A 144179-nucleotide genomic window follows, 5' to 3' on the forward strand; every position below is an offset into this window, starting at 1 on the left:
TCAGGAATACCAGGTCCATAATTAAGAGCGATCACCGTCAGGTATATGCTCTTGTCTCATTACAACCATTCGGGATATAGACCCTTCCATTGGTACAATCCGGAATATGCTCTCTTCCAACAGTACCATCGGGATATGCTCCCGTCACCTTACTTCCAGTCGGGACATGCTCTTGTCTCATTACTTGCCATTCGGGATATTTTCTTGCCTCATTACTATCATCCAAGTTATTTTCTCGTGTCCTTACCACCATCCGGAAGTAGGTACATGACCCTGAAGACCCAGGCTCAGAGATTTACCTAAATCTTCTGCAATCAGATTTCTGAACGGTCCATGGACCATGAAAACGACCTCATAATTCCTTTTATACTTGTTAGTTCATTTACTTTTTCACTAGTTAATTTATTCGTTCATTCGTTTGTTTATTTACCGAAATACTTTGCATCTTTTATGCATATATTACTTATTAATGATCTGAGGACGCGTTGCGCCACCTGGCGGTTATGACAGCAATGACGGGACTTCTCTGAATTGGCCATCCAGATGTAGAAGGATTCTCCATTGTTGGAACGGCCATTGCTGGACTGGTGAATTGTTAGAGTGGTCCGGCTTTTGTGAAACAGGCTTAGGCGAGAACACGCTTGGACAAACACAGCCGCATGCTCGAAGTAAGGAGTGAAGTTCCAAGTAAGTTGATTTTTTTTTGTAATTACATAGCTAGTGCGCTGAGAGTAAATGCCGAGTCAGTGTCATGTGTGAGATTTGTGTGAGATTTAGAGAAACTGAGATACCCGCCTCTGTCCCGCATAAATTGATCCGCACAATGTCCATCCGGTGCAGCTCCTGAGCGAGCATGTTAAAGAACGGGAGCTGCTGGTCCATGAGCTTCGATTCACACGGGACAATGAGGAGGTGATAGGTAGAAGCTACAGGGAGGCAGCCACCCGAGATGAAGGCGACCGTATCACGGGTGACCTGCACGAGAGGCAAAGCAGATAGACCGCCAGAACAGTGCCCCCTTGTGGCCATACCCTCAATAATAGGAGTACCGCTTCAGATGCATTTGGTAGGTTGCCGGGAGTGAAAATTAAGAGAAGGAGGGTACTGAGACTGGCCCTGTGGCCCAGAAGGGGATGGTTGAAAGGGGGAGTGCAATAGCGATTGGGGATCCTCAGTTACAGGATCGGAACGCATATTCAGTGGACATGGAAGAGACACCCAGTTGCGCTCCGAATCCATGGTTTATCATGAAGGAGTCGCCGCTGCTCTGTTCTTATCTGATGCAGCCTATCGGTCTGCCTGGTGGACTGAGCAACCTTTGGGCTGGAGCGCGACAACCAGAGTGTGGCGGGGTGAGCCGTCTCAGTGAAAGAGAAGACTCAGAAATCCTTTGTGTCCCCTTCGAAACAGCAATCTTGTCCTTAGGCCCTGTGCTCTGCTCTCTAGTGAATGTACATTGGCCAGAAAGATGCGATGGAACAGTGGTCGTGTTCCCGTAGCTTCACTCTGGACTGATACCCACCGCACTCCGTCCTCCCCTGGTCGACTTCGCTTTTCTGGCGGAATTTCGCTCACTTCCAGGTGCAATGGTGGCATTGCTGGGAGTTTATCTTCGACGAGTAGTTACTGTTCACGTGGAGTTCGTATGATCGCTGGTGCATGTAGAGAATTCGCGTGTCTGTTTTTGTGCTTAATTGACAGAAGACTGCGGCGATAACAGTGCAGAAAATGTACGTCTTGTAGATCAGTGAGCTGACGGAAATTGTCGCCCAATATCGCCAGTGGTGCAATGTTTTTAAATCGGACGAAGGATGTTAAGGAGACAGAAAAGACACTCGAGATTGAAGGAGACTGCTTGGTGGAGCGGCTCAGGGACGCGCCGGTGACCAAGGCTCCCATTCTCACCTCGAGTCTGTATCTCCCACACTGCCCCCCTGGTGGTGACAGCGTCCTGCCTGACTTCTGCACTGATGACCTTAGGACCTTGCCAATGAAAGTCCGACCGTCTCTGTGTTGCCGCCAGTGTCATTTATCACCGTGTGCAGTTGTGTTTCTCCTTTTTGTCATGCCCAGCCGCTGAGTTCTTCGAAGTGAAGCTGCCTGATACAGAAATACCCTTCTCATATGCAGGAAATTATATTTGGGCTATAAATGAGAGACACCTCTGCATTATCGCGTCTTTGCATTAAGGAGAGAGAGAATTGGAGAGGGAGAAAGAGAGAGAGAGAGGAGAGAGAGAGAGAGAGAGAGAGAGAGAGAGGAGAGAGAGGAGGGAGAGAGAGAGAGAGAGAGAGAGAGGAGAGGAGAGAGAGAGAGAGAGAGAGGAGAGAGAGAGAGAGAGAGAGAGAGAGAGAGGGAACTCTGAGATGAATGAGTCAGTACTGATCGGAGGATGAGAGGTGGAGAGGTTCAGTAACTTTATGTTCCCGGATGTAACCATCTCAGAGGCCCAGCCCTGGACCAAATATATAAATATAATTACTAGGTGAGCACAACGGCGCCTCCTCTTCCTCAGGGGTCTGTGGAGATTCGGCATGTCATCGAAAACCTTGGCAAATATCGGCAGGGGTGCGGCAGGAAGGTGCTGACTGTCTGCATTCCGGCCTGGTGTGGGGAACCCAATGCCTTTGACCGGAAACCCCTGCAAAAGACAATGGATTTGCCCCAGTAAATCACGGGGAAAGCCCCCCCCCCCAACCACTGGGAACATTATTTGAAACGTTGCCCTGGAGAGGTGGCAACCATCAGCTAATGCGCTCACCAGCCAGGACACGCTCTTTGCTCGCTGCTGCCATCAGGGAGAAGGCACGAGTGTCTCAGGGCTCGGAGCGCCGGGGTCAAGAATGGGTTACTCACCCTCAACCATCGGACACTTGAACAAAATGGAATAACGGCAAATATTCTCTTCCTGCTCGTCCCATAACCAATGAGCTGACAATTGTGGTCCCGAGGGTGGGAGAGGGATCGGGTCTGGCTTTGTGTTGGAATTGCATATTCCAACCTATCTTCACTTGATATTTGGTTAAATCCAACCAAATAAATTATCCACTTTAAATTAAGCTAGTTTAAGTTATTAATTTGTGCATATGATGACAGTTGAGCTGTTCTGTTATCTTAGATTCTCCCAACCCAAACTTAGAAAACTAAAATGATGTGATATTTATCAGCCAGTCAGTATGTTTCTAACCATTGCAGACGTTTTTACTTAACCCATAAAGTGGGGTTTCATTTTCCCTCTTTGGATAGGTTGGTGTTTTTTTTTAACTTAAGGCTTTATTTATGTGCACAACTCTCACCTTTTCTCCCATTTGTCTCGTCATATTGCTTCAGCCAGGCAGGTTGAATTAAGCCAGTTTCAAGAAAAAAAAATAGTTATTCACATCCTTTCCTGAAGTCCGAAAATGCTTTCCTAGATGATGAAGTACTTCTGAAGTGTAGCCACAATTTCCAATGCAGGAAATACATTTTCATATTTGTGCTTATCAAGCTCTTCCAGACCAAAATGTGATAATGAATAGGTAGTTGTGTTTTAGAGTTGTCTGTGGGATTCATCGGACATGTGATTAGGAAAGAGGAGTTAGAATGCACGATGACTATGGGAACGATTGAAGGGAAGAAAGCAAGAGGAAAGCAAAGACAAATGATGATGGAGACAGCAGCCAGAGAACTGGAAATGAATAACAATGAATTGATCCACTTGACCCGGAACAGGAGTGTGTGGGCCATGACAGTCAAAGCTCAAACTGGACATGACACCTGATGATGATGATGATGATGATGTCTATGGGATACTTGGGACAGCTCCTGCTTCATCATTGAAGCGAGTCCATGACACTCTTCGGCCGAGAGAGCTGATGTACTGTAGTGCTGATGTGCTGTAGGATTCAGTGCTAAGCAACTGAAAGCGCGCTTTCCTCGGAATGCCACATAATAACCATTTTCCAATGTCCTAAGGCCCAAATACTCCATTGATCAAAACCCCAAAAGCCAAGCCGATCACAGACTCTGACTGGGCGTGGAAGCCTTCTCTAATTGCCCACATCTCTAAGTATCCAGCCTTCATGTAGTCAGCTTTGCACAAAAGGGCTCCAGAAGTGACGATTCAGCAATGTCTGAACAGCCCCATTTGCAGTGATAGACTCATAAGTAGCAGTCAGTACAATGGCATCGTACTGCGCTCATCATGCTACACCATGATGTTTGAGTCTTCATGTTCGTATGAGAGCAGCGTAAACCTTGGATTAATAGATGGACATCTAACAGAGTCTGACTGTTACCCTGGGGAAGCAGCATAGATGCACTGGAGTGGGACTTAAGATCTAGAGGTGCGACTGCTACTAGCTGACTCAGGGTGACAAACCAAACCTCCAGGGATATTGATTAGTATCGTCCAGTCCTCTATAAGCTTAGTGCAATAGTTAAGTTTTGCTGATTGGAATTACGGGCGTTTAAACTTGAGAATTCTTCAAAGCTTTTACACTATCAAGGGTAGAAGCCAAGAGTTACTGAATCACTAACGGTACTGCATATGCCACTCCATGGGGTATCTAACTGAAGAGCATCATCTTGTGCTGGGGCATCACCTCTCGGATCCTAGGTTATTTCAGATCTGGTATAAAATTGGAGGCTCCGTTGATTTCAGTGAAGAGTCTTTGCCTGCAGATTCATAAGCAAAGAAGCAGGCTTTTATTTTAATTATTTTACCTCAGAGTAATAGATTTAATTATTTGCAAATGGTTTAATTTGTTCCCGTTAGCAACTCAAAATATTTAAAGAAGTCATTATTTGATTTACAATAATTTTTAAATAACTATTATCAGTGGTGATACCTTTGACAGAAGTTGAAGCTCCACGCGCAGTCTTTACCTTTCATCTGCAAGGAGTGTGTCAGCACAGGGCTATTGTGCCAGGGGTAGGATATGTTAAAGTGCCGGGGTTAGGACTGAGCTTAAGTTACCATTCAATGTATTTTAGTAAACTATTTAAGAACTTTTTAAAAGCTATTTATTAATGCTTTTTGAGAGGGTGATTTTAGATGCATATCATATTATACTGAGTTAAGTATTGTATGTAATTAGTTTTGGTACAATAAGTGTATGGGACATTGGAAAAAATGTTGAATTTCCCCATGGGGATGAATAAAGTATCTATCTATCTATCTATCTATCTATCTATCTATCTATCTATCTATCTATCTATCTATCTATCTATCTATCTATCTATCTATCTATCTATCTATCTATCTTTATCTGAGTATTACCTCGCTCACCTAACCATTTTAGAATTTCAACTTTATACTTTTACAAAACGCAGCCAAGTTGTATCCAGTAATCAAATACAATCACAAAAGATTCAGCAGGTGCTGCAAACCTTGAGCAGTACACACAAAATACTGGAGGAACTCTGCAAGTCAGGCAGCTTTTGTGGAATGGAATGAACAGTGTACGCTTTGGGCCAAGACCCTTCATCAGGACTGGGGAAAAAGGGGCAGAATAATTTTATTTTGAGTTGTGCATTGCAACATTCAGCAAGTCGTGTCAGTACCCTCACTAACTATAACAAACTGTTTAATCTATTCTACGTATAGATCCTTATCTTAGCTGGTTGCTGCATATGATTATTCTTGGAATTGTCAGTTTGACTGGAAGGACTTGTTGAATTTGACTGAACGGGATGATGACTCCTCTGACTAATCAGGTCAGATCTTGTTCTGAGTGTAGTAGCAATGTTCATACCTCCTTACCTTTATTCCCATTGACCACCAAAACAATGTTCTCCCAATTGGTCATGTTTGCTCAATGTTTTCTTGTTACGTAGGCCTAGGTTCCAATGTCTTGGAGAATAAGGACCGATAGAAAGTGCGGACTTCTTTGATAATTTCCTCAGGATCCGTGACGGAGGAGCCATCAGCAGCCAGTAGCTCCACCAGCTGCTTTTGAACTCCCCGCCACTTCTCCAACGAGTAGAAGAAGGGTGAGCCGCGGTCCAAATCTAGCAGCATTTGGATCCGCGACCTCACATATGCACCTCGGGACTGCTGAAGCTGCAGATTCCTTAGTGCCTCCTTCTTCTCCTGGTATTCCTGCCACATTTGATGGTCTCCACCGGTCGGACCAAGACGGGACTCCAGGTCAAGCAACGCTCTCTCAAGCCGCTCAATCTCAGAGCCCCGCCTCTTTGTCGACCCCCTAGTGTACTCCCGACATAAAAACCGGATGTGGGCCTTGCCCACATCCCACCACAGCCGTAGGGAGCTGAACTCTCTCCGTCTCTCTCTCTCCAGGTGGCCCAGAACGCTCAGAATGAATCCTGGAATCGGCTGTCCTCCAGCAGCCGGTTGTTAAAGTGCCAATACCCGGATCCCACCCGAGGGTGCAGAGGAGTAAATTCCATGCACACAAGGTGATGATCCGAGCACGACACCGGCCGCATGGAGGACGCCGACACGCGGGAGACATAAGCCCGAGAGATATACAGGCGGTCTATCCGGGAACCCCCCTCTCTAGATCTTCTGGAGAAGGCTCTAGAGTCGGGGTGAAGATTCCGCCAGCTGTCCACCAAGTCAAAGGAGCCGACTAGCTCCTTTAACTTTTTCGCCGATGCTAGGTCGCGTTGGAGGCCCGAGCGGTCCTCCACCTCGAGGGTACAGTTGAAGTCTCCCCCGAGGATGACGCGGTCCCCAGGATCGATGGAACTCAGCAAGGTGCACAGTTGACAGAATAGGCGCGTCTGCATCACCCCGTGCCTCGGAGCATACACGTTGATAAAATGCAGCGGTACTCCATCGAGGCGCACAGCCAGGTGGAGCAGACGGCCGGGCACAATATCTAGGACTCCTACGATTTCTGGCCGGAAGGTTGGGGCCAACAGGATCGCCACCCCGCTAGAGTTGGAGCTAAGGTGACTCATGTAGACCCCGCCCTGCCACTCCAGGAGCCAAGCGGACTCGTCCCCCGGGGTGGTATGAGTTTCCTGCAGGAAACTCACCGCGTATCTCCCATCCCTGAGGACTGAGAGATTGTTATATCTGCGGAGGGAGCCCCTGCTACCGTTTACATTTAGACTAGCTATGGTAAGTTTCGTGTCGGGAGCACACTAGGCCTCAGCACCGGTCCCCTTCCCACTGAGAGCGGTGGCGCCCTCAGCCGCACTATCCCGAAGAAAACCAAGAGCATTCTTTGCTTTCCGGGCCCGACTGCTACCATCGCAACCCTGCGACCCACCATCTCCCGAAGGAGCGAGGCTGCTTTCAACCCTGATGTCCCTCACCAGGTCATCCAGGAAGGATTTCAGCTGCCGTCTGTCATTCCCTGACACAGCATTCTTCCTCCCCTTCCCTTTCCTCTTCCCCTTCCGTCCGAGGATGACTCGCAGTGACTTCACCAGCCTCGGCATGCTAGGCCAGCGAAGCGAGGCTAGTTTAGGCCGATGCTTTGCACCCACAGAGGAGTGAATGAACTCTCTGATCTCCTCCACAGGTATCAATGGGGACTTTTCAGGAGGGGTGAGAATGTCCATTGTGTCACTATCAATAGTATCTCCCTCCAACCCCTCACTGCAGACAGATCCCCCATCTTCCTCCTCATGTGGTGTATAAGGTGGCTGCCCCTGTAACCCACACTGCACAGCGGGTACCTCCCTCATACCTTCCCACTCCATCGTCGCATCAGTCTTCTCCACAGTTGCGACGATGGAGGAAAAGTCCCCAGGGACTCCCTGCAGGACATTAGTTGATGGGGTCGGCATGCAGGGTATATCACCCTCCCCAGGAGACAGGCATGAAGGGGACCCCAGCAGCTCTGGTCCAATGGATTCACCGGCTGCCTGATGCTGACAGTGAGAGAGCTTGGTCTCCTCTCCGCTTGCCCTATTTAATACATTTGCCTCCAGGGAGGCGCTTACTGCTAAGTCCTGGGTGGAGGGCTCCAGGTCTGTTTTAGTTGTGCAAACAGGCCCAGCACTAGCTTCCTGCAGAACCACACCACCCACCATAGGACTGGTGGCTACATCCGGGGATTCAGGGTTAGACACAACTTCCACCCGGATTCCCACCCCTTTCCGGGATTCCCCCTCATCTACATTCTCTGCCCTCTTGGGGGAACATTCCATTCTCCTCTTCAGGCCGGAGGAGCACACAGGTGCGGGATTCACCGATGGAGCGTTACTCTCCGTTTCCATCACCCCGTCCGACTGTACACTTCCCCGAGCCTCCCGCTCCACTTTAGGGCAAATGGGCGTGAGCTCTGCGGTCTCGGGGGCCGACTTCTTCATGTGTTTCGATTTCTTCCTCACTTTCCTTCCCCGCACAGTCTCCACCCCGTCCCTCGCCTGAACCTCCCTGCACGTAGCCTCAGGAACACTCGCCTGAACCACAGGGGTAGGAGCAGAGACTGGAACAGACGTAGGAACAGGGACAGGAGTAGAGACAGGGGCAGGGGCAGGAGCAGGGGTCGGAACAGGTGTAGGAGCAGGAGTGGGATCAGGGGCAGAGGTAGCTGGGGCACTACTTCCCGAAGTGGTCTCCCTGGGTTTTCGGGTGTTCGGACAATCCCTCAGAAAGTGCCCCACCTCCCCGCACGCATGGCACCGTGGGCGCTCAGAGCTCCAATACACCTGATAACCTACCCCCTCGTGCCGGACAGTAAACCGGCCCTCAACTTCGTCCTCCTTTTCCAGCTGCATGAATACCTGTCTCCGGAAAGAGATTACAGTACGGAGGGTGCGTCTCCTGAATTTGTGCCTGATGGCAGTTATTTCTGACCGTACTTGCCCCAAGCGTGTTAGTGCGGGAAGCAGGTCCTCGTTGGGGATGAAAGGCTTTACGTGACCGAGGACGATGCGTTGTGTGGGAGCTGTCACCAGCTCCATCTGTAAACAATATGTTCTCCACCGTGATCCTAGTACTGAGGGCCCGATGCACCAACTCATCATTCCTCAGGTAAAACACTGCGTTCCCGACCTCTTTCTCGGTGGCCAAAACACCATCTTTCCCCAACAAGTCCTCCATAGCCTCCGCGCACTTTTCCAGGGTAGTTCCAGTTCGCAAAATACATTGCACCCCGCGTTCCACTTTCACCGACCGAAACAGGGCGTTGTCGGAGGCTGGAGAGGCAGCCGCCTTTGCATAACTCCCCGAAGGCCTGGGACTCCCTGTAGACTGGTCCGGCATGTTGCTTCTGTGTCCCAATCGAGAATGATACGGTGGTGCTGCTGCTTATAAAGTCCTGGAGCGAGTTGAGTAACTGGCGGGAAAAGTTTGTACTCGACAGTACCTTGCTGGCTCAGTGCCAGAAATTCCAACGCCAGGAAAGGCTCCGTTATTCCTGCAGAACTTCCAGGCCGTGAGAGGTCGAGACGTCTCAAACGATGTTTCGGCTCCTACACCGAACGAGAATGCCGACGATAGAGATGGAAGGATGTTGTCCCGATGTCAGTGAGGGAACAACCGCGTTTGTCTCCGGTTTTTGGAGCGACCCGGCTTCCCGGCGAGTTGCCGGCGGCCACAGCTGGGTGCTACGCAGTTCGAAGCCGTCAACGAACCCCGTCCAAACTGGCAGAAAAACTCCAAACGAAGCTTCCACTCTAAACCGGCCGCTCACTTAAATGTTCAAGAGACGTTTCAAAGCAATTTCCAAGTAACCCACGACCTTCATAAAGCAGTTTTTTCCCCGATTTCTCCCAGCGCAATCAGAACAGCTCCTCTCTGTATCTGACCCCGGGAGTGTGTGATGGGACGGTGTGGAGGGAGATTCACTCTGTGTCTGACCCCGGGAGTGTGTGATGGGACGGTGCGGAGGGAGATTCACTCTGTGTCTGACCCCGGGAGTGTGTGTTGGGACGGTGCGGAGGGAGTTTCACTCTGTGTCTGACCCCGGGAGTGTGTGTTGGGACGGTGCGGAGGGAGATTCACTCTGTGTCTGACCCCGGGAGTCTGTGATGGGACGGTGTGGAGGGAGCTCCTCTCTGTATCTGACCCCGGGAGTGTGTGACGGGACGGTGTGGTGGGAGATTCACTCTGTGTCTGACCCCGGGAGTGTGTGATGGGACGGTGTGGAGGGAGATTCACTCTGTGTCTGAACCCGGGAGTCTGTGATGGGACGGTCTGGAGGGAGATTCACTCTGTGTCTGAACCCGAGAGTGGGTGATGGGACGTTGCGGAGGGAGATTAACTCTGTGTCTTACCCCAGGACTGTGTGAAGGGACGGTGTGGAGGGAGATTCACTCTGTGTTTATGCCGGGAGAGTGTGATGGGATGTTACGGAAAGAGATTCACTCTGTGTCTGACCCTGGGAGTTTGTGATGGGATGGTGTTGAGGGAGATTCACTCTGTGTCTGACCCCGGGAGTGTGTGTTGGGACGGTGCGGAGGGAGATTCACTCTGTGTCTGACCCCGGGAGTCTGTGATGGGACGGTGTGGAGGGAGCTCCTCTCTGTATCTGACCCCGGGAGTGTGTGACGGGACGGTGTGGAGGGAGATTCACTCTGTGTCTGACCCCGGGAGTGTGTGATGGGACGGTGTGGAGGGAGATTCACTCTGTGTCTGAACCCGGGAGTCTGTGATGGGACGGTCTGGAGGGAGATTCACTCTGTGTCTGAACCCGAGAGTGGGTGATGGGACGTTGCGGAGGGAGATTAACTCTGTGTCTTACCCCAGGACTGTGTGAAGGGACGGTGTGGAGGGAGATTCACTCTGTGTTTATGCCGGGAGAGTGTGATGGGATGTTACGGAAAGAGATTCACTCTGTGTCTGACCCTGGGAGTGTGTGATGGGACGGTGTGGAGGGAGCTACACTCTGTGTCTGATCCCCGGGAGTGTGTGATGGGACGGTGCCGAGGGAGATTAACTCTGTGTCTTACCCCAGGACTGTGTGGAGGGAGATTCACTCTGTGTCTGACCCCGGGAGTGTGTGATGGGACGGTGTGGAGGGAGATTCACTCTGTGTCTGACCCCGGGAGTGTGTGATGGGACGGTGCGGAGGGAGATTCACTCTGTGTCTGACCCCGGGAGTGTGTGTTGGGACGGTGCGGAGGGAGTTTCACTCTGTGTCTGACCCCGGGAGTGTGTGTTGGGACGGTGCGGAGGGAGATTCACTCTGTATCTGACCCCGGGAGTGTGTGACGGGACGGTGTGGTGGGAGATTCACTCTGTGTCTGACCCCGGGAGTGTGTGATGGGACGGTGTGGAGGGAGATTCACTCTGTGTCTGAACCCGGGAGTCTGTGATGGGACGGTCTGGAGGGAGATTCACTCTGTGTCTGAACCCGAGAGTGGGTGATGGGACGTTGCGGAGGGAGATTAACTCTGTGTCTTACCCCAGGACTGTGTGAAGGGACGGTGTGGAGGGAGATTCACTCTGTGTTTATGCCGGGAGAGTGTGATGGGATGTTACGGAAAGAGATTCACTCTGTGTCTGACCCTGGGAGTTTGTGATGGGATGGTGTTGAGGGAGATTCACTCTGTGTCTGACCCCGGGAGTGTGTGTTGGGACGGTGCGGAGGGAGATTCACTCTGTGTCTGACCCCGGGAGTGTGTGTTGGGACGGTGCGGAGGGAGTTTCACTCTGTGTCTGACCCCGGGAGTGTGTGTTGGGACGGTGCGGAGGGAGATTCACTCTGTGTCTGACCCCGGGAGTCTGTGATGGGACGGTGTGGAGGGAGCTCCTCTCTGTATCTGACCCCGGGAGTGTGTGACGGGACGGTGTGGTGGGAGATTCACTCTGTGTCTGACCCCGGGAGTGTGTGATGGGACGGTGTGGAGGGAGATTCACTCTGTGTCTGAACCCGGGAGTCTGTGATGGGACGGTCTGGAGGGAGATTCACTCTGTGTCTGAACCCGAGAGTGGGTGATGGGACGTTGCGGAGGGAGATTAACTCTGTGTCTTACCCCAGGACTGTGTGAAGGGACGGTGTGGAGGGAGATTCACTCTGTGTTTATGCCGGGAGAGTGTGATGGGATGTTACGGAAAGAGATTCACTCTGTGTCTGACCCTGGGAGTTTGTGATGGGATGGTGTTGAGGGAGATTCACTCTGTGTCTGACCCCGGGAGTGTGTGTTGGGACGGTGCGGAGGGAGATTCACTCTGTGTCTGACCCCGGGAGTCTGTGATGGGACGGTGTGGAGGGAGCTCCTCTCTGTATCTGACCCCGGAGAGTGTGTGACGGGACGGTGTGGAGGGAGATTCACTCTGTGTCTGACCCCGGGAGTGTGTGATGGGACGGTGTGGAGGGAGATTCACTCTGTGTCTGAACCCGGGAGTCTGTGATGGGACGGTCTGGAGGGAGATTCACTCTGTGTCTGAACCCGAGAGTGGGTGATGGGACGTTGCGGAGGGAGATTAACTCTGTGTCTTACCCCAGGACTGTGTGAAGGGACGGTGTGGAGGGAGATTCACTCTGTGTTTATGCCGGGAGAGTGTGATGGGATGTTACGGAAAGAGATTCACTCTGTGTCTGACCCTGGGAGTGTGTGATGGGACGGTGTGGAGGGAGCTACACTCTGTGTCTGATCCCCGGGAGTGTGTGATGGGACGGTGCCGAGGGAGATTAACTCTGTGTCTTACCCCAGGACTGTGTGGAGGGAGATTCACTCTGTGTCTGACCCCGGGAGTGTGTGATGGGACGGTGTGGAGGGAGATTCACTCTGTGTCTGACCCCGGGAGTGTGTGATGGGACGGTGTGGAGGGAGATTCACTCTGTGTCTGACCCCGGGAGTGTGTGATGGGACGGTGTGGAGGGAGATTCACTCTGTGTCTGACCCCGGGAGTGTGTGATGGGACGGTGTGGAGGGAGATTCACTCTGTGTCTGACCCCGGGAGTGTGTGATGGGATGGTGTGGAGGGAGATTCACTCTGTGTCTGACCCCGGGAGTGTGCGATGGGACGGTGTGGAGGGAGAATCACTCTGTGTCTGACGCCGGTTTTCCACCCCCCACCCCCCATCACTCTCGTACTTGGGACCTCAGTGGATTCACGTCGATTTTAACTGCGGGGGACAGGCGGGGGTCAATTAGCCCTGAATGGGCTTTGGTGGAGATGAGATCCTGGGCTCCTAGACTCTGCTTGTCCGACCTCCCTCAGCCTGGAGCTGAGACGCTACTGTGTCAGTGTGAGGAGCTCTGACCCACTGTTGCAGTGCACAGGGTGTGGAGGGCAACAGAAACCTCAAATAAAACTCGAGTCCGACACAAGACAGGAAGATACAGCGGTTTATTGATTTTTTATGAGAAATATAAATGAAACAATGTGTGAGCTGCTAACGTGCGGGAATAAATAATCTGCTCACAGTCACACACAATTAAATGACCGGCGACAAGGAGTGACCGGTTGAATAATCAGTCCCGTTTCTCACCGTCACTCTGCATCGGGGAACCGATGATTATAAAATCACACTTCAGGGCCGTGTCCGGGATCGCTGCAGATCCAGGGTCACTGCCGAGGGATTTGTCCATTTAACATCATTATATCGGCCAGGCTGCCGAATGCACCGTCCTCAGCAAAGGGGGCAAAAGGATTCTCTCCCGGGATCATCCCCCCCACCCCGGGACACCGGTGTCCCAGACTGAGCCCCGGACCCCCGGGCTCTTCCTGTCCGGGTAATTCCACGGGGTGTCACGTGGGGAGTCTCCAACACGCACATCCGGCGGAAGCTGCCCCGCCGGACAGCAGGCGGAAACACGTCACTGCGGGACCGCTGTGAGCGACGCACAGCGCGTGGCCCAAGCTGGTTCCGTTAAAACCGTTGGGAATCAGCCCCAGCGCGCGGCTGTTAAAGGTAAGGGCGGGAGTTAAAGTGGAGGGCGGGGAGTCGGCCAAATGTCCCCATCCCGCGGGCGGGGATGTTCACACATTCAGATGTTCAGATCCACTGTCAGTACGGGTCTGAGTTCCTGCAGAGATCTCAGTTCCTTCTTCCCGGTCCCACTGAATTGATTACTCGTCAGCCTGAAACAGATGGAAGAATAAAGATGAAATAAACAGATTACACAACAGTGTCAGTAACAGGGGACCGGGTTAATGTTTCAACAACACACAGACAAATATAACCAGAAAACACAGCGGATCCGCTGATATTTTATCACATTGAACATTAACACAAACACTCACCAGATCCACTCCAGACTCGGGAGGGTCAGTATGAGGCGGCGGAGAGTGGGGACAGATCGGTCTGTCAGAGAGTTTGATCCCAGGCTCAGCATCGTCAGTGATGGGTTTGTACTGAGAGCGGAGGCGAGATCCTCGGCACCAGAATCCGTGAGACCGACATCCCTCAGCCTGGAGATGAGAGAGAGTGAGGGTGAAGGAGACAGAGAGACAGGAGACGGTACAGATCCCCAGTGTTTATCAGTAACACAATTATTGATCACATTAATGTTCAGTGTCAGACACCCAGTGACTGTAAACACAATCTCCCACAGTCTGGTACTTACCACAGTTTCTGTATTTTACACTCCGGGTTCCTCAGAGCCGAAGACATCAGTTTCACTCCTGAATCTCCCAGTTTATTAAAACTCAGGTCCAGCTCCGTCAGTGATGGGTTTGTACTGAGAGTGGAGGCGAGATCCTCGGCACCAGAATCTGTGAGATCGACACGGATCAGCCTGGAGATGAGAGAGAGTGAGGGTGAAGGACACAGAGAGACAGGAGACGGTACAAATCCCCAGTGTTTATCAGTAACACAATAACTGATCACATTAATGTTCAGTGTCAGACACCCAGTGACTGTAAACACAATCTCGCAGAGTCTGGTACTTACCCCAGTTTCTGTATTTTACATTCCGGGTTCTTCAGAGCCGCAGACACCAGTTTCACTCCTGAATCCCCCAGTTTATTATCGTTCAGTCTAAAAACAAACAGACAAATTGATGAATATAGTGATTAAAACCGTGGGTCTGGGGGCATTTCTCTCACTCGGATATTTCAGGAAACATGAAAACCTTTATTAATTCACTGATCGTAGTTCCCATCACTGTCAATGTCCCTGACCACCCAGCTCCAATGAATTCACCGAATATCAGTAATATCGTCTGTCGCTGTGACCCTATAAACTCCACATATTCTCTCTCATACCCTGATTGTTAGAAAAGTGTTCCTGACGTGAGACAGTTGGAAAGGGCAGGGGTGAAGGGGAGAAAGTCAAACAGTAAGGAAGATTTGAGAATCGGCAAATGTCGATGGGAGATGGAGGAAGAGACAACACCTCAGCTAAAGGATGGAAAGACACAGAAGGAAGCGGATGTGGAAGAGAGATCCCACAGGAGGAAGGGGGATGGGGAAGAGAGATCCCACAGGAGGAAGGGGGATGGAGAAGAGGGATCACACAGGAAGAAGGGCTGGGGAATAGAGGTCCCACAGGAGGAACAGGATGGGGAACGGAGTTCCCACAGGAGGAAGGGAGATGCGGGAGAGAGATCCCACAGGAGGAAGGGGGATGGGGAAGAGAGAACCCAAAGGAGGAAGGGGGATGGAGAAGAGGGATCCCACAGGAAGAAGGGATGGGGAATAGAGGTCCCACAGGAAGAAGTGTGATGGTGAAGAGAGATCCCAGAGGAGAAAGGGGGATGTGGAAGAGAGATCCCACAAGAGGTAGGGGGATTTGGAAGAGAGATCCCACAGGAAGAAGGGGGATGGGGAAGAGAGATCCCACAGGAGGAAGTGGGATGGGGGAGAGAGATCCCACAGGAGAAAGGGGGATGGGGGAGAGAGATCCGACAGGAGGAAGTGGGATGGGGGAGAGAGATCCCACAGGAGAAAGGGGGATGGGGAGAGAGATCTCACAGGAGGATGGGGGATGGGGCAGAGAAATCCCGCAGCAGGAAGGGGGATGGGGAAGAGAGATCCCACGAGAGGATGGGGAAGAGAGATCCCAAAAGAGGAAGGGGGATGGGGGAGAGAGATCCAACAAGAGGAAGGGGGAAGGGGAAGAGAGATCCGACAGGAGGAAAGGGATGGGGAAAAGAGTTCCCACAGGAGGAATGGGAATGGGGGAAAGAGATCCCACAGGAGGACGGGGGATGGGGGAGAGAGATCCCACAGGAGGAAGGGGGATGGGGGAGAGAGATCCCACAGGAGGAAGGGGGATGGGGGAGAGAGACCCCACAGGAGGAAGGGGGATGGGGAAGAGAGTTCCCACAGGAGGAAGGGGGATGGGGGAGAGAGATCCCACAGGATTAAGGGGGATTGGGATGAGAGATCCCACAGGAGGACGGGGAATGAAGCAGAGAAATCCCGCAGGAGGAAGTGGGATGGGGGAGAAAGATCCCACAGGCAGAAGGGGATGGGGGAGCGATCCCACAGGAGGATGGGGGATGGGGAAGCGAGATCCCACGAGAGGAAGGGGGAAGGGGATGAGAGATCCCACAGGAGGAAGGGGGATGGGGAAGAGAGATCCCACAGGAGGAAGGGGGATGGGGAAGAGAGATCCCAAAAGAGGAAGGGGGATGGGGAAGAGCGATCCCAAGGAAAAAGGGGGACGGGGAAGAGATCCCACAGGAGGAAGGGGGACGGGGAAGAGAGATCCAACAGGAGGAAGGGGGACGGGGAAGAGAGATCCCACAGGAGGAAGGGGGATGGAGAAGAGGGATCCCACAAGAGGAAGGGGGAAGGGCAAGAGAGATCCCACAGAAGGAAGGGGGATGGGGAAGAGAGATCCCACAGGAGGAAAGGGATGGGGAAAAGATTTCCCACAGAAGGAATGGGAATGGGGGAAAGAGATCCCACAGGAGGAAGGGGGATGGGGGAGAGAGACCCCACAGGAGGAAGGGGGATGGGGGAGAGAGATCCCACAGGCGGAAGGGAATGGGGGAGCGATCCCACAGGAGGAAGGGGGATGGGGAAGAGAGATCCCACGAGAGGATGGGGGATGGGGAAGAGAGATCCCACAAGAGGAAGGGGGATGGGGGAGAGAGATCCCACAAGAGGAAGGGGGATGGGGGTGAGAGATCCCACAAGAGGAAGGGGGAAGGGGAAGAGAGATCCGACAGGAGGAAGGGGGATGGGGAAGAGAGATCCCGCAGGAGGAAGGGGGATGGGGAAGAGAGATCCCACAGGAGGAAGGTTGTTGGGGGAGAGAGATCCCAAAAGAGGAAGGGGGATGGGGAAGAGCGATCCCACAGGAAAAAGGGGGACGGGGAAGAGATCCCACAGGAGGAAGGGGGACGGGGAAGAGAGATCCCACAGGAGGAAGGGGATGGAGAAGAGGGATCCCACAAGAGGAAGGGGGATGGGCAAGAGAAATCCCACAGAAGGAAGGGGGATGGGGAAGAGAGATCCCACAGGAGGAAAGGGATGGGGAAGAGAGATCCCACAGGAGCAAAGGGATGGGGAAAAGAGTTCCCACAGGAGGAATGGGGATGGGGGAGAGAGATCCCACAGGAGGAAGGGGGATGGGGGAGAGAGATCCCACAGGAGGAAGAGGGATGGGGGAGAGAGATCCCACAGGAGGAAGGGGGATGGGGGAGAGAGCTCCCACAGGAGGAAGGGGCATGGGGAAGAAAGATCCTGCAGGAAAGGGGTGGGGAAAAGACATTCCACTGGAGGCTGAGGAAAGGCTAATAGAGAGCCCACAGGAGGAATGGGGTTGGGGACGATATCCCTAAGAATCGAAGTGGGATTGGGATAAAAAGTCACACAGCAGGATTCCAAGGTTAAACGTTAATCCTACAAGACGAGAGGATGCAGAAAATTTTTGTACGAGTGTGTTGGGTCTGAACAGAGACCCAGAGGAAATGCGGCCTCACTCTCTGTGTATCTGGTAGTTAGCAAAGTCACATACTATCAAGGGCAGGGGCGGACAATCTCACAATGTTATTTCTTTCCTTCTCACTGGGACGGTCTGCTGACGGTCTCTTGTCCTTCACCGGGAAGGGGGTGTGAATCTCTGACCCACCTGCTGCAGTCAGTGTCGGTCTGGGTGTCAGTAACAGTGAGAAGGAACATTGTCAATGGACGTGTCACAGGCAGCAGGAAACACGGCCATTCCTGTGATTTACTACCATTAAACCAATGGTCGTTGTTCACTGATCTGATGAAGTCTCCAACATCCCTTCACAAGGAACCACAGAACCCTCCTGTTCTTGGGGAATTACTGACCGATCCCCTGGGCATTTGTCACAATTCTTCACAATCTGATTTATCACAGTTTAACCCAATTCTCTTTACATTGAAATGACACAATGGAACAGTTTCACAGTTCAGAGTGAGAAATAAATCAAGTTACCTCAACTCCTTGCACTTGTGCAGCCCGGGTCCCAGCCTCTGGATTCCTTCACATTGAATGTGGCAGTCCTCCAGGTCGAGGTGTTTTATTGTATCACAGAGTCCGATGACATGAGACAGGACCGCGCAGTCAATCGGGGTCAGTGTCATTCCACTGAATGAAAGTGTTTCCACTGATCCCAGTGCGGCCTGAGCCAGTCCACGATTCTGAGACTCAAACAGGTAGTGCAAAGTGTTCAGGAGGCTCCTTTTACCAGCTTCACTCCATCTGTTTCCACTCTGACGTTTAACCTCCCCCTTCACCCAGTCAATCACCCGGCAGGTTGTTTCATGAGGAAATGGACCCAGAAACTCCACCAGGCCCCGAGCTGTCATTGGGGAGGAGAGACCAGCAACAAAACGGAGAAATACCTCAAATCGCCCATCTGTCATGCTGTGGGCATCAGTGAGGAATTTCAGGATTTCCCTGGGATGTATAATCAGGAACTGTGCGACTGCAGCTACAAACTCTTGGATGGTGAGGTGTGGGAATGTGTACACCACGCTCTGGGCAGAATCCTCTCTCTCCAAAAGCTCCATCAGGAACCCGGACAGGAACTGGGAATGCTGAAGATTGAACTTGATCAAATCTCCATCTGTAAACACAATCTTCTTGTCAGACACTCCTTTGAAGGCCATCTGACCAACCCTGAGTAACACATCACGGGGTCTCTCAATCTCACGGCCGTGGTTTTTCAGGATGTTGTAAATATAGTAGGAGTACAGTTGGGTGATGGTCTTGGGAACTCGCTGTGGGTCCCTGACTCTTTGTGTGAAGAAGGGGCCCAGTGCCAGAGCGAGGATCCAGCAGTAGGAGGGGTTGTAGCTCATGGTGTACAGGATCTCGTTCTCCTTCACATAATTGAAAACAGCTTCCGCCACCGTCTGATCTTCAAAATGTCTGATGAAATATTCTTTCCGTTCCTCATCAACAAATCCCAGGATTTCAGCCCAGACACTGATATCCGCCTTTTCGAATAAATGTAACGCAGTTGGGCGGGTGGTCACCAGCACTGAACACCCTGGGAGCAGCTTGCCCTGGATTAAACTGTACACAATGTCAGACACTTCACACCACCACTCGGGATCTGGGCACTGGTGCTTGGGTTCTGTATCTCTCCGACTGTCCGCAAAATCGATTTTGTGTTTGAATTCATCCAAACCATCGAATATAAACAGTAATCCCTCTGCGTTTTTCCAGACCTCTCTCAGGAAATTCCCAAAGTAAGGATACTGATCCAGAATCAGTTCCCTCAGGTTTATTCGACAGTTAATGGTGTTTAAATCTCGGAATTTGAAACTGAAGACAAACTGGAATTGTTGGTATATTTTCCCCTTGGCCCAGTCATAAACAATCTTTTGTATCATCGTTGTTTTCCCGATCCCCGGGACTCCGGCCACTGCTGCTGAATTCCTAGATTTGGATTTACTCCGGGAAAAGCTGCTCTGGAATAACTGATCAGTACGGATTTTTTCCAGCTGTCTGCGGAGTTGTTTCTCTCTATACTCCTCATGGTCTCTGCCTCTTGCCAGCAGCTCATGTTCCACCAGTGTCCGATCTCGAACAGTAGAAATGACCGTGAGCTCAGCGTATCGATCAGCCAGCTGGAAAATCTTCACCTTCTCCGTCATCAGGATCGTGTTCACTCTCAGTGTTTCAGTTTGCACCCGCAGAGTCTCCTTGTGTTTCTGTTGAACATCTTCCATGGGAACAGAGAACATATTCAAAACGTTAAATGGCTCATCTGACAAAGAACTTTATAACGGTATTTCAGCATTCAGTGTTTCAGATTACATGAATAAATTCAATGCTTCCATGGATATTAGCACAGAAAGTAAAATTCTGTTCACAGACACGGAATTGACAGCAATGGATGTCCCTGAAAATGTCCAATCCTCATGTTCTGGTTCTAGTTATTTGTGAAGGTGAACATTCCCCTGATTGCACTTTCTGAGGAAGCTTAAAGAAGCATCACTCCCCACTAACATCTTAACTACATTCTACAGAGGCGTGGTTGAGAGTGTGCTGACCTTTTGCATCACAACCTGGTACTCCAGCTGCAGTGCTGCCGACAAAAAAACCTTGCAGGGGGTGGTTAGGGGAGCAGAGAAGGTTATTGGGGTCCCCCTACCTTCCGTTCAAGACCTCTTTCAACGTCGATGCTTCCTGAAGACACGGTACATCATTAAAAACCCCTCACACCCTCTCCATGAACTGTTTGTTCTTCTGCCATCAGGTAAACGTTACAGGAGCATCAAAACTAAAACCACAAGGCTACTAAACAGCTTCCTCCCACGGGCAGTCAGACTGCTAAATAGCTGCTCTACCTGACTCTGCTTTGGACACTTATAACTTGATTTAAAGCGACATGTGGCTGTTGTGTTTTAGTATTTATTGTTGTGTTTATTATTTAGTGTTGCATTTGTTATGTTATGATTACACTGTTCCTGGGAAAAACTGTCTCATTCTACCCCGCAGAGCTGATGTACGGTTGGAATGAAAATTAAGTTTTTGAATCTTGAATATCCTATTGCAATCCTGACTGCACTCCCGTTACAACAACATTTCACTATATTTGAAGCATTGTTTGCCTCATTAGCAGAGGATGTTAATGTTGATCTGGTGTGGAACTATGGAGAGCAGGACACTGTGCATTTTGGCCAATCTGCACACTGAGGAGTCACAGGTGTCCACTGCTCTTGCATCAAAACAGGAGCAGAATACGCGGGAAATACTCAAGTCGGGCAGCATCTGGGGGAGAATCACAGTGAAGTTGCGGATCGAATTCCCATCGGAATGACAGGAATGAAAATGGGTCGTTTTCAATCGCAGTGATGGAGGATTGGTGGAAAGATGGAATATCTGTTAATGGAAGAAGCCACAAGCGTCTGTCTCAGTGATGTACATCGTGTCTGTGGGAGAGGGTGGTGAAGTCTTGGCAACTGCTACTCATCAGTCTTGCTGTGGGGGTGTGGGGCTCTGTCTAATGAGGCCTCCGTCTGTCAGAGTCGACCATGGATGTCCTGCCCCTGCAAGCCGGGACACTCCGATATGGAGAGGAAGCTTCAGCCGATGTAGCAAGCTCCCTCTCTCCTTGCATCTGATGTACACAAAGGAACGGCAGAGACTGACACAGCTTGGCACCAGAAATGTCGCAGGAGATGCCAGTCTGCGCTGAACACCATTTAACACTGACTCAGGGAGTCCAGCTCCAGGCTTTTCCCATTGGGTTTACTCCCAAACTCTCCCCCATGAGGGGTTACAGTTACAAGGCAGTGGAGTTTTGAGATCAGAGTTTTTTTGTTCCTGGGTGAGCTGCCAATCACGGCCGACAAGCCCCATCTGCCCAAAGCGACTGGTTGTAAGGCACCAGTAACCCACCTCTGCCCCTTCTCCTGTCAGAAGAAACGCTTCCACCGGGATTAGTGGCTAAACCGCACGTGAAGGCCAAGAGCTGGACAGAGGCTACTCGCCACAGGGAGCATTTAATAGGTTGCGGCAGCTCATCCGCACTGCCCCCCCCTCCCCCCCGGTTATAACAATCTTAAGCAACCAAGGGGCGCTGTATTATTGACAATCGGTAAATTGGTTTATTATTGTGACAGCCCCACTGTAAAATGGAAAACTTTTCTGCATGCGATCCAAATAAATCATTACATCACATCGGTGCAATGAGGTTGTACAAGGAAAAATGGAACAGAATAGTTCAGGGAAACAGTGTTTCAGTTGCTGAGAAAATGCAGTGCAGGCAGACGATAAGGTAGAAGGCCAAAGGATCATTGGGAGGTCAGCGTTGAGTTTTTTTGTGACTATGATCCTAAACTGTAGAAATCAACACCTTAAGCTACAGTACTGAGCAGAAGTCTGAGGTGTATATTAGGACTGACACATTTTGTCTTTCATTTTCTAGTTTGCACTTTATCCCGTTGTGATGCGGTTTGAATGGCATCGTCTGGATGAAAGGTGCTTTATAAATAAGTCATTATTATTATTATTATTATTATTATCATCATCTTAGCCTAAACTGGTAAAACTTGAGGTACAGGCATAGCCAAGCATACTCATGTCTCAATTGATAGGAGATTTCAGACTATTCTCGTGGTGTATAGTGTTATGGGTTTTCGAAGATTTACACAAGTATCGCCGTGTGGGCCTAATTTATTAATACTATTCTGTAAAGCCTTTAGGATGATACCAGTTATCGATATTACGATTGGGATAAATAATACCCTGTTCGTGTTCCATAGTCTTTCATTTTGCCCTTTCAATTCAACATATTTCTGGGATAGTTTTTTACTAATTCATTTCTGTAAGTTATGTGTGTTTGGAATGGCTATATATATTTAAAAAGTTGCCTTTGCTTGTTTATCCTGTAAAATTACATCCAAACGCAGATCATGTATTATCCTATCTGAAATAATGATTGGACGCAGTATGATATGAAGGACTCTAACTCTAAAAGTGGAAGAGGCTTGTACGTTTAGTAAATTATGGTGTTTTTCATCAGTTGTAGTTGAAGCAATGTTTTTGTGAATGTTGTCCGCCATTTTATTCTGCTTGTGCAAGTAACGATATTCAGTTGTACTCCTGCAGGATCTTGTAAAGTCGGATTGTTTGTAGTTTCTCTTATAATTTTCAGCATATATCGTCTTGGACCTATCAGTCGTTTATTCTGTACTATTGATAACTACATGTGTCAACAACCTTGTCCTGTATTGCTACAATGATCCCTTCTGTCTCTATGAAGAAGTCTCCAACTCTGAGCCAGGAGCTCGATGCTTCCTTGTCGACATCTAATCGGCTCAGATCATGTGGATGTCCTCCGTGGGGAGTCAGACTCTTCCATTGGTTAACGTTTGCTACCATTATGATAGTTTCTTCACTTTTATGGGTTATGCATTCTTTACGTTCAGTGATGTGTACCCCTTATCAGATTTGCATATGCGTGTATGGAGTGCTGGATCCTGCTTGCGTTATGACAGTATGTCAATAGAGCTAATTGTGGATTTCAGAAAAGGTGAGATGAGGGAACACGACACATCAGTCTTCACAGAGGGATCTGAAGTGGAAAGAGTGAGCAATTCCAATTTCCTGGCTGTCAATATCTCCGAGTATCTAACCTGAACCCAATATATCGATGCAACTACAGAAAAGGCACAACAGTGGCTATATTTCATCAGGAGTTTCCAACATCACTTGAATATTTCTACAGATGTAACTTGCAGAGCATTGTAACTGGCTGCATCACCGTCTGGTTCGCGAGGAACGGAGTAAGGCGCACACTCAACGATTCAGGAGCAACTTCTCCTCTACCATGCAGTTTCCGAATGGACATTGAACCCATCGATACTGCCTCACTAATCTCTTTTTAAATTTCTATTTCTGCACTACTTATTTAGTTTAATATTTCATATAATCACACAGACATGCACAGCTATACATGTTCAACTTCCAGGCCCTGAAGCCACTTCACTGCTCAGCCAGATCCACCGTCTGACAGGCCACATGTCTCGCATGGATAACTCCAGGTTACCGAAAGCAGTACTCTGCAGAGAACTCTCTCAGGGCAAGAGAGATCGTGGTGCCCCACGCAGGAGGTACAAGGACCAAATTAAGCAGAGGCTCTCTCAGGTAAATATGGAGGTTAACGAGTGGCAGCCGCTGATCCACGGAAAAGCCAGGAATTTTGAGGAACCCAGAAGAGCGACTGCTGAAAAGAAGAGGGGATGCAAGAAGGATCCAACTACCCAAGCGCCTGCATCCCAGCTGTCCCTGTGTCCCAGCTGCTCCTGAGTCCACAGATCCAGAATTGGCCCCTACAGTCACCAACAATCGTGTCGTCATCCAGTACCACCACCACCCCCCCCCCCCCCCCCCCACACACACACACACACACACACACACATTAGGGAAGAGAACAGGGTTTAGGGTATGTTTCAGGATCATTAATAGATAGATAGATAGATACTTTATTCATCCCCATGGGGAAATTCAACTTTTTTTCCAATGTCCCATACACTTGTTGTAGCAGAACTAATTACATACAATACTTAACTCAGTAAAAAATATGATATGCATCTAAATCACTATCTCAAAAAGCATTAATAATAGCTTTTAAAAAGTTCTTAAGTCCTGGCGGTTGAATTGTAAAGCCTAATGGCATTGGGGAGTATTGACCTCTTCATCCTGTCTGAGGAGCATTGCATCGATAGTAACCTGTCGCTGAAACTGCTTCTCTGTCTCTGGATGGTGCTATGTAGAGGATGCTTGGTGGAACCCCGGAACGTCCATGCCCTCAAACCCTTTTGTTCCCCAGATCTGGAGTACCTGGTGCTGCTGTGTAAACCTTTCCGGCTGCCAAGGGAGTTCCCGGCTGTTATTATCACAGCTGTGTAATAACAACATCCCCCAGTTGTGTGTTATTGTCACAGAGGGGAGATGATTTCCTTCAGAAATCAGTCAGGCCTTCCCAAACCACAAAATTTGTATCAACAGTTCTGTGTGAACAGCACTTGCCGTGTGACCGACTGCTTACATTGCCGGTGATCAGCAGGAGCTCAAGAAATTCAGCTCCGATCTGTGCAAAGTCATCCAGGCAGCGAAACGACAATACAGAGATCGTATTCAGACACAGCTCTCCACGAACAACACACACAGCTTATGGCAAGCTCTGCACCCCAATGCAGACTTCAGAGCTAAGTGCAGTGGTGTTGCCAACATCGCTGCCTGACTCCCAGAGGAAAAAAATCTCTTTACGCTCGGTTCGATATCGCCAACACTGAGACCCGAGGAGAGCCGACAAAGCGACCTGCACATTGGTCATCTCTGAGGCTGAAGTTCGCAGGTGTTTCCAACGAGTGGACAGTCGCAAGCCTGCGGGACCGGACGGCGTCCCAGGGCAGGTACTCAGGATGCGCGCAGCACAACTGGCAGGTGTATTTTCAGATATTTTTAATCTCACCCTCTCTTAGTGTAGAGTTCCCTCCTGCTTCAAATCATCCACCATTGTTCCTGTACCTAAAACAACTAAGGCAACATGCCTGAACGTCTGGCGTCTTGTCGCACTCACCTCAATAATAAGCAAATGCTTTGAGAGACTGGTCAAGGACTGCATCTGCAGCTTGTTCCCACCCACACTGGACCCCCGACAATTCACCTACCGACACAACCGATCAACAGATGACACAATAGCCACTGCTCTGCACACCTCCTTAAACATCTGGAGCAGAGGGATGCTTATGTGAGAATGATGTTATTAGACTACAGTTCAGCATTCAATACCATCATTCCCTCCAGGCTTGACAAGAAGCTCAGAGACCTCGGCCTTCACCCTGCCTTGTGCAGCTGGGTCCTGGATTTCCTGTCAGATCGCCGGCAGGTGCTAAGAGTGGGCTCCCTCACCTCTACCCCTCTGACCCTCAACACAGGAGCCCCTCAGGGCTGTGTCCTAAGCTCCCTCCTTTACTCTCTGTATGTGCATGACTGTGTCGCTACCCACAGCTCCAATCTGCTAATTAAATTTGCTGAGGATACTATATTTATTGGCCAAATCTCAAACAATAATGAGGCAGCCTACAGAGAAGAAGTCACCACCCAGACACAGTGGTGTCAAGAAAACAACTTCTCCCTCAATGTCGCAAAAACAAAGGAGCTGGATGCAATGTTGCAAAGACAAGACGAATGGAGACGGGCTAACCCCTATTGACATCAATGGATGTGGGGTTGAGAGGGTGAACAGCTTTAAGTTCCTCGGCATTCACATCACTGAGGACCTCACGTGGTCTGTACACATCAATTGTGTGGTGAAAAAAGGCACAACAGCACCACTTACCCCTCAGACAGAACCATAGAATCATAGAATCTGCCATTTTTTAGTCCATTCCTCCAACTGGTCCAAATCCCTCTGCAAGCTTTGAAAACCTTCCTCACTGTCCACCACACCTCCAATTTTTGTATCATCAGCAAATTTGCTGATCCAATTTGCCATATTCTCATCCAGATCATTGAGATAGATGACAAATAACAATGGACCCAGCACTGATCCCCGTGGCACATCACTAGTCACAGGCCTCCACTCAGAGTAGCAATTCTCCACTACCACTCTCTGGCTCTTCCATTGAGCCAGTGTCTAATCCAATTTACTACCTCTCCATGTATATCTACCGACTGAATCTTCCTAACTCACCTCCCATGCGGGACCTTGCCAAAGGCCTTACTGAAGTCCATGTATACAACATCCACTGCCTTTCCTTCATCCACTTTCCTGGTAACTTCCTCGATAAACTCTAATAGATTGGTTAAACATGATCTACCATGCACAAAGCCATACTGACTTTTTCTAATAAGTCCCTGTCTATCCAAATACCCGGAGATCCTATCTCTTAGTATTCCTTCCAATAATTTACCTACTACTGATGTCAAACTTCCCGGCCTATAATTTCACGACTTACTTTTTGAGCCTTTTTTAAACAACAGAACTACATGAGCTATCCTCCAATCCTCTGGCACCCGATCCGTGGATATCGACATAATATTTATGCCAGGGCCACTGCAATTTCAACATTAGTCTCCTTCAAGGTCCGAGGGAATACCCTGTCAGGTCCTGGGGATTTATCTACTCTGATTTGCCTCAAGACAGCAAGCACCTCCTCCTCTTTAATCTGTATAAGTTCCATGATCTCCCTACTTGTTTGCCTTGTTTCCATAGACTCCATTCTCGTTTCCTTAGTAAATACAGATGCAAAATACCCATTTAATATCTCTCCCATTTCTTTTGGTTCCATACATAACCGACCACTCTGATCTTCAAGAGGACCAATTTTATCCCTTACTATCCTTTTGCTCTTAACATACCTGTAGAAGCTCTTAAAATTATCGTTCACCCTGACTGCCAAGGCAACCTAATGTCTTCTTTTAGCACTCCTGATTTCTTTCTTAAGTATTTTTTTTTACTCTTTTTATACTCCTCAAGCATCTTATTTCCTCCTTGTTGCCTATACATGTTATACATCTCTCTCTTCTTCTTTATCAGAGTTCCAATATCCCTCGATAGCCAAGGCTCCTTATTCTTATTCATTTTGCCTTTAACCTGACAGGAACATACAAACTCTGCACTCTCAAAATTTCTCCTTTGAAGGTCTCCCACTTACCAATCATATCCTTGCCAGAGAACAACCTGTCCCAATCTACGATTTCTAGATCCCTTCTCATTTCTTCAAATTTGGCCCTTTTCAGGTTTAGAACGTCAACCCGAGGACCAGATCTATCTTTATCCATGATCAAGTTGAAACTAATGAAGTTATGATCACTGGAACGAAAGTGTTCCCCTACACAGGCTTCCGTCACCTGCCCTAACTCATTTCCTAACAGGAGATCTAATATTGCATTCTCCCTAGTTGGTACATCTATATATTGTTTTAGAATGCTTTCCTGAACACATTTTACAAACTCTAACCCATCTAGACGTTTAACAGTATGTGAGTCCCAATCAATGTGTGGAAAATTAAAATCCTCTACAATCACAGATTTCTGTCTCCTGCAGTTGTCTGTTATCTCTTTGCAGATTTGCTCCTCCAATTCTCGCTGACTATTGGGTGGTCGATAATACAACCCTATTAATGTGGTCATACCTCCCTGTTTCTCAGCTCCACCCATATGGCCTCAGTAGACAAGCCATCTAATCTGTCCTGCCGAAGCACTGCTGTAATATTTTTCCTGACTAGCAAAGCCACCACCCACCCTTCATCCCTCTGTCTCTATCACGTCTGAAACATTGGAACCCTGGAACATTGAGCTGCCAGTCCTGCCCCTCCTGTAGCCAAGTTTCAGTAATGGCTATGATGTCATAATTCCATGTGTCAATCCAGGCCCTCAGCTCGTCTGCCTTTCCCACAATACTCCACGCTTTGAAATACACACACCTCAGAAGATTATTACCACCACATACAACCTTGCTATTTGTGACTTTGCATGAACTACCAACATCATTTATTTTTACCCCCGTTCCACTATCTACTCTGGCACTCTGGTTCGCATCTAGTTTAAACCCTCCCCAATAAAACTAGCAAACCTCCCTGCAAGTATATTGGTGCCCTTGTAGTTCAGGTGTAACCCGTCTCTCTTGTACAGGTCCCACCTGCCCCTGAAGAGGTCCCGATGATCTAGAAATCTGAAACCCTGCCCCCTACACCAGTTTCTCAGCCACGTGTTCATCTGCCAGAGCACCGCACTCTTACCCTCACTGGCACGTGGCACAGGCAGCAATCCGGAGATTACAACCCTCTATGTCCTGTTTTTCAAGCTCTCTGTACTCACTCTTCAGGACCTCCTGACTCTTTCCTGTCATTGGTACCGATGTGTACCACGACATCTGGCTGATCACCCTCCCACCTCAGAATGCTGTGCAGGCGATCAGAGACATCCCTGACCATGGCACCCGGGAGGCAACAAACCATCCGGGAGTCTCTGTCACGACCACAGTATCTCCTGTCTGTACCCCTGACTATGGAGTCCCCTATCACTACCGCTCTCCTCTTCCTCCTCCCTCCGTTCTGCACTGCAGAACCAGACTCAGTGCCAGAGATCCGGCTGCCGCAGCTTGTCCCAGGTAAGCCATCCTCCGCTCCCCCCCCCCCCAACAGTATCCAAATTGGTATACCTGTTTTGGAGGGGAATGGCCACAGAAGAACCCTGCATTAACTGCCCTTTCCCCTTCACTCGCCTGACGGTAACCCAATTACCTCTGCCCAGTTCCTTAGGTGTAACTACCTCCCGGAAGCAACTATCTATAAACTGCTCAGTCTCCCGAATGATCCGGAGGTCATCCAGCTCCTGCTCCAGTTCCCTAATGCGGTCTGTTAGAAGCTGCAGCTGGATGCACTTCTTGCAGGTATCGTTGTCAGGGACACTGGATGTCTCCCTGACTTCCCACATCCTGCAAGAGGAGCATTCCGACATCCTGCCTGGCATATTCTCTAGTCTGAACAAAAAGAAAAGAAAATCAGAAAAACAGATGGTTGAGATGGTTGAGGACGTTTGGGATGGGCTCCTAAATGCTAACAATTTTCTATAGGGGCACAATTTTGTGCATCCTGACTGGCTGCATCACTGCCTGGTATGGGAACTGTACTTCTCTCAATCGCAGGACTCTGCAGAGAGTGGTGCGGACAGCCCAGTGCATCTGTATGTGTGAACTTCCTACTATTCAGATCATTTCGGAGATAGGGGGTAAAAAGTGCCCGAAGGATCATTCTGGACCCAAGTCTCACCAAGCACAAATTGTTCCAGCTGCTACCATCCGGGAAATGGTACCGCAGCGTAAAAGCCAGGACCAACAGGCTCCGGGACAGCTTCTTCCACCAGGCCATCAGCCTGATTAATTCACGCTGATACAATTCTATTTCCACAATTGTATACATAAATACAGACTCACTGCACACACTTTACTGTAATCGTGCTGCTGGCGCAGAAAAACAATTTTCACGACATGCGTCCATGATATTAACCCTGATCCTGAAATTTTTTATCTGGCTGCTGTCTCATTTTTTCAGATCTGTTATTCATCATCCTCATACTGTCCTCGTTCATATCAATCCAAGTGCGCTCCAGTGCACATGGTGTTTTCCAGAAATTGCTATTTCAGTTCTTATTTTTTTGCATATTTTCCAGATCTGTTTCAGACCAGGATATTTTACCAAAATTATACGTCAGTATGGGCACAGTGAGTGTTTACTACCTTCGTTATATTTTTACTGTTCAGCTCTGTTTGGCAGATTTTCTTGATCCTTGATGTAAATTCAAAGTTTGTTCAACCTAGCTGAATAAAAATGGCATTAGGGGATACGGTGAGCGAGCAGGTAAGTGGACATGAGGCTAGGTTTAGATCAGCCATGTGATCTCCTGGACCAGTTTTCGATAGCCTGGATGGGTCGGAGAGGAATTTTCCAGATTTTTTCTCCTCAATTGGCAACTCGGTTTCTTTTCCTCCGGGTGATCACATGGGTTTGGGCGGGATGAATAATAAAATAAAATGGGCGGCATGGTGCCCTGTTGGTTGGTACTGTTGCCTTGTGGGATTCGGTGAAAACTAGAGTTAAGATTGGATCAGCCATGATCTTGTTGAATAGCGGAGCAGGCTTGAGGGGCCGATTGGCCTACTCCTGCTCCTATCTCTTATGTTCTATGTTCCAGCAGTAAATTCAGATTTTCTTCAGCCATTAAGTAAATTTTGTTGGAAGGTTTTCCTTTATCACACTATTACCTATTTTCTTTGCTTATTGATATCCTAAATATCCATTTCATATTCTGTTGCATTGCATCCTGATGCTCTGTTTGATATTCTACCGGCTCTATTCACCTTTCTTTATGTTTCATGTTCTGTACTTTCCTAGTCTGAAGTTCATGCTTATATATTTGGAAATTAGTTCCAGTATTTGAATTGTTTGCTTCAGCTTTACTGATGCAAAAGCAAATAATTTCAAATCATCAATGTATAGCTGTGTCAAGGTATAATTCGTATTTTTTTCTGATTAGATACCTGATTTTTATCTGTTTCAGTAAATTATGAGTGGGCTTAAAGCTAGACAAAACCATAGTTGGGTAAGTGAGTCGCTCTGGAAAATCCCTCCATTTATTTTGATAGTGGTCGTTGTTCCTCTGTGGTTGTTAATAGGATGATTATTTTACGCGAATGCTTCATCAGTTCTAGAAATTTCACAAGCATTGTATGAATTTTTTATATATTTGGAACTTCTTTTAAACACACGAGGAACAGAATCACATGTATTTTTTCTTCTGATTGACAATATAACACTGAAAGTTTTCTGCTTTCCACAGCTTTTGAAATAGAATGACATCATCTGTTATCTGTTGTTCAAACCCGAACTGTATTCTGTCTGCTCTCCTGTGAGTATATCGTGGTTATCTAAGTTGTTATCTGAGTTGTTATTAGTTACGAGATGTACGATGCTATAATTTTAGATTTAAAATTGTCATTATTATTAAGAGCCAAAAATAACATAGTAGGTGACCATTTAGTAGTCTTATAAATGCAGAATAAAGCTGTCGTTGAGGCTGGTGGTACATACCTTCAGCCTTTTATATGTTCTGCCCCATGGGAGTATGACACAGAGGATGTATGAGGAGGTTTGAGGTTCAGTACCAAGGCTTTGGCTCAGGTTTGTGTCTTGCCAGCTTGATTGAGTTCCTCCAGGAGGTGACAAAGGTGATGGATGTAGTTACACATGGATATTGTCTACTTGTATATTGGTAGAGTGTTTGACAAAGTCCCACATGGGAGGCTCATACAGAATATTAACATGCTTGAGAACTGTGGGGAATTGTCCTGGCAACCGGGGACACAAACTGGGAGAAATTTCTTGGCTGGCGCGTGGTGAATCTGTGAAATTATTGTCATAGACGGCTGAGGAAGACACTTCATTGGATACATTTAAAATACAGGTCGATATGTTCCTGATTAGGAAGAGCGTCGACGTTTACTGGGATAATGGGGTAGAGAGGAATTGAAGAGCAAATTCACTGAGCCGAATGGCTTAATTCTGCTACAAGGTCTTATGGTTTCAGGGAGCATCTGGAGTATTGTATTCACTTCTGATTGTCCAGCTCTTGGAAGGATTGGAGAGGGTGCAGAACAGGTTCATCAGGATGTTGCCTGGGTTCGGTGGCATGTGCTACAAGTAGAGGTTTGATAAACCTGGTTTGTTTATTCTGGAGTTAGAATAGAGATCTGACTGAGGTGTACAAGTTTGAGAGATAAGCGTTTGGACTGACAGCTTGTATTTTGTTTGTTATTTTTTACATATGACTGGTGTCTAATACCAGAGGGCGTTTGGTTAAGGTGAGATGGGGTAAATTTACAGCAATTGTGGATAGTTTTTTAACAGAGTTCTGGGTGCCTGGAATTTACTGTCTGGGTCAACATGGTTTTTTTGAAGGGTAGGTCGTGCCTCATGAGGGCAATTGGGTTTTTTTATAGCAGAAACAAAAAGCAATTGATGAAGGTACGGTAGTAGATGTGGTCTTCATGGATTTTAGCAAGGCATTTGACAAGGTCCCTCACGAGAGACTCATCCAGAAAATCATGAGGCACGGGATAAGTGGAACTTTGGCTGTTTGGATAAATAATTGGCTTACAGGAAGAAAGAAGAGGGTAGTAGTGGAAGGGTATTATTCTGCCCGGAGGTCGGTGACTAGTGGAGTGCCGCAGGGAACTGTCCTGGGACCCCTGCTATTTGTGATTTTTTATAAATGACCGGGATGTAGAGGTGGAAGAATGGGTGAGCGAGTTTGTGGATGACATGAAGATTGGAGGAGTTGTGGATGGAGCTGTAGGTTGTCGAAGGTTACAAGAGGATATAGACAGGGTGCAGAATTGGGCAGAAAAGTGGCAGATGGGGTTCAATCCGGATAAGTGTGAGTTGATGCATTTTGGAAGGACAAACCAGAATGCTGAGTACAAATTTAATCGTTGGTTACTTAAGAGTGTGAATGAACAGAGGGTCATACTCTGAACAGAGGGTCAAATGCATACATCCCTTAAGGTCGCTGCACGGGTTGATAGGATAGTTAAGAACTCCTATGGGATGCTAGGCTTCATTAATAGGGGGATTAAGTTCAAGAGTAGAGAGGCCAAGTTGCAAATCTACAAATCTTTGGTGAGACCGCACTTAGAGTATTGTGTTCAATTCCGATCACCTCATTATAGGAAGGATGTGGAAGCTATGGAGAGGGTGCAGAGGAGATTTACCAGGATGTTGCCTGGTTTCGAGAACAAGTCATGTGAAGCAAGGTTAGCAGAGCTGGGACTTTTCTCTTTGGAGCGTAGAGGGATGAGAGTGCATTTGATAGAGGTCTAAAAAATTATGAGAGGCATAGATAGTGTGGATTGCTAGAACCTGTTTCCCAGGGCACCAATAGCAAACACTGGAGGACATATGTACAAAGTTAAGGGAGGGAAGTTTAGGGGAGACATCAGGGGTAAGTTTTTTACAAAGGGTTGTGGGTGCCTGGAACAACTTGCCAGGGATGGTGGTGGAGGCTAAAACATCAAGGGTATTTAAGAACCTCTTGGACAGGCACATGGATGAAAGAACAATAGAGGATCACGTGATAGTGTGGGTTTAGTACTCTTTTTAAAGGAATACATGGGTCGGCACAACATCCGGGGCGGAAGAGCCTGCACTGTGCTGTAGTATTCTAGTGTCTAGAGTCTAGTGACTAGGGTCATGTCGCAGGCAACTATGTTATAGATGCTCCTAGTTATACATGAATGTGCAGGAAATGCAAGGAAATGGACAATAATATAAGAAAGGATACCAAAGTATATTTTTTTCTTTCCCGGATATATAAAGAGTGAAAAAAGGGAGAGGGTGGATATCGGACCACTAGAAACTGCTGTTGTAGTTGCTGTAACGGGTGAAAAGGAAATGCCAGACAAACTCCGTGCAAGTCACTGGCAGAATTCCAAAAGGTAAAGAACATCAGCAAACAGAATTGCGTGTAGTGCTATTACAAAGGAAAAGGGGCTTTGAAGATGAAAGGTCTGAAGATAGAAAAGTCACCTGGACTGGGTCATACAGTGTATCAGTAGCCTGCCTGGGGTGTGTTGGGATTCCCGGAACGTGAGGACCTGGAGTGAAGCCTTCAGCAGAACCAACAGCTGGATTAATAGAAAAATATATCGTAGAATATTCAGGCTGCAAAGAGAGATTCTTTGAATTGTTACTTGAATCCAGAGATCAGCGAATGATTAATGGCGAATTTTGCTTCCCAGGCTTTGCCAAGCCACAGACTAACACTTGAGATGTGGTCTGAAATGTGCATTTCATCACTCACCTATCAGCTGAGTGGGTAATTCCGATAAACCTTGAGCGATGTTCATGTATTTCTGTGGATCAGGACCTGTTTAAATATAAAAAAAAAATCCATGGAAACAGAGCTTAGATAATTAAAATAACTAAAATGTTTATCTCAATGTGCCTTTGTGTTCAGTGCGTGGTTTTAACATACCGAGCTCCTGTATTTCCCTCAGTATTCTGTCCAACTTCGGTAACTCAGTCCTCCACATCAGAAAGGATTCCCACATCGCCCTGCGGGCCCGGGAGCCTTTACCATTCACCAAACTGAGGAAGAGTCTGGAACTCTCTGTCCGGTTTCCCTTCTCTGTCAGCTCAGTGACTTTCTACAAAAGGAAACAATGGACTTATTGTGGAGCAGACAGACAGACATGGGGAATGTGCAGGAAAGTATCTGTTCATGTCCCCGGTAGCTTCAGAACAGATGCAGTCACTGGGCTGTTGCCTCATCCTCTCTGGGTTCAGTCATTAACAGAGAAACAGTAACTGAAGGAAATTCTAAATCAATAGTGTGTAAGAATAAGGATTTCCTGACACCCTGCAGTAGAAGCAATGTGATTAATTTCCTCGATCTGTCAATGTGCAGCATTACATCAACAAGATGTGACAACAAGAACGGGAGAGAGGGGAGAGAGAGAGAGCAAAAACAAATGGATGGCGTGCATCACTGAATCGTGGCTGACAAAAGTTTATAGTTGGGTGCTTAAATCCAAGGATAAATATTGAATCGAAAGGATATGCAGGTAGGTGAAAGTGTTGGGTCGAAACTGCTGTCATTAAAAATGAAAAGTCCTGAGAAAGAGGTGAGGTCGGATTAGACGATGTGGATGTTAAGAAACTGCGTAGGTAAAATGACCCTGATGGAAATTATATACAGGCATGTTAACAGTAGCAGGGATGTGGGCTACAAATTACAACGGGGGAGAGGAGAGGCATGGAAAAAGGTCAATGCTAAAATTGTCACGGGGAGTTTCAATATCCAGGTAGCTTTGGAAAATCAGGTCGGTACTGAATCCCAAGTGAGGGAATGTATAGAATGCCTATGAAATAGCTTTTGAGAAAAGCCTATAGTTGAGCCCACTCTAGGAAAGGTGGATCTGGATTCTGTGTTGTGTATTGAACCAGATTTGATTAGGGAGCTTTAGCTAAATAAACCCTTAAGAGGCAGTGATCATAAAATAGCAGAACTCTGCCAGCAGGTTGAAAGGGAGAAGGTGAAGTTAGAGGTATCAGTGCTACAGTAGAATAAAGGAATTACCTCGGTATGAGAGAGGAGCTGGGTAAAAATAAATTCGGAAGTGACACTAACAGGGACAATAGCAAAGCAGGGATGGCTGATTTTTCTCGGAGCATTTCAGAAGGTGCGGGACAAATGATCTCAATGATGAAGAATTATTCCAAAGGGAGGATAATCAACCGTGGCTGACGAGGTAGTCAAAGCAGCACAAAAGCAAAGTAGAGGGCACAGAGGATTTAAAAAAATCGTAAAAAGCTGGAGGACTGGGATGTTTTTACAAATCAACAGAAGGCAATTAAAAAGCCGTAAATAGAGAAAATATGAAATAGGAAGGCAGGCTAGAGAATGATGTAAAATAGCTTACCAAAACGTCCGTCTGATATATGAAGATTGAAAGAGAGAAGAGTGGATATTGGACCACCGGAAAATGACAGTGAAGAGGTACTGTCAGGGGACAAGGAAATGCCGGAAGATATTGGTCGGCATTTTGCGTCAGACCTCACTGTAAAAACACTAGAACGTGCCAGATATTTGAGAACGTCCGGTGGCAGAAGTGAGTGTATTTGCAATTATTGCGGAGAAGGCGCTTGGTAAGCTGAAAGTTCTGAAGATAGATGGGTCGACAACGGAGAGTCAGTGCAAGTTGTTAACTTGGACTTCCCGAGGACCTTTGACCAGGTGCCCCACATAGACCGATGAAAAAATGGACACATCAGTGGCAATTGGAATGTAGTATAGTGAGGTACATGGCCATATACTTTAGCAGAAATAATGAAGACGTAGACTATTTTTGAATCTGGGAGAAAATTCAGAAATCGGAGTTGTAAAGATTCTCTGGAGACCGGGTGCAGGATTCCGTGCAGTTTGAGTCTGTGTTCGGAAAGGCAAATACAATGCTAGCATTCACTTCGAGAGGATCAGAATATAAGAACAAGCACTGACCAAACCGCACCTGCATATTCTGATCCCCTGATCAGAGGGGTTACAGTTGTGAAAGAAATTTAACCAGTAAAGCAGACGTCTCCAGATGATGAATTTATAGATCAGCATCATATTTACAGATTCTTGCCTTTGGATAATGCCTGTGTGATTCATTACAGACAGCGCCAATGAATCCCAACGAGAACAGAGTTACTCACGGGTGTAACACACTTGATTTTCTAATACAACTCATGGCTGAATAGGTCAGATCTAGGACAAGACAATCACTGTTTGTGAGCTCCAAGGAGAGTGACCTGAAATGGTGTGTCCCTGTCTCTTATTAGTCAGATATTCAGCAAGTTAGCAGATTTTTTTCTGTTTGCCCCTTCCCTTTCAGGACAACCTGTTGATTTTTTGGGATCATGAGATATCAGCCAGTCAGCAGATTTATGTTTTGTGCTTTCTTCTGCACTTTTAGATCAAACTATTGATGTTTGTGGTCATACGATATCAGCTTTGTGCGTGATCTTTCACATCTATTCAATCTCAGAGTTTTTCGAGGAAGTTACCAGGAAAGTTGATGAAGGCAAGGTTGTGGATATTGTCTACATGGACTTCAGCACAATATTTAGCAAGGTCCCGTATAGGAGGTTGGTCTAGAAGATTCAGTTGCTTAGCATTCAATATAAAGTAGTAAACTCGATTAGACACTAACTGTTTGGAAAGAATCCGGAGTGTCACTATAGACTGTTGCATTTCTGATTGGCGCCTGTATCTCGTGCAGTGTCAGGGGGATCGGTGCTGTGCCTGTTGTTGTTTGTCATCTATAGCAATGATCTGGATGAAATTACGGTAAAGAGCATCAGCAAATTTGCTGTTGACTCCAACATTTGGAAGGTGCAGTGGACAAAGAGGAAGATTACACGAGCTTGCAGTGAGGTCTGGACCAACTGGAGAATGCGCTTAAACGGGGCCGATGCAATTTAATGCAGGCAGGTGCAAGATGTAGCACTTTGGATGGACCAATCAGGGTAGATCTTACTGAGAGACCGGTAGAACAAAGTGATCTGGGAATACAGGTACATAAGCCATTGAAAGTGGCAGCAAATGTTGATAGGCTCTGAAAGAAAGTTTCTTAGCGCATTATCCTTGGTAAATGAAAATATCGTGTACGATATGATGTTGTATAAGACGTTGGAGAGGCCTATGGAGAGACAGATGGAAATAAGTTTGAAACAGTACAGAAAAAAACATTACAAGGATGTTACCTGGACTGGAAGACCTAAGTTATAAGAAAAGAGTGAACTGATTAGGACTTTATTCATTGGAACATGAAAGACTGAGCGGAGATTTGATAGAAGTGTACACAATTACATTGGGATATAGATAGGATAAATGCAGGCAGGCATTTTGTACTGAGGTAAAGAGGTACTACAACAAGAGATTATCACTAAAGGCTGAAAGGTGAAAAGTTCAAAGGGTACAAAGGTGAAACCTGTTTACTCAGAGGGTGGTGAGAGTGTGAACTAGCAAGTAGAGCAAGTGGTTAAGAGAATTCTGAACAGATGCTTGCGTAATGAGCGTATAGAGCGCCATGGCCCGGTGCAGGTCAATGGGAATAAGTAGATTCTGTAGTCTGGCATGGAATAGATGGGCCAAAAGGCCTGTTTCTGCACTGTACTTTGCTGTGACTATGACAAGTCAGAAACACGTTGTTTGGGAACTCACGGAGTCAAGACAAGCTGTGGTTAGCTGGTTTCCCTCCCTCAGGTACCGCAGTGAAGCCGGTTGGCCCAATTGAGAGTTTAATGCTCATCCTGGATTAATGAGATGAGGTGAAGCTACCCGACGGTTCAGCCAAGATTTGAAATTAGTTTCAGACCGAATGCCTTTTGGAAGTCCAGATATGCAGCCACTGCTCTTACTTCACACTGATAAATACAGCAGGTGATACAAGAAAAGGTGATGCTAAACCTGCAGTTCCCAGTGCTCCCCACCTTAACAACTGAAACCAGATCTGCGAGAGACAAGTCAGAGATCAAAGTCCCCATTCCCAAGCCGATCTCCTAAAACGTGCAGGAGATTAATGTTGATCACTATTCCCTCTGATACCAGCAGATCAGTGACAATACACGAACTGCACTCACCTCATTTTCTTCTCTACAAAAATGTCCCTCCTCTGTCAACATCAAACCCAGTCTCTCAACCTTTTCTTCAATTGCTTGTTTGAGTCTGTCCCTGTAGAACTTTGTCAGTTGGTAAAGTCGATATTCCTCCCCCTGTGCCAGGAGGTCGGAGATTGTAAACTGTGGCTCTGTGAATATAAAAAGGAAAATGTTGGCTTGAACTCAGATATCCCTCGTCTCCACCACTCTCACCAAACTCAACAAAAAACCGTGTCTTGAACCTGCCTCCAGATACAAAATTGGATTAATTCTCCATCTCCAACACCATCACACTGAGCACGGAGTTCCCCTACGGCTGTGTGCACAGACCACTGCTGTTCACTCTGTTGACCCACGACTGTGCTGCAACACACAGCAAGAACGACGAGTCAGCTTACAGAGAGGAGGTGCAGCAGCTAACGGACTGGTGCAGAGCCAACAACCTGTCTCTGAATGTGAATAAAACAAATTTCCTGGTGTTCATCTAGCGGAGAATCTCACCTGGTCCCTCAACACCAGCTCCATAGCAAAGAAAGCCCAGCAGTGTCTCCACTTTCTGCGAAGGCTGAGAAAAGTCCATCTCCCACCCCCCATCCTCATCACATTCTAAGGTGGTTGTATTGAGAGCATCCTGAGCAGCTGCACCACTGCCTGGTTCAGAAATTGCACCATCTCAGATCGCAAGACCCTGCAGCGTATAGTGAGGTCAGCTGAGAAGACCATCGGGGTCTCTCTTCCCGCCATCACAGACATTTACACCACACGCTGCATCCGTAAAGCCAGCAGCATTATAAAGGATCCATGCACCCCTCATACAATCTCTTCTTCCTCCTGCCATCTGGGAAAATGCACCAAAGCATTCGGGCTCTCACGGCCAGACTATGTAACAGTTTCTTCCCCCAAGCTATCAGACTCCTCAATACCCAGAACCTGGCCTGACACCTTACTGCCCTATTGTCACGTATATTATTTATTGTAACGTCTGCACTGTTTTGTGCACTTTATGCAGTCCTAGATAGGTGTGTAGTTTAGAGTAGTTGTGTGTTTTTTTTTCTTTTCCTCTGTTGTTTTTTTACGTAGTTCAGTCTAGTTTTTGTAATGTGTCATGTAACACCATGGTCCTGAAAAGCGACTCATTTTTACTATGTACTGTATCAGCAGTTATGGTCGAAATGGCAATAAAAAAGTGACTTGACTTGACTTGAATGTAACACTTGCCTTAAAGCCTACCCAACAATGTTCTAGGCATTACGTAATAGAAGGACCACATTTAATATAAACCAGTCCATCCCCCATCCGACCCATTCACCTATTTAAATTTGGATGGGCATAAATGTTGGGACTGTCGGTAATATTCGCTTCCCAGAGATACTCTCTCCATCCTGGCGAATACATTTCCCCTGATACACATCCCGGAAACACTCTCCTCATCTGGACAGCTGCATTTCCTCCAATTCACATCCTGGAAATCCTCAGAGCAGGTAGTACATTTCCTGTAGTGGGGTAACGGCTGCCCAGTGCACCACATGTACCACACCCACACATTTTCCCTCTCCTCTGACCAACACTCCAACAAGGACTCACCTTTACCCTCCACCCTGCCGCATTCTGTGAGCACATCACCCTCATATTTCACTCACCCGCTCCTTCTTGGGGACTTGACAGTTCTGTGTTCAATGAGCTTCCGAGCTGACAGGCAGTCGCCTCACTTGTGCTGGTTCCAGGTTCCTGATCGGTGTCTGTGACGTCACTGTCTCTGGGCCGATAGGCAGTCGCCTCACTTGTGCCGGTTCCAGGGTCCGGATCAGTGTCTCTGACGCCACTGTCTCTGGGCTGACAGGCAGTCGCCTCACTTCTACCGGTTCCAGGCTCCGGATCAGTGTCTCTGACGTCACTGTCTCTGGGCTGAATTTTCTCCTCCACATCTGCCGCCGGACCGCATTCCATTGGGACATCGCTCTCAATCTGACCCTGCTTTGATACCTTGCTTCCCGTGTCCCGATCATCTTCCCTCGATGATCCGCCTGGTAAAATCCTCTTCAATACTTTCCCTGCTCGATTCAATATCACACCTGAAATAAGTGGCGAATTGCAGGTTATACGAGTATGATTTAGAGATGAGCAAAACTGATTCAGATTGCAATGGAGCAAGAGACTCTGGCTGACCAGATTTGGAGTGGAACTGTGCTGGTTAATGTGACCCGTAAACCCTGTCAGGTGACCATCCCGATAGGCCGGTGACTGGACACATTTACTCCCAGTAAAATAGCAGGATAGGCACAGTAATATTAATCACAGCAGTTGAACGCACGGATGACCACGGGATCATAATGTACCAGTGTCCGGTGATACTGGGAAATATCACTGATATTATCTTCCACAAGTTAAAATCTCCCTCGGTCACTAACTGTCCAGTAGTCTGAGTCACACAAAGACCAACAACGGGATCACACATTCTCCAGTTGCTTTTTCACACGAGGGGCTGGAGACTGGACAAGGGGACTGGAGTTGCTTTCTCCAGTCCCCTTGGTCCCAGACTGACCATTCCCTTGAGACACACGTCCTATGGTCCCCTGGGTCGCAGGCTGACCATTCCCTTGAGATCTATGCTGACCTCTCCCCTGGTTCCCATCTTATCCCCCACCTGCTGATCATCATGTAACAACTATGCATGTCATTGGCAAAGTCTTGGTTATAGAGTTTTGTGTGTAGTTCCAGTTGCTAATCTATAGGATGGAGGTGATGAAGCTGGAAAGTGTGAAGTGAAGAATGAACACTACGGTACTGGGCTAGGGTGTTGTTTTTTGTGTTATGTGGTTGGGCTGGGACAGCTTGCCCTGGAGCTCAGGAGCTTGAAGGGAAACCTTACACAGACACACACACATACAGTAATCAGGGGTGCAGATAGGATAGATGGTCATAGTCTTTTTCCCCGGGTAGGGGAGTCTGAGACTCGAGGGCAGAGATTTAAAAGGGACCAAAGGGGCATTTTTTCACGTGGTGGCTGATGGGTATAAATTACATGCATCCAGAGGAGGCCGCAAACACAAATAAAATTACAAAATTGAGAGCATGTGGGCAGGAAAAAGGGGAGAAAAAGTTTACGAGGGAAATTTGGGAAAACGGCAGGAAAATGGGACATTTAGATCAGCATGAATTATATGGGTCGAAGGACACGTTTCCAGGCTGGAGCATCGTTTTCATTCCAGCTGGAATCTCAAATTTGAGCACAATCACAATGTCTACAGGTGACAGAGACATTTGGTCATTGGTTATGCCGGGTTTCCCAGCCAAGATCCTGGGAATTTAAATTCATGTGGAAGATCATATCAAGAGGGAAATACTTAGAAACTCAGGTTCACCATTTCTCCACAGCCCAGGCATTCACTGGGGTGTTAAAACTCCGAAGCAGATCACAAATGTATCTACAATGAGCTGCCTCCTGATCCTCAGCCATTCCCAGCACCGGCAATGATCTCTGCTCCGCTACAGAAAACAGATTTCGGTGACACCCCTCCTCCTTTGCGTAGCAGGCAAGAAAAACCAGGGGGGAGTTGGTAGCTTTCCTTCCAAAACCTGAAATGCTGTGTTATCATAGAATCTCGGAAATCCCGGAATTGCTCCTATCATCTGCTTCTGAATTTTATAAATGAAAGTTGAGGATGTCTTCAATATCAGGGTCTGTCTGGAGGTGAAACGGACCCTCACCCTGAACATTTACATAAACCACAAGTTCGCTGTCACATTCCTGTCTGTGTTTCACTCGCGACCACCTGATTCAGGAGTCCCTGCTCCTTTTACTCAGCTGAAGCTTTGTATGATGAGCGGAGTGATTCGACCATTACTGGTGTCAGGTCCCTGCGCTGGAACTGTTGGGTTGATCAATTGCTCAAGGCCGCTTTACCAGTGGGATAAATGACATTGCTGGATGAAACTTTTCTATGCCCTGTTAACACCTATGTCAGCTTTTTTCATCTGAACTATTGCGTAGAAACGCGATAAAAGTTTAATTCAAAGATCCCTGTGATCATACCTTTGTCCATTCTGAGTCTGACTGGCGATTGTTGATTGTCGTCGTCTTGTTTACACTTTGGTCGCTCTGCAGGACAGCGCCACCTTCTGGTGAGGCTCTAAATTTCACAACAAGCAGACAGTGAGTCAGAGAGTACGACTACTTTGCAAATATGACAGTATTTCCATCCCCTGTAGCATTTGGCATGGGGACCAAACATTCCCTGTTAGTAACCACTTCCACACCATATCTGTCCACTGATACCTGGACCATCTACTGACAGAGTCACAGAGCAATAAAGTGCAAATTCAGAGCGTTCAGCCCAACGAGACAATGCCAACCACAGTGCCCACTGAGATGGTCACAATTTCCTGTGATGGGGCCATCTCCCTTCTGGCCTCTTCACTCCATCTACACACCCCAACTGCTTTTTGAATTATGCAACTGCACCTGCCTCATCCACTTCCTCTGGCTGTTTCCTCCACATGATCCCCAACATCTGCATGAATCCGCTGCTGATCAGATTGGCTTTGCAATCTCTTTACCAGCCCCTGTCCATTTAGATCCCCTATAGCTACGATAATCTTCTCTGTAAACAGCAACTACTAATGTTGTGCATTCTGCGAACTTACCAGTCAAGTAATCCTTGTGCAACCGCATCCAAATCATTGCTATAAAATAACGAATATCAAAGGTCCCAATTTGTAGCCTCACGGCACACCGCTAATTACTCGCCTCCATTGCGAGGAGAAATCTTCAACCAGCACTCTTTGCTTGCTACCTTGAAGCTAATTTTGAATACATCCAACTTGCTCTCTGCAGACAGCATGGGACCTAATAATCGGGGCCAAGCTGTCATGTGACACCTTGTCAAAGGCTTTGCTGAAGTCCCATGTGCAACGTCTATAGGAAAATAACTTTGAATTTTCACCTCTGCTTAATGTCACGTTCACAGGTTCTGACAGTGTAATTAGCAGAAAAGTACTTGATGAGGCCAAGGTATGTCAATGTAAGTTATGGGTTGCCATGTGCTAGATAGGACTGAATAAAATGCAGTGTTGGGATATTTTGCTTTATAAATGGTCTGTTCTCAGCAGAGGCCTACGCGACGATATATTCGAGGGTAAGTATACCACTGCAGATTGCAATAGCCAATGGGATCAAGGGCATGTTGCTGCTGTTCATGGTAATTCCACATTTCTACAATCACTACAACACGACACACTTGGGGCTTCTTATAAAGGGATGAAATTGTCAACGCATTTTAAGATGATTATAACGTAACAAGGAAACATCAGAACTAGCCAAAAGCTACTTCAGATGATGCAGCTGCTTCAAATGAGCAAACACTCAGAGATTGTGACTGACTTTAAAGAGCTGGGCTTCTGAAAGCACATTACCAGACCTGGAGTGATTGCAACTGGGACTGACAGAGGCATTCCACCTATTTCGTAACTTCCTTTGTAAAGATATGTAATGTTTACAGGACCGGTGTTCGAGTGAATGAAACTCACCAAACTTTCTCCTGACTGAATCAATGAAAACTCTGAATCAGAGGGTTCTCTTCAGTTGGTACTCTCACTCCTCGGGCTGGTTCACTTGTCGCTGTTCCCTCGTTCTCAGTCGTGGCTTCTTTCCAGCTGTGGGCTTTTCTTCCAATAAATCTCTCACCGCAGGTCTAACTTTAACCAGAGAGATAATGAAGCACATTAACAATACAAAAGAGAAAAAATATTTCTGCTCAATTTTTTCAAAAGCGAATCTCACTGAAATTTAAACGCTGAAGACAAATAAAAGAATCTCATGGAACAAATCTGTAATTGTCCCTCACACGTCACAAATCCTCATACGGGATATGCAGGACTCATCATTCAGTCATGATAAGACATCAGAGCAGACTGAAGTGATTCAGTCCATCGAGTCTCCGCAATCATTCAATCATGGTTGATTTTTTTTTCGCCCCAATGCCATATTCTTGCGTCCTCTTATAAAGTGCTGGAAACTCCGTTCGTCGGAGCATTTTGGTTATGCAGACGCGCAGTTTAGAGGGAACAGTGACGGGTCTCTCTCTCTCCAGATTATCCCCACCTTATAACAGTGTTTTGTCCACTGCTTTGCCAGCGACAGGCTGTTGTTACAAACATGCAAATCGTCAATAATCAGGCCCAGATCTCATCCGTGTTCATATTCGAGATGGGTGAGGGTTTGCCTAAATGGGAAATGCACTAAACGGCCTCTTTGTTAAGTACAACTCTATACCAGCTCATTAATACGAATCTGTTAATCATCTGCCTGCAACTCAAAGCACAAACACATGCAGATATGGTCAACGGGTTCAGTTGTTATTCAGGCCAAACATCTGAAGAGGAAATAAATGTGATGTAAGTGACGTTGACCGTGGAGTGATGGCTGGTGCCAGACCGGGTGGTCTGAGTGTTACGGAAACTGATCAGCAGCTTGGGTTCTCAAGTATAAATCTCTCGGTTTACTGAGAATGGTCCGGAATCAAACCAAAGGAAAATCCGGTGAACAGCGGTTCTAAAGGCTCCGTTAATGAGAGAACTCAGTGAGATTGGGCAGACTGATTAAATCCGACAGGAAAGCGGCAAGAACTCAAATAACCACGCACTCCAACAGCGGAGTGCAAGAGAGCGTCACTGAGCACCTAACATAGAATGTGGACGGGGTGCAGCCGCAGTAAACCCCGAGCATTCACTCAGTGTCACATCATTAGGAACAGGGGTACATAAAAACGTACCCCCTGAGTGTAGACTTCCATACTTTTATCAACTGTCAGTGAGATTTATTACAGGAATTTTTATCCTAAATATCACTGCCGGATATATAAAGTCTTTGTTAAAAAAACACACAAACAGAATAAAACACACATATTCGTTAATCAGAATCAGAATCAGAATCAGACTTTAATCGCCAAGTACCTATGCACATACAAGGAATTTACATCCGGCAGATGTTGTCTCTCTGCTCATAACAATAATAATGATAAATATAAATGAAAATATAGATTATACATACAGGTAGTGCAATCCAAGTAATTGTTAGCCGACAGTTAACCGGCAGTTAACTGTTCAGCAAAGTGACCGCAGTAGGGAAAAAACTTCTCCAGTGACTATTAGTCTTAGTCTGGAGGGATCTGAAGCGCCTACCAGACGGAAGCAGATCAAACAGTCCGTGCGGAGGATGGGAGGAGTCCTTTATGATGTTCCCCGCCCTCTTCTTCAACCTGGAAGAGTACAGGTCCACAATAGAGGGCAGGGAGGCTCCAATAATGCGCTCGGCAGTCCTCACTGGTTCTATCCTGCTTGGTGGCGGCTCCAAACCACACAATGATGGAGGCGCACAGGACAGACTCAATGACTGCAGTGTAGAACTGCAGCAGCAATTCCTGAGGCAGACTGTATTTCCTTAAGAGCCGCAGGAAATACATCCGCTGCTGGGCCTTCTTCAGGATGGAGCTGATGTTCTGCTCCCACTTCAGATCCTGAGAGATGGTGGTTCCCAGGAACCTGAAGTTCTCCACGGTGGACACAGGGCTGCTGAGGACTGTGAGGGGAGACATAGCGGAGGGATGTCTCCTGAAATCCACTATCATCTCCTTTGTCTTGAGCGTGTTCAGCTCCAGATTGTTCCGACTGCACCAGAGCGCCAGTTGGTCCACCTGCTGTTGATATGCAGACTCATCACTATTCTGGATGAGTCCGATGATGGTAGTGTTGTCTGCAAACTTCAAAAGCTTCACATAGGGGTTGGAGGAGGTGCAGTCATTGGTGTAGAGGGAGAACAGCAGTGGAGAGAGGACACACCCCTGGGGGGCGCCGGTGTTGGTGATTCGAATATCCGAGGTGACCTGTCCCATCCTTACCTGCTGACTTCTGTTGGTCAGGAAGCTGTAAATCCAATCGCAGAGGTCAGGTGGCACAGTAAGGTGAGACAATTTGGAGCAGAGGGTATGAGGGACGATGGTGTTAAACGCCGAACTGAAATCCACAAACAGCATCCGAGCATAGGTCTCAGGACGATCCAGATGTTGCAGGATATAGTGCAGTCCCAGGTTGACTGCATCGTCTACTGACCTATTTGCCCAGTAGGCAAACTGCAGGGGATCCAGCAGGCTGCTGGTGAGGGTCTTCAGGTGGTTCAACACCAAACGTTCAAAGGATTTCATGACTACAGATGTCAGTGCGACAGGTCTGTAGTCGTTCAGTCCTGTGATGGTGGGTTTCTTGGGGACCGGGATGATGATAGAGCGCTTGAAGCAAGTCGGAACCTCACTCAGCTCCAGAGATCTGTTAAAGAGCTGAGTGAAGATGGGAGCCAGCTGATCAGCACAGGCTCGTAGACAGGAGGGGGAGACCCCATCTGGGCCTGGAGATTTTCGGGTCTTAAGTCGCTGGAACAGTCGACATACTTCTCCTTCGCTGATTGTAAGCTGTGATCCAGGGGGGCTGGGCAGAGATGGTGGGTAGGTGATTGCAGTGATTGGGGGATGAGTGCCAGTGAGTGATGGTCGAGAGAAGGCAGGAAGAGAGACCGAAGAGGGGGGAGGGACAGGTGTAAGATGGACCCTCTCAAATCTACAGTAAAAGGTATTAAGGTCGTCAGCCAAAGCTTTGTTAACCTCAGCAGTGGGGGGGGGGGGGGGCAGGGCGTCTCCTGTAGCCAGTGACCTCCTGCAGGCCTCTCCACACCGACAATGAGTCGTTAGCTGAGAAATTATTCCTCAACTATTCGGAGTAGAACCGCTTGGCCACTCTGATTTCTCTGGTCAGTGCATTTCTGGCCAGCCTGTACAGGGCCCTATTCCCACTCCTGTGGGCGTCCTCCTTAGCTTGGCGAAAATGTCTGAGTTTGGGGGTAAACCATGGCTTATTGTTGGCGAAGGTCCGGAAAGTTTTTGTGGGTACACATGCATCCTCACAAAAACTGATGTAGGATGTCACAGTATCTGTCAGTTCATGTATATTGGTGGCTGCAGCTTCAAAGACACCCCAGTCAGTGGTGTCAAAGCAGTCCTGAAGTTGCTGTTTCACCTCACTGGTCCATTTCTTCACTGTCCTCACCACAGGCTTAGCAGATTTAAGTCTCTGCCTATAGGCTGGGATGAGGTAGATCAGACAGTGGTCAGAGAGTCCTAAGGCTGCACGGGGAATAGAACGGTAAGCATTACTTAGGATAGTATAACAGTGGTCCAGAGTGTTACTGTCCCTGGTGGGGCAGTTAACATGTTGTCTGTATTTCGGGAGTTCGTAATTCAGTCTAGCTCTGTTGATCAACAGCGAATCTGTGTGTTCCCGTTCTAAACGCATAATATGATCAGCCAGCCGCCGAACGGCCTCGCTCACGTTGGCCTGAGGTGGAACATAAACACCAACAAGGATAAATGAGGAAAACTCTCGCGGAGAATAGAAAGGCTTACAGTTCAGAACGAGAAACTCCAGGTTCGTGTCGCAGTGTCTGTGAAGAACCTTAACGTCAGTGCACCAGCCTTCATGGATGTAAAAGCAGATTCCACCACCCCTTGATTTCCCCGATAACTCCGTGACGCGGTCCGCTCGCAGCAGCTGGAAGCCGGAGACGTGCAGACCTCCGTCCGGAACGGAATCACTGAGCCACGTTTCAGTGAAACAAAGAGCCGCAGAATTCGCAAAGTCTCTGCTGGTTCTGGTCAGAAGAAGCAGCTCGTCCATCTTATTAGGAAGAGAGCGAACGTTGGCGAGGTGTATCGCTGGGGGCGCGGAGCGGAATCCCCGCAGTCTCAGTTTAACAAGCACACTGGCTCTCTTCCCTCGTTTACGACTCTTCCATAATCGATACAGAACCGCTGCTCCACCGACCAAGATCTCAGAAAAACTATTCGGGTCAGAGTGGAAAGTTGGAAGGTAGTTGTTAATGATCTGCCTGGTGTTCAGGAGCTCATCCCTGCTGAATATGACTGGATCCGCTTGAACAAAAACAATAAAAAGACACAAAAACACACAAAAAGCCAGAGAGCTCGGCACCGAGGCCGCCATCTGCGGCGCCATTTTGAAACATCCACGCAAACATTTTGAATCCACGCAACCCTAAGGACAATATTGAACTGATAGAAACAATAGCATTACTAGGGCGACCAGTGGGCGTAATAAAGCACCATAGCATTTCCCCTATGACCCTGTCCTTACCTGGTGCTGGACTCCTGATTCTGTTTCCAGCGAATCCGAACATCTGAATTTTATGGCCCTAACAGAATGTGAACACACCCTGAGCAATGTTCAGTTGATAACACGCTCATAAACCTGAACTTCAGCCTATTCAGCATGTAACGCCACACCTTGTTCCACAACGCTTGTGTTAAACCACATGAAAGCTTAATTTGCATGAACAAGTCACTCTTACAAGTTGTCTGAACCAGAATTAATACTACAGTGCAAGCGGTGCAGTAATTGCCTCTCTCCAGAATACTTGATCTGCTCTGGAGAGGAATCGCAACCCGCATCCTGGTCCGGCTGGATGGCGTCGTCACTTCAATTTATTGTACAAGTTAGGGTCAGTTTATTGTCAGATTATAAACTCCAGCGACAGCTCAGGGCAAAGATCGCTGTGGGTTTATTGCACAGAGACAGCAGAAGGAAGGGCGCTCTCAACTCTGATGGAATATTATGTATTTGGAATAATGTTCTCTTTTGAACAGGAGACATTCCTTTTCTCCAGATTTTACTGTGACCCCTCTGCCTGGAGCAGACTTCAAGGTCATCCTGTTTATAAAGAGCCATCTTTAACAGAGAGAGCAGCTGTCCCGAGATAACCATCTCCCAGAGATAACAACCGGTCAAAGTCAACAGCGAGATAAGGACGCCCTTCTCCTTCAGCTTATTGCTCACTGACGGGAAACAAGTTACCACATCAGAGTAGCAATCATATGGAATTATCATCATATCCCGATGGCGAATTTGCCTGGCAACCCATTTACTTCACACATACATCCAACAGCATCGCATTTATTTTCCTCGTCAGAGAACGATGGGTAAAAACATTAATTTCACTGAGTTTCTTCTCTGTCAGAGTGTGCTGCTGGTATGTTGAATTAGTAACAGGACATTCACCCCCTCAGTCCTGTTCTGTCATTCTCTGTGATCACAGGGGATTGTGATCTCAGTGACACATCCCTGCGACAGTCTGCAACACTTCACTCCCTTGCCTGTCAAGAATCTCTCTGCTGCGGAATTAAACTCACTGAAAATAATCACTGCTTCTCGTTTTCTTTGAGGAAGAGCATTCTAAACACACACAAGTTCCACCACATAGAGTGTGGAATTAGTAACAGGACATTCGCCCCGTCAGTCCTGTTCCGCCATTGTCTATGATCACAGGGGACTGTGATCTCAGTGACACATCCCTGCGACACTCTGCAAAACTTCACTCCCTTGCCTGTCCAGAATCTGTGCATTGCGGAATTTAAAACATTGAAAACACCAAACTCTGCTTCTCATTTCTTTGAAAGCAGTTCCATCTCATAAAAATAACCTCATCTATCTTCACCTGTTTCAGCTTCCCCTGGAACAGCAACTGATAGTATTGATACGGTAGAAAAACTAGAAATACTTGCTTATTGAAACACCATAACACAGCCCAGTACAGTCCCTGTTCTTACCTGGTGCTGGACTCCTGAGTCTGGTTTCAGTGAATCCGAGTGTCTGAATTTTATGTCTCTAACAGTAAGTGAACACACCCTGAGCAATGTTCAGTTGATAACACGCTCATAAACCAGAACTTCAGTCTGTTTAGCATGTAACGCCGCAGCTTGTTCCACAACGCTTGTGTTAAACCACACAAAGACTCACCTTGCTTGAATGAGTCTTTCTAACTTGTGGTCCGAACTAGAATTAATACTTCAGTGCGCGACATTTTACCAGCTCCAGAGAGGAATCATAACCCGCATCCTGGTTCCGTTCGGTTGGTGCCGTCGCTTTGAGTTCTTGTTCACCTTGGGACCAGTTTATTGTCAGATTATAAACTCCAGCGACAGCTCAGGGCAAAGATCGCTGTGGGTTTATTGCACAGAGTGAGCAGAAGCAAGGGCGCTCTCCACTCTGATGAAATATTATGCATTTGGAATAATGTTCTCTTTTGATCAGCGGACATTCCCTTTCTCCAGATTTAATTGTGCCCCCTTAGCCTGGGCTTGCACTGATTTTAAGTTGGCCCATTTAAAAGCCATCTTTAACAGTTGTCCGCAGTTGTAAACTTCGGGTAATGGGCAATGGGGAGCGGCTGTGGCGAGATTGCTATCTCCCAGAGATAACAACCGGTCAAAGTCGACAGCAAGATATGGATGCCCTTCTCCTTCAGTGTATTTTTCACTTACTGGAAGCAAATTGCAGGATCACAGCGCCATCATTTGCATTTTAGACCATTTCCCGCTGGTGAATTTGCTTGATATCGCATTTACTTTGCACGTACATGAATCGTTTTCAATCAGTGAGCGATGGAAAAACTCGAAACATTAAATTCACGGGGTCTCTTATTTGTCGGAGGTTCTTGCTGGCATATTCAATTAGTAGCAGGATATTCGGCTATTTTTATTTGAAGAAAGAACAAGCAGAGTTTTGAAATCAATGGCTTGTGGTGCCATCATCTTTAATTCAGCGTGTTCGGAGCGGTGGATCACACAGCACGGGAACAGCCTTTGGTGAGTCGTACCTGTTCTGACCATCCACTCACTGTCTACATTGGTCCCATTTATCAGCACTTGGTTCATAGCCGACTGTCTATCGGCAGTTTCAATTTTCATCAGGATTATTCCCTAGATCACGTGTTGAATGACGGATCAATATGAGGTACTAGCCAGTTCTCCCGGAGTTTGCTTGTGGCTAGGCTGGTCACAAGTATATTGGTCAAGGCCCCAGCAATCTCTTCACTCGCCTCTCTCTGTAACGTGGGGTATATCCCAACAGGGCCTGGAGACTTATACTCCTTAATGCATTCTAAGAGACCCAACACTGTCTCCTCCCTTACTTCAAAATGCCTGTGTATACTTGTACTCTCCGCACTGGTCTCCCTATCTTCCTTGTCTTTCTCCTTGGTAAATATTGATGTAAGTTACTCATTAAGGACCTCACACACATTCTCGAGGGTTCTGTTTGATTCGACCTTCCTGACCGTTACATACTTTTCCTTTTCCTGCTTGACTAAATTCATCACTTCTCACGATATTTAAGGTTCTCTGACGCTGCCAATCTTGTCACTCCGTCATACTGGAATATACCCGTCCTATACTCCGTGCAGTAAACACCCTCCACATGTCAGATGTGGACGCCAGTGTTACGAAGGATGAACAGCTCTGATGGGCAGAAAGGTGCAGAGTTGTCCATGCCCCCCCCCCCCACTTTGGAGAATCACAAACCGTTACTGTTGCTATGCTGCTAATGAGAGAGAGAGATGTAAGAGAAAGCATGCTGGAATTGGAACATCTGCTGCAGATAAGAGAGAGATAAAGCAGGGGAGTGAGACTTGCTGATCCACCATATTGTGACTTCTGAAAGACTTATGGCTTCTGAGAAGGTTGTTTACCTTGTACCATTCTGTTCATTAAAATTCCTCAGTGGACAGCCGGAGTGGGCTGGTTCGATGGACACAGCCATTCAAAATTGATGGACAACTGAGACACTGTGAGTAGGGATAAAAGTGAGGTCTGGGGAGACACCCTTCAGACACACCAGGAGACACACTATTGAGCACTGCTTGAGTGTTGGAACCCACGTGTATGTGTCGGGCATCGGAGTCCGAACAAAGGGATCGATCAGTTTCACTCACGGTGTTATAGCAGGGCCGGTGGGGGCTTATGTGTGTGTCCACTCATGCCAGAGTGACGAGTCCACCACAGAAGAACGGTCTAGCTGAAGGACAGAGGGGTCATACCTGAATGGCCATAACACATCGACGGATCAAGAACGTAAAGGAAGGTTTGCCTGCCTGTAGCTGTTACATCTTGCTCTCTCTCTCTCTCTCTCTCTCTCTCTCTCTCTCTCTCTCTCTCTCTCTCTCTCTCTCTCTCTCTCTCTCTCTCTCTCTCTCTCTCTCTCTCCCTCCAACAATTACAACAGAACGACCAACATCTACCTCAGCACGTATGAACTGAACGGAACTTTATATTCACATATGACAATTCAATTTCCACTGGACATTGATAGAGCTTGTTTATTATTGATTATTATTATACCCACACTTTTAGGTTTAGTATTGCTAACGTGTATTATATATATATTTCGATTATTGATATTGATTTGTGTATTTTACTAATAAACATTGTTTGAAAATGGTACCACCAGACTCCAACGGATACTTCTGTTTCTGCTGGTTAGACACCCAGTTACGGGGTACGTAAAAAATTGGGGGCTCGTCCGGGATTTGATTTCAAATTTGGGGGTCCAGTGAATTGGGCTATTAGTCCATTATCTGATCTGGTTGCGTGGGTAATCAGACTGGAACCAGAGGAGATGGAAATAGACAAATTTATAAAGAACCCGACTTTGGGGGCATTGGAGAATGCCAGGAAGGTGGAATTTGTGAGTGTTGCGAGACGATTAAATCTCTCGGCGCTGAAATCGGCGATGAGAAATTGGGAGATAGAGAGGGCCATAGCCCCAGCACTATATATCCAAGGCTGTGTTCGCGCTTGATGCATTGAACCTGTTCCCTGAGAAGAAACCAGTTGATGGGGCGGCTCAGTTAGAGATGGAGAAAATAAGGTTGTAGATGGAGAAGAGGAAGATGGAGTATGAGATCCTGCTAAAGGAGTTGGAGGCGAAAAGGGAGAAAGAAAGAGCTGAGTTGGTTGAGAAGGAGAAGCGGCAGCATGAACTTCAGATGAGGCAGCTGGAAGCAGAGGAGGAAGAAAGGAAGCTGAAAGGAGGATGGAGGAGGAAGAGAAACACCGCAGTTCGAGAGGGAGAGATGGCAACATGTGGGTAGCGGGGCAGACCGAGCGGAGAAGTTTAATGTTAGTAGGGAGTTAGGTTAGTACCTCCATTCGAGGAGACGGACGTTGATAGTTACTTCTTGCATTTTGAAATGGTGGCCGTGAATCAGAAGTGGCCCAGAGATCAGTGGTGGCGTTGTTACAAAGTGTATTAAAAGGAAAGGCTCAACGGGCATATGCGGCATTGTCCATGAAGAGTCTGAGGATTATGAGGAGTAAAACAGGGTATCCTTCGGCCTACGAGTTGGTACCTGAAGCGTAAAGACAAAAGTTCAGAGATTTAAAGAAACTGTGGAATCAGACGTATACAGAGTTTGCCTATGAGAAGGGTGTGCTCTTGGATCGTTGGTGCGCTGCAGAAAATGTGGAGGAGGAATTTCTATCGTTTAGAGAGTTAATTCTGATTGAAGAATTTAAAGGTTGTGTTTCGGATAATATTCCGGACGTATCTGAACGAGAAGGACGAATAAATCTATATCGGATTCGCAGATGAATATGACCTAACCCACAAGACAAAGTTTCCCCCACATAAGAGTTACCAGAAAGGCAGTAGGGACGGTAGGGAAAGTCCACCGGCTAAGGTAGAGATAAGCCGGGAGCTAGTGGTAAAGGTAAGGAGGGAGGACAAGCAGGCTGGCAGGAAGGTTCCTAGCTTGACCTGTTATAATTGTGGAAAGGCTGGTCATATTGCATCTAAGTGCTTTGCTCCGAAGAAGGAGACATTGAGTCGATCAGCAGATCGATGAGGGAGGTCAAGGTGGATAGAGTACGAGAGGGCCGTCAGAAATTTATTTCGGAAGGGACGGTGTCTGTGAAAGAAGGAGAAACCCCAGTTCCAGTGAGAATCTGGAGGGATACTGGGGCTGACCAGTCAGTGATCCTAAGTAAGGTGCTAGATTTCGGTCCTGAAACTGGAGAGGTGGTATTAAGAGGCATGGGAAAAGGGACAGATTTAGCAGGTGGTGACATGTGTTCAACAGTGAAGCTGACGAGCAAGCCTGTGAGTGCTGAGGACCCGCCCCTAGATTCTAAGATCTATCCCGCATGCGCAATCACTGGCAGCATGTCGGGAAAGGCGGCTGAGAAAGAAGACAGTTTAAATGAGTCCACTGTTGATTAGGCTGAGACGTTTTTTACCGACCCTATACCTAGAGGGGTTAGGGTATGGTAAAGCGGAGAATAGGGAGGTGAAAGAAGATAAAGGAGAGGAGGTAGATTTACCTTAGCCAAGAGGGAATTTATAGAGGCACAGAGTAAGGAGGAGAAACAGATGAGGCAGTTAGAAGGTCCAGGGTTGGACACGGATGATCTGTCTGGCTTGACAGAACTGTTTGAAGAATTTGAAAAATTTTAATGTTTTTCCCGATAATGATTTAAGGGCAGTCCTAGATTGAAAAGGATGCCATACCTTGAAGGAGTCTGCTGGGTTAGCGGATGAAGTTGTTTTAACCCGCAGTGTTGAGTTTACTGCGGATGGGAGTTTGCCCAGAGTGTAACTGGGAGGATCAGGGGAACTTAGGATTTGAAAAGGGGACTGGTATTGGATGCCTAGAAGAGGCAGATGTCCCGTTTGCTTGTGTTCAGGTTGTTGAAGTACCTGTGGAGTCACAGGATACTGAACCTGGTGTTGAAGCTCAGAAAAAGTCTGAGGTATCTGATTTAGTTGAAAAGGAATGCAGTCCTATTGGGTCAGATAGACTTGGTTAGTGAAGAAAGGGTTAACCTTGGTACCAGTGGGAAGTGAGAATTCTCAGTTGTTTGTATTAAAAGGTGAGTTAAAAGTTAGTGAGGAGATGAAAGCTGGTGATGTGAATATTATTGAAGGAGAAGGGAAAAGGTGTTGTTCCTAAATTGAATAAAGAAAATTTTAAAGTCTGGATTTGTTTTTAGAAGCAGTAACCAGGCTGAAGGAACAATGGCTTGTTAACAAGGTGCCTGTGAATCAATTACAGTTTGTTTTGGAATTTTAAGGTAAACAACTGCTGATGTTATTCAAGGAGGTGATTTGGTGAGACAGAACCAAAGTATTGTTTGACAAAGAGGGATGTTAATCTGAAAACTAATAGAATGAAGGATCCCGAAGATAGAATTAATGGACTTGTTCAAAAATAAAGAATTGTGTGGAAGTTCAGAGAAAGGGCTAAGTTTGGAAAAAACATTGGTGATAAGATAACTCCCATGAAAGGAGTATGTGAAGGCCTATTCCACACTGGTGAGCAAGCTACCATGTGAGAGTTAAGTGGAAAGGGGCAAAGGTTGACCAGTGCCATGATGAATGGCAGGATCTGGTTTTGAGGGGAATTGACAAAGCATGTGAATAATCAAGACAACACCATGGAAGATTGACTGTTGGGTTTGAAAGTAAAATGGAGATGGTATTTGCACAAACTTCTGTAATGTACCACAGTATAGTTACACATGCATTGGTTCACATTTTGTAGTGTGCACTTGGCTAGGATCACAGCCCTTTGGTATTTTGTTTTTGCTGACGAAAGAAAGGAGGTGGGCGGTTGTTGAATTGGAGTCTGATGCTACAGGAATTTGATGTTGAGATACAACATATTAAAGTTGATGCTAAGTTGAATGTATAATTGTATTACCTTTGTAGTTAAGAACACTTCTGTATTTTTGTTAAACTCTGAATCCTGTAAGACGCTGTATTAGTTAATTTTCAGATTAGTGAACATTCACAGAATGATGGGGGTGTTACGAAGGATGAACAGCTCTGATGGGCAGAAGGGTGCAGAGTTGCCCTATGTCCCCCCCTCCTTTGGAGAATCAGGAACGTTACTGTTGCTATGTTGCTAATGAGAGAGAAAGATGTAAGAGAAAACATGCTGGAATTGGAACATCTGCTGCAGATAAGAGAGAAATAAGCAGAGAAGTGAGTCTTGTTGATCCACCATATTATGACTTCTGAAAGACTTAAGGCTTCTGAGAGGGTTGTTTATCTTGTACCGTTTTGTTCATTAAAATTCCTCAGTGGACAGCTGGAGTGGGCTGGTTTGATGGACACAGCCATTCAAAATTGATGGAACAACTGAGACCCCGTGAGCAGGGATAAAAGTGAGGTCTGGGGAGACACCCTTCAGACACACTAGGAGACACACTATTGAGCACTGCTTGAGTGTTGGAACCCACCTTAAGTGTGGAGCATCGGAGACCTAACAAAGGGATCGGTCAGTTTAACTCACAGTGTTATAGCAGGGCGGTGCGGGCTTGTGTGCGAGACCACTCATGCCAGGCTGACGAGTCCACCACAGAAGAACGGTCTAGCTGAAGGACAGAGGGGTCATACCTGGATGGCCACAACACATCGACAGAACAAGAAATTAAAGGAAGGTTTGCCTGCCTGTAGCTGTTACATCCTGCTCGCTCACTCCCTCGCTCTCTCTCTCTCTCCCTCTCTGTCTCTCTCTCTCTCTCTCTCTCTCTCTCTCTCTCTCTCCTCTCTCTCTCTCTCTCTCTCTCCTCTCTCTCTCTCTCTCTCTCTCTCTCTCTCCTCTCTCTCTCTCTCTCTCTCTCTCTCTCCAACAATTACAACACAACGACTAACGTCTACCTCAGCACTTATGAACTGAACTGAACTTCATATTCACAAATGACAATTCATTATCCACTAGACATTGATAGAGCTTGTTTATTAATGATTATTATTATACCCACACTTCTAGGCTTAGTATTGCTAACGTGTATTATCTATATATTTGCATTATTGATATTGATTCGTGTATTTTACTAATAAAAACTGTTTGAAAATAGTACCACCAGACTCTAACGGATACTTCTTTCTCTGCTGGTTTGATACCTCGTTACGGGGTACGTACCAAACTGGGGGCTCGTCCGGGATTTGTGTATTTTATTAGGGGTTTAGTCAATTGGGCTATAAGTCCATTATCTGATCTGGTTGCGTGGGCAACCAGTCGGGAACCAGCAGAGATGGAAATAGACAAATTTACCTGACGTTGGGGGGCATTGGAGAATGCGAGGAAGGTGGGTTTGGTGAGTGTTGCGAGACGATTAAATCTCTTGGCGGTGAAATCGTCGATGAGAAAGTTGGAGATACAGAGGGCCATAGCCCAGCATTATATATCCAAGTCTGTGTTCGCGCTTGATGCATTGAACCTGTTCCCGGAGAAGAAACCAGTTGATGGGGCGTCTCAGTTAGAGATGGAAAAAATAAGGTTGGAGATGGAGAAGAGGAAAATGGAGTATGAGATCCTGCTAAAGCAGTTGGAGGCGAAAAGGAAGAACGAAAGAGCTGAGTTGGTTGAGAAGGAGAAGCAGAGGCAGCATGAACTTCAGATGAGGCAGCTAGAAGCAGAGGAGGAAGAAAGGAAAGCTGAAAGGAGGAAAGAGGAAGCTGAAAGGCGGATGGAGGAGGAAGAGAAACAACGGCAGTTCGAGAGGGAGAGATGGCAACATGTGTGTAGCGGGGCAGACCGAGTGGAGAAGTTTAATGTTAGTAGGGAGTTTAGGTTAGTACCTCCGTTCGAGGAGACGGACGTTGATAGTTACTTCTTGCATTTTGAAAAGGTGGCCGTGAAGCAGAAGTGGCCCAGAGATCAGTGGGTGGCGTTGTTGCAAAGTGTATTAAAAGGAAAGGCTCAACGGGCATATGCGGCATTGTCCATGGAAGAGTCTGAGGATTATGAGGAAGTGAAACAGGCTATCCTTCGGGCTTACGAGTTAGCACCTGAAGCGTATAGACAAAAGTTCAGAGATTTAAAGAAACTGTGGAATCAGACGTATACAGAGTTTGTCTATGAGAAGGGTGTGCTGTTGGATCGCTGGTGCGCTGCAGAAAGGGTGGAAGAGGATTTCTATCGTTTAAGAGATTTAATTCTGATTGAAGAATTTAAAGGTTGTGTTTCGCATAATATCCGGACGAATCTGAACGAGAAGTCGAATAAGTCTATAACTAGCAGATGAACATGCCCTATCGCACAAGACAAAGTTTCCCCCAAATAAGAGTTTCCAGAAAGGCAGTAGAGACGGTAGAGAAAGTCCACCGGCTAAGGTAGAGAATAAGCTGTGAGCTAGTGGTAAAGGTAAGGAGGAGGACAAGCAAGCTGGCAGGAAGGTTCCTGGCTGGACCTGTTATAATTGTGGAAAGGTTGATCATATCGCATCTAAGTGCTTTGCTCCGAAGAAGGAGACAGGAAAAGGGAAACCAGCAATCCCGACAGGTTGCATTGAGTCGATCAGCAGATCAACGAGGAAGGCAAAGGTAGATAGACTACGAGAGGGCCGTCAGAAATTTATTTTGGAAGGGACGGTGTCTGTGGAAGAAGGAGAAACTCCAGTTCCAGTGAGAATCTGGAGGGATACTGGGGATGACCAGTCATTGATCCTAAATAAGGTGCTAGATTTCGGTCCTGAAACTGGAGAGGTGGTATTAAGAGGCATAGGAAAAGGGACAGAAGCTGTACCTTTGCACAGGATCATTTTAAAATGTGACCTGGCATCTGGACCTGTTGAAGTAGGGGTGCAGTCAGAATTACCGAGAGACGGCGTGGACGTCTTTCTTGGTAATGATTTAGCAGGTGGTGACGTGTGTTCAGCAGTGAAGCTGACAAGCAAGCCTGTAAGTGTTGAGGACCCGCCCCTAGATTCTAAGATCTATCCCGCATGCGCAATCACTCGCAGCATGTCGGGAAAGGCGGCTGAGAAAGAAGACAGTTTAAATGAGTCCACTGTTGATTTGACTGAGACGTTTTTACCGACCCTGTATCTAGAGGGGTTAGGGGATGGTGAAGCGGAGAACAGGGAGGTGAAAGAAGGTAAAGGAGAGGAGGTAGATTTACCCTTAGCCAAGAGGGAATTTATAGAGGCACAGAGTAAGGATGAGAAACAGATGAGGCAGTTAGAAGGTCCAGGGTTGGACACGGATGATCTGTCTGGCTTGATAGAACTGTTTGAAGAAGTTGAAAAATTTAAATGTGTTCCCGATAATGAGATAAGGGCAGTCCTAGATGAAAAGGATGCCATTACTTTGAAGGAGTCTGCTGGGTTAGCAGATGAAGTTGCTTTAACCCTCAGGGTTGAGTTTACTCCGGATGGGAGTTGCCCAGAAAGTAACTGGGAGGATCAGGGGAACTTAGAATTTGAAAAGGGGACTGGTATTGGAAGCCTAGAAGAGGCAGATGTCCCGTTTGCTTGTCTTCAGGTTGTTGAAGTACCTGTGGAGTCACAGGATACTGAACCTAGAGTTGAAGCTCAGAAAAAGTCTGAGGTGTCTGATTTAGTTGAAAAGGAATGCACTCCTTTTGGATAAGATGGACTTGGTTTACTGAAGAAAGGATTAACGTTGGTACGAGTGGAAAGTGAGAATTCTCTGTTGTTTGTATTAGAAGGTGTGTTAAAAGTTACTGAGGAGATGAAAGCTGGTGATGTGAATATTATTGAAGGAGAAGGGAAAGGTGTTGTTCCTAAATTGAATAAAGAAAATTTAATGTCTGGATTGGTTTTAGAAGCAGTAACCAGGCTGAAGGAAAAATCGCTTGTTAACAAGGTGCCTGTGAATCAATTACAGTTTGTTTTGGAATTTGAAGGTAAACAACTCGCTGATGTTATTCAAGGATGTGATTTGGAGAGCCAGAACCAAAAGTGCTGTTTTGACAAAGAGGGATCACTTGCAGATGTTCAACTAAAAACTAATAGAATGAAGGGTCCTGAAGATAGAATTAATGACTTGCTTAAAAATAAAGAAGTGTGTGGAAGTTCAGAGAATGGGCTAAATTTGGAAAACATTGGTGATAAGATAAATCCTATGAAAGGAGTATGTGAAGGCCTATTCCACACTGGTGAGCAAGCTAACCATGTGAGAGTTAAGTGGAAAAGGGGTAAAGGTTGGCCATGTCTCTGGACCTGATGAAATTTCAGTGGAAATGATACAAGCCGCAGAAGATCTGGGCATGGATATTCATTTTGAAGAGTTTAATGGCATATATGAGTCTGGTGTATTGCCTGATGATCTCTTGAAATCAGTATTTATAATTCTGCCTAAAATTCCTGGAACTATTGACTGCGAAAATTATAGAACAATCAGTCTTATGAGTCACATAATAAAGATTTTGTTGATAATTGTTCTGAGTCGAATTAAAAACAAGTTAAGGCCAGAAACTTCTGAACTGCAATATGGGCTTATGGAGGATAGAGGAACAAGGAACGCAATTTTCATACTACGAATGCTTTCAGAAAGGGCAATTGAGTGTCAAAATGATGTCTTTTTATTTTTTATTGATTTCACTAAAGCATTCGACAAAGTGTAACGTGAAAAACTATTTCAAATTCTCACTTAACTAAACATTGACGGAAGGGACCAGTAACTTATTCAAAATTTATATTGGAATCAAACAGTGGCTGTAAAAATTGATGATAATATAAGCAGTTAGACTAAAATTCAAAGGGGAGTTAGAGATGCGTTGCCTCACCGGAATTATTTAATATCTATACTGAAATGATTCTCAGAGAAATAGAAGACCTAGATGGGATAAAAATTGGAGGTGTTTGCATCAACAATATAAGATATGCAGACGATATCCCCCTAATAGCAAGTGCTGCAGAAGACTTACAAATCCTCCTGGACAAATTAGTACAAACAAGTGCAGATTTTGGTCTAACTATCAACGGTAAAAAGAAAAACACATATATGGAAATATAAAAAGGGCAGGATATTCCCAACTGCCAATTGTCCATCGGTAACCAAGAGATTGAACAAAAGATCGGCTTTAATTACCATGGTAGCTTTATATCACAAGATGCTAGAAGTAAAGTAGAAATAAAAAGAAGAATTGCCATTGCCAAAACCAACGTCCAAAAAATGAATAAAAACACAAAATGCTGGCAGGACTCAGCAGGCCAGACAGCATCTATGGGAGGAGGTAGTGACGACGTTTCGGGCCGAAACCCTTCATCATTCTACCTCCTCCCATAGATGCTGTCTGGTCTGCTGAGCTCTGCCAGCATTTTGTGTTTTTATTTATTTCCAGCATCGGCAGATTCACTCGTGTTTCCAAAAAATGAAAACCATTTTTACCAACAGACACATTTCTATGAAAACAAGGCTTAGGCTACTAAAGTGTTACATCTGGTCAATCTTGCTGTATGTTTCCGAAACATGGACTGTAACACCTGAACTCCAAAAAAACTTAGAAGCAGCAGAAATGGGTGTTTTTTTTTAGAAGAATGCTGAAAATATCATACAGAGATAGGGTAACTAATGAGACGGTACTCCAACGTGCACATGCAAAAAGATCTTTAATGAGAACATTAAATGAGAGGAAACTTAAATTCCTGGACCATGTCATCGGAAAGGGAGAAATAGAATGCCTTACATTGCAAGGCCCTATGTCTGGGAAACGCGGAAGAGGAAGACAAAGAAGAAAATATATGGAGACTGTGGAAGAACTAACAGATCTCAGTGTGCGGGATATCATTGACGCTGTGAGGAGTCATCGGATGTGGAGACCCATGATCGTCCAAGCGTGTAACGCGCAAGGCACATGCAGAAGAAGTATCAATGTCAGTCTCATAAGCCCCAGACACTCCTGTGATTAACGTCACTTTATGGACAGACAATCAATCGTTTTAAACTATCATACATTATGTATTGCGTTTTGTTTATTATTGTGGTCTCTATCATTATTTTTTTTCTGTCTTGCTTTGGATCCAGAGTATGAATTATTTTGTTCTCTTTTACACTTGTGTACTAGAATGACATCAAACATTTTTGTATCTTGAATCCTGGGGAAAATGCCACGACCAACCTCATTATTTATATCCCATCTTGATTTCATGAACTCCTACACTGTCACCCTCATTCTCATCTGGACTAAAGATCCAGCTCAGCCAAATGCTTCCTATGACTCGGCCCTCTAGTCCAGGCAACATCTTCAACAATCTCTTCTGCACCCTCTCCAGCTTGATAATATATTTACTACAGTAGGGTGAACACAACGATACATAATACTCTGTGTAGCCATGTACATTCATATACAAATCAATGGCATGAATAGTAAATTACAGAGATCTCAACACTGACACTCACATCCCACTCGTCACAGGCCTCCATTCGTTAGAACCATCTACATTCATCCCCCTCTCCTTCTTGTTCTCTAGCCCGGTGTGAACCCACCTCGCCAGCCCCCTGTGAATCCCACGTGACCGAACCTCCTCGATCAGCTGCCATGCAGGATCTTGTTACAGACTTTACCAAAGTTCAGATGAACAACGTCACTGCCCAACTTCACCTAACGCCCTAGTTCATTCTTAAATAATCTCCAAAATACTTGACAGATATGATATCCTATTGGACAGTGTTGACTGTGATTTCCCCATAACCAATGCCCAACCGCCCGGGATTTCAGCTTCACTGCAGACTGAGAAAATTCCGATCCCAGCTGCAGAATTACCAACCTGGACTGTAGCCCGTATACTGCCAATTCCATATCATCAGAGTCACCAGCCCAATATTATCACCCATACAAAGACGCCTTGGTGCCGGCAATTTGCCGTGGAGTTCCTGCCATTTCCGATTCACAAACTAAGGTGGAATTGGAACCTAATGACCCTCTGCCGGGGCCGGTGCTCAGGCTGGTTCCCCGGTCTGTATAGAGGATGCGGATACACTTCAGCCTGACCCCAGCAGCTAAACCGAGCACATTTGATCTCTATGTCATCGCTGTGTGGGATCTTGCACAGCAGAGCGGGCTGCCATGTTTCCTGCAGTGTAGCAGGAACAAAATGTAAAATTATAAAGTAGAAAATGCTGGGAGCTCAGTACATCAGACTACGTCTCTGAAAGGACAAATGGTGGAAGACCCAGTTCCAGAACTGAGACTGTCCAAGATGCTGCCGATCTGCTAAGCGTCTCCAATATGTTCCCTTCCTTACTTTAAATGTCCTGCAACTGTAGTATTTACTCCCTCTTCATTTTAATGCACAGATAGTAACAGATGGCCACCCTGAACTGTAAATGCCACCCCACCCCAAACAATTTATTAGTTCTGAGTTCATTCTGACCCTGGTGTAACACATCCCATACAGTCAATGCTCGCAGCATCCTTTCCTCCCACTATCATTCTGTTACATTTGCTCCCGAGGCCACTGTCTCTACGCTGAGAGGCGGTGACCACAGAGCGATAAAAAAATGTCCAACTCTTCTTGCAGCTCTGCTGGGCCGTTACCCTGGAAACGGAGGAAGTGGCTCACCGAAAATAACCGAAAAGGGAAATAACAAACTCAACATCGTATGCTGTGAGTATAATTTTGAAAAAGGTTAACACTGCAGCCATTTTGAAATGAAGAATCTAAAACTGTAAAGTCTGCTTTTAACATGCTGTATTCAATAATCCTCTGATAGTTCTGGCTAACAAAAAATGACAATAGTTAGCGATCAATAATATATTAACCTCTGCCGGAAATATATCCAGTGACGTTTATTTTCCAACATAGTCCCCGCCTACATTTACACGCTTAGTCCAGCGGTCGTGGAGCAAACGGATCCCTTCTTTGCAGAATTCGACAACTTGGACCTCCAGAGTTGGTCGACAGGAAGAGTGATTGATAAGTTCATGGCCTAAGGTAGAAGGAGACGAGTTATACAGCTCTGGTTACATGCACGTTCTGATCAACTCTTTGAGTGATTATACATAAAGTTTGAAGTTAATAACTCATCTCCTTCCACCACAGGCCACAGACTTATCAATCACCCTCGTACAGAAACCCTCTCGTTCCTGAGATTACTCTTGTGAACCACGTGAGCCACAGTTGTACTGAACACATCTGCTTCATTTCCAACGATTGACAGGCAGGAGACAATGAGGGGGGATTTCCAAACACAGTTTGAACACCAACCTCAGGGTCTATTTCTACTGTTGCAAACACGGTACAGCCCGTTTACTCACAGCCTCTCACTGTGAGGGATGGAATGGTAACTCATCCTCTCCTCGGTATGGCAGTCATTTCTTCCAGAGTAACTCCCGAAACAAACATCCTGAGCCCAGAACAGAAATACTGTCTCAACACCTCATAAACCTGGGCAGCTTGAACCCCGGGTCCATTGTACTTGGATCTAAAACTGTGACATCTCAGGACCTAACCTCACAGGGTCACACAGCTGAATCTGCCACTCACCGACCCCCGAATCCTCACACGTCGTCCCCGCATCTCACACTGCGTGGTGTAATCAGAAATTTCCCCATAGCCAATGCCCAGCACCCCGAGGCTTTTGATTCATTGTGAAAGGAGGAACATCCAGCCCCCATCTGTGGAAGTACTGACCTGGGTCAAATCCCCGATACTGACAGCTACATAGGCCCAGTGTTTCCCAGGGTTACAGCTCAAGCAGCAACTCGCCCAGGACTCCTTGTTGCCAGTAATATGCTGCACTGTCTCGGCCATTCAGACTTCAAACACAAACACTCCGACATCAGCCTGTGTCAGAACGGGAACCTGATGAACCTCTGACTGGGCCAGAGATCGGGCTGGAAAACCTGGGCGCGGGGCAACAGCAGGCGGGTATAATGTTACCCATTGTCTCCACCAGATAAACTGAACACATTTTATCATTATGCTATTGTTAAATGAGATCTTGCCCAGCACAATTGCCCGTCACATTTCCTGCAAGCTAATAGGAATAAAACATTTTAAATGTAAAATTGAAAGTCATGTGTTGGAAACTCGGTACATCAGATTGGATGTGTGGGAAGAGAAACTGTGGAAGACCCAGTATCTGAACCGGGACTGTCCAAGACGCTGTCCGATCTGCTGAAGATTTCCACCATTTTCTCTTTTTACTTTAAATGATGCACAACTATTAACTGATTACACGATATTTGTGACGGTCAGAACAAATTAGCAGAAATGTAATACCAATATTCATTAGTTTTCTCTTCAATCCAATACAGGGATAATGCAGTCAATGCTCACAACATCCATCCCACCCCACTATCAATCTGTATTCTCTGCTTCCAACCCTCCTTCCGATAACGATTAATACAGCAGACATTTTAACTTTGAAGCTAAAATCGCAATGGCTGTCTTTAACTTACTACGTGCTGTATTCAATAAACCCTCCGGTAGTTCCAGGTAACAAACACCAATTTCAGTATCAACTCAGTGAGTCAAAAATACGTCATAATGAAGACAATGGCAGAAGAGAGGTTGTTGATATATAATCGTTGATGGGATACAGGCTAGACAGATGTTGACCAAGATGGTGTATATATATATCTTTGTGGTGGTGGGATACAGGCTGGACAATGGTTGACCAAGATAGTTACACTTACATCCTTCATATACATGAGTAAAAATCTTTACGTTTCCGTCTAAATATGCAATGTGCAATTTATAGTACTTTATAATAAATAGTATGTTCAACAATAGAACATAAAATACGATTTTGTCAGCATGAATTAATCATTCTCATAGCCTGGTGGAAGAAGCTGTCCCGGATCCTGTTGATGTCCTGGCTTTCATGTTGCGGAAACACGAGGAAATCTGCAGATGCTGGAAACTCAAACAGCACACACAAAATGCTGGTGGAACACAACAGGCCAGACAGCATCTATAAGGAGAAGCACTGTCGACGTTTCGGGCCGAGACCCTTCGTCAGGACTAACTGAAAGGAAAGATAGTAAGAGATTTAGTAGTGAGGGGAGGGGGAACTGCGAAATGATAGGAGGAGACCGGAGGGGGTGGGATGAAGCTAAGAGCTGGAAAGGTAATTGGTGAAAGTGATACCGAGCTGGAGAAGAGAAAGGATCATGGTTTCGGGAGGCCTAGGGAGAAAGAAAGGAGGGGGAGGGAACACCAGAGGGAGATAGAAAAAAGGCAAACAACTAAATATGTCAGGGATAGTGTAAGAAGGGGAGGAGGGGCATTAACGGAAGTTAGAGAAGCCAATGCTCATGCCATCAGATTGGAGGGTACCCAGATGGAATATAAGGTGTTGCTCCTCCATCCTGAGGACGGTCTCATCTCGGCACAAGAGGATGCCATTCAGCGAGATCTCTGAATGGGAATCAGAATTAAAATGCAAACACAAGGAAATCTGCAGATGCTGGAAATTCAAACAACACACACAAAATGCTGGTGGAACACAGCAGGTCAGGCAGCATCTATAAGGAGAAGCACTGTCGACGTTTCGGGCCGAGACCCTTCGTCAGGACTAACTGAAAGGAAAGATAGTAAGATATCCCGTAGTGAAACAGTAAGAAAATGCTTTTAAATATAAAATTGAAAATAAATCACTGGAAACTCAGTTCAGGATTTTGCCTTTTTGATGCACGCATATTGGCTGACTGCGAGATGTTTGTGGCATCCTGAAGAGATTTGCATAAATGCAATCCCAACATTCATTCGTTATCTCTTTATTCCAATATAAACATCATATTTTCCAGAGAGTGATTGCTGAAGGCATCCTCGCATCCACACTGCCTCCTGAAGTCACTGTCTCTCCACTGAAGGACAGTGACCAGAGAGCCATAAAAATGTTCAATACTCCTTGCAGCTCTGGTGGGCTGTTACTCTGGTGATGGAGGAAGTGGCTGAGCAGAACTAAGGGAAAATAGGAAATAAGGAACTCGACCTCACATGCTCTGAGTTTCATTATGACAAAGATGAATACTGGCCTCTCAGCCATTTTGTAATGGGGAAGCTAAAATTCCAGTAATTCCTGCTGCGAGGTGTATCCAGTAAATCTGTTGGTATTTCCATCTCTACAGAACTTCCAGCAGTGCAGAAGCTGTTCCAGAATCAAAACACGTTGTTGCATGCGGCCTATCTGCTTCAAATGGCAACTATGGGACATTTACAAAAGATATCACATGGTGATAACCATAAAGTGTACTTCATTGTTCAATTAAGTGGCTAAAATTCCATCCTGTTCTTGCGGCTGCCAATAGCTTATATCTATGATCAACTCCAGGCATTGATTCATGTTCAATTCAGATCCTGCTACTGGACAGAATGATGGAAGGGAAGGTCTGCAGAAACAACTGAATATATTGAGATTGTAACCTCCGTTACTAGACTCCCCTACTGTTGAATACATCTTGTCCCTATCCGCTCTATCCGGACCTCAGGATTTCATCGAGGTTCCTGTTCCCAGAGTCATCACCCCTCCATTGAGATCAGGCCCAGAAACACCAAATGCTCCTCATACATAAAACCTTTTCAATCTAGAATCACACTTGTGAACTTTGTAAACAACAACTGTAATGAGCACATTCCCTCGGATACAGACAGTTTGCCGGGGGAATAATTTATTGAGCCTCATGTACTGTTTCGTAGTGCCCAATTAATTGTCAAAAAAGAACATTGTGCTATCTAGTCAAGGAACCGAAAGGGATAGGGTAGATCTTCAATGATTTTTGAATGCCAATATTTACCTGGGAGACAGATACAGAGACTATAGAAATCGGGAAAAGCTAGTCTTGCTATAGATTGTATGCGGATTACAGAACAGGTGCTTGCTGAATTAGAATGGACAAATCCCCCGGGCCTGACAATTTGTTCCCTTGGACCTTGCGGGAGGCCAGTGCAGAAACTGCTCGAACACTGTCAGAGACAAATAAAATGCACAGGGCTGTCGCTGATATTGAGGTGGTAGGATACAGACTGGACAGAGTCTGAAAAAGATGTTTGATATCTATCATTGAGGTGGTGGGATACAGACATGACAGAGGTTGGACAAGATGGTTGATATGTATCATTAACTTGAGGAGATACAAGCTGGACAGATTTTGAACAAAATCGGCATGGGGTAAGCTGATGGAACCATGTGGGAGAAAGGATCAATGACAATCACAGATGGTCCTCCAGGAATGCACAGATACTAAATTAAAATCGAATGGAACGATAGAGATAGAACAAACAACGGGAACTTTGAATTGTGACCTCTATCCCTCAGTAAATTTCATCAACCTACCACAGAGAGCATCCCAACAGGATTCTTCACGCGTTCATACGGCTCCTGTTTTACTCGTAAGTGCAAGGAACTGCAGAGAGCTGTGGACAGCTGAGGACATCATAGAAACCAATCTGCCCACCATGGACTGTGCCTGCAATTCCTGTGTGATTGGCAAAGCAGGCACAGCATAACCTCACAACCCGGGACAGTCTGACATCCCACTTGGGTAGGAGTTTAAAAAAATGGAAAACACTGCAACCAGGCTTAAGGACGGTTTCCATTCTGTTGTTATAAGCAAAATGAACGGTGGCCAGCAAGATAAGGAGAACTTTAACCTCACAATATAACTTGTACCACATGTCTACCTGCCCTGCAATTTCTCTGAAATAATAATGGACAAGCTGGGCCGAAAGTAATTTTTTTTAAAAAGGTGCAAAGAGACGTGGGAGTGCTTGTGTAGTTTTCCTGCAGGTTCATTTACAGGCCGAGCCGGCGGTGAAGAAGGCAAATGCGAACTTTGCAATCAATTCAAGAGGATTGTAATATAAAAGGAAGGATGTGCTGTTGAGAATTTATGAAGTCCTGATGAGGCAACACATAGAAACATCGAAAAATAGAAAAGTTACAGCACAATACAGGCCCTTCGGCCCACGAAGCTGTGCCCAACATGTACCTTCGAACGACCTAGGCTTTACCAAAAGTCCTCTATTTTCCTAAGCTCCATGCCCCCGTGCAGGAGTCTCTTAAATAACCGTATCGTTTCCGCGTCCACCACCGCTGCCGGCAGCCCATCCCACGCACTCACCACTCTGTGCAAAAAACTTACCCCTGACATCTCTTCTGTACCCACTTCCAAGCACCTTAAAACTATGTTCTCTCGTTCTCGCCGTTTCAGCCCTAGGGAAAAGCCTCTTACTATTCACACGATCAAGGCCTCTCTTTATCTTGTACACGTCTATCAGGGCACCTCTCGTCCTCCATCGCTCCAAGGAGAAAAGGCCGAGTTCACTCAAGCTATTCTTATAAGGCATGCTCCCCAATCCAAGCATCATCCTTGCAAATCTCCTCTACACCCTTTCCGTGGTTTCCACGTACTTCCCATAGTGACGCGATCAGAATTTAGCACAGTACTCCATGTGGGTCAGACCAGGGTCCTATAGAGCTGCAACGTTAGCTGTCGGCTCCTAAATTCAATTCCACGATTAATGAAGGCCAATACACCGTACGCCTTCTGAACCACAAAGTCAACCTGCGTAGCAACTTTGAGTGTCCTATGGACTCGGATCACAAGATCCCGCTGATCTAGCACACTGCCAAGTGTCTTACTATTAATGCTAAATTCTGCCATCATATTTGACCTACTAAAATGAAACACCTCTCACTTATCTGGGTTGAACTCCATCTGCCAGTTCTCAGCCCAGATTTGCATCCTATCCAAATCCCGTTGTAACCTCTGACAGCCCTCCACACTATCCATAACACACCCAACCTTTGTGTCATCAGCACATTTGCTAATCTATCCCTCTAATTCCTCACCAAGGTCATTTATAAAAATCACAAAGAGTAGGTGTCCCAGAACAGATCCCTGAGGCACACCACTGTCACCGGCCTCCATGCAGAATATGACCCGTCTACAACGACTCTTTGCCTCCTGTGGGCAAGCCACTTCTGGATCCACAAAGCAATGTCCCCTTGGATCCCATGCCATCTTACTTTCTCATTACGCCTTGCATGGGTACCTTATCAAATGTTTTGCTAAAATCCATACATACTACATCTGCGGCTCTATTTTAGTCAATATGTTTAGTCACATCCTCAAAAAAATTCAATCAGGCGCGTAAGGCACAACCTGCTTTTGACAAAGCCATGCTGACTATTCCTAATCATATTTTACCTCTCCAAATGTTCATAAATACTGCCTCTCAGGATCTTCTCCATCAACATGCCAACCACTGAAGTCAGACTCACTAGCTTATAATTTCCCGAGCTATCCTTGAAAAGGGAACAACATCTGTAACCCTACAATCCTCCGGAACCTCTCCCGTCCTCATTGATGATGCAAAGATCATTGCCAGAGGCTCAGCAATCTCCTCCCCCGCTTCCCACAGGAACCTGGGCTACATCCAGTCCGGTCCCGGTGACTTATCCATCTTGATACTTTGTAAAAGATCCAGCACATCCCCTTTCTTAATATCTACATTCTCAAGTTTTTCCGACCAGTGCGATCACCCTTGCCATCGCCAAGATCATTATACGTGGTGAATACTGAAGAAAAGTATTCATTAAGTACCTCTGCTATCTCGTCCGGTTCCATACACGCATTTCCACTGTCACACTTGATTGGTCCTATTCTCTCAAGTGTTATCCTCTTGTTCTTCACATGCTTGTAGAATGCCCTGGGTCTTTCCTTAATGCTGCCCGTCAAGGCCCTCGAATGGCCCCTCCTGGCTCTTCTAAGTTCCTTCCTGTTAGTCCTCTAATCTTCTCGATGACTAACATTACCTAGCTCTCTGAACCTTCTGTAAGTTTTTGTATGATTTGGCCATATTCACTCGCAAAATAAATTCCTGCTCACCACTTTCTAATAGGGTACCCCTCTATTCTGATGTAGGATCATTTGCTTGTAGACGATCCCACCAGAGGAACCATTATCTCCACATCCACTCTATCAAGTCTTTTCACCATTCGATAGGTTTTAGTAAGGTCACTCCTCATTTTCCTGAATTGCAGTGAATACAGGCTCAGAGCCCTAAAGCTCTGTTCACATGACAAGCCATTCAATCGGCGAATCATTTCCGTGAACAACCTTTGAACCCTCTACAGTTTCAGCACATTCCTTTCGAAGTTAAGAGGCCTAAACCTGCTCAGAACACTCCAAGTGCTTCATAAAGTTTCAACATTACATCCTTGCTTTTATATTCTATTCCTCTTGGGATGAATGCGAACATCGCATTTGCCTTCCTCATCACAGACCCAACCTGCAAATTAACCTTTAGCGAATCCTGCACAAGGATCCCCAAGTCCATTGGAACCACAGTTTTCTTTTGTATTTAGAAAATAACTTAAGACTTTCATTTCGTCTACCGAAGTGCACGACTATGCACTTCTCCAAACTGTATTCCATTTCTTTGCCCGTTTTCCTAATCTGTCAATGTCTTTCTGTAGCCTTTCTAATTCCTCGAAACCTCATGCCCCTCCCCCTATGTTCATACTATCTGCAAACATTGCAACAAAGCCACCGATTCCATTGTCCAAATCATTAACATATGACGTCAAAGAATCGGTCCCAAAACAGACACCGGAGGAGTATCACTAGTCACTGGGAGCAATCCAGAAAATGATTATTTTATTCCCAGGCTTTGCCCCTTTCCAATCAACAACTGCTTTATCCATGTCAGAATCTTTCTTGTAATACTATGATCTCGTAGCTTGTTAAACAACCTTATGTGTGGCAGCGTAACAAAGACTTTCTGAAAATCCAAATACACAGCATCAACCGATTCTCCTTTGTCTATCAGGCTTATTATTTCTTCAAAGATCTCAATCAGATTTGTCAGGCATGATTTTCCCTTGAGGAATCGTGTCCGCTGCGGCCTATTTTATGACGGGTCTCCAAATACCCTGAGACGACATCCTTAATCACCGGCTCCTATACCTTCCTAAACACTGAGGTCAGACAAACGGACAGATGGGTTCTCTTCGTTCCCATTCCTTTCTTGAAGAGTGAAGTAACATTTGCAATTTTCCAGTCTCCTAGAACGATTACAGAAGCTAGTGATTCTTGAAAGAACTTTATTGACTGGACTGCCAACACAGATGCCTTGTGCAGGAAGGCACAGAGTCGAATGTACTTCCTAAGAAGGTTGGCGTCATTCAATGTCTGTGGTGAGATGCTGAAGATGTTCTATAGGTCAGTTGTGGAGAGCGCCCTCTTCTTTGTGGTGGCGTCCTTTGGGGAGGAAGCATTAAGAAGAGGGACGCCTCACGTCTTAATAAGCTGGTAAGGAAGGCGGGCTCTGTCGTGGGCAAAGTACTGGAGAGTTTAACATCGGTAGCTGAGCGAAGGGCGCTGAGTAGGCTACGGTCAATTATGGATAACTCTGAACATCCTCTACATAGCACCATCCAGAGACAGAGAAGCAGTTTCAGTGACAGGTTACTATCGATGCAATGCTCCTCAGACAGGATGAAGAGGTCAATACTCCCCAATGCCATTAGGCTTTACAATTCTACCGCCAGGACTTAAGAACTTTTTAAAAGCTATTATTAATGCTTTTTGAGATGGTGATTTAGATGCATATCATATTTTTTTACTGAGTTAAGTATTGTATGTAATTAGCTTTGCTACAACAAGTGTATGGGACATTGGAAAAAAAGTTGAATTTCCCCATGGGGATGAATAAAGTATCTATCTATCTATCTATCTATCTATCTATCTATCTATCTATCTATCTATCTATCTGATGTCTCATGATCTCTTGAGCCACCACTTTTAAAATTCTGGGGTACACGCCACCTAGTCCAGGTGACATATCTAAATCCTGACCGTTCGTTGTATCCAGTTTACGGAACATGTGCTTGCTCTCTTGATGTGAGTATAGATTGATAAATCTCCAGGGCCTGACAACATATTCCCTGGAAGCATTTGGGACGCTAGTATTGAAACTGCGTGAATGCTGGCAGAGACATACAAAATGGTCATAGCTACAGATGATGTGCCAGCCGACCAGAAGAGAGCTAAATTTTCTCATTTGTGTGGGAAAGGTACGGTAATAGAACATAGAACAATACAGCACACTACAGGCTATTCGGCCCACAATGTTGTGCCGACCCTTAAGCCCTGCCTCCCATATAACCCTTCACCTTAAATTCCTTCATATACCTGTCTCGAGTATATGAACCACTCTGAGTAAAAAACCTTCCTCTAATATCCACCTTGAATTTTCCTCCCATTACCTAAAATCCATGTCCTCTTGTATGAGCAGTGGTGGCCTGAGGCAGAGACGCTGGCTGTCCACTCTATCTATTCCTCTTAATATCTTGTATAACTCTATCATGTCTCCTTTCATCCTCCTTCTCTCCAGAGAGTAAAGCCCTAGCTCCCTTAATCTCTGATCATAATGCATACTCTCTAAACCAGGCAGCATCCTAGAAAATCTCCTCTGTACCCTTTCCAATGCTTCCACATCCTTCCTATGGTGAGGCGACCTGAACTGGACACAGTACTCCAAGTGTGGCCTAACCAGAGTTTTTTCAGGCTGCATCATTACCTCACGACTCTTAAACTCTATGCCTCGACGTATGAAAGCTAACACCTCATAAGCTTTCTTAACTACCCAATCCACCTGTGAGGCAACTTTCAAGGATCTGTGGACATGGAACCCCAGATCCCTCTGCTCCTCCAAACTACCAGGTATCCTGCCATTTACTTTGTACTCGACCTTGGAGTTTGTCCTTCCAAAGTGTACCACCTCACACTTCTCCGGGTTGAACTCCATCTGCCACTTCTCAGCCCACTTCTGCATCCTATCAATGTCTCTCTGCAATCTTCGACAATCCTCTACACTATCCACAACACCACCAACTTTTGTGTCGTCTGCAAATTTGCCAACTCACCCTTCTACCCCTACATCTAGGTCGTTAATAAAAATCATGAAAAGTAGAGGTCCCAGAACAGATCCTTGTGGGTCACCACAAGTCACAACCCTCCAAGTCGAATGTACTCCCTCCACCGACCCTCTGCTTTCTGCAGGCAAGCCAATTCTGAATCCACCTGGCCAAACTTCCCAGGATCCAATGCCTTCTGACTTTCTGAATAAGCCTACCGTGTGGTACTTTGTCGAATGCCTTACTAAAATCCATGTAGATCACATCCATTGCACTACCCTCATCAATATGCCTGGTCATATCCTGAAAGAAAACTCTATCAGGCTTGTTAGACACGATCTGCCCTTCACAAAGCCATGCTGACTGTCCCTGATCAGACCATGATTTTCTAAATGCCCATATATCCTATCTCTAAGAATCTTTTCCAACAGCTTTCCCACCACAAACGTAAGGCTCACTGGTCTATAATTACCCGGACTATCCGTACTACCTTTTTTGAACAAGGGGACAACATTCACCTCCCTCCAATCCACCGGTACCATTCCCGTGGACAACGAGGATATAAAGATCCTAGCCAGAGGCTCAACAATCTCTTCCCTCGCCTCGTAGAGCAGCCTGAGGAATATTCCGTCAGGCCCCGGGGGTTTATCCGTCCTGTATTTTAACAACTGCAATACCTCCTCTCAATATCAACATGCTCCAGATCTTCAACCTCACTCATATTGTCCTCACCGTCTTCAAGTTCCCTCTCATTGATGAATACTGAAGAGAAGTATTCATTGAGGACTTCGATCATTTCCACAGCCTCCAGGCACATCTTCCCATCTTTATCTCTAATCGGTCCTACCTTCCCTCCTGTCATCCTTTTGTTCTTCACATAATTGAAGAATGCCTTGAGGTTTTCCTTTACCCTACTCGCCAAGACTTTCTCATGCACCCTTCTTGCTCCCCTCAGCGGCTTCTTCAGCTCCTTTCTTGCTACCCTATATTCAATAGACCCATCTGATCCTTGCTTCCTGAACCTCATATATGATGCCTTCTTCCATCTGACTAGATTTTCCAACTCACTTGTCACCCATAGTTCCTTCACCCTACCATTGTTTACCTTCCTCACTGGGACAAATTTATCCCTAACATCCACAAGAGATCCATAAACATCGACCACATGTCCATAGTACATTTCCCTGCAAAAACATCATCCCAATTCACACTCGCAAGTTCTAGCCTTATAGCCTCATAATTTGCTCCTCCCCAATTAAAAATTTTCCTGTCCTCGCTGATTCCATCCTTTTCCATGATAATGTTAAAGGGCGGGGAGCGGCGGTCACTGTCCCCCAGATGCTCACCCACTGAGAGATCTGTGATTGACCCGGTTCGTTACCTAATACTGGATCCAGTATGGCATTCTCCCTAGTCGGCCTGTCAACATCTTGTGACAGGAATCCGTCCTGGGCACACTTAACAAACTCTGCCCCAATTAAACCATTGAACTAATATGGTGCTGATCAATCTTAGGGAAGTTAAAGTCACCCATGATGACAACCCTTTTATTTTTGCACCTTTCCAAAATCTGCCACCCAATCTGCTCCTCTGTATCTCTGCTGCTACCAGGGGGACTATAGAATACTAGAAATAGAGTGACTGCTCCCTTCCTGTTCCTGACCTACCTGTGCTGGCTCAAAATAGGATTCTGCTACATTACCCACACTTTCTGTAGCTCTAATAGTATCCCTGACCAGTAATGCTGCCCTCCTCCCCTTTTCCCGCCCTCTCTATCCTTTTTAAAACACTGAAATGCAGGAATATTGAGAATCCATTCCTGCCCCGGTGCCAGTCAAGTCTCTGTACTGACCATTACATCATAATTCCATGTATGTATCCAAGCTCTCAGTTCATCACCTTTGTTCCTGATGCTTCTTGCATTGAAGTACACGCACTTTAGCCCTTCTACCTTTACACCCTTTATTCTGGTTATCTTTCCTCAAAGCTTTTTTTATATGTAGATCTGGCTTTACTCCATGCACTATACTTGCAGTTCTCGCATGACTTTTATCCTTCTCAACCTCACTATCTGCTCTAACACTCTGGATCCCCTCCCCATGTAAATCTAGTTTAAACCCCTCGGAACAGCACTAGCCAACCTTCCTGCAAGGATATTAGTCCGCTTCCAGTTTAGGTGCAACCCGTCCCGTCAGAACAGGTCCCACCTTCCCTGGAACAAGGCCCAATTGTCCAGAAACATGAAGCCGTCCCTCCTACACCAAATCCATAGCCAAGTATTTAGCTGCATTATCTCCCTATTTCTAGCCTCACTAGTATGTGGCACTAGTAGAAATCCTGAGATTACAACCTGTCCTTCAACTTTTCACCTAACTCCCTAAACTGTCTTTGCAGGACCTCGTCCTTCTTCCTATCCATGTTATTGCTCAGCTCATTTTTAATTTTTACAGAGAGGAGAGAGAGAGAGAGAGAGAGAGAGAGAGGGAGGGAGAGAGAGAGAGAGAGAGAGAGAGAGAGAGAGAGAGAGAGAGAGAGAGAGAGAGAGAGAGAGAGAGAGAGAGAGAGAGAGAGTCAGAGAACTGAAGGAGAGAAAACAAAAAATACAACGATGGCCACCCAAAAGGAGAGGCCGTGAGAGATCTGGATCTCACTGCCTTGTCTGAACGGGTGAAAGGTGGATCTACTCAGACAGATGGAGCAGTGTCCCGAAGGTGCGATTACCCGGTTTAACCTTCTCTGTCTGCAAGAACACAACAGGTGGAAGGGCCGCTTTCCGTGCCCTGGAATGATGTAGAACAATTGTAGATACCGGCTATCGATCCCGGTGAAGTTTGGACCCGATACGGGGCTGGGTGAGGAAGGTAAAGTTCCCGGGATAAACCTCAATGGATGAGTGCGGTCTCGGTATCACCACCCCACCACGCTCCTAGGACCAGGGCAAGAGGGGCCGAGCGGCGGCTTATCTCAGTCGGTATGTTGTGAAGGTCCCACAACACAGACCGACCCCTGCAGGTTCTGTCCAGCAAGCGCAGAGAGGCCGCCAGATCGGGGAAGTTAACTGGATGCATTACCTTACATCAGACGTCCACACTCGGGACCGGCCTCAGTACTCACCGATGAGAACTTGTTTTCACGCCCGGACAGTGAACCCTCCACCGGATTCCCGACTCTGGGGGTGATGGCCGTCTCCTAATCCGGATCCTACAGACGATCCGCCGCCGCCGCCGACCCGCTTCAACACAGAACTGTAGGGAAGTCAGGACTGTAATTTAACTCATCAGAGCTGGGGGCGGAGCCTCGGAAACAAGGCAGATCTGCGGTAAAATGGGAGCGGGGAAAGAGCTCACGTGACTTACATATATGTACGTCCACGAAATGGTGGAAGTGTTTTGGGGAACTTCCTTTGATTCTGAGAGCAAAATGAGACTGACAGCTCCAGCTCCCGGTAGCGGCCCATCTTCAGACACACTCTGAGCAAATCAGCGAGGACTGCTGGGAGAAGCATGCTCTCATTGGTTGAGGAGTGTCAGTGGGCGGGACGGCGTGCGCCCGGAGCTGTCTGGGGAGAGGCCGGAGATTGGGAGCTGCACTCCGGGTAAAGGCTGCGATACCGGCCGGGGTCTAGTTGCGCATCTATTTGTCACTCATGGTTACCAACTGCGGTGGAGAACGCTCATTTTCAAAACAGAAAAGCATTAAAAATGAACTAAGGTGCTCCCTGGGTCAAAACAGATTGAACAATCTCACTCTAATGAGCATTGAACATGAACTTCTGCGTGAAATAGACATTTCCAGTATCACCAACAAATTTGCTCACGCTGATTATAGAAAATCGAACTTTTAAATTGTACTTTTGTTACTTTTGACATTTGAAATGGATACTAGCATGTAAGTAATACTATTGCTGAAGTGTCAGACATTTGTCGTATTATCTGGCTTTATAGCAAATGGGAATTTAGGGCCCCTTTATAACATATGCTACAGGCCCTGCTCTAGCTTAATCCGTCCCTGCCTCTACCCCCAGGGTTGTATAAACATAGAAAACCCAAAGCAAAATACAGGCTGTGCCGAACATGTCACTACCTTAGAGTTACCTGGGTTTCACCCACAGTCCTCTATATTTCTCAGCTCCATGTAGCCATCTTGGAATTAAAAGATCCTATCGTTTCCGCTTCCACCACCGCGGCCGGCAGCCCATTCCACGCACCTACCGCTCTCTGTGTAAAAAAAAAGATTACTGCTGACAACTCCTGTGTACCTACTTCCAAGCACCTTAAAATATGTCCTCTCGTGCTAGCCATTTTAGCCCTGGGGGAAAAGCCTCTGACTATCCACACGATCAGTACCTCTCAATATCTTGTACACCTCTATTAACTCACCTCTCAACCTCCGCTATCCGGACTGTGCACTCAGTCCTCTGCTCTCCAAACTAGTCAAACAGCCACAGCAGCGTCTACTGGAGCACCACGGAGAGTGTCACGTCCGTCAGTGTTGGCAATTCCTCATTGCAGCTCACAAATGCTCCTTTGTAAACTAATCACAAAAGCATGTTTTTACGAGTTTCAATTTATTTAGTCACTTATTTTAATCCGGACTGAATATCGGACGAACTGTTGAAGTTAACCCGCTGACAGCTCAAACATGAACACAGGTCGGCCCATCGCCATATAGAGCCAGCTCCCCTACTGCAGGAGATCTCGGCCGGTCTGACTGCAACCTCAGACTTACAGCTGGTGGGCGTCAGGAATGTACGTGCACAACTGCCTCGGTGAAAACTGCTATATTTTAGGCATCGGTGATGGGAATTGGAGTCGTGAACCAGAACCTGCTTACTTAGAGAGTTTCTTTGTTCCAGTTTGAGAGAGACCACACTGAAGCTAATGTTCTAAAGATTCCCAATCTATATAAACTCGCTTGCCTTCAACCATTGAACCATAGAACATTACAGCATAGAAAATGGCCAAACCATTTGTCTGCCTACTTCCACTGACCTGCACCTGGACAATATCCCTCCATACATCCTTCATCCATGTACCTGTCCAAGTTTTTCTTAAAAGTTAAAGTGAGCCCGCATTTACCACTTCACACTTAACCCATGTCCTCTGGTCTTTTTCTCCCCTGACCTCAATGGAAAAAGCCTGCTTGCATTCACTCTAACTGTATCCGTCATAATTTTATACACCTCTATCAAATCTTCCCTCATTCTCCTACACTCCAGGAAATAAAGTCCTAACCTATTCAACCTTTCTCTGTAACTCAGTTTCTCAAGTGCCGGCAACATCCTCGTAAACCTTCTCTGCTCTCTTTCAACCTTATTAATATCCTTCCTGTAATTCTGTGACCAGAACTGCACAAAGTACTCTAAATTCGGGCTCACCAATGTCTCATACAACCTCACCATAGCATCCCAACTCTTATACTCAATACTTTGATTTATAAAGGCCAATGTTCCAAAAGCTCTCTTTACTACCCTATCTACCTGTGACGCCACTTTTAGGGAATTTTGCAACTGTATTCCTAGATTCCTGTGTTCTACTGCACTCCTCAATGCCCTACCATTTACCTTGTATGTTGTACCTTGGTTTTTCCTTCCAAAGTGCAATACCTCACACTTGTCTGTATTAAAGTACGTCTGCCATTTTTCAGCCCATTTTCCAGCTGGTCCAGATCCTTCTGCAAGCTTTGAAAACCTTCTTCAGTGTCCATTACACCTCCAGTATTTGTATCTTCAGCAAAGAAAAGCCAGCTTTGCAATTATGAATATATAGAAAAAATTGTCAAGGGTTAAAATTCCGTTCTTTGCAAAAGAGCGCACAGAAGTAAATTGAGGAAGAAGGTAAATAGCTGAGGAGGTTGGCGCATATTGTTTTGTACTTGTGGGGAAGGCAGAACTTTGTGGGGGAACAGGTACCGTGAGAAAGCAGAGTCTAAATTAAATTGACATATGTTTATAAGCACGACTCTTGGATCTGACCATCTGCAACAGGAGGTTTCACAAGGTCTGACAATGGAGTGTGTTGTACCTTTGGTTGTCCTCTTCTCCAATTCCTTATGTTTTACCGAAGTGACTACAGAGCGCGGTGAAGGAGACTTCGCTATTTCATTAAAGCGGAAAAAGGAGAAACGGAGAAATGAGGCGAGGTAAGTTTGACCTCTAGCTTGAGGAATTTGCAGCGGTCTATTATTGAGGAAACAGAACATGCACCTGCAAAATTAAGACTACAGCAGGTCACGTACAAAGTGTATTACTGGAAAGGACAGGAGAGAGAGTGTGGAAATTATGGACACAATAAATGTTGAGAAATCAGCGGTCATGCAATATCTGAGAAGGGCAATGAGCCGTCACGGGTCGTGTCGAGACCCTGCAGCGATACTGAACACCACCAGGGCAGTGAGATAGTTTACAAAGTCGGCTGGTGCAAGATCTAGTGTGGGATAAGTGATCCAGCAGCGAGGCTTTGATGGGCAGTTGCTACGGGCAGAGAGTCGAAATGGTGTTAGAAAATGTATCAAGGAATTCTCCACTGTCATCGCCTGTCATCTTCTGAATGATAAAGAGGGAGATATTTATATAAAGAGTCGAGCGTGGAGGGTGCGATGGGAGCTGACACGTGACAGAGGTATCCAGTTAAACGCGGCTGATTGGAAAATGGGAGTGACGTCAGATGTGTAAAAATGGAGACCACGGCAGGGGTTGAGAGGTGATGGACAGTGGTAACAAGGGGTGGTGGATATGTAATTTGATAGTAAAATCAGGATAAACCATGGGACCCCTGGAGAGCGAAAAGGAGAGCAGGTGCGCACTTTGAGGTGGCTGACACAGTGGGTGTGTGTGTGTGTAATGCAAGATGGAGTCAGAGGAGTGAGGGTAATTAAGCTCAGTAACAGGGCGCGGGAGTGTTTGGTGTGTACAGGAGGTTCCAGGTGGCTCAGAAACAGACTGCAGGTAGAGCTCACCTGTTTTGTTTTGTGATTTGTAGCAAAGAAACAGGCTGAAACAAATCAATAAACCAGGAAATTAATTTCAGTTATGAAATATATTCATTTTCATTTTTAAAATCTTTTTATTCATACATAATCTTCGACAGTAATAAGATGATGCAGAGCTTCAACAATTAATAAAGCTGAAGAAAAAAACTGATCAAAAAAAGGATAATATATGATAATGAAATAAATTATATAAAGAAATGAAGGATAAAGAAAAAAAAAGAACAAAAAAACATTAGGAATCAACTCCCGGAGCAATACGAATTACCATCGTCCATATACATAAAAAATGAATTCTTGGTCTTTTATTATTCCAAATAAAGGACGAATTAATACAGTCAACTTAATCTAATTTTTTTAATTAAAAAAGATAGGTATACGTTGAAAATTTATAAATATCTAGATAAAATCATCACTTTCACGACATGGATACGACCTATCAAAGAAGGTGTAAGTGGTTTCCATCCAGAAAATAATTGTTTCATAAAGTCCATTAATGGAACTACATTAACTTTATAAAGATCTTTATATTTTTTAATAATTATAATACCTAAATATTTAAAAGAATTAACAATTCTAAATTGAATATCGTTATATATGGAAACAGAAGCATTTAGTGTAAACAATTCACTTTTATTTAAGTCAGCTTATATCCTGAAAATTGTCTAAAATCATTTATTATGTCCAGACGATTAGGAATAGTTTCTTCAGTGTTCTAAATATAAACCAAAAGATCATCTGCGTAAAGAGAAATCTTATGTGTAGTCCCATTTATAGAGATATCATGAATATTTATAGCTTCACGAAGTATTATGGCCAAAGGCTCCCGTACAAGATTAAATAATAAAGGGCTTAATGGATATCCCTGTCTAGTACCTCGTGAAAGTGCAAAGAAGAGGACCTAATATTATTCTTAATTGCAGTAGCAGTAGAATTCTTATAAATCATTTGAATCCATCCATTAAAATTATTACCAAAACAAAATTTTTCTAATACCTTAAACATATATGCCCACTAAACTCTGTCAAATGCCTTTTCTGCATCCAGAGAAATAATACGTTGGGGTTTCTTAGATAATGATGAATATATAATGTTAATAAATCTCGGAACATTGAAGTAAGAGTAACAGCCTTTAATAAAGCCTGTTTGAGCCATAGAAATAATTTTAGTTAAAAGGACTTCCAAATGGTTAGCCATTATCTTAGAGAGAATTTTTGCGTCCACATTTAATAATGAAATAGGCCTATATGATGAACATTCAGCAGGATCTTTATCTTTCTTAAGGATTAAGGAAACAGAAGCTTCATAAAAAGTAAAAGGTAAACTACCTTCCTCAAAAGATTGATGAAATATTTCCAAAACATATGGAGAGACAATTTGTTTTTTGTAAAATCCTAACGAATAGCCATCAAGTCCAGGAGCTTTACCTAATTGCTTTCTGAATTTCATGCTCAGTAATTGGAGCATTAAGCATCTGTTGATCTTCAACAGTAATTTGAGGAAATTAAATCTTATGTAAAAGCCTTCATTTTAGAGGAATCTGCTGGAAATTGAGATTTATAAAGATCAGAATAAAAATACTGAAAAATATGATTAATGTCTTCATGGTTACTAACTAAATCCCCATTATCTTTACGAATCTTTAAAATTCGTCTTTTAACTCTAGCTGTCCCTAATTGGGAAGCTAAGAGCTTATTATTTTATCCCCAGAAATATAAAACTAAATTTTCGATTTAACCAAATATCCTTCAATAGGATAAGTTAGCGATAAGTTATATTGTTGTTGTAATTGTATTCTTCTTTTAAACAAATCAATATTTGGAGAGGTTGCAGTGGTGTAATCTAAATCTTTAATTTGTTTAGAAATTTTATCCAATTCCATTCTTGTCTGTTTCTTCAGCATACCTTCCTACGAAATAATCTGATCACGTAAATAAGCTTTTAATGTATCCCAAATCACTAACATTGAAACGTTTCCTGTATTATTAAAGAGAAAAAAATATTTTATCTGAGTTTCAATAAGCTCAACAAATTCTGAACTTTGTAACAAATGTTCTGGCAGGCGACGAAGTGGTCTTGTAGAAGCAAAAGTTTTCGGTTCAAATAATTGGTTTAAAGGATATTGATTTTAAATAGTGAAATTAAAATAGCGGAAAATAGAAATGATATGAAAGGGTGAGGTAATGTTCATGGGTTCAATGTCCATTTATAACCCGACGGCGACGTTGGGGGTGGGGGTGAAGCTGTTCTTGAATCCCTCAGCGTGTGTCTTCAGGTTTCTGTTCCTCCTTCCCGATCGCTGATGACGTTGAGAGGAGGGGATGTCCTGGGTGACGGGGTTCCTTTTTGATGAATGCCACCTTTCTGCGGCACCTCTCCTTGAAGGTGTCTTGTTTAAAATGGAGGATGGTACCTATGATGATTTTACAACATCCATTAACTTTTTTCGATCCTCCGGAGATGCTAACCTACCCACTACCCCCCTCCACTATCGCACTGCAGCATGTCCGAATGCCCCCACTGATCATCTGTAGACGTTTTCGAGTGTTTTAGTTGTCAAACCAAATTTTCTCGAACACTTAAGGAAATACTGCTGCATCAATGTGTTGGGACCATTTTAAATCCACAGACATCTTGACGCAAAGGAACTTGAAATTACTGATTTTCTCCAGTTCTGATCCCCCTGTGAGAATTGGCCCGTGTTCCCTCATCTTACCCTTTCTGAAGTCCACAATCAACTTTTTGGTCTCCCTGACACGAACAGCAAGCCTGCTGCTGTGACATCATTCAACCAGCAGGTGTCGCTGCAGCAACACCTCCCTGTACTTACCTGCATTCATTTTACCCTCTAACTTCACAAGCCTTCCAGGGCCTGCTGTAGTGAAGCATCCCCACAGCATGATGCAGCCACAACCATGCTTCACGGTGTTTGATGGTGTGCTGTGCTTGGCTCACGGCAAACATAGCATTTATTCTGACGGCCAAAATTTAGGTTAGGTAATGCTAATGAGGAGATATTAAGCAATATTGGGGCAGCAGGTTCATTGACCATTATCAGATCATATTAAATAGAAACGTCTGATGACCATTTCCCCTCCACCCGCACGGTAAATAAAACATCACTCAAGAACCTCGTGGCTGATTGGCCAGAAGCGTTGATGTAACGTTCTAAATCGCCCGGTCAGTGTCCAGAGGGTTTTCAAACTATCTCTCCTAAATTTCTTCAGAATTTCAAGTCCTCTATCTCTTGGTCGAGAATTAAAAGAAGAAAAAAACAGAAAGGTAACAGACATTGTAAAGAACTTATTACTTCTTTCTGATTGGCTCCCTATATTGAGGCCCGTGAACCCTGTCTGCATTGTAATCAGAAGCTGTGTATCTGTGCTCTTGACCAACCAAATCCCCGCAAGTTCCCACGTGGTTCACTCTGGCGACGTCACTATTGGTAAATCCTCATTGCAGCTCACAAATGCTCCGATGTAAACTGATCACAAAAACACGTTTTTACGAGTTTCAGTTTATTTAGTCACTTATTTTAATCCGGAAAGAATATTGGACGAACTGTTGAAGTTAACCCACTGACATTTCTAACATGAACTCCGGCTGGCTAATCGCCATATAGAGCCAGCTCCCCTACTGCAGGAGATCTCGGCCGATCTGACTGCAACCTCAGACTCACAGTCGGTGGGCGTCAGGAATATACGGGCACGACTGCCTTGGTGATAAATAATGACGTAACTGCGATATTTTAGGCACCCGTGATGGGAATTGTAGGCGTGAACCAGAACCTCTTTACTTAGAGAGTTTCTTTGTTCCCGTTTAAGAGACATTACATTGAAAAACAAATTCTCGCTGCAGCTAAAATTCTAAATGCTCCCAATCTATATAAACTGTGCTTGCCTTCAACCTTAGAACCATTGAACCACAGAACATTACAGCACAGAAACAAGCCTTTTGGCCCTTCTTGGCTCTGACAAACCATTTTTCCGCCTAGTCCCACTGACCTGCACCTGGACCATATCCCTCCATACACCTGGGCTATTCTCACCATAACATTCCAGATCTTATACTCAATACTTTGATTTATAAAGGCCAATGTACCAAAAACTCTCTTTACTACCCTATCTACCTGTGACGCCACTTTTAGGAATGTTGTACCTGTATTCCTAGATCCCTCTGTTCTACTGCACTCCTCAATGCCCTACCATTTACCTTGTATGTTCTACCTTGTTTTTTTTTTCCTTCCAAAGTGCAATACCTCACAGTTGTCTGTATTAAAATACGTCTGCCATTTTTCAGCCAATTTTCCAGCTGTTCCAGATCCGTCTGCAAACTTTGAAAACCTTCTTCAGTGTCCATTACGCCTCCAATATTTGCATCATCAGCTAAGAAAAGCCAGCTTTACAATTATGAATATTTAGAACAGATTGTCAAGGGTTAAAATTCCGTTCTATGCAACAGAGCGCACAGAAGTAAAGTGAGGAAGAAGGCAAATAGCTGAGGAGGTTGGCGCATATTGTTTTGTACTTGTGGGGAAGGCGGAACTTTGTGGGGGATCAGGTGCCGTGAGAAAACAGAGTCTAAATGAAATTGACATATGTTTATAAGCTCGACTCTTGGATCTGACCATCTGCAACAGGAGGTTTCACAAGGTCTGACAATTGAGTGTGTTGAACCTTTGGTTGTCCTCTTCTCCAACTCCTTATGTTTTACCGAAGTTACTACAGAGCGCGGTGAAGCACACTACGCTATTTCATGAAAGCGGAAGAAGCAGAAACGGAGAAATGAGGCGAGGAAAGTTTGACCTCTAGCTTGGGGAATTTGCAGCGGTCTATTATTGAGGAAACAGAACATGCACTTGCGAAATTAAGACTACAGCAGGTCACGCACAAAGTGTATCACTGGAAAGGACAGGAGAGAGAGTGTGAAAATAATGTACACAATAAATGTTGAGAAATCAGCGGTCATGCAATATCTGAGAAGGGCAATGAGCCGTCACGGGTCGTGTCGAGACCCTGCAGCGATACTGAACACCACCAGGGCAGTGAGATAGTTTACAAAGTCGGCTGGTGCAAGATCTAGTGTGGGATAAGTGATCCAGCAGCGAGGCTTTGATGGGCATTTGCTTCGAGCAGAGAGTCGAAATGGTGTTAGAAAATGTATCAAGGAATTCTCCACTGTCATCGCCTGTCATCTTCTGAATGATAAAGAGGGAGATATTTATATAAAGAGTCGAGCGTGGAGGGTGCGATGGCAGCTGACACGTGACAGACGTATCCAGTTAAACGCGACTGATTGGAAGAATGGAGTGACGTCAGATGTGTAAACATGGAGAACACGGCAGGGGTTGAGAGGTGATGGACAGTGGTAACAAGGGGTGGTGGATATGTAATTTGATAGTAAAACCAGGGTAAACCATGGGACCCCTGGAGGGTGAAAAGGAGAGCAAATGCGCACTTTGAGCGAGAAGACACTGTGGGTGTGTGTGTGTGTAATGCAAGATGGAGTCAGAGGAGTGAGGGTAATTAAGCTCAGTAACAGGGGGCGGGAGTGTTTGGTGTGTACAGGAGGTTCCAGGTGGCTCAGAAACAGACTGCAGGTAGAGCTCACCTGTTTTGTTTTGTGATTTGCAGCAAAGAAACAGGCTGAAACAAATCAATAAACCAGGAAATTAATTACTGTAATGAAATATATTCATTTTCATTTAAAAATGTTTTTATTGATACATAATCTTCGACAGCTATAAAATGATACAGAGCTTCAGCAATAAATATAATTATTAAATATGAAGAAAAAAGCTTATCAAACAAGGATAACATATGATAATGAAAAAACTTATATAAAGAAACCCCACTAACTACAAGAGAAAGAAAAAACAATAAAAAAAATTAAGAAACAACTCCTGGAGCAATACGACTTACCATCGTCCATATACATAGAAAATAATCATCAATTGCCAATTCATGTTTATTTTAAATAAAATTGGAAGGAAACCATATAAAATAATTCAAATTAAATGATAATATTTGGCAAAAGAGCCCCATCCTCTCTCAAAATCAAATCCAGGATCAAAAGTTCAACTTCTGATTTTTTTTTCCAATCTGAGACATGACATTACTTGAGAAAACCACTGAATTAATGTAGGGACAGAGGTGTCTTTCCATTTTAATAAAATAGCCCTTCTTGCCAACAATGTAACAAATGCAATTGCATGTTGTTCTGAAGATGAAATACCCTGAATATGACGCGGAACTATTCCAGATAGAACAGTAAATGTATTAGGTTATAAATTAATTTTCGAGCTTTAGCAATTGTATGAAATAAAGATTTCCAAAAGGATTTTAATGAAGGACATGACCTGAACATTTGAGACAAAGTGGCTAATTCAGTTTTACACCTATCGCAGTCATTGACTATGTTAGGAAATATTTTAGATAGTCTCTCCTTTGTTAAATAATAACGGTGAACAATTCTAAATTGAATTAAACAGTGATTGGCACAGATAAAAGAAGAATTGACCATTTTTAGAACTCGCAACCAATCTTCGTTAACAAAAGTCATATTAAGTTCTCTTTCTCAATCTTGTTTAATCTTTAGTGAGAGGTTATCTTTTGTAGTAAAAATTCTACGAATATAACCTCTTACTAAAGGATTCATATTCAAAATAGTAACCAGCAAATCAGATTCGTGCAAATATGGAAGCTCAGATAAGTATTATTGTAAAAAATGTCTAAACTGAAAATATTGCAAAAAGTGTGTATGAGAGAGAGAATATTTACTAATTAACTCTTCAAAAGTCATCAATCGTCCATAACAACATAAATCTACAAAAAAACAGACCCCTTATTTCTCCATAACAGAAACATGGGATCAGTTATTGAAGGATTAAATTTTGAAAATCGATATAGAGAGCTAGACAACTTAAATTGTTTAATTTTTTTTTGTAAAAATTGCGAAACTGAAACCAAATTCCTACGGACTGTTTAATAACAGGGTAGAGATTACATTTGGAATTTTAGAGAGATGTAAAGGTAATGGAGTGCCGAATAGTGAGGTTAAATGTAATTGTTTGATGTCTTTTAATTCCAAATCAATCCAAGCTGGTTTTTGGCTCTTGTCGTGCAAAAACTGTTGAAGTTAACCCACTGACATTTCAAACATGAACTCAGGTCGGCTAATCGCCATATAGGGCCGGCTCACCTGCTGCAGGAGATCTCGGCCGATCTGACTGCAGCCTCAGACTCACAGTCGGTGGGCGTCAGGAATATACGGGCACGACTGCCTGGGTGATAAATAATGACGTAACTGCGATATTTTAGGCATCCGTGATAGGAATTGGAGGCGTGAACCAGAACCTGTTTACTTAGAGAGTTTCTTTCTTCCAGTTTGAGAGACATTACACTGAAAAAACAAATTCTCCCTGCAGCTGAAGTTCTAAATGCTCCCAATCTATATAATCTGTGCTGCCTTCAACAAAAGCCTGCTTTTCAATTGTGAATGTTTAGAAAAGATTGTCAAGGGTTAAAATTCGGTTCTTTGCAAAAGAGCGCACAGAAGTAAAATGAGGAAGAAGGCAAATAGCTGAGGAGGTTGGCGCATATTGTTTTGTACTTGTGTGGAAGGCGGAACTTTGTGGGGGAACAGGTACCGTGAGAAAGCAGAGTCTAAATGAAATTGACATATGTTTATAAGCTCGACTCTTGGACCTGAGCCTCTGCAACAGGAGTTTTCACAAGGTCTGACAATCGAGTGTGTTGAACCTCTGGTTCTCCTCTTCTCCAAGTCCTTATTTTTTAGCGAAGTTACTACAGAGCGCGGTGAAGGAGACTTCGCTGTTTCATGAAAGCGGAAGAAGGAGAAACTGAGAAATGAGGGGAGGTAAGTTTGACCTCTAGCTTGGAGAATTTGCAGCGGTCTATTATTGAGGAAACAGAACATGCACCTGCGAAATTAAGAGTACAGCAGGTCACGCACAAAATGTATTTCTGAAAAGGACAGGAGAGAGAGTGTGAAAATAGTGGACACAATAAATGTTGAGAAATCAGCGGTCATGCAATATCTGAGAAGGGCAATGAGCCGTCACGGGTCGTGTCGAGACCCTGCAGCGATACTAAACACCACCAGGGCAGTGAGATAGTTTACAAAGTCGGCTGGTGCAAGATCTAGTGTGGCATAAGTGATCCAGCTGCGAGGCTTTGATGGGCAGTTGCTACGGGCAGAGAGTCGAAATGGTGTTAGAAATTGTATCAATGAATTCTCCACTGTCATCGCCTGTCATCTTCTGAATGATAAAGAGGGAGATATTTATATAAAGAGTCGAGCGTGGAGGGTGCGATGGGAGCTGACACGTGACAGAGGTATCCAGTTAAGCGCGGCTGATTGGAAGATGGGAGTGACGTCAGATGTGTAAACATGGAGACCACGGCAGGGGTTGAGAGTTGATGGACAGTGGTAACAAGGGGTGGTGGATATGTAATTTGACAGTAAAACCATGGGACCCCTGGAGGGTGAAAAGGAGAGTTGATGCGCACTTTGAGTGGAAAGACTCTGTGGGTGTGGCTGTAATGCAAGATTGAGTCGGGGGGGGGAGGGTAATTAAGCTCAGTAACAGGGGGCCGGAGTGTCTGGTGTGTACAGGAGGTTCCAGGTGGCTCAGAACAGACTGCAGGTAGAGCTCGCCTGTTTCGTTTTGTGATTTACAGCAAAGGAACAGGAAATTCAAACAACACACACAAAATGCTGGTGGAACGCAGCAGACCAGGCAGCATCTATAGGGAGAAGCACTATCGACGTTAGTCAGGACTAACTGAAACCAAGGATTCTAAGAGATTTGAAAGTAGGAGGGGGAGGGGGAAATGCGAAATGTTAGGAGAAGACCAGAGGGGGTCGGATAAAGCTAAGAGCTGGAAAGGTGCTTGGCAGAAGAGATACAGAGCTGGAGAAGGGAAAGGATCATGGAACGGGAGGCCTAGAAAGAACGGGAGAGGGGAGAATCAGAGGGAGACGGAGAACAGGCAAAGAGTGATGGGGAGAGAGAGAGAGAGAGAGAGAGAGAGAGAGAGAGAGAGAGAGAGAGAGAGAAAGGGGGGATTAAAAAAGGGATGGGTTAAGAAGAAGAGGAAGGGCATGAACGGAAGTTAGAGAAGTCAATGTTCATGCCATCACGTTGAAAGCTACCCGAACGGTATATGAGGTGTTGTTTGTCCAACCTGAGCGTGGCTTCATCTTGACAGTAGAAAGGTGGTTATTGTTCTGGAGGTGTAGTGAGGGCTGGTAAGTTGAATATGCCGTGTTTTGAGATGAAACTGACCAGTTACTGGACTCTTTGGAGTTGGTGATGTACGGATCGGAATATGGAAGTGACACCAAGATCAGATTGGACGTGATCTTCACGCTGGTTGGAGTGGGAAGAAGGGGCAAGTCTGTCTGTTTCACGCCCCGTGTTTACCGAACTTATTTATGACCGTTTCACGTGTCCGCTTTGCGAATTTGAAATAGAAGTGGAAATCTGAATTTTCAGCAACTAACTTGTCAATCTCTCTCAGTGTTCATTCATAAGTATTGTTTCAGGAATCGCGAATTTGACAAATCTTCATAGATCATCTGGTGGTGCGAGACCTCAAGGCATCTTGACCTAACCTGAGTGTAATGTTTTCTGGATTCCATGTGTGATGTCCTTCAGGCACTGCGAGGTTGCAAAAATGTTACGTACTTTTATTATCCAAATTATTTGTTATAAACCCAAAAGGATACTTGTCTTCAGAGCATCTCACAGTTACATGCCAAAGTAACGGTGTTCCCAACATTGCGCAACAAAATCCTCCTGAATATCAGCATTAGCAAAACAAATGACGTTTAATCACTATTTCTGCAAAGTAGCTTTTGTTTAGTGTATCAGCGGGAACAGCGGCTGTTTTTGCAAAACGTCCTCTTAAAGATCAGCATTAACTCAACAGCAACTAACAAGCGAAAGACATGCTACCCGTTTGCAGATCAAATGTAAAGGCGCGATAATGCAGAGGTGTCTCTCATTTATAGCCCAAATAGAATTTCCTGCATATGAGAAGGGAATTTCTAGATTAGGCAGCTTCACTTCGAAGAACTTCAGCGGCTGGGCATGACAAAAGGAGAAACACAACTGCACACGGTGATAAATGACACCGGCGGCAACACAGTGACGGCCAGACTTTCACTGGAATGGTCCAAAGAGCATCAGTGCAGAAGTCCGGCAGGACGCTGTCACCACCAGGGGGCAGTGTGGAAGATACAGACTCGAGGTGAGAATGGGAGCATTGGTTACGCGCGTCCCTGAACCGTTCCACCAAGCAGTCTCCTTCAATCTCGAGTGTCTTTTCAGTCTCCTTAACATCTCCCGTCCGATTTAAAAACATTGCACCACTGCGATATATAGGGAGACAATTTCTGGCAGCTCACTGAACTACAAGACGTACATTTTCTGAGCTGTTATCCCGCAGTCTTCTGCCAATTAAGCACAAAAAAAGACACGCGAATTCTCTACATGCACCAGTGATCATACGAACTCAACGTGAACAGTAAGGACTCGCCGAAGATAAACTCCCAGCAATGCAACCATTGCACCTGGAAGTGAGCGGAATTCCGCCGGAGAAGAGAAGTCGACCAGGGGAGGACGGAGTGCGGTGGGTATCTGGACAGAGTGAAGCAACGGGAACACAACCACTGTTCCATCGCATCTTCCTGGCCAATGTACATTCATTAGACAGCAGAGCGCAGGGCCAAAGGGCAAGATTGCTGTTTCGAAGGGACACAAAGGATTTCTGAGTCCTCTCTTTCACTGACACGGCTCACCTGCCACACTCTGAATGTCGCGCTCCAGCCCAAAGGTTTCTCAGTCCACCAGGCAGACCGATAGGCTGCATCAGATAAGAACAGAGCAGCGGCGACTCCTTCATGATAAACCATGGATTCGGAGCGCAACTGGGTGTCTCTTCCATGTCCACTGAATATGCGTTCCGATCCTCTAATTGAGGATCCCCAATCGCTATTGCACTCCCCTTTCACCATCCCCTTCTGGGCCACAGAGCCGGTCTCAGTACCTTCCTTCTCGTAATTTCCACTCCCGGCAACCTACCAAATGCATCTGTAGCGGTACTCCTATTATTGAGGGTATGGCCACAAGGGGGCGCTTTTCTTGCGGTCTATCTGCTTTGCCTCTCGTGCAGGTCACCCGTGATACGGTCGCCTTCATCTCGGGTGGCTGCCTCCCTGTAGCTTCTACCTATCACCCCCTCATTGTCCCGTGTGAATCGAAGCTCATGGACCAGCAGCTCCCGTTCTTTAACATGCTCCCTCAGGAGCTGCACCGGATGGACATTGTGCAGATCTATTTATGCGGGACAGAGGCGGTATCTCAGTTTATCTAAATCTCACACAAATCTCACACATGACACTGACTCGGCATCTACTCTCAGCGCACTAGCTATGTAATTACAAAAAAAAACCCAACTTACTTGGAACTTCACTCCTTACTTCGAACATGCGGCTGTGTTTGTCCAAGCGTGTTCTCGCCTAAGCCTGTTTCACAAAAGCCGGACCACTCTAACAATTCACCACTCCAGCAATGGCCGTTCCAACAATGGAGAATCCTTCTACATCTGGATGGCCAATTCAGAGAAGTACCGTCATTGCTGTCATAACCGCCAGGTGGCGCAACGCGTCCTCAGTTCATTAATAAGTAATATATGCATAAAAGATGCAAAGTATTTCGGTAAATAAACAAACGAATGAACGAATAAATTAACCAATGAAAAAGTAAATGAACTAACAAGTAAAAAAGGAATTATGAGGTCGCTTTCATGGGTCCATGGACCGTTCAGAAATCTGATTGCAGAAGATTTAGGTAAATCTCTGAGCGTGGGTCTTCAGGGTCATGTACCTACTTCCGGATGGTGGTAAGGACACGAGAAAATATCTTGGATGATAGCAATGAGACAAGAAAATATCCCGAATGGCAGTAATGAGACAAGAGCATGTCCCGACTAGTAGTAATGAGACGAGAGCATATCCCGGATGGTACTGCTGGGAAGAGAGCATATTCCGGATTGTACCAATGGAAGGGTCTATATCCCGAATGGTTGTAATGAGACAAGAGCATATACCTGGCGGTGATCGCCCTTAATTATGGACCTGGTATTCCTGAGGAACCACCTTTTGAAGATTTTTGAAGATGTTTTGAAGATTTGAAGGAACCATCTTTTTTGAAGTTTTACTCAGGTAAAGGTTAATTTTATATTTTTGTGCCGCTTTGTTGTTCCCCGCCTTGCCGTCCTGCATTGCAATCTCGACTCCAGCTTCTCATTTTACAGATGCTACCCGACCTGCTGAGTGTTTCCAGCGTTTTATGTTTCTACCCCTTAATGTTATGTTACTCCTACCCCCGGTAACTGGCTCCAAGATTGGTTGGCTCACTGTGTCCGGCGGCTCTATTTTATTCACAAAGGGGTCGCTTCCTTAACTTAGTGAAGTCAGGCTTGCACTGATCGGGGATCTGTATTCTGAGAAACGCATCTACTTCTCAAAACGTCAGGAGTTTCACTCGACAATATGTGGTGATGTCAAGTGAAGCTGCTACTGTGAAGAGCGGCTTTGAGCGATCCTGATTACAAGCACCGGCCCTCGGTTACTGAGGCAGAAAGGCCGACAGGGCACTCCATAATTTTAACCGGAGAGTTCTACCTGCTCTTTAGTTCTGTATCGTCTGGGAAACATGAAATATTATGCGCCTTGCCCTTAAATTAGTATTTTAAATACCCGGCAAACTGCCCTCTAAATAAATCCCTCCAGACCCTCCATGATACGCTGCTCCATATTTACCACATACTTTCTTTTTCCTCTGGTGACCGACGTCGACAGAAGACCACAGCATGAAAATTGCAAAATTGCAAAATAAAATTACTTGGACGATTAAGCTGTCCATTGAAGTGGAATATCGGCAGAAACGTTTATTTACGCCATAGGCTGATCTTTACAGAAAATCCGCTGCGTTTCACAGTTACGTTGTTCTGAACCTGGCAAGTACAATTTCCACTGGCAGTGTTGACCACTGACTCGATGGTGTCGCCCTGTCCTGTCTGCTGTCAGCTCCACTGCGCCATCTAGAGACAGCATTGGGAAATGACTGGACAGAACAAGTTAATTTCAGACTTGTGACAGTATGTGTGACAACCGGACCCTGCGGCTGAATCCTGATTTTCCCTGACCGATCTACAACAGAAATAGAGATTGTACGCTGTTTCCGTGATCGGTTATGTTGAGTGTAAACTAACGTAATGATCTAACTGCGTACCTACAAGATATCAGATCGGTCAGATGTATTCTGAACATGCTCTATCTGAATTGCGCCCTTAGCGTCACAGGGGAATACAACTGTATCGTTGTTTTTCTGAGAGTGTAATAGTTGATGTTTACATTGACACGAGACACGGGCTCTGCCAATAGAACTGAAAGAGGAATGGAATTATTCCTTTCTACTACAGTCCAATCATTTCAGCTAGGAAGCTGTAGACCAAATTACGATCGTGACCGACGTATTGGTCCTAATGGCAAATGAATGACAGCTTATGAAGAGGAGGGCGCGGCGTCAGTTCCACCGGCTCATGGAGAGGGCATGTGATTTACTTTTTTTCGATTGCTGAAGGCTCTGCTCCCGCACTGTACAGCTCTATGTGTGATATTAAATTGTTTTCCCCAGAGGGCGAGTCACGTGCAAAGCGACGTAATCATCACATAAATGTTCGGCCTTTGAGAAATCAGAGGTCCATGAGCCAGTAATCATCAGAGGATTAGAGGTGTACAGGGTCAGTAACTTCAAATTTCTGGGAGCCATTCCCTCGGAGGACCAGTCCTGGAACCACCGTAGAAATATAATTGCGAGGAAAGCACCAGAACTGTTTTAATTCCTCAGGAGCCTGACGAGATCTGGCATGTCATGAAATACCTCGGCAAACCTCTGTGGATCTGTTGCGAGAAGTGCACTGAGAGTCTGCAGTCAGACATCCTGTGGGAAGACCAATGTCTTCGAGCGGCAAATCACCCAGCAGGTGGCGCAGTCGTCCCAGCACGTCACGGGCACAACCCTCCAAACCACTGAGCAGATCCACGTGAAACGCGTCGGAGACAAGCATCATCCACCATCATAAAGATCCTCACGACCCAGTGTGTGCACATTTCCCGCCGCTGCCATGAGGTAGAAGGTAAAGCTGCCTCGGGACTGGCAGCACCGGGATCAAGAACAGTCACTGACCCTCAACCATCAGACTCTTCACCAAAGGGAGATTACCACACTGATTTAAGGACCCTGTTATCCTGTTATCTCATAGTCGTGATTTCTTGTTATTTATTTATATCTGCATTTGCACAGTTACACTGATCCTGTTTAGAGTTACAGTTCTATAGATTTGCTAATATGCCCACAGTAAAAGAATCTGAGGTTGCTTGTGGTGACGTGTATGTATGTACACTGATAATATATTTTACTTTGACTTTGATTTACTTGCTAAGTTGAACAATAATCCTTCAGCTGTCACGTGACAGTCAGACCCCGTCACTGAGTCAGTAACTCAGGTGTCATTTGCCTATTAAAATACTGTCCAAAATACAGCCCCGATCTGTCCTTCCTCTCGCTGTGGTGGACTTTACCTGTGCGGATTGGTGAGACAATCGTCTCTATTCTCCGGGCGAACGGAGCTGCAAAATAAACAAACAGACAGACAGACGAAGCACATAAATGAGTAAATTAATGACAGAAATGAATGAACGAATAATTAAATTAACCCAGGAGATTATACACCGGTGAGCCTTACCTCAGCGGTGGGAAGGATGTTGGAGAAGATCGCGAGAGGCAGGATTTATGATCATTTGCGAGCAGGCTTTTTCCACTTTTTCTGCCCATCACTCTGCCTGTTCTCCATCTCCTTCTGGTGCTCCCCTCCCCCTTTCCTTCTCCCGAGGCCTCTCGTCCCATGATCCTTTCCCTTCTCCAGCTCTATATCCCTTTCGCCAATCACCTTTCCGGCTCTCACCTTCACCCCACCACCTCCTGTCTTCTCCTATCATTTCGCATTCCCCTCCCCCTCTTACTTTCACATCCCTTACTATCTTACCTTTCAGTTAGTCCTGACGAAGGGTCTTGGTCAGAAACGTCTGTTGCCTGGCCTGCTGTGTTCCACCAGCACTTTGTGTGTGTTGCCTGAATTTCCAGCATCTGCAGATTTCCTCGTGTTTGCGGATTAAATAGGCTGACCGTTCGGTGGCGACGCCTTTCGGACTGTAGAGTCTGATGCCAGCTTGGCCAGTTTGCCGGGTGAAGGCAGGAGACGGGAAGACACATCCAGCTTCCGGAAGATTTGAGCTCCAACTTTGTGCACATTTTTATTTTTTTGATTATAATGGGCAATAACATTTAATTTTTCTCCCTTTCTTCAATTCCTGAACCACTGTTTGATTAAGTCGGCTTTCATAAATAAACCTTTCCTATTGTATACAGTGTACGATCGGTGATATCTTGAGGACGGGAAATTGCAAGAGGGCAGCATTTACACAGTCTTCGCTCAGATTGGGGTGCGGGTGGACAATATATCCCGGGTCTCTCTGTTTGGTGAGAAACAAGTCATATCACGGCTAAAGTTGCGGAGTTCGAGAAAAATAGTTTTCTCACCGCTGTGTTGATTGGCCTGTTAACGAGGGGCTAAACAGCGGTGTTTCTGGACGCGCCCGGTAAAATGGGGTTCCACTCATGTGTCTGTACGTGCAGACTATCTGGAATTTTCTGACCTCACCTCCACTGAAATCGTGCAAATTAAATTCCTCGGTCGCAAACGTGATCTCACTGACCCACTGATTTCTCAGATACAAACTCACGCGTGAACCTTCTCAGTCCTCCCAAGGGAGGTGTGGGACATCTTCACTGACACATCCTGATTTCTGCTTCATTCCAGGATGCTGAAGTCAGCTCTGGAACATCTCACGGTGGCTGTTTGTCTTTGATACATTAAGTCAGGTTTCACAGAAGCGAGTTTCGCTTCCCTGCTCTATTTGCTTTACACTGATGGAAGACTATGAGGTTATGCCCAGCTCCAATGGCATGTTGACGTCTGCTGACGACACCACCGATGGTGACGAATCAGGAGGGGCTAACTGCACACAAATTTACTTGCTCCATCTCTTTCAAGGACGTTTGTCAAAGTCCAGTTTTGTCGCCAGATACAACCCGGGGGATAATTTTCTTGCGGCATCCTTAGTAAATCTATGGATTAATAACCGTATTAGAATCAGGGAGACGGCAAATCCACTACGTGTTCCAGCAGGTTGCAAACGACAGCACACTGTAGGAATAAAACACACAGAAAGAATGACAAATGAACAAATAAGCAGCGATGGGGTGTGGGATATCAAGCATTAACTTTGTACAACATCGAGGTCGATGGGTCTATGCAGATGGGCAGAAGCTCCTGTTTGTGTGTTGAGGGGCGTTTCGACTTTGTGCCTCCGTGATGGTGAGGTTTGTGCCGTTAATGGATGTGATTGTGCCTACAATCCTCTGCAGCCTCTGTCCATGCTGTACACCACCCCGTGTCATATCTGACATGCCGAGTCTCTTCACACTCTTAATAAGCTGCAGCCGCTGATGTGCCTTTCTTTGTGAATGTATCAGTGTGTCAGGCCAAGCGGAGATCTTCCACGGAGTTCCGCGCCAAAGATCATAAAACTGCTCGCCATTTGCACCACTTCAATGTGGACTTGTGTATGTTCTCCCGATTTCTCTTTCGTGAAGTCGACAATCAACTCCTTCGTCGTGTTGTCTTTGTGTGCAAAATTGTCGTGGCGACGCCCCTCAGCCAGTCTACCTATCTGGTTGGAAAGTAGCTTTCAGGTAAATGTCACGTGAGCTGGTAGAGGAGGAAAGAAGAGGAGCGAGGACTGAAGGGCCTTCTACATCTTCCGTGTTTCAGGCTCGTTCATTCTCCCCGACACGTTCTCGCTCGGCGATCCATTCAGCTCCGCCTTTTCCGATGACGGGCTGCAGTGATCCGGCCCGGGGACCAGGAAGGGCGGCTCAGTCTCCGAGTGTGACAGAGACAGACGCTGCTCTCTCGGGATGACGGGGCTGTCCTTCTAGGCGTTTGTTCTTTGTCTCTTCATTCCTGCGGGTGAGGGTCTCTCTCTCTCACAGACCGATAGTGTTCAGAGAACCGACAGAGCGGCGGGTGGTTGCTGTAGAAAATAGATTGCGAGAGAATTTACAGCTTAAATGTCGGTACTTATTGTTCTGTGTATCCGCTTCTGTCGCTTTTCCCTGATACGGTTTTCTGTTCCTCAGGTCAGTCTCAGAAATTTACCATCCACGTGGAGCACAGCCAGATAAATGTCCTCGAGGGGGGTGATGCGTTCCTTTCCGTGCGGCCGTCGGCCGGGGTCAGCAGTGGGATCTGGCTTGTTAAGGATGTTAGGTATAAAATAGTCGCCTACTGGATCGGACAGAACGCGACTGTTGATAAAGAATGCACTTCTCGGGCTGAGTTATTCGCCTCCAACGGGTCGCTTCTGCTGAAGTCGGTGAACAGCGCAGACAGTGGGATTTACCGCGTGGATATGCATTCAACCAGCGGCTCCGAGACCTCAGCGTTCGTCACTCTGCAAGTCCTCGGTAAGTGAGATTTCGCCGTATTCAGTCACGCATTCCCGGAAGATTACTTGCATTTTATTCCTGTGGTGAAAGAATACAATTTCACCTTTACTGTTTGTTCGTTGCGAAAGAGAAACGATATCGACTTAACAAGACAGAGCCACAGGTTCCAGCCTCCAGTGACACTTAACGGTCCCCCTTCTAGGTCTGGTCGCCACTCCGCCCTAAGAGGCCGCTCCATTTTTAAACAGCATCTGTGTTTACTGCAGTAAGTTTCACTTGGTTCAACGTTCTTTGTCCACTCTCTGTTTTATCGTGGCTTCTGTTCCGAGGAGCCGGTGAAATGATATTGACATTGAGAGCCCAAAGGACGAAACTCCAGTGCAGAGAGAATATTTGTCCGCGGTGAGATTTTCAACCTCATTCCACAGTGGATTCAGAATCAGAATCAGGTTTATTATCACCGGCACGTGTGGTGAAATTTGTTAACTTAGCAGCAGCGGTTCAATGCAATAAGTAATTCAGAAATAGAAGAAGAGGGAATATTATTATTATTATTATTATTATTATTATTATTATTGAATTGAGTTACAGTAAACGTATATTGATTAGATTATAAATCGTGTTAAAATCCATAAATGATATATATTAAAAAGCGAGGTAGTGTCCAAGGGTTCAATGTCCATTTCGGAATCGGATGGCAGAATGGAAGAAGCTGTTCCTGAATCTCTGAGTGGTCGCCTTCTGGCCTCCCAACCTCATACCTGACGGTAACAGTGAGAAAGCGGGATCTCCTGGGTGCTGGTTACCTTAATCATAGACCCCGCCTTTCTGAGACGCCACTCCTTGAAGATGTCCTGAGTACTTCGTAGGCTAGTACCCAAGACAGAGCCGACTAAATTTTCCACTCTTGCAGCTTCATTCAGTCAATAGATAATAGACAATAGGTGCAGGAGTAGGCCATTCGGCCCTTCGAGCCGGCACCGCCATTCAATGTGATCGTGGCTGATCGTACACAATCAGTACCCCGTTCCTGCCCTCTCCCCATATCCCTTGACTCTGCTATCTTTAAGAGCTCTATCTAACTCTTTCTTGAAAGCATCCAGAGAATTGGCCTCCTCTGCCTTCTGAGGCAGAGCATTCCATGGATTCACAACTCTCTGGGTGAATTTTTTTTTCCTTGTTAGGTACCCCGAAACTGGATGTCTTACCAGCAAAGATAGAAGTATCCGTTGGAGTCTGGTACTATTTTCAAAACAGTGTTTATTAGTAAAATATACAAATCAATATCAACAATGCAAATATACAGATAATACACGTTAGCAATAATAAACCTAAAAGTGTGGGTATAATAATAATCAATAATAAACAAGCTCTATCGTTGTCTAGGGGATAATGAATTATCATGGGAAAGTATAAAGTTCAGTTCAGTTCTTGTAGGCTGAGGTAGTTGTTGGTTCTTTTGTTGCAACCGTTGGAATGAGAGAGAGAGAGAGAGAGAGAGAGAGAGAGAGAGAGAGAGAGAGAGAGAGAGAGAGAGAGAGAGAGAGAGAGAGAGAGAGAGAGAGAGAGAGAGAGAGAGGGCGAGCAAACAGTGACAGCTACAGTCAGTCAAATCTTCCTTTACGTTCTTGATCCGTCGATGTATTGTGGCCATTCAGGTATGACCCCTCCGTCCTTCAGCTAGACCGTTCTTCTGCGGTGGACTCTTCACCCAGGCAAGGGTGGACACACACACAAGCCCCCACCGACCTCGCTATAAACACTGTGAGTTAAAATTGACCGATCCTTCGTTCGGTCTCCGATGCCCCACACTGTCTGTGGGTTCCAACACTCAAGCAGTGCTCACTAGTGCGTCTCCTGGTGTGTCTGAAGGGTGTCGCCCCAGACCTCACTTTTATCCCTTCTCACGGGGTCTCAGGTGTCAATCAGTTTTGAATGGCTGTGTCCATCAAACCAGCCCACTCCGGCTGTCCATTGAGGATTTTTAATGAACAGAATGGTACCAAGTAATGAGCCCTCTCCGGAGCCATAAGTCTTTCAGGAGTCATAATATGGTGGAACAACAAGTCTCTGTCTCCCGGTGTTATCTGCTCTGCAGGGCAGAATGAGACAGCGTTTCCCAGGGGTAAGTGCAATCATAACATAACAAATGCAACAATAAATAGCAAACACAACAGCCACATGTCGGTTAAAATCAAGTTAAAAGTGTCCAAAGCAGAGTCAGGTAGAGCAGCTATTTAGCAGTCTGACTGCCTGTGGGAGGAAGCTGTTTAGTAGCCTTGTGGTTTTAGTTTTGATGCTCCTGTAACGTCTGCCTGATGGCAGAAGAACGAACAGTTCATGGAGAGGGTGTGAGGGGTTTTTAATGATGTACCGTGTCTTCTGGAGGCATCGAATCTGAAAGAGGTCTTGGACAGAAGGTAGGGAGACCCCAATAACCTTCTCTGCTCCCCTAACCACCCTCTGCAAGGCTTTTTTGTCGGCAGCACTGCAGCTGGAGTACCAGGTTGTGATGCAAAAGGTCAGCACACTCTCAACCACGCCTCTGTACAATGTAGTTAAGATGTTAGTGGGGAGTGATGCTTGTTTAGGTTTGCTCAGAAAGTTCAATCTCTGCTGGGCCCGTTTCACAATCCCAGTGATGTTCCTGGACAGGGAGATTGTCCGAGATCTGCACCCCAAGGAATTGGGTGTTTTCCACTTCCTCCACTGTGTCCTCTTTCAGCCTTGCAACCATTTCAGCCCTGGGATAAAGCCTCTGACTATCCACACAATCAATGCCTCTCACCATCGTATACACCTCTAGGTCACCTCTCATTTTCCGTCGCTCCAAGGTGAAAGGCCGAGAGCTCGCAACCCATTCTCATAAGGCATGCTCCCCAATCCAGGCAACAAGCTCGTAAATCCCCTCTGCACTCTTTCTATGGCTTCCACATCCTTCCTGTAGTGAGGCGACCAGAATATTGACAGCATCTGCAGTATTTTGCTTTAAGCAGAATATATCTCCTTGGAGCCATCATTTCAGCACAGTACGTCACACGTGATACATGAGCTGTGGTATTTTTACAGAATCCGTATCCAGGCCCAACACCACATCGAATGACGCTGACTCGGTAGAACACAATGACACAGTTAGTTTGGATTACACGGCAAGAGGGAGACATGCTTCTTATTCGCGGTTAATGAAAAGCAAAACAGATAGCTGTAACCTTACGATTACCGTGAGCACCACATTGACTGAACGCTTACCGCCAGTATCACTGTAATAGCCCATGTGTCAAACACTTATTATATTTTAAGTGAAGAACAAAACAACAACAAAAATGATATGCAAAGGGACTTGTCAGTCCTTTGTGCAGGATTGTCTAAAGGTTAATTTGGAGGTTGAGTCTGTTGTGAGGAAGGTAAATGCGATGTTAGCATTCATTTCAAGAGGACAAGAATATAAAAGTAAGCATATAATATTGAACGTTTATAAAGCACTGGTGTATAGTGTCACTTGGAGTACTGTGAAGAGTTTTTGGCCCCTTATGCGATAATGGATGTGCTGAAACTGGAGAGGGTTCAAATGAGGTTCACGGAACTGAATCCGGGATTGAAAGACTATCAAATGATGTGGCTTTGATGTCTCTGAGCCGGTATTCACTGGATTCCAGAAGAGTGAAGGGTGACGTCGTTGAACACCGTCGAATGTTTAATCACCTTCAGAGGACACAGATAAAGTTGATGTTGAGAGGATGTTTCTATTGGTGGGAGAGTCAAAGACCTGAGGACACATATAGAGTGGATATGGAGAAGATGTTTCCTATAATGGGGGAGTCTAGGACCAGAGGACACAGATAGAGTAGATGTGGAGATGATGTTTCCTATACTGGGGTCGACTAGGACCAGAGGACACAGATAGAGTGGATGTAGAGAGGATGTTTCCTATGGTGGGGGAGTCTAGGACCAGCGTGCGCAGAGAAAATGGATGTGGAGAGGACAATTCATGTGGTGGGAGAGTCAGACAAGATGACACAGCTTGAAAATCGAGGGACATCCTTTTAGAACGGAGCTAAAGGAAGAGGAAAGAGAATTCTCCAAGTGCCATTCAGTCTCATGTCTTGCATCTCTCAGTGATCAAGCTTATATCACACGTGGCCCTGAGCTTCTGTGAACCTTATGCTCTTCACCTGACTGAAAGAAGGAGATACATTTCTAACGTCAGAGCTCTTCAGATGACGAGACGGCAATCAGTTAACCAAGAAGATAAAATGTTGCATATACTGGGTTGAGGAAGTTAAAATCAAACGTGGCCCTTGATTAGTTAACAAGCACAACTGGGAGAGAACTGAAAAATGGAATTAGGAGTGGAGGTATTGACTCTGCTGAAGAACAATAAAGAGGATACATCCAGCACGATCCAAAGGGGCATACACACGATTATTCAGAGAGTCGGGGGACCTATGGCAGATTTCTTCCTGTCCCCTCTCGACACAGGTGAGGTCCAGGAAGGCTGGTGACTGGATAATATTTCAATATTTTAAAACGGGGTGTTCCGTTGTTGAAGAAGGTAGTGGAGACATCAGAGACGGCGCAGAAGAGGCTGACAAGGACGCTGCCTGAATCAGAGATCAAAGGCAATATAATACTGACAGTCATAGACGGAGTGGACTGCCAGTAACTTTCTTCCCAGGTCAAAATGTCTCACCTTAGACATCTGGGCGAGAGGGGCAAGTTCAAATGAGATGGTTGGGGTATGAGTTTCTGCACATTGAGTGCAGGTACTTTGAGTGCACAGGCAGGTTTGGTGATGGTTGCTACGGTTTCTGCATAAAATCCAAAGACGAACGATAGGGGTCAGTTACAACACTTGCGAGCTTCATCTAAGGAGATCCTCGCTGAGGCGATCTGACGCACACGGCGCAGCCATTGTATCCTCATCTTCAACCAGGAATGAGAGGAACTGCATGAAGCTGGAAAAAGGTGCAGGAAAGATTTACAAACACGCAGCCGGTTTGGAGGACTTTCGGAGTTAGGAGGCTGGTTAGTCTGAGACCAGATTCTCGGAGTGTGGGAGGTCGTGGGTTTGTAAGTCAATTTACCCCATTGTAATGTTGATACATCTGACTTCAGCTTCTCCTTCACAAATTTCAGGCTGAATTCGATCACATTATAAACACTTCCCAGAAGTTGTTTATTTTCTTTTCCCTTAAGGTCTCTGCTCAATTCTGGATCATTGCTCAACGCCAAAGCCAGAATAAATGATCCTCTACTGGGCTCAACCCCGAGCTGCCCTGAAACACCAGCTCGCAGGGACTCTACCAATTCCGCCTGCTGGAATCCAGCACCCAACTGATTTTCCCAATCTATTTTCCTATTGAAATCCCCCATCACTTATTGTAACATTGCCCACTTGACATGCATTTTCTATCACACGTTGTAGTTTTAGGCCGCATCATTGTTCTGTTTGGCGGTCTCTGTGCAATTCCCATCAGGGACTTTTTACCCTCGCTGTTCCACAGCTCTCTGCACATCGGTTTAATACATTCCCACCCACTTTCACCTCTTTCTAATACTTTAACTTCATGTTTCACCAACACAGCATCGCCGAACCGCTTGTGCTCCTGCCTATCCTTGCTCTGTCAGTCCCCTGGGGTATATATGCATGATACAACGGGAGCAATCTCCGGCAGACAGGGCAGGAACTCACCCTTGTGTCAGTGAGCTCGGTTAACGTTGGTTATTATAAACGTCAGGTTTTCCAGTGGCGTAGCCAAGAGAAGCTTTAATCTTACTGTCCATGTCACCGCAGAAAGTGAGTGAAATTGTCTCTCACTGGTGTATACAAAAACATGGTGGACAAAGAGCCAAACATATCCCTTTCCCAAACTCCTCACTCCTCACTCCGTACCTTCACTCCGGTTTATAAATTGCTGCTCAGAATAAAAGCATAATCATTATAATACAGTTTCTTTAACGATGCCAGGAGCGTTGAATGCTGACCAGAGAATCTAAAATAACCTCTGCAATCACAAGCCATCATCTATTTTATATTCACCATTTCCGTCTGGAACGGGAAAGGTTTATTCCTGTTTGGAGAGACGTGTTTGTGACAGGACAATATCAGAGGTGGTAAGACTCATCAATAAAGGACGACCAGTGGTGTATCTGGATTTCAGTGAGGTGTTTGTCAAGGTTCCCCGCGATGCGATCATGCGGAAAGGCAGGAGTCAAGGATTGGACAGAAACGTGGCTACGTAGATTCAGAATTGAGTTGTGACAGAGGAAACCCGTGGTAATAGATGACATCTATTCTGGACAATCAGAGCATACGTCATAGGAGCGGGAGTTCGGCCATTCACCCATCGAGTCTGCTTCGCCATTCCATCATGGCTGATCCTTTTCCACGCTCTTCAAACCCACTTCATGGCCTTCTCCCCATAGCCTCTGTTGCCGTGTTCATTCAAGAACCTATCAAACTCTGTCTTAAATACACCCGACGAGCTGGCCTCCACAGCTTCCTGTAGTGACTAATTTCACAAATTCACCAACTTCTGCCTGGCAAAATTTCTGCGCATCTCTATTGTAAATTGACGCCCCTCTATCCTGAGGTTGTGCCTCCACATTCTAGACTCCCCCACCGTATGATACAGACTTTCCACATCTACTCTGTCTAGACATATCAACATTCTGAAAGTTTCAATGGGATACCACCCCGCCCCCCATCCCCATCCATCCTTCTAAGTTCAAACGAGTACACACCCAAACCAATTAAACGTTCCTGGTATGTTAACCCTTTCATTCCGGGAATAATCCTTGTGACACAATATACAACTCTAAACTGACCCACTCAGATTGCTGTGAAAATGAATTTGCCACTGTTAAAGACCTATTCTCAGAATGTAAGATATATATTTTTTTCCCCATGTGTGTTATCTGCAAAAACAGATGGCAATTGTACCCTCGGCTCTGGCGCCATCGTGGGCATTGCACTTGGTTTACTTGGCATGGGCCTGATCGGCGGAGTCAGTGGATGGTTGATCGCGAGGAAAACTGGCGGGTAAATGCTTGTTTTCTCGGAATATCGCCTCTACCTTTAATTGGTGCGGTAGATTTATTTTATTTTTTTGCAGAAGTGGGATATTGGAAGCTTTAACACAAATTTGTGATGCGACAGGCGAATGAAGCAAATTACACAAGCTGGAGAGGGAAATAGATAAATATCTGGTGACGGGACATGTGAAAGGCTCAGGAATGGAACACGAACGGTGCATGGGTGGAGATGTCCACCAGACACTGATGTCCTTTCGGTGACCTGTATCGCATATCAGACCATAAGGCCATAATATATAGCAGCAGAAGTAGGCCATTTAGTCCACCGAGTCTGCTCTGCCATTCAATCATAGGTTGACCCAATTCTTCCAGTCATCTCCACTGACCTGCCTTCTCCCCAGACCCCTTGATGCCCTGTATAATCAAGAAACTATCTATCTGTGCTTTAAATACATCCAATGACTAGGCCTCTGCAGCCTCTCGTGGCAACAAATTCCACAGATTTACCAGAGTCTATCTAAGGTAATTTCTCCGCATCTCTGTTCTGACGCCCTTCAATCCTGAAGTCGTGCCTTCTAGTCCTATAATCCCCTATCAGGGAAAATAACTTTGCCATTTGTGACTGGATACAACAATCGACAACCCTGTCGACAACAATCAATTTCGGGTATAATGGAGCAGTTGGTAAAACATTGCCTCGCTTCTGGTGATTTTATTAAAAACAGGGACAGCTCGGGCTTCACCTGTTTGTATCTTTACATCTCATTTCTCAAAAGCTGATGAAGCTGATCAGCAATTCTGGAATCATTCCACAGATCAGGGACAGTCCGTGGACAGAATCAGCATTAAGCTTTCACGTGGGCGTTGTTTTCCTCAAATATGATTTTTTTTCTGAAAGAGGCTTCCATTCAGTCGCACGAGCCACTTTCTCCTGGAAAACTGAGATCCGTTATCTCTGAGTATCCTATTATGGCCATTGTTGTTGATATCGAGTAGGACTGGAATCGGGCATCTGATAACCTGAACAGTTTCCAGGAATAACTAGGAAGTATCGAATGGACTTATAGGAATTATATCATCCGGTGTATCAGAGCAAGAAAGTCGCTTCCTGCCGGATTCATGTTTTGACTTTTGTTTCTGTTTATTCAGGATCAATGATCCCCCACAATCCCAATATGACACGAGCGTCAATTCCGGAAGGAAGGGTGAGTGAACTGCATTTCAACTGTTCTACTTCTGAGCTCCTGGAAATCTTAACATTTCATTTAAATATGGCAGTTCCTAGTGCACAGAAGCTGGAGGTTTTCATCCGAGCGAATGGTCACGAATAATGCTGCTTGGGTTGTTGGGATGTCCAGTTAAATAAGTGAAAAATTCCACTCAAGATTACAATATCATTGGAGGGATGGTATGGTATTTTCCTTTCTGTATCTGACCTAAATTATTGGCCGTCTATACAGGGGATTACCTGTTTCTGGCGTTTGTGGGAATGTAGTTCATGCTATCGTTGGCATTTTGTTTTGTGGCCGGATTGACTTCCGCTGTATTAACAACGGCCCATGATGCTCTTCACCGCTGTGACGTATCTGTATTGTTCCCGCAGGCACCTTGGATACAAACACTGTGAACGCATCGGGAACCTATGAAAATCTTTCAAGGATTGAACAGGTTGAATCTTTGTATTATGTTCATGATATAACATATAACCATATAACAATTACAGCACGGAAACAGGCCATCTCGTCCCTTCTAGTCCGTGCCAAACGCTTACCCTCAGCTGGTCCCACCTACCTGCACTCAGCCCATAACCCTCTATTCCTTTCCTGTCCATATACCTACCCATTTTTAAAAAAATGACAAAATCGAACCTGACTCTACCACTTCTACTGTATGCTCGTTCCACACAGCTACCACTCTCTGAGTAAAGAAGTTCCCTCTCGTGTTACCCCTAAACCTTTGCCCCTTAACTCTCAAATCATGTCCTCTTGTTTGAATCTCCTCTACTCTCAATGGAAAAAGCCTATCCACGTCAACTCTATCCATCCCCCTCATAATTTTAAATACCTCCATCAAGTCTCCCCTCAACCTTCTATGCTCCAAGAAATAAAGACCTAACTTGTTCAAACTTTCTCTGTAACTTTGGTGCTGAAACCCACGTAACATTCTAATAAGTCTCCTCTGCTCTCTCTCTGTAATTTGTTGACATCTTTCCTATAATTCGCAGACCAGAGCTGTACACAATAGTACAAATTTGCCTCACTAAAGCCTTGTACAATTTTAACATTACATCCTAACTCCTATACTCAATGCTCTGATTTATAAAGGCCAACATACCAAAAGCTTTCTTCACCACCCTATGCACAGGAGATTCCACCTTCAGGGAACTATGCACCATCATTTCTGGATCACTCTATTCTACTGCATTCCTCAATGCCCTACCATTTACCATGTATGTCCTATTTTGATTATTCCTACCAAAATCTAGCACCTCACACTTATCAGCATTAAACACCATCTGCCATCTTTCAGCCCACTCTTTCAAACTAGCCTAAATTTCTCTGCAAGTTTGAAAAACTACTTCATAATCCACAACGCCACCTACCTCAGTATCATCTGCATACTTACTAATGCAATTGACAAGCCCATCATCCAGATCATTAATGTACATGACAAACAACATTGGACCCTGTACAGATCCCTGAGGCACACCACTAGTCACCGGGCTCCATCTGACAAACAGTCATCCACCACTACTCTCTGGCATCTCCCATCCAGCCACTGCTGAATCCATTTTATTCCATCAACATTCATACCTAACTATTGAACCTTCCGTGTGGAACCTTGTCAAAGGCCTTACTGAAGTCCATACAGACCACATCCACTGCTTCACCCTCGTCAACCTTCCCAGTAACCTCTTCAAAAATTCAATAAGATTTGTCAAACATGGCCTTCCACGTACAAATCGATGTTGACTACTCCTAATCAGACCCTGTCTATCCAGATAATTATATATGCCATTTCTGAGAATACTTTCCATTAATTTACCCACAACTGACATCAAACTTACAGGCCGATAATTGCTAGGTTTACTCTTAGAAACCCTTTTAAACAATGGAACCACATGAACAATACGCCAATCCTCCGGCACCATCCCCGTTTCTAATGGCATTTGAAATATCTCTAACAGAGCCCCTGCTATTTCCACAATAACCTCCCTCAACGTCCTATGGAAAATCCTGTCAGGATCCGGAGATTTATCCACTTTTATATTCTTTAAAAGCTCTAGTACTCAGTCATCGTTTTGCAAAGGATACTGATTGTGGATGATCAGCCATGTTCACATTTAATGGCGATGCTCTGTCGAAGGGCCTGATGAGCTACTCCTGCACCAATTGTCTATTGTCTATTGGCAAGAACATAAGTAATGTGACGGGCAGCGTCCATCGGGCCCTTCGGCTCTGATTGGTCATTTATTAAGATCATGGATGATCTATCCCGGTTCCCATTTCCATTTACCTGGGAACAACGCTTCATAACGGAAACCAAACTTGATGGCATGAACGTCGACATTTTCCTACCGGCATTTTGTTCGCTTCCCACGTATTCTCCAATCTGGACTCAAATATCTTCTCCCCCACCTGCCAGCAACTTCCCCTGGTGACCCTCTTCCTTCTGCCATGGTCTAGTCTCCTCTTCAGCCCTTTACCTTTCCCCACTGTCCAGGCCCACCTTTCACCTTCCAGCTGGAAAACCGTCCTATCCACTACTGTTCCCGCTTTTCCGCTTCCTTTCCAGTTCAGTAGAAGGGTCTCGACCCAAAATGGCGACTGTTTATTAATTTCCATTGATGCTACCTGAAACGCTGAGTTCCTCCGCCATTTTGTGGGTGTTGCTCTGCATCTGCAGAAAGACGTCACTGGAGACACCTGCGGTGTGCGCAGAATCCATAATTCTTGTACTCTGCAAAAACATATCTTACTCTGACTGGAACATATTTCATGAATGACTTTGTAAATGTCCGGTCCACGCGGGTAAGTCACAGAGGGAAAGCATGGTCAGGTCCATTGTGATCAGCAGTGATCAGCAGTGATCTCTGTGAGCGGTTACGAGGAAGAGCAAATACGGTCAGCGTCCTGAGGTCACAAGTCCGTATCCCCAATCTGTCACGGGCACATTCTGATCCAGACTTATCTCCCAAGATGAATGGTTTTGGAGACGAGTTCCTCGTTAAGTAACATGCATCATGCGACCCTTATTGCTGAGTGATTACGAATGATTTAATATCGTTCGGCAGTGTTCCTATGTCAAACAAAATATATATTGTTCTCACACTGAATCTGAAGCACGCAGCGTGTAGAATGGCGAATGGTGCAATATTGCTCCAAGCAGGGAAGAATGTGAAAATTGATACTCTTGGGGTTTATATGTTGAGGGACAGAATACAAATGTTGAGCACTTGGTTAAACCTCTGAATAGAAATCTTCAATTTCTCTTTTCAGGGCGCAAGGAACAAGGCAGAAGATGGAAGCTCCATTTATATGGTAAGGGCTATATTTGCGTCAATCCCTTTTTGTAGTAATTGTTCCACTTCACACAGTAAGAAACAAAACCTGAAGTGAGACATTCGACAGCGAGAATGACGTCGAAGATGCAACTGTAGGGGGCACAGAAATGTCGGATGAACTCATGAAGTATCATGTGTCAGACTTTACTGCGGAGCAGACCATCAGTATGACAGTGTCAGGGCACCGGAGTGGTTGCAGTCACTATAATAAGGAGAAGATGCAAGGCAAGCTGGAAGGGCTGAAGGTGGAGAAATCACCGGGATTAACTGCTCCCCAGCATTCTGAAACGGGCCGCTGAAGAGGTAGTGGAGGGAATTGTACTGGTATTCCAAGCTGCAGATTACTATGGGATTGTTTTTGAGGACTAGAAAGTTGCAAATATCACTCTGATCTTCTTGACGGAAGGGAAGCAAAGGACAAGGGATTACGTGCCCTTTCGCTTGGGGACCATGACTGTCTGTCTCGGATCCTCTGTTCATCATGGTCCGACTGTTCCGTGTTACTTTCAGACATAATTTATTAAATAAGCGCAGGTACTCCTTAATATTCTTGCAGTTCTCTTCAGACAAGAAATGCTTTTGATTTTAAAAAAATCTGCTAATCATGCTGATTTCCTCACACTTACAGGGACTTGTCCTGGAGAACCAATCTGTTTACAGTGATCTGAAGAGGTAAGTGAACGGGATATTGGGCTGCCGATACATAGTGTCACCTGTAAAGGAAACGCATGCACTAGTTTCAGTTCTGTGAGCCGTGCAGGGCCATGGTTGTGCCGTGTATATATTACCCTGTCGTTAGCAGTTTCGAAACACAGTATAAGACTGGAGTTGGGCTGCATCGTACAGCGATATATTGATATTGAAAGTAACAAATTTGCTGGGCCCGTGGCGATATGAAATACACTAGTTCTATGCAATGCTCCATTGTCACGATGTTTGGCACAGATTCAAAAATCATCATCTCGTGTTTGTCCTCACCAGCAGCCGCACTTTCCGATTGCTGACGTGTGAATTGTTCCCGCAGATGACGTCACTCTAGAAGAGAAGTGGATGGTTGGCACGTGATTTGACACAGAGGAAGGGCAACCATCGAGGGAAACGCCATCGTTCAGAATGTCCTTCAATGTTTCTTTATAATTGTTCTCCATCTCTCCGTTAGATCTTTTCTGTGTTTTACATCCTCAGGACGAAGTCATCACTGAAGGTTTTGACTCGTTTGTATCACAGCAGCTTAGTTCCCTCACCTCAGCCCAGACTCCTATGACCCATAATTGACACCTTCACTCTGCCGCCGACATTTTCCCACTCAACTTTGCTGTGTGATCTAACCTCTACACCGTCTTCACCCACATCATGGTCCGGTAGGTTTCTGACTACTTGTTGCGCTCAAAAACATGAAATATCGGAGCGCTTCACGCTCAACCCACAGCTTAGCTTCGTTATTCACTTGGCGTGAGGCCGGTGCCGCGGTACAAGCGGCCAAGTGGTTTTAATTCCATTAATTTCACGCTCAGCGTCACAGAGCTCGCTATGAGCAGGGGATCCGTATTCGTCACTTTCCTCGCATTCACCTTCCATTAGTGTCTCAGTGACCCAACCCCATTTGGACAGACTGGGCGGGATACGAGCATGGACGGCGTAAGTGCCTTTCCAGGGATTAGGAAACACCTAATGAGCTTCAGCGTCTGAAACAAAGACAGGAAATGACATAGTTTCTCTGCTCTTAAGACTCAATCAAGGAGCCTTGAACAGGAAGATAAAGAATTATGGTGACCAATATAGAGAAACATCAGATTCTGTCCGAGACCAGGACCGGGAATAGATCATCAATAGGTCACGGATTTCAGGTGTTATTCGTGTGCTCCCGCTGTTATCCGAATGCGTTATAAGAGACTGGTCTATTGACCTGTCATGGGGATTTTGATAAAATGACCCCTGGTCGAATCTCTGTCTCCTTCGTACTCTATTCGTGTTACCTGACCAGCTGATTCTGTGCTGTAATGTGTGATTTAAATGGCAAAATTATTTTAAGCCTATTCAACTCAGGTGTGGTTAGCATAGCGGCGTTCGGATTCATCTGACCATCCAAAGTCCAGGAAGTTTAATTGGTCATTGCAAGTTGCCCTGTGATTAGGTCAGCGTTGGAACATAGAACATGGCGCACAGTAACTCTACAGCACATTACAGGATCTTCGGCTTACATCGTTGTGCCGACCATATAACTTGCTCTAGAAACTGCCGAGATTTTTCCCTTACCGCACAGCCTTCTATGTTTCGAAGCTCCATGTATCTATACAAATGGCTCTTAAAAGTCCTTATTGTATCCGCCTCTATCACCGTCTCTGGCAGTGCATGTCACTCACCCATCACTCTCTGTGTGAAGAACCTACCTCTGACTCTCCTCTTGACCTACGTCCGAGACCCATAAAGCTATACTATCTCGTGTTGGCCATTTCAGCACTAGGAAAAGGCTTTAGGGTATTGTTACATACTCGTGACACGTGACAGTGGTACCCTTGTCACGTGACTGGGGTTGAAGTTATACTGGACTTGAGGTAATGGTCTTGTGATGGTGGAGTGACGTCATTTTCCCGCCAGTAGAGGTCATGTGACAGGTTTTTTTTTACAGGGTATAAGAGGAGGACCCCACCCTGTGGGGAGGGGCAGTTCGTGGCTGGATTTGCCAAGCTGACTTCATGCCACTGCGTGATTTAATGCGATGACGCAGTTTAGTTGAAAAATGAAGTTTTATCTAATGCCTAAAGTTTAAAAGGTCATTGCCAGCAGTTTCTTTACTGTGGAGAGTGAAGATAAAAGTTCGGGAGTTAAAGATCGAGGAGAATCGAATTTCGATGGTGGAATGGTTTCGACCTTGTGTGATCCTCATTCGGAAGGATTTCGTTGACTATTCTTGTGTTAATCCCTGGGATGACCAGAAATGATTTGAGAATAGTGTGGAAGGAAAGGTCAGTGCCTTTAAACCGTTACGTTTCATAAAATTCTACGTGGGAAGAGTTTGACGCCGGGGATCGAAGGAAATCGACGTGGAAGAGAATTTAAATCGCCTTAAAAAGTCTCTCCTTTTAAATGGACTGAGCATTTTGAACTTTTGGCAATATCGCTTTAAACAACTGTTTTTGCAACATCGCTAAGAACTGTTAGAGCTGCATCGCTTTAAGAACTGTTAAGCTGCCGCACAGCAGCTGTTTTCCGGTTACGTTAGTGTTTCTTTACTTTTGGGGGGTTTGTTTTCAGTGTTTAATAAACGTGTTATTTGTTATTAAAAACCCTTGCCTAACTCACATATATTTATTGTTGCCTGAATACGTAACAGTATCCACACCATCAATGCCACTCATCATCTCATACACCTCTGTCAGGTCACCTCTCATCCTCCGTCACTCGAGGGAGAAAAGGCCGAGGTCCCTCAACCTATTTTCATGGGGCATGCTCTCCCACCCAGGCAACGTCCTTGTAAATCTCGTCTGTTGATCGGGTTTGTCGTCGGTCGCTGAACGGCTACTCCGCGCTTTATGGCTGAATAATAAATGGAATAAATGTAGTAAACGGTGCTGAAACCCTTAGTTGACTCCTGATTTGCTGCGTGAATTGGCTCAGTGCGGTTTACAGGATTATGAGGGGCATAGATAGAGTGGACAGGGGGGTATCTGTTTCCCAGGGTTGACATGTCTCATACCAGAGGGCAGGCACTGAAGGTGAGAGGGGGGATGTGAGGGGTAATAATACTGAGGAACTAATACTGCAGAAGAATTGAATTGAACGGAATTTTGAATTGACTTTATTACTTGCATCCTTCACGTACATGAGGAGTAATAAATCTTTAAGTTACGCCTCCGTCTAAATGTGCAATTTATAGTAATTTATAATAAATTGTATGTACAACGGGACAGTCAATATAACATAGAAATACAATTGTATCAGCGTGATTTCATCAATCTGATGGCCTGGTGGAAGAAGCTGTCCCGGAGCCTATTGGTCCTGACTTTTATGCTGCGGTGCCGTTTCCCGGACGGTAGCAGCTGGAACAGTTTGTGGTTGGGGCGACTCGGGCCCCCAGTGATCCTTCGGGCCCCTTTTGCATACCTGTCTTTGAGAACGTCCGGAATAGTGGGGTTCACATCTACGGATGCGCTGGGCTGTCCACACCACTCTCAGCAGAGTCCTCTGATTGAGGGAGGTACTGTTCCCGGACCAGGCAGTGATGCAGCCAGTCAGGATGCTCTCAATTGTGCCCCTGTAAAACGGAATTGGGGGCCCCACACCAAACTTCTTCAACCGTCTGAGGTGAAAGAGGCACCTTCGTGTCTTTTTCACCACACAGCCGGTGTGTACAGACCACGTGAGATCCTCGGTGATGTTTATGCCGAGGAACTTAAAGCTGCTCACCCTCTCAACCCCAGATCCGTTGATGTCAATAGGAGTTAGCCCGTCTCCATTCCTCCTGTCGTCCACAACCAGCTCCTTTGTTTTTGTGACATTGTGGGAGAGGCTGTTTTCTCGACACCACTGTGTCAAGGTGAAGACTTCTTCTCTGTAGGCTGCCTCGTTATTATCTGAGATTCGGCCAATCAGTGTAGTGTCGTCAGCAAATTTAATTAGCAGATCGGGGCTGTGGGTGGCGACACGGTCATGGGTATACAGAGAGTAAAGGAGATGCGGCCAGACTAGAGTTTGATAAAGTCGAGACGTAACGTATGAACTTGATGCCTGGATTAATAAAGCCAAGCGTTTTGTGGGCCTTCTTAACTGTCCCGTCGACCTGCGTAGCCGCTTTCAGAGAGCGAGGAACTTGATGCCTGGATTAATAAAGCCAAGCCTTCTGTGGGCCTTCTTAACTGTCCTGTCGACCTGCGTAGCCGCTTTCAGGGAGCGAGGATGCCTGGATTAATAAAGCCAAGCGTTCCGTGGGCCTTCTTAATTGTCCTGTCGACCTGCGTAGCCGCTTTCAGAGAGCGAGGAACTTGGGGCCTCCGAGAAACCTCTGCTCGTCGGCACGGTTAAGGGTCTCTTTACGTTTGACCCACCGAGGTGCGACAGGTTGCGTCCGGCGGGGTTAAACTGCACCTGCCAACTCTCTGCCCACGTCGGCACCCGCGTCCCGGCTGTGTTCTGCGCAAACCTTCGCCGCCGACCTGGGTACCGTCTGCCATCGGGCCAGCCCGCCCGCCCGGGTCACTTCAACACGCCGCGGGCAGCAGAGGTCCCTATGGAACTCCGCCGGTCACAGGCTCTGAGGCCGTTCAGCAGATCGAGTCTGCTCCGCCATTCCGTCGCGGCCAATCCCAGATCCCAGTCACCTATCTTCCAGCCTTGACCAATCAGTAAACATACTAATTTTTGCTTTTAGTTTACCCACGGACCCGCAGTCCGTGGCCGAGCGTTCCACAGATTCACCGCTCTTTGGCGCAAAGAATTCCTCCTTAACCTCTGTCCTAAAGGGGAGCCCCTCAATTTTGAGGCTGTGCCCTCTAGTTCTGGATACCCCCACCATAGGGAACATCCTCTCCAATGCCCACCTTAAACCAGTCCTTTCAACGTTCGATAGTTTCAATGAGATCCCCCCCGCCCCGCCCCCCCCCGCATTCTTCTAAATTCCAGTGAGTCCAGGCCCAAAGCTGCCAAACGCTCCTCGTATGTTAACCCCTTCGTTCCCGGAATCATCCTCGCAAACCTCCTCTGGACTCTCTCCAACGACAACACATCCTTTCTGAGATGCATGGCCCAGAACTGTTGACAATACTGCAAGTGCGGCTGACTAGTGTCTTATAAAGGCTCAGTATTATCTGTCTGCTTTTATATTCTATTCCCTTTGAAATGACTAGTAGTGTTACCGCAAGGTTCGGTGCTGGGACCGCAGCTATTTACGATATACATTAATTATTTAGATGAAGGGGTTAAAAGTAACATTAGCAAATTTGCTGATGACACAAAGCTGGGTGGCAGTGTGAAATGTCAGGAGGATGTTAGGAGAATGCAGGGTGACTTGGACAGGTTGGCTGGGTGGGCAGATGCAGTTTAGTGTGGATAAATGTGAGGTTATCCACTTTGGTGGCAAGAACAGGAAGGCAGATGACTATCTAAATGGTGTCAAGTTAGGAAAAGGGGAAGTACAACGAGATCTCGGTGTTCTTGTATATCAGTCACGGAAAGTTAGCATGCAAGTACAGCAGGCAGTGAAGAAAGCTAATGGCATGTTGGCCTACATAACAAGGGGGTGTTGAGTGTAGAGGCAAAGAGGTCCTTCTGCAGTTGTACAGGGCCCTGGTGAGACCCCACCTGGAGTATTGTGTGCAGTTTTGGTCTCCAAATTTGAGGAAGGGCATTCTTGCTATTGAGGGAGTGCAGCGTAGGTTCACGAGGTTAATTCCCGGGATGGCGGGACTGTCATATGTTGAAAGATTAGAGCGACAGGGCTTGTATACACTGGAATTTAGAAGGATGAGAGGGGATCCGTTTGAAGCATACAAGATTATTAAGGGATTGGACACGCTAGAGGCAGGAAAAATGTTCCCGATGTTGGGGGAGTCCAGAAATAGAGGCCACAGTTTAAGAATAAGGGGTAGGCCATTTAGAACGGAGTTGAGGGAAATCTTTTTCACCCAGAGAGTGGTGGATATGTGGAATGCTCTGCCTCAGAAGGCAGTGGAAGCCAATTCTCTGGATGCTTTCAAGAGAGAGTTAAATAGAACTCTTAAAGATAGCGGAGCCCAGGGATATGGGGAGAGGGCAAGAACGGGTTACTGATTGTGGGTGATCAGCCATGATGACAGTGAATGGCGGTGCTGGCTCAAAGGGCTGAATGGCCGACTCCTGCACCTATTGTCTATTGTTTAAATAAGCGCCAGCATTGCATTTGCCTTCTTTACCACAGACTCAGCCTCAGAATTAACCTTCCCGGAGTCCTGCACGAGGTCTCCCAAGTCGCTCTGCACCTCTTGATGTTCGAACCTTCTCCCCAGTTAGAGAATAGCCCGCACTCCTGTTCCTTTTTACCAAAATACTGTATTCCATCTGCCACTTTTTTGACCAGTCTTCCAATTTGTCTAAGTCCTTCTGCAATCGCGTTGCTTCCTCGGCACTACCTATCACTCCGCCCCCCCCCCCCCCCCGTATCATCCGCAAACTTTGCCACAAGGCCGTCAATTCCAGAGCTCCACCTTGAATAAGTCCCTTCCACCACGACCCTCCGTCTCCCGCGGGCAAGCCGGTCCTGAATCCAAACAGGCAGCTGTCCGTCGATCCCTCGCACCGCAGGCGTCTCGATGAGGCTCCCAGGAGCACTCCGACAGGCCGCATCGCTGTCTGGGGTGGAGGGGCTACTGCACAGGACTGAAAGAGGCTGCAGAGGGTTGTAAATCTAGTCAGCTCCATCTTGGGCACTAGCCTACAAAGTACCCAGGACATCTTCAGGGAGCGGTGTCTCAGAAAGGCAGCGTCTGTTATAAAGGACCCCCAGCACCCAGGGCATGCCCTTTTCTCACTGTTACTATCAGGGAGGAGGTACAGAAGCCTGAAGGCACAAACTCAGCGATTCAGGAACAGCTTCCTCCCCTCTGCCATCCGAATCCGAAATGGACATTGAACCCTTGGACACTACCTCGCTTTTTTAATATATATATATATTATTTCTGCTTTTTGCACGGATTTTTAATCTATCCAATACACTGTAATTGATTTAAGAACATAACATAAGAAATAGGGGCAGGAGTAGGCCATCCGGCCCATCGATCCTGTTCCGTCATTCAATGAGATCATGGCCGATCTGTCCGTAAACTCAGCTCCATCGACCTGCCTTTTCCCCAGAACCCTTAATTACTTTACTATGTAGAAATCTATCTAACTGTTTCTTAAATATATTCAGTGAGGGAGCCTCAACTGCTTCCCTGGGCAGAGAATTCCACAGATTCACCACTCTCTGGGAAAAACAGTTTCCTCATCTCCGTCCTAAATCTTCTCCCCTGAATCTTGAGGCAATGTCCCCTAGTTCGAGTCTCACCTACCAATGGAAACAACTTTCCTACTTTGATCTTATCTATCCCTTTCAAAATTGTGTATGTTTCTATAAGATCCCCTCTCATTCTTCTGAACTCCAGAGAGTACAGTCCCAGGTGACTCAATCGCTCCTCATAGATTAACCCTTTCATCCCTGGAATCAGTCCGGTGAACCTCCTCTGCACTGCCTCCAAAGCCAGTATATCCTTCCTCAAGTAAGGAGAACGGAACTGCACACAGTACTCCCGGTGCGGCCTCACCAGTACCCTGTATAGTTACAGCATGATCTCCCTGCTCTTGAATTCGATCCCTCCAGCAACGAAGGCCAGCGTCCTATTTTCCTTCTTGATAGACTGCTGCCCCTGCAAACCGACCTTTTGCGATTCCTCACAATCCCGGAATCATTTTCCTCACTTGCTCCGCACAGAGCCAAGCTGACTGTCCACAATTAGGCCAAGGGTTTCCAAGTGCCCATAAATCCTATTGCTGAGAATTCTGATGGGACAGTCGCCAATCTCTAGTTCCCAGGATGGTCCCGGTCCCCTTCCTTACCGGTGAATCACCCATCAGTCCTCCGGGACCTCGCTTGCCCGCTCACCTCCGTTCAGGGCCCCAGACAGTCCTTTCCAGGTGTCCCCCTGTCCCTCGACACTCCCCACCGTTCATGGTGTGTGTCCTACCCTCGTACGCCGAAGTCCACCTGTCCCTCGACACTCCCCACTGTTCATGGTGTGTGTCTTACACCCGTACGCCGAGGTCCCCCCGTCCCTCGACACTCCCCACCGTTCACGGTGCGTCTCCTACGCTCGTACGCCGAGGTCCCCCTGTCCCTCGACACTCCCCACCGTTCACGGTGCGTGTCCCATCCTCGTACGCCGAGGTGCCCCTGTCCCTCAGCACTCCCCACCGTTCACGGTGTGTGTTTCTACCCTCGTACCCCGAGGTCCCCCCGTCCCTCGACACTCCCCACCATTCACGGTGCATGTCCTACCCTCGTACGCCGAGGTCCCCCTGTCCCTCGACACTCCCCACCGTTCACGGTGCGTGTCCTACCCTCGTACACAGAGGTCCCCCCGCCCCTCGACACTCCCTACCGTTCACGGTGCATGTCCCACCCTCGTACTCCGAGATCCCCCCGTCCCTCGACACTCCCCACCATTCACGGTGCATGTCCTACCCTCGTACGCCGAGGTCCCCCTGTCCCTCGACACTCCCCACCGTTCACGGTGAGTGTCCTACCCTCGTACACCGAGGTCCCACCGCCCCTCGACACTCCCTACCGTTCACGGTGCATGTCCTACCCTCGTACACCGAGGTCCCCCAGTCCCTCGACTCCCCCCACCGGTCACAGTTGTCGGAGGGTAGGATCTCGCTGACGACTGTGCCCCTCCCTCCTATCACAGGAGGCTCCCGCCAAGACCAAATACAGCCCTCTGAAGGATGAGGACCGTATCTTCACCAACCTGTATGGCAGGCACGACTGGAGGTGAGAGGAATTCAGAGGCCATCCCTAACCGAGGGGAGATGGTCGCAGGCTCAGGGAGGGAGATGTCCTCTCACTGTGAGGGGAGGAAAACGGGGACGCTCTCTCACAGGGATAACATAACGGTGACGCTTCCAGACAGTGGAAGGGAAAATGCAGGCACTTCGTGGGGGGGGGGGGGGGATGGAATTTGTGGACATTCCCTCATTCAGGGATTGGGGAATTTGTGGACGTTCCCTCATTCAGGGATTGGGGAATTTGTGGACGTTCCCTCTTTCAGGGATTGGGGAATTTGTGGACGTTCCCTCATTCAGGGATTGGGGAATTTGTGGACGTTCCCTCATTCAGGGATTGGGGAATTTGTGGACGTTCCCTCATTCAGCGATTGGGGAATTTGTGGACATTCCCTAATTCAGAAGGTTGGGGTATTTGTGGACATTCCCTAATTCAGAAGGTTGGGGTATTTGCGGACGTCCCGTTTGAGTAATGGATCTTTCTGGGTGCTCATTTTTTAAGGGCGGGGGAACTTGTGATTCTCCTGTACTTCACGGGAGGGGGTGTCTTTTCTGAAGCCCCCAAGGCGAAGGGTTATCAATTCTGAGTTGCCTCCATCTGGGACGTGAACGTCAGCACTCCCTGATCTGCCAGGGAAATTCGGACGCTCCATAACTCACAGGAAATTGGGGGCACTCCCTCGCTATCAGGGTGATGGCAGGACATAAATCTTTTTCAATCCCCCTCACTCTTTCCCCTTCTTCCCACTCCCCTCCACTCTTGTCCCCCCAGGCTGAAGGGGAACTACGGCGGGGCGACTGGTACAAGACGAAGGAGATCATGCTAAAGGGGGCGGACTGGATCCTCTGTCTGACCCCGGGAGTGTGTGATGGGACGATGTGGAGGGAGATTCACTCTGCTTCTGACCCAGGGAGTGTGTGATGGGACGGTGTGGAGGGAGATTCACTCTGCTTCTGACCCAGGGAGTGTGTGATGGGACGGTGTGGAGGGAGATTCACTCGGTGTCTGACCCCAGGAGTGTGTGATGGGACGATGTGGAGGGAGATTCACTCTGCTTCTGACCCAGGGAGTGTGTGATGGGACGGTGTGGAGGGAGATTCACTCGGTGTCTGACACCGGGAGTGTATGATGGGACGATGTGGAGGGAGATTCACTCGGTGTCTGACCCCGGGAGTGTGTGATGGGTAGGTGTGCAGGGAGATTCACTCCGTGTCTGACCCCGGGAGTGTGTGTTGGGACGGTGTGGAGGGAGATTCATTCTGTGTCTGACCCCGGGAGTGTGAGGTGGGACGGTGTGGAGGGAGATTCACTCTGTGTCTGACCGCGGGAGTGTATGATGGGACGGTGCGGAGGGAGATTCACGGGACTGTGTGATGGGACGGTGTGGAGGGAGATTCACTCTATGTCTGACCCTGGGAGTGTGTGATGGGACGGTGTGGAGGGAGATTCACTCTGCTTCTGACCCCGGGAGTGTGTGATGGGACGTTGTGGAGGGAGATTCACTCTGTGTCTGGCCCAGTGAGTGTGTAACGGGACGGTGCGGAGGGAGATTCGCTCTGTGTCTGACCCAGGGAGTGTATGATTGGACGGTGCGGAGGGAGATTCAAGGAAGTGTGTGATGGGACGGTGTGGAGGGAGATTCACTCTGTGTCTGACCCCGGGAGTGTGTGATGGGACGTTGTGGAGGGAGATTCACTCTGTGTCTGGCCCCGGGAGTGTGTAACGGGACGGTGCGGAGGGAGATTCGCTCTGTGTCTGACGCCGGGAGTGTATGATGGGACGGTGCGGAGAGAGATTCACGGGAGTGTGTGATGGGACGGTGTGGAGGGAGATTCACTCTGTGTCTGACCCTGGGAGGGTGTGATGGTACGGTGTGGGGGGAGATTCACTCTGCTTCTGACCCCGGGTGTGTGTGATGGGACGGTGTGGAGGGAGATTCACTCTGCTTCTGACCCCGGGAGAGTGTGATGGGACGGTGTGGAGGCAGATTCACTCAGTTTCTGACCCCGGGAGTGTGTGATGGGACGGTGTGGAGGGAGATGCACTCTGTGTCTGACCCCGGGAGTGTGTGATGGGACGGTGTGGAGGGAGATGCGCACTGTGTCTGACCACGGGAGAGTGTGATGGGACGGTGTGGAGGCAGATTCACTCTGCTTCTGACCCCGGGAGAGTGTGATGGGACGGTGTGGAGGCAGATTCACTCTGCTTCTGACCCAGGGAGTGTGTGATGGGACGGTGCGGAGGGAGATTCACTCTGTGTCTGACCCCGGGAGTGTATGATGGGATGGTGCGGAGGGAGATTTACGGGAGTGTGTGATGGGACGGTGTGGAGGAAGATTCACTCTATGTCTGACCCTGGGAGTGTGTGATGGGACGGTGTGGAGGGAGATTCACTCTGCTTCTGACCCAGGGAGTGTGTGATGGGACGGTGTGGAGGGAGAGTCACTCTGCTTCTGACCCAGGGGGTGTGTGATGGGACGGTGTGGAGGGAGATTCACTCGGTGTCTGACCCCTGGAGTGTGTGATGGGACGATGTGCAGGGAGATTCACTCTGCTTCTGACCCAGGGAGTGTGTGATGGGACGGTGTGGAGGGAGATTCACTCGGTGTCTGACCCCGGGAGTGTATGATGGGACGATGTGGAGGGAGATTCACTCGGTGTCTGACCCCGGGAGTGTGTGATGGGACGGTGTGCAGGGAGATTCACTCCGTGTCTGACCCCGGGAGTGTGTGTTGGGACGGTGTGGAGGGAGATTCATTCTGTGTCTGACCCCGGGAGTGTGAGATGGGACGGTGTGGAGGGAGATTCACTCTGTGTCTGACCGCGGGAGTGTATGATGGGACGGTGCGGAGGGAGATTCACGGGACTGTGTGATGGGACGGTGTGGAGGGAGATTCACTCTATGTCTGACCCTGGGAGTGTGTGATGGGACGGTGTGGAGGGAGATTCACTCTGCTTCTGACCCCGGGAGAGTGTGATGGGACGGTGTGGAGGCAGATTCACTCTGCTTCTGACCCCGGGAGTGTGTGATGGGACGGTGTGGAGGGAGATGCACTCTGTGTCTGACCCCGGGAGTGTGTGATGGGACGGTGTGGAGGGAGATGCACACTGTGTCTGACCCCGGGTGTGTGTAATGGGACGGTGTGCAGGGAGATTCACTCCGTGTCTGACCCCGGGAGTGTGTGTTGGGACGGTGTGGAGGGAGATTCATTCTGTGTCTGACCCCGGGAGTGTGTGATGGGACGGTGTGGAGGGAGATTCATTCTGTGTCTGACCCCGGGAGTGTGTGATGGGACGGTGTGGAGGGAGATTCACTCTGTGTCTGACCCCGGGAGTGTATGATGGGACGGTGCGGAGGGAGATTCACGGGAGTGTGTGATGGGACGGTATGGAGGGAGATTCACTCTGTGTCTGACCCCGGGAGTGTGTGATGGGACGTTGTGGAGGGAGATTCACGGGAGTGTGTGATGGGACGGTATGGAGGGAGATTCACTCTGTGTCTGACCCCGGGAGTGTGTGATGGGACGTTGTGGCGGGAGATTCACTCTGCGCCTGGCCCCGGGAGTGTGTGATGGGACGGTATGGAGGGAGATTCACTCTGTGTCTGACCCCGGGAGTGTGTGATGGGACGTTGTGGAGGGAGATTCACTCTGTGTCTGGCCCAGTGAGTGTGTAACGGGACGGTGCGGAGGGAGATTCGCTCTGTGTCTGACCCAGGGAGTGTATGATTGGACGGTGCGGAGGGAGATTCAAGGAAGTGTGTGATGGGACGGTGTGGAGGGAGATTCACTCTGTGTCTGACCCCGGGAGTGTGTGATGGGACGTTGTGGAGGGAGATTCACTCTGTGTCTGGCCCCGGGAGTGTGTAACGGGACGGTGCGGAGGGAGATTCGCTCTGTGTCTGACGCCGGGAGTGTATGATGGGACGGTGCGGAGAGAGATTCACGGGAGTGTGTGATGGGACGGTGTGGAGGGAGATTCACTCTGTGTCTGACCCTGGGAGGGTGTGATGGTACGGTGTGGGGGGAGATTCACTCTGCTTCTGACCCCGGGAGTGTGTGATGGGACGGTGTGGAGGGAGATTCACTCGGTGTCTGACCCCGGGAGTCTGTGATGGGACGGTGTGGAGGGAGATTCACTCGGTGTCTGACCCCGGGAGTGTGTGATGGGACGTTGTGGAGGGAGATTCACTCCGTTTCTGAACCCGGGAGTGTGTAACGGGATGGTGCGGAGGGAGATTCGCTCTGTGTCTGACCCCGGGAGTGTATGATGGGATGGTGCGGAGGGAGATTCACGGGAGTGTGTGATGGGACGGTGTGGAGGGAGATTCACTCCGTGTCTGACCCCGGGAGTGTGTGACGGGAAGGTGCGGAGGGAGATTCACGGGAGTGTGTGATGGGACGGTATGGAGGGAGATTCACTCAGTGTCTAACCCCGGGAGTGGTGATGGGACGTTGTGGAGGGAGATTCACTCCGTGTCTGACCCCGGGAGTGTGTAACGTGACGGTGCGGAGGGATATTCACTCTGTGTCTGACCCCGGGAGTGTGTGATGGGACGTTGTGGCGGGAGATTCACGGGAGTGTGTGATGGGACGTTGTGGCGGGAGATTCACTCAGTGCCTGGCCCCGGGAGTGTGTGATGGGACGGTATGGGGGGAGATTCACTCTGTGTCTGACCCCGGGAGTGTGTGATGGGACGTTGTGGAGGGAGATTCACTCTGTGTCTGGCCCAGTGAGTGTGTAACGGGACGGTGCGGAGGGAGATTCGCTCTGTGTCTGACCCAGGGAGTGTATGATGGGACGGTGCGGAGGGAGATTCACGGGAGTGTGTGATGGGACGGTCTGGAGGGAGATTCACTCTGTGTCTGACCCTGGGATTGTGTGATGGGACGGTGTGGAGGGAGATACACCCTGCTTCTGACCCCGGGAGTGTGTGATGGGACGTTGTGGAGGGAGATTCACTCTGTGTCTGGCCCCGGGAGTGTGTAACAGGACGGTGCGGAGGGAGATTCGCTCTGTGTCTGACGCCGGGAGTGTATGATGGGACGGTGCGGAGGGAGATTCACGGGAGTGTGTGATGGGACGGTGTGGAGGGAGATTCACTCTGTGTCTGACCCAGTGAGGGTGTGATGGTAAGGTGTGGGGGGAGATTCACTCTGCTTCTGACCCCGGGAGTGTGTGATGGGACGGTGTGGAGGGAGATTCAATCGGTGTCTGACCCCGGGAGTCTGTGATGGGACGGTGTGGAGGGAGATTCACTCGGTGTCTGACCCCGGGAGTGTGTGATGGGAAGGTGTGAAGGGAGATTCACTCCGTGTCTGACCCCGGGAGTGTGTGATGGGACGTTGTGGAGGGAGATTCACTCAGTTTCTGAACCCGGGAGTTTGTAACGGGATGGTGCGGAGGGAGATTCGCTCTGTGTCTGACCCCGGGAGTGTATGATGGGATGGTGCGGAGGGAGATTCACGGGAGTGTGTGATGGGACGGTGCGGAGGGAGATTCACTCTGTGTCTGACCCTGGGAGGGTGTGATGGGACGGTGTGGGGGGAGATTCACTCTGCCTCTGACCCCGGGAGTGTGTGATGGGACGGTGTGGAGGGAGATTTACTCTGCTTCTGACCCCGGGAGTGTGTGATGGGACGGTGTGGAGGGAGATTCACTCGGTGTCTGACCCCGGGAGTCTGTGATGTGACGGTGTGGCGGGAGATTCACTCGGTGTCTGACCCCGGGAGTGTGTGATGGGACGGTGTGCAGGGAGATTCACTCCGTGTCTGACCCCGGGAGTGTGTGATGGGACGTTGTGGAGGGAGATTCACTCCGTGTCTGACCCCGGGAGTGTGTAACGGGACGGTGCGGAGGGAGATTCACTCTGTGTCTGACCGCGGGAGTGTATGATGGGACGGTGCGGAGGGAGATTCACGGGAGTGTGTGATGGGACGGTGTGGAGGGAGATTCACTCTTTGTCTGACCCTGGGTGTGTGTGATGGGACGGTGTGGAGGGAGATTCACTCTGCTTCTGACCCCGGGAGTGTGTGACGGGACGGTGTGGTGGGAGATGCACTCTGTGTCTTACCCCGGGAGTGTGTGATGGGACGGTGTGGAGGGAGATGCACTCTGTGTCTGACCCCGGGAGTGTGTAACGGGAAGGTGCGGAGGGAGATTCACTCTGTGTCTGACCGCGGGAGTTTATGATGGGACGGTGCGGAGGGAGATTCACGGGAGTGTGTGATGGTACGGTGTGGAGGGAGATTCACTCTGTGTCTGACCGCGGGAGTGTATGATGGGACGGTGCGGAGGGAGTTTCACGGGAGTGTGTGATGGGACGGTGTGGAGGGAGATTCACTCTGTGTCTGACCCTGGGAGTGTGTGATGGGACGGTGTGGAGGGAGATTCACTCTGCTTCTGACCCCGGGAGTGTGTGACGGGACGGTGTGGTGGGAGATGCACTCTGTGTCTTACCCCGGGAGTGTGTGATGGGACGGTGTGGAGGTAGATGCACCCTGTGTCTGACCACGGGAGTGTGTGATGGGACGGTGCGGAGGGAGATTCACTCGGTGTCTGACCCCCAGAGTGTGTGATGGGACGGTGTGCAGGGAGATTCACTCCGTGTCTGTCCCCGGGAGTGTGTGTTGGGACGGTGTGGAGAGAGATTCATTCTGTGTCTGCCCCGGGATTGTGTGATGGGACGGTGTGGAGGGAGATTCACTCTGTGTCTGACCCCGGGAGTGTGTGTTGGGACGGTGTGGAGGGAGATTCACACTGTCTCTGACCCCGGGAGTGTGTGATGGGACGATGTGGAGGGAGATTCACTCGGTGTCTGACCCCGGGAGTGTGTGATGGGACGGTGTGCAGGGAGATTCACTCCGTGTCTGACCCCGTGAGTGTGTGTTGGGACGGTGTGGAGGGAGATTCATTCTGTGTCTGACCCCGGGAGTGTGAGATGGGACGGTGTGGAGGGAAATTCACTCTGTGTCTGACCGCGGGAGTGTATGATTGGACGGTGCGGAGGGAGATTCACGGGAGTGTGTGATGGGACGGTGTGGAGGGAGATTCACTCTATGTCTGACCCTGGGAGTGTGTGATGGGACGGTGTGGAGGGAGATTCACTCTGCTTCTGACCCCGGGAGAGTGTGATGGGACGGTGTGGAGGCAGATTCACTCTGCTTCTGACCCCGGGAGTGTGTGATGGGACGGTGTGGAGGGAGATGCACTCTGTGTCTGACCCCGGCAGTGTGTGATGGGACGGTTTGGAGGGAGATTCACGGGAGTGTGTGATGGGACGGTGTGGAGGGAGATTCACTCTTTGTCTGACCCTGGGTGTGTGTGATGGGACGGTGTGGAGGGAGATTCACTCTGCTTCTGACCCCGGGAGTGTGTGACGGGACGGTGTGGTGGGAGGTGCACTCTGTGTCTTACCCCGGGAGTGTGTGATGGGACGGTGTGGAGGGAGATGCACTCTGTGTCTGACCCCGGGAGTGTGTAACGGGACGGTGCGGAGGGAGATTCACTCTGTGTCTGACTGCGGGAGTTTATGATGGGACGGTGCGGAGGGAGATTCACGGGAGTGTGTGATGGTACGGTGTGGAGGGAGATTCACTCTGTGTCTGACCGCGGGAGTGTATGATGGGACGGTGCGGAGGGAGTTTCACGGGAGTGTGTGATGGGACGGTGTGGAGGGAGATTCACTCTGTGTCTGACCCTGGGAGTGTGTGATGGGACGGTGTGGAGGGAGATTCACTCTGCTTCTGACCCCGGGAGTGTGTGACGGGACGGTGTGGTCGGAGATGCACTCTGTGTCTTACCCCGGGAGTGTGTGATGGGACGGTGTGGAGGTAGATGCACCCTGTGTCTGACCACGGGAGTGTGTGATGGGACGGTGCGGAGGGAGATTCACTCGGTGTCTGACCCCGGGAGTGTGTGATGGGACGGTGTGCAGGGAGATTCACTCCGTGTCTGTCCCCGGGAGTGTGTGTTGGGACGGTGTGGAGAGAGATTCATTCTGTGTCTGCCCCGGGATTGTGTGATGGGACGGTGTGGAGGGAGATTCACTCTGTGTCTGACCCCGGGAGTGTGTGTTGGGACGGTGTGGAGGGAGATTCACACTGTTTCTGACCCCGGGAGCGTGTGATGGGACGATGTGGAGGGACATTCACTCGGTGTCTGACCCCGGGAGTGTGTGATGGGACGGTGTGCAGGGAGATTCACTCCGTGTCTGACCGCGGGCGTGTGTGTTGGGACGGTGTGGAGGGAGATTCATTCTGTGTCTGACCCCGGGAGTCTGAGATGGGACGGTGTGGAGGGAAATTCACTCTGTGTCTGACCGCGGGAGTGTATGATGGGACGGTGTGGAGGGAGATTCACTCTATGTCTGACCCTGGGAGTGTGTGATGGGACGGTGTGGAGGGAGATTCACTCGGCTTCTGACCCCGGGAGAGTGTGATGGGACGGTGTGGAGGCAGATTCACTCTGCTGCTGACCCCGGGAGTGTGTGATGGGACGGTCTGGAGGGAGATGCACTCTGTGTCTGACCCCGGGAGTGTGTGATGGGACGGTGTGGAGGGAGATGCACACTGTGTCTGACCCCGGGTGTGTGTGATGGGACGGTGAGGAGGGAGATTCACTCTCCTTCTGAGCCCGGGAGTGTGTGATGGGACGATGTGGAGGGAGATTCACTCGGTGTCTGACCCCGGGAGTGTCTGATGGGACGGTGTGCAGGGAGATTCACTCCGTGTCTGACCCCGGGAGTGTGTGTTGGGACGGTGTGGAGGGAGATTCATTCTGTGTCTGACCCCGGGAGTGTGTGATGGGACGGTGTGGAGGGAGATTCATTCTGTGTCTGACCCCGGGAGTGTGTGATGGGACGGTGTGGAGGGAGATTCACTCTGTGTCTGACCCCGGGAGTGTATGATGGGACGGTGCGGAGGGAGATTCACTGGAGTGTGTGATGGGACGGTATGGAGGGAGATTCACTCTGTTTCTGACCCCGGGAGTGTGTGATGGGACGTTGTGGCGGGAGATTCACGGGAGTGTGTGATGGGACGTTGTGGCGGGAGATTCACTCTGTGCCTGGCCCCGGGAGTGTGTGATGGGACGGTATGGAGGGAGATTCACTCTGTGTCTGACCCCGGGAGTGTGTGATGGGACGTTGTGGAGGGAGATTCACTCTGTGTCTGGCCCAGTGATTGTGTAACGGGACGGTGCGGAGGGAGATTCGCTCTGTGTCTGACCCAGGGAGTGTATGATGGGACGGTGCGGAGGGAGATTCACGGGAGTGTGTGATGCGACGGTCTGGAGGGAGATTCACTCTGTGTCTGACCATGGGATTGTGTGATGGGACGGTGTGGAGGGAGATACACCCTGCTTCTGACCCCGGGAGTGTGTGATGGGACGTTGTGGAGGGAGATTCACTCTGTGTCTGGCCCCGGGAGTGTGTGTTGGGACGGTGTGGAGGGAGGTTCACACTGTCTCTGACCCAGGGAGTGTGTGATGGGACGGTGCGGAGGGAGATTCACTCTGTGTCTGACCCCGGGAGTGTATGATGGGATGGTGCGGAGGGAGATTTACGGGAGTGTGTGATGGGACGGTGTGGAGGAAGATTCACTCTATGTCTGACCCTGGGAGTGTGTGATGGGACGGTGTGGAGGGAGATTCACTCTGCTTCTGACCCAGGGAGTGTGTGATGGGACGGTGTGGAGGGAGAGTCACTCTGCTTCTGACCCAGGGGGTGTGTGATGGGACGGTGTGGAGGGAGATTCACTCGGTGTCTGACCCCTGGAGTGTGTGATGGGACGATGTGCAGGGAGATTCACTCTGCTTCTGACCCAGGGAGTGTGTGATGGGACGGTGTGGAGGGAGATTCACTCGGTGTCTGACCCCGGGAGTGTATGATGGGACGATGTGGAGGGAGATTCACTCGGTGTCTGACCCCGGGAGTGTGTGATGGGACGGTGTGCAGGGAGATTCACTCCGTGTCTGACCCCGGGAGTGTGTGTTGGGACGGTGTGGAGGGAGATTCATTCTGTGTCTGACCCCGGGAGTGTGAGATGGGACGGTGTGGAGGGAGATTCACTCTGTGTCTGACCGCGGGAGTGTATGATGGGACGGTGCGGAGGGAGATTCACGGGACTGTGTGATGGGACGGTGTGGAGGGAGATTCACTCTATGTCTGACCCTGGGAGTGTGTGATGGGACGGTGTGGAGGGAGATTCACTCTGCTTCTGACCCCGGGAGAGTGTGATGGGACGGTGTGGAGGCAGATTCACTCTGCTTCTGACCCCGGGAGTGTGTGATGGGACGGTGTGGAGGGAGATGCACTCTGTGTCTGACCCCGGGAGTGTGTGATGGGACGGTGTGGAGGGAGATGCACACTGTGTCTGACCCCGGGTGTGTGTAATGGGACGGTGTGCAGGGAGATTCACTCCGTGTCTGACCCCGGGAGTGTGTGTTGGGACGGTGTGGAGGGAGATTCATTCTGTGTCTGACCCCGGGAGTGTGTGATGGGACGGTGTGGAGGGAGATTCATTCTGTGTCTGACCCCGGGAGTGTGTGATGGGACGGTGTGGAGGGAGATTCACTCTGTGTCTGACCCCGGGAGTGTATGATGGGACGGTGCGGAGGGAGATTCACGGGAGTGTGTGATGGGACGGTATGGAGGGAGATTCACTCTGTGTCTGACCCCGGGAGTGTGTGATGGGACGTTGTGGAGGGAGATTCACGGGAGTGTGTGATGGGACGGTATGGAGGGAGATTCACTCTGTGTCTGACCCCGGGAGTGTGTGATGGGACGTTGTGGCGGGAGATTCACTCTGCGCCTGGCCCCGGGAGTGTGTGATGGGACGGTATGGAGGGAGATTCACTCTGTGTCTGACCCCGGGAGTGTGTGATGGGACGTTGTGGAGGGAGATTCACTCTGTGTCTGGCCCAGTGAGTGTGTAACGGGACGGTGCGGAGGGAGATTCGCTCTGTGTCTGACCCAGGGAGTGTATGATTGGACGGTGCAGAGGGAGATTCAAGGAAGTGTGTGATGGGACGGTGTGGAGGGAGATTCACTCTGTGTCTGACCCCGGGAGTGTGTGATGGGACGTTGTGGAGGGAGATTCACTCTGTGTCTGGCCCCGGGAGTGTGTAACGGGACGGTGCGGAGGGAGATTCGCTCTGTGTCTGACGCCGGGAGTGTATGATGGGACGGTGCGGAGAGAGATTCACGGGAGTGTGTGATGGGACGGTGTGGAGGGAGATTCACTCTGTGTCTGACCCTGGGAGGGTGTGATGGTACGGTGTGGGGCGAGATTCACTCTGCTTCTGACCCCGGGAGTGTGTGATGGGACGGTGTGGAGGGAGATTCACTCGGTGTCTGACCCCGGGAGTCTGTGATGGGACGGTGTGGAGGGAGATTCACTCGGTGTCTGACCCCGGGAGTGTGTGATGGGACGTTGTGGAGGGAGATTCACTCCGTTTCTGAACCCGGGAGTGTGTAACGGGATGGTGCGGAGGGAGATTCGCTCTGTGTCTGACCCCGGGAGTGTATGATGGGATGGTGCGGAGGGAGATTCACGGGAGTGTGTGATGGGACGGTGTGGAGGGAGATTCACTCCGTGTCTGACCCCGGGAGTGTGTGACGGGACGGTGCGTAGGGAGATTCACGGGAGTGTGTGATGGGACGGTATGGAGGGAGATTCACTCAGTGTCTAACCCCGGGAGTGGTGATGGGACGTTGTGGAGGGAGATTCACTCCGTGTCTGAACCCGGGAGTGTGTAACGTGACGGTGCGGAGGGATATTCACTCTGTGTCTGACCCCGGGAGTGTGTGATGGGACGTTGTGGCGGGAGATTCACGGGAGTGTGTGATGGGACGTTGTGGCGGGAGATTCACACTGTGCCTGGCCCCGGGAGTGTGTGATGGGACGGTATGGGGGGAGATTCACTCTGTGTCTGACCCCGGGAGTGTGTGATGGGACGTTGTGGAGGGAGATTCACTCTGTGTCTGGCCCAGTGAGTGTGTAACGGGACGGTGCGGAGGGAGATTCGCTCTGTGTCTGACCCAGGGAGTGTATGATGGGACGGTGCGGAGGGGATTCACGGGAGTGTGTGATGGGACGGTCTGGAGGGAGATTCACTCTGTGTCTGACCCTGGGATTGTGTGATGGGACGGTGTGGAGGGAGATACACAATGCTTCTGACCCCGGGAGTGTGTGATGGGACGTTGTGGAGGGAGATTCACTCTGTGTCTGGCCCCGGGAGTGTGTAACAGGACGGTGCGGAGGGAGATTCGCTCTGTGTCTGACGCCGGGAGTGTATGATGGGACGGTGCGGAGGGAGATTCACGGGAGTGTGTGATGGGACGGTGTGGAGGGAGATTCACTCTGTGTCTGACCCAGTGAGGGTGTGATGGTAAGGTGTGGGGGGAGATTCACTCTGCTTCTGACCCCGGGAGTGTGTGATGGGACGGTGTGGAGGGAGATTCAATCGGTGTCTGACCCCGGGAGTCTGTGATGGGACGGTGTGGAGGGAGATTCACTCGGTGTCTGACCCCGGGAGTGTGTGATGGGAAGGTGTGAAGGGAGATTCACTCCGTGTCTGACCCCGGGAGTGTGTGATGGGACGTTGTGGAGGGAGATTCACTCAGTTTCTGAACCCGGGAGTGTGTAACGGGATGGTGCGGAGGGAGATTCGCTCTGTGTCTGACCCCGGGAGTGTATGATGGGATGGTGCGGAGGGAGATTCACGGGAGTGTGTGATGGGACGGTGCGGAGGGAGATTCACTCTGTGTCTGACCCTGGGAGGGTGTGATGGGACGGTGTGGGGGGAGATTCACTCTGCTTCTGACCCCGGGAGTGTGTGATGGGACGGTGTGGAGGGAGATTTACTCTGCTTCTGACCCCGGGAGTGTGTGATGGGACGGTGTGGAGGGAGATTCACTCGGTGTCTGACCCCGGGAGTCTGTGATGTGACGGTGTGGCGGGAGATTCACTCGGTGTCTGACCCCGGGAGTGTGTGATGGGACGGTGTGCAGGGAGATTCACTCCGTGTCTGACCCCGGGAGTGTGTGATGGGACGTTGTGGAGGGAGATTCACTCCGTGTCTGACCCCGGGAGTGTGTAACGGGACGGTGCGGAGGGAGATTCACTCTGTGTCTGACCGCGGGAGTGTATGATGGGACGGTGCGGAGGGAGATTCACGGGAGTGTGTGATGGGACGGTGTGGAGGGAGATTCACTCTTTGTCTGACCCTGGGTGTGTGTGATGGGACGGTGTGGAGGGAGATTCACTCTGCTTCTGACCCCGGGAGTGTGTGACGGGACGGTGTGGTGGGAGATGCACTCTGTATCTTACCCCGGGAGTGTGTGATGGGACGGTGTGGAGGGAGATGCACTCTGTGTCTGACCCCGGGAGTGTGTAACGGGAAGGTGCGGAGGGAGATTCACTCTGTGTCTGACCGCGGGAGTTTATGATGGGACGGTGCGGAGGGAGATTCACGGGAGTGTGTGATGGTACGGTGTGGAGGGAGATTCACTCTGTGTCTGACCGCGGGAGTGTATGATGGGACGGTGCGGAGGGAGTTTCACGGGAGTGTGTGATGGGACGGTGTGGAGGGAGATTCACTCTGTGTCTGACCCTGGGAGTGTGTGATGGGACGGTGTGGAGGGAGATTCACTCTGCTTCTGACCCCGGGAGTGTGTGACGGGACGGTGTGGTGGGAGATGCACTCTGTGTCTTACCCCGGGAGTGTGTGATGGGACGGTGTGGAGGTAGATGCACCCTGTGTCTGACCACGGGAGTGTGTGATGGGACGGTCCGGAGGGAGATTCACTCGGTGTCTGACCCCCAGAGTGTGTGATGGGACGGTGTGCAGGGAGATTCACTCCGTGTCTGTCCCCGGGAGTGTGTGTTGGGACGGTGTGGAGAGAGATTCATTCTGTGTCTGCCCCGGGATTGTGTGATGGGACGGTGTGGAGGGAGATTCACTCTGTGTCTGACCCCGGGAGTGTGTGTTGGGACGGTGTGGAGGGAGATTCACACTGTCTCTGATCCCGGGAGTGTGTGATGGGACGATGTGGAGGGAGATTCACTCGGTGTCTGACCCCGGGAGTGTGTGATGGGACGGTGTGCAGGGAGATTCACTCCGTGTCTGACCCCGGGAGTGTGTGTTGGGACGGTGTGGAGGGAGATTCATTCTGTGTCTGACCCCGGGAGTGTGAGATGGGACGGTGTGGAGGGAAATTCACTCTGTGTCTGACCGCGGGAGTGTATGATTGGACGGTGCGGAGGGAGATTCACGGGAGTGTGTGATGGGACGGTGTGGAGGGAGATTCACTCTATGTCTGACCCTGGGAGTGTGTGATGGGACGGTGTGGAGGGAGATTCACTCTGCTTCTGACCCCGGGAGAGTGAGATGGGACGGTGTGGAGGCAGATTCACTCTGCTTCTGACCCCGGGAGTGTGTGATGGGACGGTGTGGAGGGAGATGCACTCTGTGTCTGACCCCGGCAGTGTGTGATGGGACGGTTTGGAGGGAGATTCACGGGAGTGTGTGATGGGACGGTGTGGAGGGAGATTCACTCTTTGTTTGACCCTGGGTGTGTGTGATGGGACGGTGTGGAGGGAGATTCACTCTGCTTCTGACCCCGGGAGTGTGTGACGGGACGGTGTGGTGGGAGGTGCACTCTGTGTCTTACCCCGGGAGTGTGTGATGGGACGGTGTGGAGGGAGATGCACTCTGTGTCTGACCCCGGGAGTGTGTAACGGGACGGTGCGGAGGGAGATTCACTCTGTGTCTGACTGCGGGAGTTTATGATGGGACGGTGCGGAGGGAGATTCACGGGAGTGTGTGATGGTACGGTGTGGAGGGAGATTCACTCTGTGTCTGACCGCGGGAGTGTATGATGGGACGGTGCGGAGGGAGTTTCACGGGAGTGTGTGATGGGACGGTGTGGAGGGAGATTCACTCTGTGTCTGACCCTGGGAGTGTGTGATGGGACGGTGTGGAGGGAGATTCACTCTGCTTCTGACCCCGGGAGTGTGTGACGGGACGGTGTGGTGGGAGATGCACTCTGTGTCTTACCCCGGGAGTGTGTGATGGGACGGTGTGGAGGTAGATGCACCCTGTGTCTGACCACGGGAGTGTGTGATGGGACGGTGCGGAGGGAGATTCACTCGGTGTCTGACCCCGGGAGTGTGTGATGGGACGGTGTGCAGGGAGATTCACTCCGTGTCTGTCCCCGGGAGTGTGTGTTGGGACGGTGTGGAGAGAGATTCATTCTGTGTCTGCCCCGGGATTGTGTGATGGGACGGTGTGGAGGGAGATTCACTCTGTGTCTGACCCCGGGAGTGTGTGTTGGGACGGTGTGGAGGGAGATTCACACTGTCTCTGACCCCGGGAGCGTGTGATGGGACGATGTGGAGGGAGATTCACTCGGTGTCTGACCCCGGGAGTGTGTGATGGGACGGTGTGCAGGGAGATTCACTCCGTGTCTGACCCCGGGCGTGTGTGTTGGGACGGTGTGGAGGGAGATTCATTCTGTGTCTGACCCCGGGAGTGTGAGATGGGACGGTGTGGAGGGAAATTCACTCTGTGTCTGACCGCGGGAGTGTATGATGGGACGGTGTGGAGGGAGATTCACTCTATGTCTGACCCTGGGAGTGTGTGATGGGACGGTGTGGAGGGAGATTCACTCTGCTTCTGACCCCGGGAGAGTGTGATGGGACGGTGTGGAGGCAGATTCACTCTGCTGCTGACCCCGGGAGTGTGTGATGGGACGGTCTGGAGGGAGATGCACTCTGTGTCTGACCCCGGGAGTGTGTGATGGGACGGTGTGGAGGGAGATGCACACTGTGTCTGACCCCGGGTGTGTGTGATGGGACGGTGAGGAGGGAGATTCACTCTCCTTCTGAGCCCGGGAGTGTGTGATGGGACGATGTGGAGGGAGATTCACTCGGTGTCTGACCCCGGGAGTGTCTGATGGGACGGTGTGCAGGGAGATTCACTCCGTGTCTGACCCCGGGAGTGTGTGTTGGGACGGTGTGGAGGGAGATTCATTCTGTGTCTGACCCCGGGAGTGTGTGATGGGACGGTGTGGAGGGAGATTCATTCTGTGTCTGACCCCGGGAGTGTGTGATGGGACGGTGTGGAGGGAGATTCACTCTGTGTCTGACCCCGGGAGTGTATGATGGGACGGTGCGGAGGGAGATTCACTGGAGTGTGTGATGGGACGGTATGGAGGGAGATTCACTCTGTTTCTGACCCCGGGAGTGTGTGATGGGACGTTGTGGCGGGAGATTCACGGGAGTGTGTGATGGGACGTTGTGGCGGGAGATTCACTCTGTGCCTGGCCCCGGGAGTGTGTGATGGGACGGTATGGAGGGAGATTCACTCTGTGTCTGACCCCGGGAGTGTGTGATGGGACGTTGTGGAGGGAGATTCACTCTGTGTCTGGCCCAGTGATTGTGTAACGGGACGGTGCGGAGGGAGATTCGCTCTGTGTCTGACCCAGGGAGTGTATGATGGGACGGTGCGGAGGGAGATTCACGGGAGTGTGTGATGCGACGGTCTGGAGGGAGATTCACTCTGTGTCTGACCATGGGATTGTGTGATGGGACGGTGTGGAGGGAGATACACCCTGCTTCTGACCCCGGGAGTGTGTGATGGGACGTTGTGGAGGGAGATTCACTCTGTGTCTGGCCCCGAGAGTGTGTAACAGGACGGTGCGGAGGGAGATTCGCTCTGTGTCTGACGCCGGGAGTGTATGATGGGACGGTGCGGAGGGAGATTCACGGGAGTGTGTGATGGGACGGTGTGGAGGGAGATTCACTCTGTGTCTGACCCTTTGAGGGTGTGATGGTACGGTGTGGGGGGAGATTAATTCTGCTTCTGACCCCGGGAGTGTGTGATGGGACGGTGTGGAGGGAGATTCAATCGGTGTCTGACCCCGGGAGTCTGTGATGGGACGGTGTGGAGGGAGATTCACTCGGTGTCTGACCCCGGGAGTGTGTGATGGGAAGGTGTGCAGGGAGATTCACTCCGTAGCTGACCCCGGGAGTGTGTGATGGGACGTTGTGGAGGGAGATTCACTCCGTTTCTGAACCCGGGAGTGTGTAACGGGATGGTGCGGAGGGAGATTCGCTCTGTGTCTGACCCCGGGAGTGTATGATGGGATGGTGCGGAGGGAGATTCACGGGAGTGTGTGATGGGACGGTGCGGAGGGAGATTCACTCTGTGTCTGACCCTAGGAGGGTGTGATGGGACGGTGTGGGGGGAGATTCACTCTGCTTCTGACCCCGGGAGTGTGTGATGGGACGGTGTGGAGGGAGATTTACTCTGCTTCTGACCCCGGGAGTGTGTGATGGGACGGTGTGGAGGGAGATTCATTCTGTGTCTGCCCCGGGATTGTGTGATGGGACGGTGTGGAGGGAGATTCACTCTGTGTCTGACCCCGGGAGTGTGTGTTGGGACGGTGTGGAGGGAGATTCACACTGTCTCTGACCCCGGGAGCGTGTGATGGGACGATGTGGAGGGAGATTCACTCGGTGTCTGACCCCGGGAGTGTGTGATGGGACGGTGTGCAGGGAGATTCACTCCGTGTCTGACCCCGGGAGTGTGTGTTGGGACGGTGTGGAGGGAGATTCATTCTGTGTCTGACCCCGGGAGTGTGAGATGGGACGGTGTGGAGGGAAATTCACTCTGTGTCTGACCGCGGGAGTGTATGATGGGACGGTGCGGAGGGAGATTCACGGGAGTGTGTGATGGGACGGTGTGGAGGGAGATTCACTCTATGTCTGACCCTGGGAGTGTGTGATGGGACGGTGTGGAGGGAGATTCACTCTGCTTCTGACCCCGGGAGAGTGTGATGGGACGGTGTGGAGGCAGATTCACTCTGCTGCTGACCCCGGGAGTGTGTGATGGGACGGTGTGGAGGGAGATGCACTCTGTGTCTGACCCCGGGAGTGTGTGATGGGACGGTGTGGAGGGAGATGCACACTGTGTCTGACCCCGGGTGTGTGTGATGGGACGGTGAGGAGGGAGATTCACTCTCCTTCTGAGCCCGGGAGTGTGTGATGGGACGATGTGGAGGGAGATTCACTCGGTGTCTGACCCCGGGAGTGTCTGATGGGACGGTGTGCAGGGAGATTCACTCCGTGTCTGACCCCGGGAGTGTGTGTTGGGACGGTGTGGAGGGAGATTCATTCTGTGTCTGACCCCGGGAGTGTGTGATGGGACGGTGTGGAGGGAGATTCATTCTGTGTCTGACCCCGGGAGTGTCTGATGGGACGGTGTGGAGGGAGATTCACTCTGTGTCTGACCCCGGGAGTGTATGATGGGACGGTGCGGAGGGAGATTCACGGGAGTGTGTGATGGGACGGTATGGAGGGAGATTCACTCTGTTTCTGACCCCGGGAGTGTGTGATGGGACGTTGTGGCGGGAGATTCACGGGAGTGTGTGATGGGACGTTGTGGCGGGAGATTCACTCTGTGCCTGGCCCCGGGAGTGTGTGATGGGACGGTATGGAGGGAGATTCACTCTGTGTCTGACCCCGGGAGTGTGTGATGGGACGTTGTGGAGGGAGATTCACTCTGTGTCTGGCCCAGTGATTGTGTAACGGGATGGTGCGGAGGGAGATTCGCTCTGTGTCTGACCCCGGGAGTGTATGATGGGATGGTGCGGAGGGAGATTCACGGGAGTGTGTGATGGGACGGTGCGGAGGGAGATTCACTCTGTGTCTGAACCCGGGAGTGTGTAACGGGATGGTGCGGAGGGAGATTCGCTCTGTGTCTGACCCCGGGAGTGTATGATGGGATGGTGCGGAGGGAGATTCACGGGAGTGTGTGATGGGACGGTGCGGAGGGAGATTCACTCTGTGTCTGACCCTGGGAGGGTGTGATGGGACGGTGTGGGGGGAGATTCACTCTGCTTCTGACCCCGGGAGTGTGTGATGGGACGGTGTGGAGGGAGATTTACTCTGCTTCTGACCCCGGGAGTGTGTGATGGGACGGTGTGGAGGGAGATTCATTCTGTGTCTGACCCTGGGAGGGTGTGATGGGACGGTGTGGGGGGAGATTCACTCTGCTTCTGACCCCGGGAGTCTGTGATGGGACGGTGTGGAGGGAGATTCACTCGGTGTCTGACCCCGGGAGTGTGTGATGGGAAGGTGTGGAGGGAGATTCACTCCGTGTCTGACCCCGGGAGTGTGTGATGGGACGTTGTGGAGGGAGATTCACTCCGTTTCTGAACCCGGGAGTGTGTAACGGGATGGTGCGGAGGGAGATTCGCTCTGTGTCTGACCCCGGGAGTGTATGATGGGATGGTGCGGAGGGAGATTCACGGGAGTGTGTGTTGGGACGGTGTGGAGAGAGATTCATTCTGTGTCTGCCCCGGGATTGTGTGATGGGACGGTGTGGAGGGAGATTCACTCTGTGTCTGACCCCGGGAGTGTGTGATGGGACGGTGTGGAGGGAGATTCACACTGTCTCTGACCCCGGGAGTGTGTGATGGGACGATGTGGAGGGAGATTCACTCGGTGTCTGACCCCGGGAGTGTGTGATGGGACGGTGTGCAGGGAGATTCACTCCGTGTCTGACCCCGGGAGTGTGTGTTGGGACGGTGTGGAGGGAGATTCATTCTGTGTCTGACCCCGGGAGTGTGAGATGGGACGGTGTGGAGGGAAATTCACTCTGTGTCTGACCGCGGGAGTGTATGATTGGACGGTGCGGAGGGAGATTCACGGGAGTGTGTGATGGGACGGTGTGGAGGGAGATTCACTCTATGTCTGACCCTGGGAGTGTGTGATGGGACGGTGTGGAGGGAGATTCACTCTGCTTCTGACCCCGGGAGAGTGTGATGGGACGGTGTGGAGGCAGATTCACTCTGCTTCTGACCCCGGGAGTGTGTGATGGGACGGTGTGGAGGGAGATGCACTCTGTGTCTGACCCCGGCAGTGTGTGATGGGACGGTTTGGAGGGAGATTCACGGGAGTGTGTGATGGGACGGTGTGGAGGGAGATTCACTCTTTGTCTGACCCTGGGTGTGTGTGATGGGACGGTGTGGAGGGAGATTCACTCTGCTTCTGACCCCGTGAGTGTGTGACGGGACGGTGTGGTGGGAGGTGCACTCTGTGTCTTACCCCGGGAGTGTGTGATGGGACGGTGTGGAGGGAGATGCACTCTGTGTCTGACCCCGGGAGTGTGTAACGGGACGGTGCGGAGGGAGATTCACTCTGTGTCTGACCGCGGGAGTTTATGATGGGACGGTGCGGAGGGAGATTCACGGGAGTGTGTGATGGTACGGTGTGGAGGGAGATTCACTCTGTGTCTGACCGCGGGAGTGTATGATGGGACGGTGCGGAGGGAGTTTCACAGGAGTGTGTGATGGGACGGTGTGGAGGGAGATTCACTCTGTGTCTGACCCTGGGAGTGTGTGATGGGACGGTGTGGAGGGAGATTCACTCTGCTTCTGACCCCGGGAGTGTGTGACGGGACGGTGTGGTGGGAGATGCACTCTGTGTCTTACCCCGGGAGTGTGTGATGGAACGGTGTGGAGGTAGATGCACCCTGTGTCTGACCACGGGAGTGTGTGATGGGACGGTGCGGAGGGAGATTCACTCGGTGTCTGACCCCGGGAGTGTGTGATGGGACGGTGTGCAGGGAGATTCACTCCGTGTCTGTCCCCGGGAGTGTGTGTTGGGACGGTGTGGAGAGAGATTCATTCTGTGTCTGCCCCGGGATTGTGTGATGGGACGGTGTGGAGGGAGATTCACTCTGTGTCTGACCCCGGGAGTGTGTGTTGGGACGGTGTGGAGGGAGATTCACACTGTCTCTGACCCCGGGAGCGTGTGATGGGACGATGTGGAGGGAGATTCACTCGGTGTCTGACCCCGGGAGTGTGTGATGGGACGGTGTGCAGGGAGATTCACTCCGTGTCTGACCCCGGGCGTGTGTGTTGGGACGGTGTGGAGGGAGATTCATTCTGTGTCTGACCCCGGGAGTGTGAGATGGGACGGTGTGGAGGGAAATTCACTCTGTGTCTGACCGCGGGAGTGTATGATGGGACGGTGCGAAGGGAGATTCACGGGAGTGTGTGATGGGACGGTGTGGAGGGAGATTCACTCTATGTCTGACCCTGGGAGTGTGTGATGGGACGGTGTGGAGGGAGATTCACTCTGCTTCTGACCCCGGGAGAGTGTGATGGGACGGTGTGGAGGCAGATTCACTCTGCTGCTGACCCCGGGAGTGTGTGATGGGACGGTGTGGAGGGAGATGCACTCTGTGTCTGACCCCGGGAGTGTGTGATGGGACGGTGTGGAGGGAGATGCACACTGTGTCTGACCCCGGGTGTGTGTGATGGGACGGTGAGGAGGGAGATTCACTCTCCTTCTGAGCCCGGGAGTGTGTGATGGGACGATGTGGAGGGAGATTCACTCGGTGTCTGACCCCGGGAGTGTGTGATGGGACGGTTTGGAGGGAGATTCACGGGAGTGTGTGATGGGACGGTGTGGAGGGAGATTCACTCTTTGTCTGACCCTGGGTGTGTGTGATGGGACGGTGTGGAGGGAGATTCACTCTGCTTCTGACCCCGGGAGTGTGTGACGGGACGGTGTGGTGGGAGATGCACTCTGTGTCTTACCCCGGGAGTGTGTGATGGGACGGTGTGGAGGGAGATGCACTCTGTGACTGACCCCGGGTGTGTGTAACGGGACGGTGCGGAGGGAGATTCACTCTGTGTCTGACCGCGGGAGTTTATGATGGGACGGTGCGGAGGGAGATTCACGGGAGTGTGTGATGGTACGGTGTGGAGGGAGATTCACTCTGTGTCTGACCGCGGGAGTGTATGATGGGACGGTGCGGAGGGAGTTTCACGGGAGTGTGTGATGGGACGGTGTGGAGGGAGATTCACTCTGTGTCTGACCCTGGGAGTGTGTGATGGGACGGTGTGGAGGGAGATTCACTCTGCTTCTGACCCCGGGAGTGTGTGACGGGACGGTGTGGTGGGAGATGCACTCTGTGTCTTACCCCGGGAGTGTGTGATGGGACGGTGTGGAGGGAGATGCACTCTGTGTCTGACCCCGGGAGTGTGTAACGGGACGGTGCGGAGGGAGATTCACTCTGTGTCTGACCGCGGGAGTTTATGATCGGACGGTGCGGAGGGAGATTCACGGGAATGTGTGATGGTACGGTGTGGAGGGAGATTCACTCTGTGTCTGACCGCGGGAGTGTATGATGGGACGGTGCGGAGGGAGTTTCACGGGAGTGTGTGATGGGACGGTGTGGAGGGAGATTCACTCTGTGTCTGACCCTGGGAGTGTGTGATGGGACGGTGTGGAGGGAGATTCACTCTGCTTCTGACCCCGGGAGTGTGTGACGGGACGGTGTGGTGGGAGATGCACTCTGTGTCTTACCCCGGGAGTGTGTGATGGGACGGTGTGGAGGTAGATGCACCCTGTGTCTGACCACGGGAGAGTGTGATGGGACGGTGCGGAGGGAGATTCACTCGGTGTCTGACCCCGGGAGTGTGTGATGGGACGGTGTGCAGGGAGATTCACTCCGTGTCTGTCCCCGGGAGTGTGTGTTGGGACGGTGTGGAGAGAGATTCATTCTGTGTCTGCCCCGGGATTGTGTGATGGGACGGTGTGGAGGGAGATTCACTCTGTGTCTGACCCCGGGAGTGTGTGTTGGGACGGTGTGGAGGGAGATTCACACTGTCTCTGACCCCGGGAGCGTGTGATGGGACGATGTGGAGGGAGATTCACTCGGTGTCTGACCCCGGGAGTGTGTGATGGGACGGTGTGCAGGGAGATTCACTCCGTGTCTGACCCCGGGCGTGTGTGTTGGGACGGTGTGGAGGGAGATTCATTCTGTGTCTGACCCCGGGAGTGTGAGATGGGACGGTGTGGAGGGAAATTCACTCTGTGTCTGACCGCGGGAGTGTATGATGGGACGGTGCGGAGGGAGATTCACGGGAGTGTGTGATGGGACGGTGTGGAGGGAGATTCACTCTATGTCTGAACCTGGGAGTGTGTGATGGGACGGTGTGGAGGGAGATTCACTCTGCTTCTGACCCCGGGAGAGTGTGATGGGACGGTGTGGAGGCAGATTCACTCTGCTGCTGACCCCGGGAGTGTGTGATGGGACGGTGTGGAGGGAGATGCACTCTGTGTCTGACCCCGGGAGTGTGTGATGGGACGGTGTGGAGGGAGATGCACTCTGTGTCTGACCCCGGGTGTGTGTGATGGGACGGTGAGGAGGGAGATTCACTCTCCTTCTGAGCCCGGGAGTGTGTGATGGGACGATGTGGAGGGAGATTCACTCGGTGTCTGACCCCGGGAGTGTCTGATGGGACGGTGTGCAGGGAGAATCACTCCGTGTCTGACCCCGGGAGTGTGTGTTGGGACGGTGTGGAGGGAGATTCATTCTGTGTCTGACCCCGGGAGTGTGTGATGGGACGGTGTGGAGGGAGATTCATTCTGTGTCTGACCCCGGGAGTGTGTGATGGGACGGTGTGGAGGGAGATTCACTCTCTGTCTGACCCCGTGAGTGTATGATGGGACGGTGCGGAGGGAGATTCACGGGAGTGTGTGATGGGACGGTATGGAGGGAGATTCACTCTGTTTCTGACCCCGGGAGTGTGTGATGGGACGTTGTGGCGGGAGATTCACGGGAGTGTGTGATGAGACGTTGTGGCGGGAGATTCACTCTGTGCCTGGCCCCGGGAGTGTGTGATGGGACGGTATGGAGGGAGATTCACTCTGTGTCTGACCCCGGGAGTGTGTGATGGGACGTTGTGGAGGGAGATTCACTCTGTGTCTGGCCCAGTGATTGTGTAACGGGACGGTGCGGAGGGAGATTCGCTCTGTGTCTGACCCAGGGAGTGTATGATGGGACGGTGCGGAGGGAGATTCACGGGAGTGTGTGATGCGACGGTCTGGAGGGAGATTCACTCTGTGTCTGACCATGGGATTGTGTGATGGGACGGTGTGGAGGGAGATACACCCTGCTTCTGACCCCGGGAGTGTGTGATGGGACGTTGTGGAGGGAGATTCACTCTGTGTCTGGCCCCGGGAGTGTGTAACAGGACGGTGCGGAGGGAGATTCGCTCTGTGTCTGACGCCGGGAGTGTATGATGGGACGGTGCGGAGGGAGATTCACGGGAGTGTGTGATGGGACGGTGTGGAGGGAGATTCACTCTGTGTCTGACCCTGTGAGGGTGAGATGGTACGGTGTGGGGGGAGATTAATTCTGCTTCTGACCCCGGGAGTGTGTGATGGGACGGTGTGGAGGGAGATTCAATCGGTGTCTGACCCCGGGAGTCTGTGATGGGACGGTGTGGAGGGAGATTCACTCAGTGTCTGACCCCGGGAGTGTGTGATGGGAAGGTGTGCAGGGAGATTCACTCCGTGTCTGACCCCGGGAGTGTGTGATGGGACGTTGTGGAGGGAGATTCACTCCGTTTCTGAACCCGGGAGTGTGTAAC

General features: G+C 48.2%; 1 protein-coding gene across 1 annotated transcript; it reads right to left on the reverse strand.

The window, feature by feature from the left end:
- Window positions 1–13191: 13191 nt before the first annotated feature.
- On the reverse strand, window positions 13192–77194 carry LOC140721204 (NACHT, LRR and PYD domains-containing protein 3-like). The gene is made up of 12 exons (XM_073036062.1): window positions 77075–77194; window positions 43973–44140; window positions 42480–42576; window positions 40087–40518; window positions 38429–38595; window positions 34278–34449; window positions 34104–34169; window positions 18213–19950; window positions 14751–14837; window positions 14425–14595; window positions 14102–14269; window positions 13192–13939 (listed from the first exon to the last, which is right to left on the reverse strand). The coding sequence occupies exons 3-12, from the start codon at window positions 42487–42489 to the stop codon at window positions 13846–13848; spliced, it is 3105 nt and encodes a 1034-aa protein (XP_072892163.1). The 5' UTR covers window positions 42490–42576; window positions 43973–44140; window positions 77075–77194; the 3' UTR covers window positions 13192–13845.
- Between the last annotated feature and the right edge of the window lie 66985 nt (window positions 77195–144179).

The sequence above is a fragment of the Hemitrygon akajei genome, unplaced genomic scaffold, assembly GCF_048418815.1.
Source record: "Hemitrygon akajei unplaced genomic scaffold, sHemAka1.3 Scf000052, whole genome shotgun sequence".
Lineage (NCBI taxonomy): Eukaryota > Metazoa > Chordata > Chondrichthyes > Myliobatiformes > Dasyatidae > Hemitrygon > Hemitrygon akajei.

Bases quoted from the DNA above. Each gene is read 5' to 3' on its own strand.
- LOC140721204 (XM_073036062.1), bottom strand. The intron at 38,596-40,086 runs GTGAGTGAAATA...TTATATTCACAG, and splicing joins AAGTCCCCAAGAAGGAGCGG to AGCCACAGTTTACAATCTCC. The intron at 14,838-18,212 runs GTAACTTGATTT...GTTTGTTTTTAG, and splicing joins CACAAGTGCAAGGAGTTGAG to ACTGAACGATAATAAACTGG.